The 140,173-nt window shown below is 48.6% G+C and overlaps 6 protein-coding genes and 1 pseudogene across 6 annotated transcripts; 2 read left to right on the top strand and 5 right to left on the bottom strand.

The window, feature by feature from the left end:
* Nucleotides 1-4,589: 4,589 nt before the first annotated feature.
* Plin1 (perilipin 1) lies at nucleotides 4,590-17,689 on the bottom strand. The gene is made up of 9 exons (XM_051148764.1): nucleotides 17,546-17,689; nucleotides 16,858-16,918; nucleotides 13,712-13,916; nucleotides 11,478-11,560; nucleotides 9,763-10,027; nucleotides 8,894-9,066; nucleotides 6,592-6,792; nucleotides 5,896-6,141; nucleotides 4,590-5,088 (listed from the first exon to the last, which is right to left on the bottom strand). The coding sequence occupies exons 2-9, from the start codon at nucleotides 16,900-16,902 to the stop codon at nucleotides 4,750-4,752; spliced, it is 1,557 nt and encodes a 518-aa protein (XP_051004721.1). The 5' UTR covers nucleotides 16,903-16,918; nucleotides 17,546-17,689; the 3' UTR covers nucleotides 4,590-4,749.
* A 3,989-nt stretch (nucleotides 17,690-21,678) lies between these two features.
* Pex11a (peroxisomal biogenesis factor 11 alpha) lies at nucleotides 21,679-27,015 on the bottom strand. Its single transcript, XM_051148765.1, has 3 exons — nucleotides 26,848-27,015; nucleotides 24,506-24,621; nucleotides 21,679-22,365 (listed from the first exon to the last, which is right to left on the bottom strand). Exons 1-3 carry the CDS (start codon nucleotides 26,901-26,903, stop codon nucleotides 21,797-21,799), a joined length of 741 nt encoding a protein of 246 aa, XP_051004722.1. The 5' UTR covers nucleotides 26,904-27,015; the 3' UTR covers nucleotides 21,679-21,796.
* Nucleotides 27,016-33,645: 6,630 nt separating this feature from the next.
* Wdr93 (WD repeat domain 93) lies at nucleotides 33,646-73,378 on the top strand. The gene is made up of 17 exons (XM_051149447.1): nucleotides 33,646-33,980; nucleotides 34,550-34,742; nucleotides 36,965-37,029; nucleotides 39,957-40,035; nucleotides 42,974-43,089; nucleotides 44,378-44,416; nucleotides 46,236-46,271; nucleotides 47,423-47,507; nucleotides 50,235-50,406; nucleotides 52,360-52,430; nucleotides 52,905-52,991; nucleotides 54,021-54,140; nucleotides 55,013-55,226; nucleotides 58,143-58,206; nucleotides 59,315-59,471; nucleotides 59,795-59,999; nucleotides 73,269-73,378. The coding sequence occupies exons 1-17, from the start codon at nucleotides 33,681-33,683 to the stop codon at nucleotides 73,366-73,368; spliced, it is 2,103 nt and encodes a 700-aa protein (XP_051005404.1). The 5' UTR covers nucleotides 33,646-33,680; the 3' UTR covers nucleotides 73,369-73,378.
* LOC127192338 (ubiquitin-like protein 5) lies at nucleotides 37,367-37,635 on the bottom strand (annotated as a pseudogene).
* Nucleotides 73,379-79,266: 5,888 nt separating the features above from the next.
* Nucleotides 79,267-81,050, bottom strand: Mesp1 (mesoderm posterior bHLH transcription factor 1). Its single transcript, XM_051149448.1, has 2 exons — nucleotides 79,887-81,050; nucleotides 79,267-79,608 (listed from the first exon to the last, which is right to left on the bottom strand). The coding sequence occupies exons 1-2, from the start codon at nucleotides 80,547-80,549 to the stop codon at nucleotides 79,543-79,545; spliced, it is 729 nt and encodes a 242-aa protein (XP_051005405.1). The 5' UTR covers nucleotides 80,550-81,050; the 3' UTR covers nucleotides 79,267-79,542.
* Nucleotides 81,051-101,334: 20,284 nt separating this feature from the next.
* Mesp2 (mesoderm posterior bHLH transcription factor 2) lies at nucleotides 101,335-103,448 on the top strand. The gene is made up of 2 exons (XM_051149449.1): nucleotides 101,335-102,340; nucleotides 103,033-103,448. The coding sequence occupies exons 1-2, from the start codon at nucleotides 101,342-101,344 to the stop codon at nucleotides 103,300-103,302; spliced, it is 1,269 nt and encodes a 422-aa protein (XP_051005406.1). The 5' UTR covers nucleotides 101,335-101,341; the 3' UTR covers nucleotides 103,303-103,448.
* Nucleotides 103,449-111,939: 8,491 nt separating this feature from the next.
* Anpep (alanyl aminopeptidase, membrane) lies at nucleotides 111,940-131,223 on the bottom strand. Its single transcript, XM_051148766.1, has 20 exons — nucleotides 130,245-131,223; nucleotides 129,653-129,818; nucleotides 129,460-129,588; nucleotides 128,345-128,471; nucleotides 128,105-128,259; nucleotides 127,839-127,952; nucleotides 127,594-127,737; nucleotides 127,400-127,465; nucleotides 127,224-127,293; nucleotides 125,304-125,475; nucleotides 125,100-125,182; nucleotides 124,372-124,505; nucleotides 124,229-124,284; nucleotides 122,521-122,668; nucleotides 117,666-117,757; nucleotides 116,994-117,104; nucleotides 116,688-116,855; nucleotides 115,797-115,937; nucleotides 115,186-115,267; nucleotides 111,940-112,395 (listed from the first exon to the last, which is right to left on the bottom strand). The coding sequence occupies exons 1-20, from the start codon at nucleotides 130,841-130,843 to the stop codon at nucleotides 112,243-112,245; spliced, it is 2,910 nt and encodes a 969-aa protein (XP_051004723.1). The 5' UTR covers nucleotides 130,844-131,223; the 3' UTR covers nucleotides 111,940-112,242.
* Nucleotides 131,224-140,173: the final 8,950 nt, after the last annotated feature.

Here is a 140,173-nt window from a genome sequence, read left to right on the forward strand (position 1 = left end):
GTCTTAATCCTCATTAAAAAAACATAACGAAACAGCAACAGTAAAACCACCGTCCTTCAATTCTAAAACTAACTTTATCACATTTTAGGATTTCTGAGATTAAATTTTAGAGTCATTGTCAAAGGACAGTTGTCATCCACAGAGGTGATGTGGGGTGTCCATTTCTGTGACCGGACACACCAGCACTGTTGAATTTTTAAGCCAAATCTAGAATCCAAAGTGGGATGAGTGGCTTGTAACCCCAGTATTCTTCGGGAATCCTAGGACAGACGGACGGACAGTGAGAAGTTCAGCGCCATCCTGGGCTACCAAGGCATTGTAGGAAAAAATATATATATATTTTTTTTGTTGTTTAGTTTTTCGAGACAGGGTTTCTCTGTGTAACCTTGGCTGTCCTGGACTCACTTTGTAGACCAGGCTGGCCTCGAACTCACAGCAATCCACTTGCCTCTACCTCCCCAGTGCACCACCACGCCCGACCCAAACACAATTTTTTTTTTTTAAATCTGGAAACCAGATGAGGAGATGGGTATGGCATTTGCCTAGCTTGAGAGAGGCTTTGTTTTCCATCCCAAGTACCACAAATAACCACCACCATCTCATTTCAGAATATATTATTTATCACTTAAAACAACGCTAAAGAAAACTTTAATACAGCAGCATATTTTAATGTAGTATGCATACAGATGATTGCCTGTTATAGACAGGCAATATAATTAAAGGCTGCAGAAACTGCCAGCTCTTCAAGATCTATATGAGAAAACCCTCAGCTCCAAAGACTAGAAACACAGCCTGAAATGATGGGACCGATAAGGCCATGCCCTGTCGCCCTGGTTGAGACAGACAGAGGAGGGGGTGGTCCTCAGCAGGTTGAGCCAGAGGCAACAGTACCAAGGACATGCTCTTCCACATGTATGACCTCCTGTCATGTGGGCTACACAGAGAGACCCTGTTTCAAAAATGAAAAAGAAAAAAGAAAACAATTGGAAAATGTAGATGCAACCAGGGCGTTCTCTCACATGCCATAGAATTGCCAAACGTTCTGAAGCAGTTGGAGAACTGAGCAGGAATAGTGCAAAATGCAAAGCAGCCAGCCACGGAGACAAACAGAGAGATTCCCTTAGATTCGGAACGTGAAGAAGACAAACACTAACCCTGTGTAGACCTCTCAGAAGGTGATAGTGATTGATGAAACATCACGTTTTTCAGAGGAGTTATGATTATAATTATAATAGCAATTACAGTAATTAAGTTATAGAGAAAGTAAGACTAAAGCTGTTAATGCTGTGATAAAATTGTAGAATTCAGTAGTGTTAGACATCACTAGAACTGTCAATATGACTTCATGGCTTGACAGAGAGGTGACGTTTCCCTAACCCTTACCAGTCGGCAGGTAATGAGTTCATGTCTACCACCACTACCAACGTGGAACAACCTAGTATGCCTAGCCCAGTGTTCAGACTGTGCTCTTTATCACTGTCCCCAATTCAAAGTAGATGGGTCCACATATTAGCTCAAGAACTGAAATAATATTTGTGGTTTAAAAAAATTAGGTGTTATTAGACATGATAGTATGTGCCTGTAACCCCAGAACTGGGGAAAATGGAGGCAAGTGAATCAGGAGTTTGAGGCCAGCCTCGGCTGCAAAGCAAGCTTGGGGCCAGCCTCGGCTATATTAAGAACCAAGAAAGAATGGGAGGGGGAAGGAGAGGAGGGAAAAAAAGAGGGAGTGATAAGGTGAACAGAAGGAGTAAGGAGGATAGAGAGTATGGTGTAGAGGGGAGTAGGGAAGGAAAAGAAAATTGAACACCCACTTAAGTGGTTTTTCGAGACAGGGTTTCTCTGTGTAGCCTTGGCTGTCCTAGACTCACTTTATAGACCAGGCTGGCCTTGAACTCAGCAATCCACCTGCCTTGCCTCCCAAGTGCTGGGATTAAAGGCGTGTGCCACCATGCCCAGCTAAGTCATATTTTTAAAAACAATCAAATCATGCTAGAGAAATGGCTCAGAGATTAAGAGCATTGTGTGCACTTACCAAGGTCCTGAGTTCAATTCCCAGAAATCACATGATGGCTCACAACCACCTATAATGAGATCTGGTGCCCTCTTCTGGCATTCTGGAGTACATACAGGCAAAACACTGTATACCTAAATAAATAAATCTAAAAAAACAAACAAAAACAACAACAACAAAAAAAACTCAATCAAATGTAGGAAAAAAAAAGGTACGAAACTATTTGGAGAAATATATTGTTGTGAGATATCCACCAGTGAAGACACAGGTTTAGTAGAATCTCAGGGTGGGTGAGGAGGTCTAGCATGGGTAGGAGATATCCAGGGTGGTGGGGAGGCCCAGAACAGAAAGGGAGCCCCAGGATGAGCCTGCATTCCCTCCTGAACATCCAGGCCTGGTGTCGCTTTCCAGCAGCTGCCCATGGAGCCATGCCAGAGATAGATACGGTTCTGTCTTCATACACATTCCTAAAGAGAAACACTCCAGAGAATGCTTGGAGGTTCCAGGTTCCGACTGCTGCTCTGGATTCTGGCTGTTGTGGTTGCGGTCACTTTTGCTGGAATGCTGGTTTGCTATTTAACAGGTCTGCTGGAATCCTGACTACCATCGCTCCATGGAACTGAGTCTAAAATGGTCAACTTCTACTGTTCCCATTAACCTCTTATCTAGGGTAGGTGGGTTGGAAGGGAGGTATAAGCATTAAAGAACCCGAAATAAAGTAGGTTTGAAAAAGTTCAAAGCCTTCAGGAGGCCTTCTGATGCCGGTACAAAAAGATGGATAGTATGCAAAGTTGAGCTGGGCGTGGTGACGCAAGCCTGTAATCCCAGCACTCGGGAGTCAGAGGCAGGTGGACATCTGTGAGTTTGAAGCCAGCCTGGTCTACAAGGGAGTCCTGGACAGTCAAGGCTACACAGAGAAACCCCGTCTCACTACACACACACACACACACACACACACACACACACACACACACACACACACGATGTATAGCTGAGGAGCTGTAGAGATGGCTCAGCCATTAAGAGCACTTTTTGGTTTTACAAAGGAACCAGGGTTTGATTCTCAGCACCTACATGGCAGCTCACAACCAAATTTAACTCCAGTTCTTGGGGACCCACTGCTCTCTTCTAAACTCCGTGAGCACCAGGCACACACATGATGCACATTTATATGTAAACAAAATATTCATGCACATAAAGTAAAATAAACAAATCTCTTTTTTTAATGTAATAAGCATTTTTTAAATGATGTGTTGAGCAGAGTGGGAAAAGCCAGAGAGGACACCGCTCACAGCTTGTGTAAGCAACAACAGTGGTTCATACATACATGTTTGCCCAAGCATAGCATATAACTGGAAGGATCCGCTGAACTGTGGCTGGGTTTTTTGTTTGTTTGTTTGTTTGTTTTTTAATTAATGTATTTATTATGTATATGGTATAGACCTGCATACCAGAAGAAGGCACCAGATCTCATTCTAAACTGTTGTGAGCTACCATGTGGTTGCTGGGAATTGAACTCAGGACCTTTGGAAGAACAGCCAGTGCTCTTAGCCTCTGAGCCATCACTCCAGCCCCAACTGTGTCTGTTTTTATGGAGGAGAACCAAGAAATCTATAAAGGAAAACGCACACGTGGCAATGTTTGAACGTTACAGGCATATTTATGAATTCCTGGTTTGACCAAGTATTGGTATTTCCAAAACAGGGATTCGGAATGAACGGTGACTATGGATATGTGCTCTATATAATATTACACCGTATTAAGCCAAAGGTGACCATTGCTGGCTCCTAGCATCTGGGGTATCAATATTCCAGAGTGGCCACACGGGCGGGAGGCAGGATGAGGATGCGATGGCAGTACGGCTGTGAGTAAAAGCCGGTGCTATAGAGGACAGGACCAAGGCTTCCCCTGTGCACGCAGAGAGACTCAGAAACTGGAACTGTCGTCTAAATAAACCTAAAACGGCTTTGGCACCTCGCTGTTCTAATCACGGCGTCTCAAGTGCTCAGCGTTAAAAGTGTACGGAGAATTCCTGACATTCAGAACGAGCTGGCAGAGAGTGAATCTCCTAGCACTGGGCTGTGTAGGGAGACATTGTTGAAGGAGGGGGGGGGAGGGGAAGAGGAGGGGGGGGAAGAGAAATGGAGGGAGGAGAAAGACAAGAAAAAAAGAAAAAGAAAAGAAACTGCCATTTGACCAACTACTTTTTGGCAATACATGTCCACAGAGAAAAGGTCTGAATTTTAGAGCCAGTCAGGTGTCATTTGGCCACAAGTTTTGCTAAAGAAGTGAGAACCTCAATTAAGCAATTGCTTTTCTAGTTTAAAAAAAAAAAGCCATGAGAGAGTCGATTGCTGCTCTGGTGCCCCTTAAAAACTGACTGTGTGCCTGGTGTGGTGGCGCAAGCCTTTAATCCCATCACTTGGGAGGCAGAGACAGATGGATCTCTGTGAGTTCAAGGCCAGCCTGGTCTAAAAAGGAGTCCAGTGCAGCCCCGATAACACAGAGAAACCTTGTCTCAAAAAACCAAAAACAAACAAAACAAAACAACAACAAAAACTGACTGTGGTGGTACTTTAGAAATGGTGTGCCTGACAGCATCGTGGGGTTGTGGTTCCAGCTCCCAAGGGACCACCCTAAAGGAGAGGCCCACTTGGAAGTGTGGTTTCCGTTTCTTTGGGGCGAAAAGACCCTCCCGTGGTGGTGGGGCCAGGGCGAGGAGGGGCGCAGGCGGCTCAGCTCTTCTTGCGCAGCTGGCTGTACTGTGCACGGCCAAGGATGGGCTCCATTACGCTGGGCCGGAAGAAGCTGTCGCTAACCCTGCGTGCAGGCTTCTCCCTGGGCATAGCCAGGAAGCCCTGACGCGCCGATGTCTCCGTTTTGTCGTCCAGGCCGGGGCACGAGGGCGCGCTGAGACCCCTCATGCTGCGCAGGCTACCGCGGGGCTGGCTCGGGCGTGGCGGAGACTCCGGACTGGCAGGCCGTGCCCCGGACCCCTTGCGCTCGGCCTCTGCAGGAGGGTTATCGATGTCGCGGAATTCGCTCTCGGGCTCCATCAGAGACAGCCTGGGAAGCTGACAGCCGGGCACCCTTGTTAGGAATCCCTTTCCTCGGAGTCACGGCCCTTTCTGTGGCTTTTGGCTTAGTTCCCTCGGGGGCGGCCATCATAAGGGCACAGACTGAGGTGTAGGCCTTCGGGGTGGGGCGCATCCGGGAGACCCCGGAGGTTCTAAGGACTCTGATCGCCTCTGGTAGTGGGGGGAGTCCCCTTCCTTGAAGCGTGACACCCCTCCCAGTTTCCACATATGGATATATTTGGGGTCAAATACAAATAAGCTGGCTGCCAAGCTTTTGGTGCCAATGACTAAAGAAACCTTAACTCTGGCCAGCTCTAGGGTCACCTTCTGTTCCACCAAGCTCTGTCAGCCTGCTCAACCTGTAACTTCCATTGGAGAGGGTCTCGGGGACTCCCAAAAGGATGGCATTATTGTCCCTTGGCCTTTTGTTTTGTTTTGTTTTGGTTTTGGTTTTGTTTAACGGTTGGTGATAGAATTGACATAGGGCCAGCTGCTGTTTCTAGAATGCACAGCCTACTGCTCAAGGCGCCCTGAACTTCTGGGCGATGAAGAGGGAGGGTTGGGCCACTAGGGACTCACAGACCAAGGACTCTAGCGTCGAGTGGGAGGCACAATGCAGGGGAAGGGTCTGAGGCCAGGGCCGTGAACGTCTGTACTCTGTGCGGGGAAAGGTCAGTGTGGAGGAAGGTTTTGAACACTGAGGGTTGGAGAAAGGTCTCCGGGGGCTGGACGAAGGGAGAGACTGCCTCTGCTTCAGTCAAATCTACCTTGGGAAAAGGGAGGTGGCCCCGGGGTGGGACTCACCGGCACATAGTGTACCACAGTGTCTACCACGTTATCCGTAACGCCCTTCAGGGCATCAGATAGGGACATGGCCCTCCCTTTGGTAGAGGAGACAGCCTGGGCTGGTGTGAGGTGCAGGATCCTTCCCACCGTGCCCAGCACAGCTTTAGGTGCCCATGTCACCGCTGAGATGGTGCTCTGGAGCGTCTTCTGCATGGTGTGTACCACACCACCCAGGAGGCCTCTCGGGTTGGGCAGGCCTGTAACCTGTGGGCCAGAGAACTGTTAGCCCCTGCCCTACAGCTCCTGGGACCCTTTCCCTGACCACCAGCCCCAGCTAGAGGAAAACTATGGAAGGGGCAGGGGTTAAGGGACGGAGGGAGGGATTGGGGGAGGGACAGATGACAGAGGCAGAGACAGAGAGAGAACTAGGCCTTGGTCTGTCCCTAGCTGTAGGTAGTCACCTTGAGTATGTCACTTCCTCTCTCTAAACCCCAGTCTCTTCATCTGCAAAAATGGAGCAATGATCCCAGCCCTGCCTACTTTTGTGGATATCGTGGAACCCACTGGGTGACACAGTGATACTTTGTTGGCTGTGAGTTTGGGGTGATCTGGGGACGGGTTCTTTATTCTACCCTATTCCTCTACTTCTCACACCGCTCCCGCCCCCCACCACCCATGGGTCCTGAGGCCTTAGGCTCTCGCTGTCTTTGGCACCTCTCTGAGGACGTTCTCCTCAGCCTCTGATTCTTCTTCTTCCTCCTCCTCATCTGTCTCCTCTCCCTCTGAGTCCGTCTGGTCATCGTGGCTCTCATCCTGGGAGGCTGCCAAGTTGTGCAGCCAGGGCACCCGCACCTCACTCTGCCGCCGGGACACCACCTGCATGGCTGCTGAGGCACCCCACTGGGCCAGGCTGCTCTGAGGGAGGATGGCAACAGACAGCTGGCTCAGCAGACCCTCTAGGCTGTGAAGCCCTCGTCACAGGAGCAGGGTAGGGTGGTGAGCAAGGTCCAGCCCCACAGGCTGTTTTTTTTTTTTGTTTGTTTGTTTGTTTGTTTGTTTTTAGTGTTTCATTTTGTATGTATGCATGTGTACCATCTTTGTACCCGGTACCCATGGAGGCCAGAAGAGAACTCATATTCCCTTGAACTGGAGTTCTGGGTGGCTGTGAACCACCACGTGGGTGTTGGGAACTGAGCCTGGGTCCTCTGCAAGAGCAAGCATCTTTAACCACTGAGCTACCATCTAGCTAGCCTCTCTCTCCCAGCATTTTAATCAGTAATAGCTCATCACTGTTAGCATACATCTCAGTGACCTTGGTAAGCACGCCCTATGTAACGATAACAGATCAAGAAAGAGACTATTTCAATACCCCGAAGATTCTCCTATGTGTCTTCAGCCTGTATCCCCCAGTCTGTGGCTCTCTTCCGAGTTTTACAGCCACATGTCCATTTAGGCTTATTCTATTCTTCCCTTTTTCGTGTTGGGATGGAATCCAGGGAACCTACCTTTAGCTACACCCCCAACCTCTGTGGTTATTTGTTTAATTTATATATATATATATATATATATATATATATATATGACAAAATGACATAGTGACAAAAATCTCACTATGTAACTCTGGCTGGCTGGAACTCACTATGTAGACCAGGCTGACCCTCAAACTTACAATAATTTCCCCCCCTCGCCTTGCTTCTCAAGAGAGAAACCTCCTGAGGTTGCCTTTTGGCACATCTTACATCAAGATATACATCTTCCCATATGTCAGAAGGGGCTGAGGGGAGAGGGACACATAGAACAATAATAAATAAAATTTGAAAAAGAGAACCACTCACAAATTGACACAAAATTCAAGGTTAGCCTGGGCTACCGAATGAGATCTTATCTCACAAACCCAAATCAATCAATGAAAACTTAAAAGATCATTAATGGAAGAGGACCTTTCTCACGAGAGATGGCTCAGAGGGGGGCTGGAGAAGTGGCTCAGTGGTTAAGAGCACTGACTGCTCTTCCAAAGGTCATGAGTTCAATTCCCAGCAACCACATGGCGGCTCACAACCATCTATAATGATTTCTGGTGTCCTCTTCTGGCTTGCAGGCAGGATATTGTATACATAATAAATAAAGAAATCTTTAAAAAAAAAAAAAGTAGTCACTTCCCCCTGACTTCCAGGCTTTCTCTTCTTCCAGCACTGTGGCAATGAGTAAGTGCTCTACTGCCCAGCTACAGCCCAGTCCAGACCCCATCTCCATTTTCTAATTTTTTTTATTTGTTTCCATTTTTCTGTTTGTTTGTGAATCTTTTGTTGTGTTTTGAGATGAGGTCCCATCATACAGTTCTGAGTAGACTGGGACTCACTCCACAGACAAGACTGGTCTCAAACTTGCCTCTGCCTCCCAAATGTAGAGATTATTAGTATGTGCCAACATGCCTGACTTTAATGTTGCTTTTACTCTCCTTTCTTTTTCTTTTCCTTTTTTTTTTCCAACTTAGTTTCTCACTAAATTCCTTTTTTTTTTTTTTTTTTTTAAATCCAATCTAACTGTATCAAGATAGACAGAGAAGCAGCTTTGCCTGGGTGTGCTGAGGAATCCAGAAACCCTAGAAGAAAAGATGAAATCTGCACAGCCAAGGATGAGGGCTGATGGGACTCTTGTCCTTGGAACAAACGGGGTTTTTATCATTTTGTTTGTTTATGTTAACACTTCTACTGTTTCAATAGCCAGTGGGGGTGGGGAGGCCCACATAAGAGACCCATTGAGGTCATGAAGGCTGGGAGTCAGGGAGACTCTGGTGGAGGATGGGGGAGATGGAAGAAGGGGGTGGGGCAGGACCACCCCTCAGTGTGTGTTCTGTCCTTTCTCTTCTCCCATGGCCTGGACAAACACCCTACCACCCTAAGATTTTATGTCTTTATGTCTAAAGTCCCAGCCCAGCTTGAAGGGTATTTCCAACTCAGAAGGGACCAGGAAACCCACAGAGCAGGGCCTGGCAGAGCTTGGAGCAGACACTCACCAGGGGTGCCACACCTGGGATCCACATGGCCAGAGAGTGACCCTGCTTCAGGGCCCAGGCTGTGGTCTGCATGGTGTGTCGGGAAAGAGTGTTGGCCAGGGTGCTCACCCTCCTCATGAGGCTTGGTTTGGCCTTAGGAGCCTTCTGGGCCCGCTGGCGGCCAGACGAAGGGGCTAGAGAAAGATATGGGAGGAAAGAGGTCAAAGAGGGACCGAGGGCCCTGGAGAGATGGCTCAGCAGTTACAAGCACCTGTCACTTTTTTTGTTTTGTTTTGTTTTGTTTTTTTGAGACAGGGTTTCTCTGTGTAGCTTTGGCTGTCCTGGACTCACTTTGTAGACCAGGCTGGTCTCGAACTCACAGAGAGCTGCCTGCCTCTGCCTCCAGAGTGCTGGGATTATAGGCATGCACCACTGAGCCCGGCCACCTGTCACTCTTGTAGAGGACTTGAATTCAACTCTCAGCACCAATATGGTGGCCCTCAACGTCTGTAACTCCAGTTCCAGGGGATCCAGTGGCCTCTCCTCTGGCTTTTGCAAGCAGCAGTCACACACATAGCATACACATACAAGCAGTCAAAACACTCATACACATAACATTATGAAAAAGAACCAAAGTAGAAAATGGGCCTTGGGCTGGAAAACAGTTGTTTTCTACCGTGACCCCAGTGGTGCTAGCCAATACCAAGCTCACTCTCCCTCTTCCATTTGGGGCGGGGGCTGGGGAATCGTCTGAAGGTTCTGAGGGCATTCCCTATCTCAGAGCAAGGCCAACAAGACTTGTAGTGTCCTGCCCCTCCCCCCCTTCCCATCCTCAGGCGATGAGTGCCCAGCTGGCTCCCAGGGCAGCCAGCCAGTCTGAAGGCAGATACCTGACTCCTCCTTGTCTGGCGGCAGGAGGAACTCCACAACCTTCTCAATGCCTCCCAGAGCCAGATCAGCCCCTCCAGAGGCCAGTCGGCCAACTCGGGTGTTGGCAGCATATTCCGCTGTCTCCTTGGCCATCTCTAAGGCAAGCTCACAGCCAGCCAGAGTGGCTCCCAGGACCTTGTCGGAAGTGCTTGCGATGGGCACGCTGATGCTGTTCCTGGCACTTCGAAGGCGGGTAGAGATGGTACCTTTCAGTTCAGAAGCGATCTGAGAAGTGTTAGGAGATTGTCACGGATGTGGAACTGCTCACAGGCCCAGCTCCCCAGAGGGCACCATTTAGAGGTCTAGAGCCAGGCATGGCAGCATGGCAGCATGGCAGCATACACTTGTACTACAAGGACAGATGACTGTAGCAGAAGACTCATCATGAGTTTGGGGCTATCTTTGAATACATACTGAGTTCCAGACCAGCCTGGGCTACAGTATGAGACCCTGTCTTTTAAAAAAGCTGAAATAAGGGGGCTGGAGAGATGGCTCAGTGGTTAAGAGCACTGACTGCTCTTCCAAAGGTCATGAGTTCAATTCCCAGCAACCACATGGTGGCTCACAACCATCTATAATGTGATCTGATGCCCTCTTCAACACTGTATACATAATAATAAGTAAGTAAATCTTAAAAAACAAAACAAAAAAACAAAATAAGTAAGGGGGAAAAAATTAAAAAGACTCAGGGACCAGCAAGAATATGTGGGAAAGAAAAGGCCCACCTTTGCTGTGCTAGCCACATGCATCTCCTGGCTTCTCCACACTAGTGAAGATCCAGCCTGGGAGGATAGTCCCCAAACTGTCCCTGCTGGCACCCATTCTGATACCCTCAGTCACACCCCTCTTCTGAAGCCCTTACCCTCCATCTGCCTTTCCCTCAGCACACTGTTCACACTGACTGATAGATATGGCTGGTCCTCATACAAGTTTTATACTGGAATAATTAGCCTTCTTCCTCCTGAGACCTTGCCTGGGAGCTCCTCTGTGACAAAGACTAGACTTTGACTGGAGCACTAGGGAAGAGGTGACTGGCAGGCCTGCCCCCTGGTGGCCGCCACCTCAGGCTGTTGTTTGCTCATCTGTACAATGTGGATAGCAAGCCTCATCACCAAGGATGACCTGAGAGGGCTCCATGCCGTGGCTGTTGGCAAGGCCAGGGTACAGGGGAGATTTGTAGACAAATTGATGGTTGGTCAGTAAAACAGATGAGATCATAGGCCTTATTGAAGCCATCACTGGATAACCATAGATAAAGGTGTGGCCAGGGGCAAGTGACTTGTTTAGTCTTGTAGTCCATAAAGGCTTGGGTGTGTATTCCTGAGATCCCAATGGGTGGGACTGAAGGGCTTAGGTAGCTCTGTGCAAGGTCACAGAGTCCCAGATCCCAGGACCATGGGATCAGAAGGCTGTGGAATTAGGGAAGGGCCACGTTGGCTTTAACCCTTCCTTCTCCTTGCAGAGCATGAAAAGTGGCTATGTGAACTTATCCAAGGCATATGCCTGCTATTCCAGACACCCCCTGATCCTACCTGGCCATGCAGGAAGAGGAAAAGGGGTCTCCACCTGCCTAAGAGATGCTCACCCCATGAGCACAGACAGTTGCACAGCCAGGGCATCAGTGGTTATTCTCCTTCCCGAGAGGAGGTCCCAACAGAGTATAGGGAGCACTTGCCTTTTCTGGAGGGTATTGAAGGGCTGGGATCTTCTCCTCCAAGTGGTCCAGGCCTCTGCAGGCCAACTCATTGGCAGCTGTGACTGAAAGGGAAGGGCCACATTGGGGTGATCCCTACCCCCTCCTGAGGAGCTAATAGTGTCTTCGAAGAAGGTACAAAGTCTCAAAGAACATACATTGGGACCCATAGATCGCAGCCCTGCTACTTCCAGGGCATCTGGGGACTAGAGAGTCTTTGCTCTATTCAGCCCACATGCACTATGATTCCTGGAGAGCAGGATCAGTTTGGAGTGGAATGGAGGCCTGTACTCAAGGCCTCACATCTGCACCTGCACAGCGCTTGGCCTTAGCGAAATCCTACCGCTGGGGTAACAGGGGCAAGGCTCACAGGATCCTATTTAATCTTCAGGTCCCTGGGCAGTAGCTCTCTGCTGGCCCCTCATGTCAGGAGTCAGAACCATCAGCCTCTGTAGTTCTGTGCCTGGATGGGCACGTTTGCAGTGGGAAGTGATTGATGGCAGGTCTGTGAATCATCCTGTTAATGAGTCTCATTCCTTTCTGCCTCCCTGGCCAAGTCTCCCGAAGGACATGAGGTGGTAGGAGGACCCATGTGGAAGTGAGGCAGGTGGCACCGGCCTTGGCACTGGCCTCAGTGGGACCAGGGTTGCTTAGTCCTGGAGATAGCAAATTCAGTCACAGCTAGAACAGCTCCAGACTGTCCCTCAAATCAGCTTTAACCCTCAACTGTCAAGACGGCTGAGAGTTAATGGTAGCCACAAGGAAGAGAAAGACACCGCCCTTAGGGAGTGAGACAAACCATTAGAAGATGCAGATGGCTCAGAGAGAGACTGCCCAGGGTCGGCTGAGGACTCAGTCTCTGTGATCAAGGTCATGGAAGGCACGGATATTTATTTATTTATTTTGAGACAGGGTTCCTCTGTGTAGCCTTGGCTGTCCTGGACTCACTTTGTAGACCAGGCTGGCCTCGAACTCACTTCGATCCACCTGCCTCTGCCTTCCTGAGTGCTGGGATTAAAGGCATGCACCACCACACCCGGCAAGGAAGGCACAGATTTAAAGGGTATTTATAAATACTCTTTCATATTTCTTTCAAGCAACAATTGGACAGAATGAGGGCTTCCAGGAGGGCTAGCCAAAGGCCTGTGACGTTTTTAAAAAATTTATTATCAGCCGGGCATGGTGGCAAGTGGATTGCTGTGAGTTCGAGGCCAGCCTGGTCTGCAAAGAGTCCAGGGCTACACAGAGAAACCCTGTCTCAAAAAACAAATAAAAATTATTATCAATAATCGAGTAAATTTTCTTGGACAACTTTATGCACACATATAATGCACTTTTCTCACTCTTATCCCTGCATCTTCTCATAGTCCCCTCTCACCCTTTTAAACACCCATGTCCGTTTCTCGTGTTCTTGTCATTTTTGTTTTGCTTTGTCACCTACTGTATTTAACTAGGGCCATTTATGTGACAGTGGATTTGAAATGGAGCCTTTACGTCTTCCTTGCTTGGTTGCTGGCTATAATTCTCACATACCCACAAGTCTCCACGAGGATGGTAGAAGATGCTAGACTTCTGAGCGCTGCTGAGATTTCCCTCAACTCTGCCAAGAACTAAGTCTTAGAGACCGTGTTTTTAGATGGAGACAGAATAATAATGGAGACAGGGTGAGCCTGGTAAGGCTCTTCTGGAGGGACCCTTGTTTCTGCCCCCCAGTAGCTCTCTGCTACCCCCACCTGTCCGGAGCTGGTATTATCATCAGCTGGGTGAATGGGTCTTCTTTTTCCTGTTGCCTTTGGCACTGCTAGGCTAGCTTTCTTGCAAGCCTCTGCTGGTTTGTGATGCTGCTGCTTTTGTTGGCGTGGCTAAATGTCCTCTTACTGGCTCCGCTCTCACCACTGCTCACATAGATCTGCCCATCTTCCCCCCGCCCCAAACATTCTTTGGCTGTCATTGTTAACCTAGGACACCCTAGGCTAGGCGACAGCTGAGGCAAATATGGACTCAAAGAGATCTGCATGATTGTCTCCATGTCTGCGGAGTGGAGGACCGGGGGGGGGGGGGGGGGGGGGATGTCGGATGCAGGCAAGCAAGGGAAGTAGCCAGGGAGGTGGACAAACAAGCTGTGAGATGATCAGACAGACTGACAAGCACACAGGTAGACATGCGGGGAGTATCAGTGGACAGGCGGGCCGCCACGGAGTTCTACGGGGACTCACACTGGGTGGACAGGCGGCGGACCACCGGCTCCATGCTCCGGACAGCCAGGTTGCCGGCACCCTGTAAGCCCTTCTCATAGGCATTGCACACAGAGGCCACCAGGGGGTGCGCTTCCTTGGTGCTGTTGTAGGTCTTCTGGAAGCATTCACAGGTGCCGCTCACCACGGGCAGCTGCAGGACTCTCTGGAGCACATTCTCCTGTTCCTGTCAGCGGAGAAAGAGTCAGGTCCTCCCACGTCCAGTCAACGTCCCTGGGAGCTGACCCTAGCTAGAGTCACGCATGCCGTTGGTGAGGCTAAGGGAAGCAAGGGGTCTCCAAATGGCTCAGTCAGAAGCCACGAGGAAGACCACAGGGAAAACGAAGCCAGTCTGCCATGTCTTCCTGGTCACTACCTAGACTCTGGAGACCTCCTAAAGCAATCTGTGTTCTCCGGGACCAAGCTAAATCCCATCCCCCTCCCAGCTCACCCCTCTTAGATTGACTGCAGAGAGCAAGTTAATGTACCTGTTTGGAGTTTTAGTCCACCTTTAACTGGTAGCTTCATCTAAACATTTTCAAGGTCTCTCTGAGATGCTAGACCCATGTCTATGGATGCTGGACAGCTGCCAAATAGGCTGCCCTCCCCTCCCCTCCCACATCCCTTTCTGCTTGGTAGAATATTATTCTCTCACTATCATCTCCTCTGTGAGCCCTGGCTGGACTTAAGAGTGCTACATAGCTAAGGATGGCCATGAATTCCCCATCCTACTGACTCCAATGTCCCAAGGCTAGGATTGCAAGCATGTGTCACGGTGACCAACTTTTGACTTCCCTCCACTGTGACTGTGTCTGTCCTTGGGCTGTCTCTACATCTGCCAGCCTGCTCTGATTATGTGTATACTTCCTTTTTCTTCCAGCAGAATGTCCTCTATTTCCCTAGTACCTGCTTGAAAGCCTAGCCCTGGAGAAATGAGCCATGCATGGGCTGCACCTTGTAGAATGTATAAGTTAAAAAAAAAATTGGGGGGGTTTCAATACAGGGTCTCATTATGTAGCTCTGGCTGTCCCGGAACTCAGTGTAGACCAGGCTGGCCTTGGCCTCACAGAGATTCACCTGCCTCTGCCTCCGGAGTTCTGGGATTAAAGGTGTGTAACACCGTGCCCCAGCCAGTTTCTATTTTAGTTTATAAATGGGCCATGTGATGGGCTCGTGACCTTTTCTTCTTGACACTCTAAAATCTGGCATGACCTTTCTTAAAATACAACACTCCATGTGAAAGTTGATACTCCAGTGAGGCTGAACCTGTGGGGTGTAGTGGGTTTATCTCTTCTGATTGGACTGCCATACTCTTATCAGAGTAATTTTTTTGGCCAACAGTGGCATAATTAAATTTTAGAAAGTAGGAAAAAGCCAGTCTTCAAGTGAGAGAGTAATCCTCGACATGTGTTAGGAAGCAACATTTACTGGAGGCCGTGCTCTGGGTGCTTGCTCTAAACTCTTACAGCAGTTTGCTTTTGATGTATTTGAGATTTGGAGATGAGATATGACTTACCCAAGATCACATAGATGGTAAGTAGCAAGGCCAGGCTTAATTTAATTAATTTTGCATGTGTGTTTTGGAGATCAGATCTTATCTTGTCCAAACTGACCTCGGGTTCACTATGAAACCAAGGCTGGCCTCATTTTCCTCACTTTCCTGCCCCTTCTTCCCAAATCCTGAGATTTCAAGCATGTGTCGCCATGTTGGACTGTTTCCAAGTCGGGTCTGAAGTGGAATATTTGGGAATTGCCTCCAAATAAACAAAGACAGGGCAATGATTGGGCGAGGAGGAGGCAGAGACCCACTGGGATTAGTCAACAATCCCTGGGACCTTGTATTCTTCTGCCTAGTCATGTGAATGTTAAGAATTCTCCATACAGAAAATAGAGTGAGCCAACTCTCCGGAGTTGAGCCATTTGCCCCAGCTCCATGTGACTTTGGATGCACCCTGCGACACGCTCTGCTTACAGGAGGTCATTAGCAGGGCCACCAAGCAGAGCTGCTTAGGCCCCAGGACAAAGCAGGTCATGCTGACTTAGCTTTCCATGCTGCAGGTTGGGATGGGATTCGGACTACATGAGAGAACATTCTCTTTAACATTTTGGACAGTGTGTTCAAGGGTTGTTTTGGACAAAGTTAAAGGAGAAGCTGAAAATTGGAGAAGCCCCAGCTAAAGGAGAAGCTGAAAATGGAAGAAGCCACTAACTGCTAAGGCTTCATGTCTCTTGTGACTCCTTTACACCTCTCTTATGAGTTAGTAGAAAACAAGGGGCTGGGCGTGGTGTGGTGCCGCACGCCTTTAATCCCAGCACTTGGAAGGCAAAGGCAGGCAGATCACTGTGAGTTTGAGGCCAGCCTGATCTACGTAGTGAGTCCAGGACAGCCAAGGCTACACAGAGAGACCATGTCTTGAAGAAGAAGAAGAAGAAGAAGAAGAAGAAGAAGAAGAAGAAGAAGAAGAAGAAGAAGAAGAAGAAGGAAAGAAAGAAAACAAGGCAGCCATCCCCAGTGAGGAGGTTAATTAAAACCTAATCAGAATGAGTTTTTATCTCCTATAGGGTCATACATGTTAATTTCATTATCTGAACTGGGCTCAAATCAGAGAGGCTTTGGCAAAAGATATGAAGAACACACAAAAGTATCAGAATTATTTAAAATCACTATGATTTTAAATAATGGCCAGAGGTAAGCACTGGACACACTGACTGTCCGACTCATTCCCACGCACGGCAGCACAAGCTGTGCACTGCAGGTGAGGGTCACAGGCTGAAGCCAGAGCCACACAGAGTGCGTGGGCTTTGTGGGGCGTGTGTGCTCTTCTGGGCGATGGTCTTGTGCCTCTGTGTTTAGGACATGGTGGTCTCTTTCCTCCCACCTCTCCTTAGGCCCCCGACAACATCCCTATCCTCCAGGGCTCGTAGGCCTCTGTATCCATCTTCTCTTTTATCCAGTTCTCCCAAACTCCCCTGTTAAAGGTGGCAAGGGTGGGAATCACTAAGACAGAGTTGGTGAATTCGGAACATAAGGTAGGTGTCTGGCTTGAAGTCCCCTGACCCTCCCTCTCCGCTCACTGGTCCTCCCTTGTTTGCCCACTCTCCACGTTACACGAGCCCAGGTTACTTACAGGGAGGTCTCCATCCGGCAGCGTTGGGCCCTTGTTCATTGCCATATCCTTACTCTTCAGGCTGCAAAGCAGAATCCCAGCTCCATCAGATGCCCGCAGGCTTGCATGCATTCCTCAGGGTTTCTCCCTATCTCTCACAGCCACCCACTAGCCCTCTGGGAGCTCAGCTGTCCTGGGTTGGAGGGTGAATGTCACATTACAAGAGGCTACTCCTTGCAGTCCCAACACCACGGGTCTCCTAGTCCGCTTGAAATGAGCTCCATACTCTGCTCAAAATACTCTGCTCAAAATTGGTGTTTCTTTTAAGGGCTTCAAGATAAATGAAAATGTAGGTAATGAGATAGAGATAATGAGATGAGAGGAAAGGTTAAGGAGGAAGTCTGGGCCTCTTAAGTGAGAGTCTGAAAGAGACTGAAGAATAAGTCTTTTCTTCGTGACAAAGTCCTACTTAATTCCTGTTTCCCTCTATTGCCAGCTAGGTTAAGCCTTCTCTCAAAGAACTGTCTTCTGCGTAAGCCAACAGTCACTCTGTGCCCCTGGTCTTTCACTCTTCATCTTTTCCTCAGTGGTCTCCCTGCAGATCTCAACACTCGTTGGTTATTTCCCCAGTTGCTCTTTCTCTCAGCTCCTTGCCTTCAACACTGAGAAGGCAGCAGGTAAGGCAGACACCCGAAGACCCCACACTCACTGCAGCTGACAGCCACCTCAGTCTCAGAAAACCCAGCTGCAGAACGTCTCCTCCACAAGAACACCTCCAGCCACGGCAGGGAATCTTGGGCAATGCCTCTCAGACCTCCCAGCTGGAGGAGGGCAAAGAGGAAGAGAAAACTGGGCCAGCCCATTGGCTTTTGGGGTTTGTGTGTGTGTGTGTGTGTGTGTGTGTGTGTGTGTGTGTGTGTGTGTGTGTGAAAGAGTTTCCTCTGTGTAGCCTTGGCTGTCCTGGAACTCACTTTGTAGACCAGGATGGCCTCGAACTCACAGAGCTAAGCCTGCCTCTGTCTCCCCGAGTGCTGGGATTACAGGTGTGCACCACCATGCCCGGCTCATCCTAACTTCTACAGAGGATGCTTAGACAATAAAGAAGTGGCTCTCGGGGCTGAAGGAGGCATTTGCCAGAGCCCCGAAACAATAGTTCCAGAAAATTTCTGGCTCTCAATTGACAAAAATTGTTTTCCATAAAGAAGCCACTGGTATATGTGTCATTAAACTCCTAAACAGAAAGTTCCATGTAATTCTGTGATCTTTGGTCCTTTTCCCGATAAAACTTCTATGAGACAGTGTTCAAGCATATCTCTGTCCTTTCTTATTTGCTATCACAGAGGAGACTGAGCAGCGCGATTCAAGCCCACACAGGGATGGGGTTCACCTTAGTGTACTAGTCTGTGACTGTCAAGATAAATTATCTGAAGAAAAAAAAAAAAAAAAAGACAAGATAGAGCTTCAAAAGTTGAGTTCTTAGTTATCTGGGCTCTGAAGGGATAGTTTCAACCCCTGTAAACCTCCGAAGATAAAGAAAGCATTTTGAAGCTACTGTGGTGACACACGATGCTAATCCCAGGAGGCTGAGGCAGGAATGATAATTTGAGGGTAGCCTGAGCTAAATAGTAAAATGGTGTCTCAAAAATCTAGGGCCTGTGGGGTGGGGCTTGGTGGCAGAATGCTTGCTTGTCTCATATGTTGAAGGCCCCCTGGATTTGATCTTCAGCATGGAGGAGAGGGAAGGGGGAGGTAAGGAGGGATGGGAGGGAGGAAAGGGGGGAGGGAGGGAGGAAAGAAGAGAGGGAGGGATGAAACTTTACTTAGCCTGAGATGCCACCAGAACAAGGAGAACCATTTGGCTTTGTTCACCTAAGTCTGGACAAGTGAAGGTGCTGACAAGTTTGTTTGTTTGTTTTTGTTTGTTTTGCAACCAATAGGACTTAGACAGCCAAGAACTACTATATATCACTTGTCACTTGTCACTCATCACTTGAGTTCTCAAAAGGGACTCAAACCCAAGCTCAAGCTCAAATGTTTGGTTTTGTTTTTTGTTTTTGTTGTGGTTTGGTTTTTCAAGACTGGGTTTCTCTGTGTAGATTTGGCTATCCTAGACTCACTTTGTAGACCAGGCTGGCTTCAAACTCAGAGATCCACCTGCCTCTGCCTCCCAGTGCTGGGATTAAAGGTGGGTGCCACCACACCCAGCCCAAATTTTAGTTCTTGATTAAATTTGATGGAACATTGTGGGGTCAACCAGTGTCTTCAGACCAACTAGAAAAGGTCTCTTAGTCAAAATGAATGAGAAGGCAACACCACTGTTAGCTTCTACTTGGCAGACGTGCATGTTGCTAGTGTGGTAACAGGATGGAAAGGCACTGGGAAGGGCCAGCAAAATGGCTCAGCAGCTCCAGGTGCTTGCCACCAAGTCCAACTGCTTGAGTTCAATCCCTGGGACCCACAGAGTTGAAAGAGAGAATTGACTCTGACAAGATACCCTCTGACCTCCACATGCATGCTGTGACACTTGAACACATGAGTGTACACACACATACACACCCCTAATTCATAAATAAATGTAATGAAAAAATGATGTGAGAAACAACTACATATAAATCCTTGGTCGTAAATTTTATCCTTAATATAATGAAACAGGGAACAAGACACCAATAAAGGAAGGAGTGTGGGGCAAGGAGCTTCCGAAAGATGGAATAAATATATTTGGTACTTATTAATCTTGGTCTGAGCTTTTAAGCTGTAAGACAGCAGTGGGGAAGAAGGGAAGTGTGTAAAGTGGCCTCTGCCCTCACTTCAAGGTTCAGGACAAATGATCTAGGAGGCTCGAATCTGGACACAGCCCAGGCTAAAGGGCAGTCTGCCGTCCCAGGCAGTGGCTTTGGGCCAGAGGGGATATAGGGCTCTGTGCCTAAAAGCTCTGCTGACAAAGCTGGTCCTTTGGCTGCTTCTGAAGGGATTCTAGAATGTGGGTGAGAGGTGAGAAGGGAAAGGCAGGCAAATCCTAGGGGAAGGGTGAAAGGCAGTTCTGCGACACAACAGGGCAATGGGCGACACGACAGGGCAATGGGGCATGAGCTATCTGGGGCTGCTCCCCTCCTTCCACTACAGGAGAGCAGGGATCCTGGCCATTTGGTGCACAGGAGGGTCCCCTAGACACATGCTGAGTCAGCACTCGGCAGCAATGTTCAACTGAGTGGGCTGGTCAGTGCAGCCCCTCAGGGCTTTTCAGTTTTTGAAACCCCTCATGAATGTGAACCCAGGTAGAGAGGGTTAGTTGAAGAGAAAGATGCAAAGATGGGGTGACAGGGCCCCACTGAGGTTTACACAGACTCTAAAAGAAGGCAGTTCTCCACCTCTCTAATGTGTAAGGCCCAAAGTACCAAAGCAGATCCTTACAAACACTGTCGAGCACTCAAGGCAGGCTTCTCCAGGAAGAAGGCAGCCAGCCACTGCTGGGCTAGTGGAGAGCACGCTGGCAGGAGTGGTCTGGACAGGTCTATAAGGGAACGTCTCAGCCCAGAGCCTTGACAGAGTCCCTGCGCCTTCCTCCCAGGCTGCACATTGACAGCCCTGAGCTCCCACGGACTCCACTCCAGATGCATTCACAGATGCACTAGTCAATTTTATCTAAATATTTATTAGACACAAATAATGTGTTACAGTACAAATAGTCATTTAGATGTGCCTTATTTTAGCCACTTTAATAATTTCTCTCAAAATCCCCCAGTTTTCTCAAAGCATATTATCACTTTAAAAATAGAGTGCCAAGGACCTTAGTCCACTTTTCAGGAATCTTCATCACATTTATGGGAAGCAGTTATTTAGTGCCTATTTCTCATACACACACACACACACACACACACACACGGCTTTATAGGTGCAGACACTGGCCAACCTGCTGGCCAGTGTCTCCCCACTCGATACACCTAAACCAACCACGCTCAGGGTAGGAAGACTAACAGGGGAAGACCGAGCATGGGCAATGCCACTGACTCAGCATCCCTATGTCCTCGTTACTGGCCATACTGTTTTCCCTCCTAGCTGTCCTCATAAATCTGATTTATCACAGAAAACTGACATTCCTGCATTCATAGACGGGAAGCTTTTAATTCTCTTATTTTGATGAAAATTACTGTGGAATTGCCCAAAAGTTCATGTAGCTTTAAAGAAAGCCAATCTGGGTAAGTCTAGATTGTTTTGATTTTCATAGACTAGAACAGAAGGCATCAATTAAAGTTCCAGGCCAGGTGGGAGGGGAAGAAGGCAGGGGACTTGGGAGCCTGGAAATGGCTGCTGAAGGTCATGAGATGGCACAGGAAATATCTCGGAAGGAATCAGAACCAATCTCTGCTTATCAGTTTTGTTTTTTAATGTCAATTTCCTTATCTGTCATGGATTGCATAATAGGCACCAGTGACCTCCTACCTACTTTCACGTCCAGTCTCTCAGCTGCTTACTCACAGCATCACTGAGAGGCTTCCACTCATACACACGACTTACACCACGAAGAGACTGATGCTTTACGGAGTCTACTTCTGGACATCGTAAGGACACAACCACAGCAATGGCCGGGGCTCTAACCCAGCTCCCCTCTGTAACTGGAGCCAGGGGTACTGAACACCAGCTCGATGTGCTCCTGTGAAACCGAGGACCCATCAAGGGCCTTTTATGATTTCTTTTCTTCCCATCTTTATTCATTCAGCAAACACTAAGCTCTTACTATGTACACAAAAGATGCTCAGTGATGTTAGCTGTAGGAAAACATTCAGAAGTTACTGCAGCATTAAAAAAAAATGTGCCAGTCATCACGCTCCGCTGTTGGTCCCACTTCACATGACAGGTGGGTAAGGTGCTCACATGATTAAAACAATTAAGAACAGCAGACATCATGACAAAAACAAATGCTTGGTCCACTGAACAGTTAGCTCTAAAGCCTCTAGGCACCCTAGCGGGTCTTCAGTTTCAACTGAGGATACACTACAGTGATGAGGCCAGCCAAGGAGGACACGAGACCGCCAAATCCTACGACGCCGAGATTGGACTTGTAGATCCCAAGCTGGTTCAGAGGGATCAGGATGTCACAGAAGTTCTTCACTGTGTCCAGGAGCAAGGGAGGGTGTCGCTTTAGAGATCGGAATAGGAGGAGGAGAAAGGACTGCAGCCATTCGGTTTCTTCATTAAGCACGCTATACTCAGGAGGGTCCTGGGATGGTTTCTCTCTCTTTGCTCTGTCACGTGCAATGTGTCCCATCTGCAGCAAGATTTCGTATAGATCCCGGACCAGGTTCAGCAGGAGGAAATAGTAGTAGTGGCGGACCGCCCACATCTGCCATTTCTCTCTGTTGATCCCAGAGGTAAGACCCACGCTTTTCACCCAGAGGACAGTGTCACAGATGTAATAAACCACACGGTTCAGGTTGGCTAATGTCAGGCACAAGCGGGGCACGAGGTCAGTGACCTGGAAGCTCTGTTCAGTTGCCTGGATGGCATGGACCACGTTGCCTAGTCTGAACCCTGCAAAGAGACCCCACAGAAGCAATACTTTATTAGTACTTAATGGGAGGCAGAAGCCCGGTGAGGAGCTACGGAGGCTTAGTCTTAGCTGAGGAAAGAAGCCCTAGCGTGATCTTGCAAAGTCCAAAAGACAGTGACCGTTACAGTTTATCACCCCCATTCCAAGGAGGGCCTTAGCATTCATTTCCAGTATATTCCAGGCAAGGTCAATCATAGGTGTGTACTAACCTCCGTACTTCAGAAGGAGAAGAGCACTTCACATGACTTCCAGGTTCAACATCCTTATACATTTGATTTCCCATAGGTGTTGGTTTAAATAAGAATGGTCTCACCCTGTGCCCCCTGCCCCCCACCAAGGCATCAGGGAGCAGAACTTTTTGGTAGGATTAGATGGATTAGGAGGTGTGGCCTTGTTGGAAGAAGTGTGTCGCTAGGGTGTGGGTTTCAGGCCCAGTTGTCCACCATTCCCCAGCCGCCTCCTGCCCCCCTTGCTCCCTACCCCTTATTCTTCCTTCCTTCCTCCTCCTTCTCCCCCAGCCCCCAGGGTCAATATGTACTTAGCTACTTCTGCAGCTCCACACCTCCCAGCCGCCATGCCCCAGCCGCCACATGCGCCCCCCCATGCTCCCTGCCATGATGATCATAACGGACTAAGGCCCCGAAACTGTAAGCAAGCCCTCAATTAAATTGATCATGGTGTCTCTTCAGAGCAATAAAACAGTGGCTAAAGTGCCATCAAAAGGCTGCCTTGGGAAAAGCAGCATTATCACCTGACTAGCATTCTAGCCCACCTTTCTCTGGCTAAATGGCAGGACTGAGTGGCTGTGGTGATCAGAAGTCACGTGGAGCTCCTAGATGAAGCGATCGGCCACTGTAATGCCAGTCCTTATGTAAGCACGCAGGTCGTCAACTAGTGGTCATCCATGCACAGCTATTTACTGGGCACCCAGGGATGGGGTATTTGACTTAGTAACAGCCCAGAAGCAGCTACTCTCCAAACACTTACAGTCTCAGAAGAGGACTTGGCGTTAATCTCCCAGGAACTAACACAGAGCAGTACATGAAATGGCTGTTTCAAAACTGGAGTGTCGGGTTCTCATTCCTGCTCTTGCGCCAGTTGGCTGGATGGCACTGGGTAAGTACCTTCTGGGCTTTCAAGACTACAGAAGCTCTAAAGGGCACCTCAGCAATGACATGCCAGAGAATTTATGACAGAATTTCTAACCTTGGCCTCCAAAACCATCCAAAAATCTTACCCAAAGCCTTCCTAACTCTCTTCAAGTCTCTCTCTGCAAAATGGTTTTTTGGTTGACACTGATCCTCCAGGATAAGGTTTGCTTCTATCGGTCCTGAGCCTCTGCTAGGGGAACCTCCCTTTCAGAATACTTTGCTTCTCCCCAGCCACAACTTAAATCCTACCTCCTTCAAAATACTTTTTTCCCTCTACCCCAGCCATATTCGGCACTAAGAATCATTTATAACATGTGATTTTCATCTGTCCCATAAAATTGAGGAATACACCTTTATGAAGCAGGTACTCAAAACTGCTCATCACTATGGGATGATCTACATCTCATCTTAATGTATCTGCTCATCTACTGTTGAAATATGTGCTTTTCATCAGATGGTGGAGTCAGGCATGCAACCGCTATGAGAAGCATGGGATTTCCCAGGATGATCTGTAAGGAAGTGTATCCGTCAGTGGAAACCCCGCCTTCGCTCTTGTCCCTTCACATGAAACTACCTGGCAAACAGTCTAAGAAAGCGTATTCATTCAGCTCCTCCGCTAATCCTCAACAGATGAGGAGGAAAACGCCTGTGGTCCAGGATATGGCTTTCCAAAGTTCATTGCCAATACCTTCTGAGAACTGATGTGAACTAGCTATCGTGTGCCCCACTGGCTGTGGTTATGCAGGAGGATATTATGGTATGGCACCAGATATGAACAGAGGAAGGCATCTGTGACTGGTCTCCAGCAAAGCATTTGGGCTCTTTAGAGTCACCAGGCAGGGTTACTGTCAGCGTCATCGTAGCCTTGGGTGCGTGGGAGTGAAGACCCTGGAAGTGTGTTGTAAAATCCAGGGTGCAAGGCTAAGGATTTTAAACCAGAAGCCACTGTCCCTGAGAGACAAGTACTTACATTTACGGCCAGTGCTCACGCTGGCCTCCAGACTCTTGAGTCTCATTACCACCGCCTCTTTGCCAGCTTTAGACTCTAACAAATACCTAAGCAGCATGCATGCATGTTGAGTGGCTCTGAAATGGAAAAAAAAAAAAAATGAGGAAAATGGCTTACAACCCAAATAAAATGTGATCCACGAAGGGAAGGAGAGACACATGATCCGGAAGCGGAGAGAAGCATGGTGCTGAGGCAGACATTCTGGGAAGGGTTCTCATGTGGAGGCTCTTACAAAAGCAGCGTTCTGTAATAGTCCTTGCACAGGAGGGCCAAAGGGTGAGCGCGCAATGGAAATGCAACACAAAGGTTAGGAAAGAGGGCTCCACACTTATGCTCCCCCAAAGCCCTTTGCTGGCACAGAGATATGGAAGTGTCCAAAGTGAGAAAGTGCTTGGAGGTGTCGCTCAGCCCCACAGAGGTCCACTGTTGCGATTTGCTATTTTCAGATTTCCAAAATGAACCTTTCTACCACATAGTTAAACTTACTTATTACTTATGTGACAGGAAACAAACTCCAGAAACAAGGAAAAGCCCAGCCTCAGTGTTTAGTTTTTTTTTTTTTAAACTAAAGAACCAAATACACACCAGTATACAAATTAGCAGCTCTACTGTTTGTCCTTCAAAACCAATTAGCATTTTATATGAAACTGTTTAGTAATATTGTACATTCAGTAACAATGGTAACAGTGACATGGCAATAAATGTAACAAATCAAAATCCAGGACATCTAAATGCATCTGCAGCCTACTTAAGAAAAGCAGGTGCTGGGCCTGGTGTGGTGGTGCACACTTTATTCCCAGCACACAGGATGCAAAGGAAGGCAGATATCTGTTAAGGTCATGGCTAGCCTAGTCTCATAAAGAATTCCAGGTCAGCCAGGGCTGTATAGAGAGACCCTGTCTCAAACAAAACAAAGGAACAATAAACAGAAATCAGTAGATGCCAAAAATAACAAAAAGCTGGGAGTGGTGGTGCACCAGCACTTGGGAGGCAGAGGCAGGTAGACTGCTGTGAGTTCGAGGCCAGCCTGGTCTACAAAGCAAATCCAGGACAGCCAGGGCTATACAGAGAAACCCTGTCTTGAAAAAACAAAAAACAAAAACAAAAACTCAGTAGGTGCTGGTCCCAACTGTCTTAGAACAAGGAGACTGAATTCACTTTCTGGCCCGAGGGCTCAAACTGCTCATGTCATCTTCCTCTCTCAGATTTGGTCCCAGAGGAGTAGGTCTGAAAACAAGGCATTAGCTTAGGAATGCTAGTTTGCTTGTTTGTTCATGGTTATGCAGATCCTTAAAAGGGTTGGGAAATAAAATTTTGCTGAATATATGCATCCTAAATTACTGTTTTATTAAAAGACAGTGTAGGGTACATTCTGGGCACACGAAAATGATATGTTTTGACTTTTAATGAAGTATGTGTATTTTGAACCATTTTGAAAATCTATCAAGTTAAAGAGAGGGCAGCGTGGCTGAGTGAAGAGGTGGGCTCTGGACTCAACTGTGTGCACTTGCACCGTTAGGCTCTGCCCCGTAGTTCTTAACCTCCATGCTCCGGTTTCTCTATATGTGAAATTGGTATATTAAAGTATTTCCTCCATAGGGCTGCAATGAAGGGTCTGTAGGCGGTCTCCACAAGTCTCATTAGGACTTTTCTATGTTCATGTAGGTTTAGTTTACATTAGTAGCTAAACACTTAAACACCTAGAATAAAACTCCTATGTTTTTCCCCTCAGACTAATCAATCTCCTGTCTCTCTGTCTCTGTCTCTGTCTCTGTCTGTCTGTCTCTCTCTCTCTCTCTCTCTAAGGAGGATTAGTTTTAAACACTCACTGGTGATTTCAAAAGTACACCACGTACTTTGGAGGTATTGTTCAAACACTTTCTCCCTAGTACATTTTACAGTTTACAAAGCTTTTTAACATTTGCTATTCTCCAAAAAGATGAAGAAGATAAAACTGTCTTTCCGTATTTCACCGGCGCTCCAAGCCACAGGTGTTCAGCTTCCTTAGGTACAAAAGAAACACAAAGTTTCTCTAGAAAAGAAATCCCTAGGAAAGATTTCCTCTCTTGGGGAAAGTTAGGAGATACGGACTCATGGGCTGCTGTCACATCCAGAGGCACGAAGGTGGCTGGCACGCACACTACACTGGAGTTAGGGAAGAGGGGTCTCGGGGCTCAACTCCACCAATGGGAGCTGGCTGCGTCCTCGTGCCTCGATTTACCGAACTATTATTATCTCTTTCTCCAAAAAGAAAGACTGGGTTCCGACGGGGCAGGGGTGGAGGCCGACGGCACCTGACTCACCTGAAAAGTCGGTCCCGACCCTGGCTCTGATTAGCGACGCGAATGAAGGCGTCCATGGCTCCCACCCACAGCCACGCGTCACACTCGCTCCCTCGTGGGTCCTCTGCGGAGCCTGAGGTCCCAGGGGACCCTCGGGATCAGGTAGGTCGCCGGGTGGGTGGGACCGGGTCTCTCCGCCCACACGGGGGTGGGCACATCTTAGGAAGCGCGGCTTTTTAGAGTTCCGGTTGCGACCGGAAGTAGTAGTTACTAAGGCGACGCCAAGCCGCCAGCCGGCGAGAGCAAACCTATGGCTTTCAAAGTCGGCTGTCTTGGCCTTCTCCTTTCTCGTTTCCACGTGGAGGCACACTGAGTGAGTCAGTCCCTCTGCCTCAGGCGTCCCGGTGTGCCCAGGTACCCATGAATGAATCCCATCAGAAATGCCAAATGGTCTTCTCAGGCTGAGGACCCCCCCTCCCCAAGATTTCGTTTGGAGACAGCAGTTTCGAGTGTCAAACCTGATGATGCAGGCAACAGAGCTAAGTCAGTTCCTGGAACGTGTTTCTAGCAGGAGAGTGGGGTAAAGCGAGAGTATTTTCCACTAGGATTATTTATTGAAAACCGAATGATTCCTTTCTGAAGAAATCCTAAAAGGCTCAACATGCGCAAAGTACAGGCAAAGAAGATCACCGTGCCTTTGGTTCGGTGGAACTTGAAGATGGAGCCCCTCTTATTTTGTAATTTTCTCATTTTCACCGTTGCTCCCTCTTTCCCCCTTCCCTGTCGTTCTGTTTGCTTCTTTCAGCTAAATCATTCCCTGAATCCCTTATTCTGTTATTTTCCAGCAACGATTGATGGCTAGGATGGTTGTATAGCAAACAGTAAGAATCTGTTGAGTACTGGCAAAATACAAATTACTCTGCTTGGCTCGCCGCCTAGGAACCCCAATACGTTGATGAATACGTGTTGATCTGTCCGATGACAGAGGTGAACACAGGTGCTTTTCTTTCTGCTGAGGTATGAGATTTAGGTGGATGCAATGGCACACGCCTGTAACCCCGACACTCGGGGAGGCAGAGGCAAGCAGATCTCTGTGAGTTCGAGGCCAGCCTGTTCTGCAAAGCAAGTCCAGGACAGACAGCCAAGGCTACACAGAGAAGCCCTGTCTCGAAAAACAAAACAAAGAATAAAAACAAAAAGAGGGATAGAAAGAGGTATGAGATTTAGATCACTTGTTTTCAATGTATTTATTCCTGCATTTTCAACAGTATTGTAGAAATGTATGGTTTTTTTTCTGATTTCTTTCACTTATCATAATGTACCTGTGCTTTATTCATGTTGTACATTTCAGCACTTGGTAATTTTTATAGTTATCCATTCACCCACTGGACTGCACTTGTGTGGTCTCTGGTTTGGGGCAATTACAAATAAATTGGCTGTATTTAAGTACAGATTTTCGTATGAAGTTTTAAGGTTTTTTGTTTTGTTTTGTTTTGTTTTTTTGTTTTTTTTTTTGTTTTGTTTTGTTTTTTTTTTTTTTTTTGCTTAAATACATAAGAATGTGATTGCTGAATCATATGGAGAGTTTAATTTTGTAAGAAACGACCGAAGTATCTTCTGTCCTGGCTGCATCCTTTTATCTTGAGTTCATCTCCTTTCCTAGTGGTAAAACATCTTACTTGTTTCCCCTTTGGTGCTCCTAGAACTGGAACAACTGGACCATTGTCCTACATATTTGTTTAAATTTTTTGTTTGTTTGGCTTTTCAAGACAGGGTTTCTCTGTGTAGCCCTGGCTTTCCCAGAACTCACCCGGCTAGCTTGAACTCAGAGATCTCCTTCCCGAGTGCTAGGATTAAAGACATGTGCTACCACCACTCAGCTTGTGTTTAATCTTTTAAGAAGATGCCAAACTCATTTGTAAAAATTGTTTATTCTTTTTGACTATGGGACCAAGGATCCCAGAGAGAGCAAGGGAGGCAGAAACAGACTCTGGAGACCAACATCCAATGCAGATCTATTTTTATTGTGCAGCTGCAAGCTTTTTCTTTTTCTTTTTTTTGTTTTTTGTTTTTGTTTTTGTTTTTGATTTTGTTTTTCGAGACAGGCTTTCTCTGTGTAGCCTTGGCTGTCCTGGACTCACTTTGTAGACCAGGCTGGCCTTGAAATCACAGTGATCTGCCTGCCTCTGCCTCCCGAGTGCTGGGATTAAAGGTGTGCACCACCCCGTCTGGCTTTGCAAGCTTTTTCTATACAGCCTTTGACAGGGGCTCTGGGGTAGCCAACCATCCTACTGTCTTGTCTATGAAGAGGTACCAGATCTGACAGCACCCGAGGGGATTTCCATGAAGGTGGGGTTGGCGGGAAGCAGCCACCGTCGTGTTCTGGGACCATTCTGAGCTTCTACTAATTTGCTAATATCCTCTGTTTTGTGTCATGTGGTATGCAAGTGGACATGAGCACTTGTACTATAGAGAGGTGTGGAAGCCTCCCTCACAACCACTGAGCCCCACCTGGGGCTGCAGCACCCGTATTCGACACTTTCATACATGTATATAATATAGCCTGGTCACACACATGCCTCTACTCCCTCTTATCCTTCCCCCATCTCTCCTCCTCCCACCCACACCCCTCCCCTTTCATGCCTTTTTATTCTGTTTTTCACTTTGTTCTGTGACATATAAGTAGGGCTACTCCTATGGACATGTGTGTGAAGCTATCCCCTGGACCACAGGTAACTTGCCAGCCGTGGCTATATCACTAAAGACAATGGCTTCCTCTCTCTCCTCAGTGACTTTACACCCTCATGAGCCCCTCATCCGTCTATAACTTGGCATTTAAGGCTCTGTGCAGGCAACTGCAGCTGCTGGGGCTTCACACGAGCCACAGCCATGTCATGCTCCTAAGGCATCTTTTCACAGCACCGCCCTTTACCCCCATCATCTGGCCTTTGTGTTCTTTCCATGCCATCTTTCAATATTTTCCCTGAGCATTGGAGAGGGTATATGGGCATTTAAGGCTGAGCGTTTAGCAATCACTTGTTCTCAGCAGCTTACCAGCCATAAATCTTCACATTAACCATAATTTACCACAAAGAGACGATTCTTTGAGCAAGGCTGAAGACAGTACTAGCCTATGGGTAGAAATATAAGTATTTAGGAGGCAGTTTAACAACATATTTACTTAACAAAAGTATTGGTTGTCTGTGGACACCCATGACCTTCCCAGTCACAGGTCTTTAGCCAGGTCCACAGTACCCTGTCCCCTAGGGTGGGCCTTAGATCTTATTAGAAACCAGAGATAGTTATCTCATAATGATCGTGGCCATTATGGCATCAGTAAACAAAGCACCTGTTGACTACATTGGTACTGTGGTATCCAGGCTCCAAAGCTTGGAAAGACCACTGCTGCTGACTCACCTGCCTCATGCTGTCCTTCCTCCCCTACCTATAGCCCTGGAAGCAACTGAGCTAGTCTCATTACTTGTTTGGTATTTTGCAAATACTTCATAAGTGTATTTAAGTTTGGAGACTGGTTCTTTCACTCAGATTAAGATACTGATATTAGTTCATGTCATATGTGACAACAGGACCATCCCACTCTGTTCCCAAGTGCTACTTCCTTATATGTATCCATTTATCCATTGAAGAACATTTACTCTATTTCCCATATTTGGATGTTGTAAATGGAGTTATAAATATTTACATACAGGGGCTGGAGAGATGGCTCAGGGGTTAAAAACTCTTTACCAAAGGTCCTGAGTTCAATTCCTAGCAACCACATGGTTGCTCATAACCATCTATAGTGAGAGTTGGTGCCTTGTCTGACATGTAGGAGTACATGCAGGCAAAATACTATATACGTAGTAAATAAATAAATCTTTTTTAAAATTTATGTGCGGTTCTGTGTGAGTATACGTTTTTATACTTGTAGAGATTGTTTATATGGTATGTGTATAGGTGACTGTATAACACACTGTCAGATTGTTTTCCTGGGTGGTATATTATACTATTTTCTATTACTAATAGCAACATATAAAACATACAAAAGTTGAGAGCTTACATGGTTAGACAACAGCCACAAGACAGAGATAGACACTAGGAAATGGCTTGGGCTTTTGAATCATTAAAGCCAACCCCAAGTGACATGCCTCCTCCAACAAGGCCACACCTCCTAATCCTTCCCAAGCAGTTTCACCGGTTGGGAACTAAGCATTCAAATATATGAGCCTATGGGGCCATTCTCATTCAAACCACTGCACTCTACTCCTTGGCTCTAGGATTGTAGCCAGATCATAATGCAAAATCCATTAATCCAACCTCAAATTTTCCATAGTCTTTAACAGTCTCAACAGTTTAAAAGTCTAAAGTCTTTGAAACTAAAGGCAATATCTTGATTGTGACCTCTTGTAAGATCAAAAATCAACTACGGACTTCCGATATACAGTGGCACAAAATATACATTACTATTAAAAAATGGAAGAAAGGGACATAGGAAATACTGGACCAAAGCAAGACCAGAACCCACCAGGGCAAACTCCAAATCCTGTAACACCATGTCTGATGTCAAAGGGCTCTTCAGATTGCCAATTCCTTTCAGTTTTGTTGACAACAACACACTTCTCTCCCTTAGACTGGTTCCACTCCCCTACATAACTCTCCCTGGCAGGCATCCCACAGCTCTGGCACCTTCAGCATCTTGGGGTCTCCAACATAAGGCTTCAGTTTTACAGCCTCATGCAGTAGCCTCTCCAGGCCTCCTTTAGGGACTCCCCTGCCACATGTCTGACCATCACAGCTTTCCTCAACAGCAGTGGAAGATCTCCCAACCCCTCTATTTCTATAGTGTTTTGGTTCTAAAACCAGAACCAGGAAGCTGATGCTGTCAAGATCTGCTTCCTTCTTGGGATGAACCACAGTTTGCCATCTAAACACTCAGTCTTTCTGTGTAGAAGAAAAACTGGTCCAGCATTAGCTGTAGACAAGATGCCAGGACTGTATACATCAGGATGAAGATCTCATCCTCAGATTTCTCATGCAGAGACTTTGCTCCAGTGCCATTATGGTGTGCAAAGTCACCACTGTGGCATATCAATCATAAAATACCCCTATGAAAAGAGGAGCCCATATAAATCAGTCTTTCTCTCTGGAGCTCAGAGCATGAAGATTTCACGATGTTTTGGAACTGTCTGGAAACAGCTCAAAGGAGACACAATCCAAGGGCTATCCACCAACCTGGATGTTGAAGAGCATGGTGGGGTTTGACCATGGCTGGCAGCAAGCAGCTAAGGGGACACTGGTGTTTGCAATGTGATGCTGGACTTTTTGTTTTGTTTTGTATTCGTGTAAATGTTCTTAAGCTTTGTTCTGAGATGAAGTTAAGTTATGTAAAAGCAGTTTGGTCTTCTATATTCTGATATATCATTCCATATGAGTGATACTGGTATAACATTCATTCTTGGGCTTATTTTTCCACTACCAAGTCTAGATCATTCTGGATGCTCTACCCACTGTTTGTGTCTCATGAGATTGTCTAGTCTGGCTAGTTAAAGAAACCACATTATTCCTGGATCTGTATGAGACAGCTTACTGTCCTCACTAATGCCCTCAAGCGGTCCTTGCCCCAGCATTTCGTAGCCTCATCCCTCATGCACTGGAAGCATCACATGTGTACTCAAGCATGTAGGGAAAGACCATGAAGGTAGCTGTATCTTTATAGGACTTGCATAGACCACAGCCACTTTATCGATATAGGACCATACTACCCTGAGCTCAGCATCTTCAAATGCCATTGAATTCCCTCATTAAATGCTTTCTAAAACTATGACCTTGAGCTGGGTGTAGTTGCTCACTCCTTTAATCCCAGCACTCGGGAGGCAGAGGCAAGCAGATTGCTGTGAGTTCGAGGCCAGCCTGGTCTACAAAGCGAGTCCAGGACAGCCAGGGCTGCGAAGAGAAACCCTGTCTCAAAAAAACCAAAACAAACAAAAAACCTATGACAGTGGCATTCGAGATGGCTCCGTGGGTAAAGGCATGTGCCACCAAGCCTCATGATGTGAGTTAAATTTCTAGGACTCACATGGTAGAAGGAGAGAACTGACTCCTGAAGGTTGTCCCCTGAGCCCCACACATAGTGGTGCGTGCGCGCGCGAAATAAATAAATAAATAAATGTAATAAAAATGATGACATTCGAAATCCCTTTTATACATAATTATACAGAACTTTGAAACTTTGGAAATACAGATTATTCATTCCCTTCCTATAGGCTTGTGCTTTATATATAAAGATATGTAGAGGAGAGCTACTAAGTTTTAAAATTTTTGAAAATCTAATTATTCTGATTTTGTAGGCTTTTTAGTTAGTTAGTATTATTTCCATGTCCCAGAAATTTCTAGACTCTTGAAGAGTCAAGGCATGGGCCCTATCACAGCAATGAGACCAATGAGGGAACAGATGGCCCCACAAAGATTAGAAGTGCCGAGCTGCATCTGATTGGGCCTGAGGGAAGAGAAACCGGGAGACTCAGTCAGTGCCTTGAACAGAGCCATTTGCAAAGGCAGACAACCAGGAAAAGGGTATTAGCTGTGAGTTGATTCCATTTGGAACAAACCATAGTTATTTGTCCTATCAGGAAGTGAAGAAAGATAACAGAGCGTCACATTCTTCCATCACAATGCACATCCCCTTGGGTTACCTGGGAGGTGACCTGTCCCTTCGGATGCCCCTATGACTGTGACCACAGGGTGCTGGGCTAGAGAAGGCTTGCTTCTTGTTTACCTTTTTCCCCTCAGGGTCTCTCTGCTCACTTTGCTTCCCAGCTTAGAGTTCCCAGAAATCCTCAGTGCCAGCTCCTGCAATGTCATCCTTCAAAGGAACCCGAGCTCAGAAGAAAAGGTTGTCTGCGTTTGCCAAGGGACCGCTGGAGGTTCCATCTCCAACAGAGGCAGACTGGCCTAAGGATGATGAAAAGGATTTTGCCTTCCTGGACATGGATCAAGACCTGGATTCCCTGCCTCAGCCTTACCGAATGATCAACAAGGTGGTGAACCACCTGTTCGACCTGTCGTGGGAGGTCATCGAAGAGAGAGAAGCTTTAAGGGAAATCGAGAAAAACCGGATCCTGCCCACCATCTACCCTCCAGTTACAGAAATCCAGGTATGAACAGAAGCACCCGCTTTTCGCTTCTGTGTTAGTGAAAACACCTGGTTCAGGGAGAGAAGGAATGCTCACCGAGCTGTCTGTCTGTCAACAGCACAGATGCAGTTTTGAGAGACAGCAGGCATTCTACATTGGTCCAAAAAGATCTGGTGTTGCCTGTAGGAAGTGGAGTGCTACGCTTAGTTGAAGGTTACACAAAGACCCTTCAGGTCATGTTATTGACACTGAAAAGTTTCATTAATTTATTGGGCCCCCTCCATGCTGGGCAATTGAGAACTGTCAGCGAAGAGCTGCTGCTCTTCCCACGGGACACTAGACTGACTAAAGGACAGGACCTGTGGTCATGCTCTCGTTCAGAATACGTATGTAGTCCAACTTCTGTTTTCACTGGCTGCTTTCTCCCAAAGTGAAATGCTTAGGGTGAGCATTTTTAACAGACGCATGTTTGGCAATGATATGTCTAGGAAGAGCCCCACCCCTTTTTGAAACGTCAGCTCAGATAGCTTGATGGCATCGACAGCTGAAAGATAATTAGTTTTCTCTTTTTGCAATGCCTGTTTTCCCAGCTCAACAAAATGCCTGGTGGTATGGCTGTCTCGCAAGACTACCTGTTTATTGGAGGAGCCAAAGGATTCTCAATCTATAATCTGCACAATTCCAAAAGAATGTATGTTTGGGAGAAGTTCAAGGTTGATGTTGTTTCCATCTGGGCCACAGATGTGGGGAATGAAGTGCTTATTGTTCCTGTGGATGAAATGGGTATTTGTTCTTCTTCCTTTTTAGATTAATTTATAGGTACTGATAGACTCGTGTTCTGTTTAATCTCTTGTCCAGGAATAAGTGGAGTCAGGCATGGCGAGTTCTCTCTGCTCATATATCGTAACTACTCTCTAGCTATGTGAAAGTTAGGTGTGCCAGGCCTAGGCTAGCATTCCTTGTATGGTAGCCATTTGGTCCCTCACCTGTCCAAGGGTAGTGCAGTTGGCCACTGCCCAGTTTGGAAGAGATGCCTTGAAGCGTAGAGGTTAAAGAATCTCCTTGAGGTAAAGAGAAATAAGCGGTGCAAGGACATCTCATGCCAGACAGGACAGCCCCAAAGTCGATACCTTTCCAGCCGTCAGAGACCTGCCACCCAGCTGACGCTGCTCCACCCACACAGGTGCATTGATGTACCATCAGGCATGTTGAAAAGTCTAAACCAAAGGGGTTGGGCGATTGGAAGAAAAAGAGGAGTGGGTACTGTTTTTTCACTTAAGAGAGAAGATTTGAAGGTCTGAGCAGGACAGGGGCTGGTAAAAGAAACAGGAAATTGTACTGTGGCGGTGCAAGATGGGGATTTAGCTGAAGTGAGGGGAAGATACGAGGGAATTTCTGCTTCTGTTTTTGTACCTTTCCTTTAAGTGTAAAATTAGTTAAAAACAAAAAGCTCCAAAACGAAACACGAGGCCTGGCAGGGCTGCCCAGTGGGCAGAGGGCTTGCTATCATGCTTTTAGTTCAGTGCCCAGGACTCCCTGGGTGGAGAAGGGAAGTGACTCCCGCAAGTTGTCATCTGACTGCCGTATGAGTGGGTGGCATGAGTGCCCTCCTCTAAAAATAAATAAGTTGTAATAAAAAATTAAATTTCTTTAAATGGGAAGGGAACACAGTAGACATAATGACAAATGACATACATAACCCAGCATTTGCAAGGCAGAAGCGGGAGGGTCAGGAGTTCAAGGTCATCTTCAGCTACATAGGGATTTTGAGGCCATCCTGAATTACATGAGAGCCTGTCTCAACTACCCCTTCTACCAAAACGCCTTAGTGAGAGAACACATTAAGGCGTGCTGGGCAGTGTAGGCAGGGATCCTTTCTGCATTAGATACTGGGGTGCGTGACCATGCCATGCCGTCCTTGTAACAGCGATAGGGGAATGAGGTGCTCAGGGAATATGAGCTGAAGTACATTTGAGCACCCACTGATTTGACATATCTGGAGGAGATCTTTGTTTTTTGTTTGTTTTTTTTTTCTTTTTTGGTTTTTCTAGACAGGGTTTCTCTGTGTAGTTTTGGCTGTCCTAGACTTGCTTTGTAGGCCAGGCTGGCCTCAAATTTACAGCAATCCGCCTGCCTCTGCCTTCCAAGTGATGGGATTAAAGGCATACGCCACCACGCCCAGCTTCTGTGTTACCTTCTTTTGATGAATTTGAAAGTAGACTGCCTTGGTGTCCTTGTACAGTCAGTGTCATGGGCTAGCTCTCCCATGAATCTTTATTAAGATGGACTAGAATTTCACCCAGAGTGAGCTAAATGCCTTTATGTGATCTGGCTCTATCATGGGTGAAAGGACAGGTTATAAGTAACTAGGAGGCAGCCGGGCGTGGTGGCGCACACCTTTAATCCCAGCACTCGGGAGGCAGAGACAGGCAGATCACTGTGAGTTCGAGGCCAGCCTGGTCTACAAGCGAGTCCAGAACAGCCAGGGCTACACAGAGAGACCCCGTCTCAAACAAAAACAAAAACAAACAAAACAAAACAAAAAGTACCCAGGAGGCAGTGACAATCACATCCTGACTTCAACAGAGTTAACCGCACAGGAGCCTCGTGGGTTAAGCAGGTGGAAAGGTGAAAGGCGATCCTTTCTCTCAAATGAGCACAAATGAACACAGCACGTTCACAGCAAACAGCTGTGCCAGTGTAAGAAGTGTGGGGTGATGGCCAGGGTAGGTGGCTGGGAATGGACTGCCATGGCTGCTGTGCTTATAGGAGACTTCCAGAAGATGTGGGCAACACTAGCTAAGTAGGAGGGGACTGGGAAGAGGAACAAACTGAATATTTCAAAGTAAGGTGGAGGAAGGCTGGGAGAGCAAAAGCAGCACAGGCCACGCGTGGGGGTGGGGGTGGGGCGCTGTAAAGCATGGGCAGGGTTAGGGTTAGAGTCAGAGACTACGCCCAGCCCTGCCTGGCTCCCAGGTCTCACGGCTCTTGTTCTTCGGTTTCAGGTATTGTGAGATTGTTTTACTTGTATAAGGACAGCCTTTTTCTCATCAAAGCCATCAATGAAATGGTGAGTTCCTGTTCTCTCACCTTTAGCTGGAGAACATCAAGCAACACAAAGCATACTCCTGATAAAAGGCTTGTATCCAGGATGTATGCAGCTGCCGCAAATCAAAACTGTACTAAAACAAACAGGGCTGAGAGGGCTCAGTGGATAAAGGTGCTTGCTGCAAAACCTGATGACCAGTGGCCTGAGTTCATTTCTTAGTATGTATATGGTGGAAGGAGAGAACAGAGACCCAATAATTGTCCTCTGACCTACACACACACACACTTTTAAAATTGCTTTTTCCAGCATTGAACTTTTTATTCATGAGAATTGTTTAAAAAGGACATCGTACTAGTTGTCACCAGAGGGAAGGAAAGGAAGGCAGGGTGGGGCAAGGTGGGGGAATTCCCCTCATTTGGTAATAAGGCCCCAGGTTCATCCCATTGTGGATTTCATAATTTCCAGAGATATATGGTCCTTAAAAATCATGTTCCATTTTTAAAGACTGATCTTATTCTAGTAGGTACCAGGCTGCACCGCTGTCCGTTTCTTCCGGTCCAGGATGGTGTCAGCGTTGCACTTGATGTGCACTTTCTTTTCCAGACAGTCGTTGTAAACCATCTCCATTGTTGTGGCTGGAACTTTAATCTTCTGAACCTACCAGTGCCCCAACCTCTGCTAATTTAAAATTTTTCTTTTAATAATAACTGTCCTAGATTTTTTTAATCTATTTGGCTTTCTGGTCCAGGTGGTGAGATGGGGGCTGCCACAGAATACAGTGTAGAAATAGCAGTGATGCAGGTGGATCACTGTGAGTTCAAGGCCAGCCTGGTCTACAAAGCAGGTCCAGGACACCCAAGGCTACACAGAGAGACCTTGTCTTGAAAAAAAAAAAAAGAAAAAGAAAAAAGAAAAAAACAAAGAAAGAAATGGCAGTGACTAACTAGAACTGCTCAAGGATGAGGAGACAAAGAAGGGAGCAGGCTCTTTGGAGGAACAAGGGAATGAATCCCATGCTAGGGAAGAATCCAGTGACGTTGTAACTATTTTACAATCACCAGAAATTGTTGCCTGGAAAATGCCAGCTGCTATGGCAGCCCGTTGATGCTTGCAGGGCCCAGTGAAGCTCTTGGACATTCACAACAGTCAATGAGATGAGAGGAAACTTTTGTCTAGGGACATGTATAATAAGGCAAGGACATCCCTTCTCACTGAGGGATGTGATGGGCTGTCACCAGTTCCCAGAGAGCCTTAAAACACGGCCATAAAAATGCCCACGGCACAACAGGAGTTAAAGGATGCAAATGCAGGGACTGGAGAGATGGCTGAAGAGTGAGAGTGCCTGCTGCCTGCGATCCAGCTCCTCCAGCACCATGTCTGCCTGCACGCTGCCATGTTTCCCGGCATGGCGATAATGGACTAAACCTCTGAAACTGTAAGGCAGCCCCAGTTAAATGTTTCCCTTTATAAGAGTTGCCATGGTCAGGGTGTCTCCTCACAAGACTGAAACCCTAACTGAGACCCTGTGTCTTAGTGAGCTTAGAACTCACTATGTAGACCAGGCCATCCTTGAACTTATCAAGATCCACCTGCCTCTGCCTCTGCGTATTAGCTTTACTTAGGAATTAATAATTTGCACATAAATAGTTATTTATTGGGCTTTTTGGAATGATTATTAATAATTAATATTGGCTAATATTATTAGTAATGCCAACAGGGTTTGGAAGGTAATAAAAACTAAAATTGTGATGCCACAATGTAATATCATGATGCCACAGTGGAGCTGTCACAATGTCACAATGCAGCACTATGGTAGCACAGTGGCGGTTTGTAGGCTCACAATGCCATATGGTTACAGTGCACTCTAGTGCATTATGATCTTACAGTGCAGTAACAGTGAGGTCACAGTGCAGCACTGCGATGTCTTAAAGAAGCATTTTGATGACACAATTGCAAATTGTCCAATGCAGCACTGTGACTGCACAGTTAAGCAATGTGATGTTGTTTTGAGGCAATATGATGTCACAGTGGGATTTATGATGTCACAATACATTGTGGTGACAAATTTGAACATTGCAATGGCACAGTGCAGAATTATGATGTCTAAATGCAAAGCTGTGATAGCACAGTGAGCCGTTATGAGAGCACAAAGCAGTATTGGTGTGACGCAATGAAGCATGATGATGCCACAGAGTAGCATTCTGAAGGCGCAGTGTAGCACTGTGACGTCTCAGTGAAACATTCTGATGACACAATAGGGCATTATCTTGCCACTGTGGTGGCATAGGGCAGTATTTTGTCAGCACATGGAGCATTGTGACATCACAAGCAGCATTAAAGATTTTTAGAATAGAGACTTGTGATGTCACAGTGCAGCATGGTGATGTGTTGGCACAGTTCAGCATTTTGAGGTAATGGTGCTGCGCTGTGATGTCACAATTGAACATTTTAATGTCACAGTGAAGCTATGCTATAGCACAATGGAGCATTATGATGGCCACATGGGGGAATTCAGTATGCCACTTTCTTTTGAAAATCTCTGTCATAAGACTAGCCACCTTACTTTGTTAGTAATTCCCAAGCTCCTTCAAGGTGTAGCATACCCACTCCTCATCCTCTCTCAGCCGGCCCCAAATCGGAAGAGCTTTTAGTACAAGGTTACGCCCAGCCTCTGCTAAGTCCAGATAAGCACCAGCTTTCACCATTATAGAACTTACTTTGACTCAGCTGAATAATCGACTTTAGGTTTCCAAACCAGATCTGGTGGCATTCCATGACCCATGAGGAGTTAAGTCTTAGCAAGTTCCATCTCTTCACATACCATCGTGTCCAGTTCCTGTACAAGATAGGAAATGTGACTCCTGTCCTGGAGTGAGCCACGGGAGCACCTGCCATATGCTCCTCCCTGTTAGCCCACAGCACTCACTGTTGGCATCTCTTCTTTTCAGGATGACGCCAGCAAGCAAAGCACCTGTATAAAGATGGAAATCTCTCAGAGTGGGGATTACGCAGCGTTCCTCCTCCAAGGCAAGGTCACCCAAAAGCTGTGAGAGCAGTTCAGATTTGTGTCTCTTCCAGACTTTCACTATAAAGCTTTTAAAATAACTTTAGATTTAGACATGTGTGGTGGTACATACCTGTAATCCTAGCACCAGGGAGGCCCAGAATCATGTGTATACGGCTACATAGTCTCAAAAACCAAAAACAAACAAAAGAAATAACTTTCAATATAAAGAACAGCAAGGGGGTGTGGTGGTGCACGCCTTTAATCCCAGCACTCAGGGAGGCAGAGGCAGGCAGATCTCTGAGTTCGAGGCCAGTCTGGTCTACAAAGTGAGTCCAGGACAGCCAAAGCTACACAGAGAAACCCTGTCTCAAAAAATCCAAACCAGGACTGGAGAGATGGCTCAGAGGTTAAGAGGCTGCTCTTCCAAAGGTCATGAGTTCAACTCCCAGCAACCACATGGTGGCTCACAACCATCTATAATGAAATCTGGTATCCTCTTCTGGCATGCAGTCATTACATGCAGAAAGAACACTGTATACATAATAAATAAATAAATCTTTAAAAAAAACAAAATAAAACAGAACAAAAACAAAAAAAAAAAAAAAAACCAAAAAAAAAAAAAACCCAAAACACACACACACACACACACACACACACACACACACACACATACACACACACACACACACACACACACACACACACACACACAGAAAAAACCCGAGCAAGGACTGGAGAGATGACTCATGTGCTAAGAGCACTGGCTACTCTTCTAGAGGGCAAGGATTTGGTACCAACACCCACATGATGGTTCACAATCGTCTGTAACTGCAGTTCCAGGGGATCCAACGTCCTCTCCTGGGCACTGCATGCAGGTGGTATACAGACAGACATGGAGGCAAAAGATCCATATGCAGAAAATAAATCTTTTAAAAAACAGGAGAGTAGCAAAGCCTCTGCATTCCTCTGCATTCCTCACTGATACCTACCTTTAACCTGATGGTGTGGGTGTGGAAACAAACCCAACAACAGTGATACTGTTTCACTAACTAACCCTGCTGGCCAGATTTCCCATCACTTCAACTTTTTTTTTCCTTGCTATTTTTTTCCTTTGGTGCTTTAGGCAAGGATACATTGAGTCATATGTCACCCTAGTGTACTTTTAGTGTACTTTTGGGACAGCTTCTTGGTTATTACTTGGTTTCTATTATCTTGACTTCTTCCCCCCCCCCCCAGGAGAACCAAAAAGATAGCTTGTGGCATGCCCTTCACTTCAGTTTGTCTGCCTTTTTTTTTTTTTTTTTTTTCTTGTGGTTCACACAAGGCTGAGGATTTAGGGGGAAATGAGCACAGGACAGCCACTGTCTCAAGAATTGTATGGTCCCAAGCTGACTCTCTTTTGCTGGTATTAGCCTAGATCACAGGAGTCTTTAGGCTGGTTCCAAAATCCTGTGCTCAAGCAATTCTGCCTCAACCTCCAGAGTTGTCACTCCAGGTCTACACTGCCATGCCTAGATTAGTTTTTATCCTTTTCATCCTCTGTGAGGAGCAACTCACTAAGTCCAGACAATGAAGAAAGTGATTTAGGTGTCTCCTGGAGGCAGGAGAATCAAAGATTATTTGGACATATGTTAAAATCACTGTTATAATTATTAGACATTTTTGGAGAAACACTTTGAGAAGATACAGATATCTTAGTTCTCCTTGAAGTTTTACCCACAAGTCTTAGCACCTGTTATCCCATCTTGCCAGCTGCAGTTATGCCTGTGTCAACAGAACGTACTTGATTCAAATGTTTGGTAGCTTGATTTTCAGCATTTAAATATTTGGATATATTTTATTTGAGCCTGGGTCTATACTTTGTCTCCAAAGGCCCCTCAAATGCTTGAGGAAGATAGATATTTCATAGTGCCTTTTGTATCAAAGGTCATGTTAGGGGCTAAAGAGATGACTCAGTGGCTAAAAGTGCTGGTTACTCTTCCAGAGGGCCCAGGTTTGACCCCAGCATTAATATGGCAGCTACCAACCATATATAATCCTAGTTCCTAATGCCCTGTTCTGACTCCAGGGGTCACCAAGCACATACACGATATACAAATACACATGCAGACAAAATGCTCATGTGTTCATGTTCTTGGGCTGACATGACAAAGCACCACAGTGTGGGTAGCTAAAAATGATAATCTTTATTCCCTCATGGTTCTGGGCCCCAGAAGTGTGAAATTAAAGTGTCCAGATGATTGTATTTTTAATGGAACACTGAGGCAGGATCCCTTCCATGGGAGAGCAGCCTTTCCCACCTGGGTCAGTTTTCAGAGCAAGAGCCCAGCCTGTTCTTGTGATGAGAGATGGTCCCATAGCCTCCCACAGGTCATCATCTCAAATGTTGGTCAGAAGAATTCTTTGGGGCCTGTCCTTTGCCCTAAGCCTCTCTTACTATGCTTACATGTGCCACCTTCCTCCCCTAGGTGGCAATGTCAACTCTAGGGCAGAATGTCAGTAGAACTGACTATTTGCAACTTAGAAAACATGAGCTTAAAGGCAAAAGATTTATACGATCTGAAGAGGGAAGAATGGGAGGAAACAGGGGAAGGGCTAACAATCGAGATGTAATATGAATAAAATAATAAAATGGAAAAAAAAGAAAGAAAACATGAGCTTTGGCAAAGATAAGACGTTTGATTAAAAATTCAGTTGTGTCAGTGTTGTGGGAGAAGCCCCCGATTCCGTTAGGTAGCAGTAGCCTATGGGGTCAGCTCTCCATGCGGACATTGCTTCGTAAGTGAGAGTTTGCAACGACCATTGCTTCAGTTTATGGCAGCCCCTCTTCCACAGGCGCCTGTTGCAGAGGCTCTGGGCCTCCAGGCCAGCACTTCTGAGAAGACAGACATTCTTCAGCCTAAACTTGCCACTTGCTAGCAGTTACTCAATGCCTGTGTGTTGGATTTCTCAATGCAGGAGCTGGGGATACTTGGCTGGAAGTATATAAGTTGCCCAAGGAGATTTGGCTAAAGGAAGTGGAGCACCCCCAATCAGCTGTAAATCAGAAGAAAAAAACCAAACAGCTGCAACTGGTAGGAAACACCTTCTTTTTCAATCAACACTTTTTCTCTCCACCCTTAGCCCAAATCTAGCCTGAATTCTCCATGGACCTAGCAAGGCCACTCGAGGTTTGACTGATGGCAACAAGATCAGTGGACTGTCTCCAATAGATAAATATTAGTAATTAGAGAGGTCTTGAGTAGCCAGAGGTTCGGTGTCTCGCTCCATTTGGACTTACAGTCCCTAAGACTGACCCAGACCATTTCCTGTGGGAGGGGAGTGCCTTTTATTCTGATTCCTGCCTCACAGATAACTTTCCCCTCTCCTGGTCTGAAGTGATTCATGGATGTCTTGAGTTCTGCTACGTTCCCAGAGTCTGTCATGCCCTTTGTTTGTCTTAGTATGTAGCAACTTAACTATTTCAAGTGGCTTGAGACCTAATTCCTCAGTAAAGATTAAAGCTTATTTTACTTATGTATATAACATGCATGTATTAGTTTTCATTTTAAGAAAAACTAATATTAATCGAGCACCTCATTTAAAAAATATTGTGTTAGACCAGGCAGGGGCGGTGCACGCCTTTAATCACAGCAGATGGGAGGCAGAGGCAGCTGGATCTTTGTGAGTTCAAGGGCAGCCTGGTCTACATAGTGAGTTCCAGGATAGCCAGAGCTACATAGTGAGAGACCCTGACAATATATCCATGTGCAGGAACGTCACATGGTGCTCTCTATATATGTGTCAATTTAAAAAAGAAAAAGAGGGCCCTGGAGATAGCTTGGTGGGTAAAGGCACATGCTGCCAAGCTGGACAACCTGAATTTAACCCCTGAGACCCACATGGCAGGAGTGAACTGACTCCCACAAGTTGTCCTCTGATTTCAGCAAGCAAACCATGGCACACACAAGGCTCCCTTTCACAAATAAGTAAAAGTAAATTAATATATCAATTAAACATTAATATTTAATAAATTTTTTATTTTAATATATTAAAAATTAATTTAAAATATAATAAAAAGAAATCCTCATTTCAACTTTCTTTAATGTTGATTTTTCATAATTGTACCCTAACTGATCCACTCACCCCTACACCCCTAACCATGAAGTACATCATTTTTCTCAAACTGCAGTTAAAGGCCCTGAAGAGTAGGGCTCATGTCTTGAAACCCTACAGGCTAGATATTGGTCCCCCATGTGTACTCCAGGACTTCACTTCCTAAAAGAGGAACTGGGTCAGGGGGAGAAAGAACATCTCTGAAGATATCAGGGGTCAGGAACACGCAGCAAACCTATTGAACTCATTTCCTCCTTTTCCCCTCAGAGTACTCCTGACTCTGCTGTTACAGAAAATGTAGAAATGGTAAGAAACTTTAAAGACATTCTCCAGAGACGTAAGTTACTTTTGAAAGGTTTGTGCTTATAAGTGAAAAGTGAGTTAACCATCAGGGACGCTGGTAAAATGTCCTTCTGGGGTCCCTGCTCCCAGTCTCTCTTGTGTCTTACAACGATTGGAGATAGCCTCAGATCATGTCTCCTGAGGCAGGGTTATCTGAAGCTAAGGAAGCTGAAACTCCAGCCCCATCACTGACAAAGCCCCTCCCAAGGTCGCGTCAGGGGCCTGGGTGATACAGTTACATCATCTTTTAGTTTTGTAAAATTTGCAGAAATAATATTGTTTAATCACCATCACTTGAATGGTGTTAGAATGACTGTGGGCATTTTGTGTTGGTAACTTTATGGGCTTTTTTTTTTTTTTTTTTTTTTGAGGCAGGCTGTCCATATAGCCCACACTGGCCTCAAACTAGTAGTCTTCCGCTGCCTCCCAGCGCTGGGATTCCAGACACACACTGCCATGCCATGGTTTTATTCTTTCCCTTAAAGAGGACCCTGTGAAGCCCGGCTTTGCCTCTGGCACTGTAACAGTGCAGTCCACCAAGACAGGTGAACTGCCACTTTCACCTTGGAGTGCTTAGGGGAATGGAGCAGACTTCATGTCCTGGGGGTCAGGGAACACACCCTTTCCTGAGGTCTACCAGAGGAGCCACAAACATCTGAAATGGAGTTCTCATGCTAGAGAACTGCATGCTCAAGCTACACAAATAACACATGGCAGCATCACTCTGCGGCGACGTAGCTGAGCAGTAGCTTCTTGTATTAGTGTGGTCGTTACTGCTATGATAAATACTACTCAAGGCACCTTGGGGAGGAAAGGGGTTATTTCATCTTATGCGTCCATGTCACAGTCCATCATTGGGGAAGCCAGGATGAAGGCTCAGGTCAGGGACCTGGAGGCAGTAACTGAAGCCAAGACCTCAGAGGAAAGCTGCTTACTGGCTCCCTCTTCCCTGCTAAGCCACCTTTTTTTTTGCGCAACCCAGAACCACCTGCTCAGGGTGGCACCGCCCACAGTGGGCTGGACCCTCTCACATCAATCATTAATGAAGAAAATGCTTCATACACTTGCATCCAGACCAATCGGATCGAGGTATTTTCTCAACTGAAGTTCCCTCATCCCAGATGACTCCTTGCTTGTGTCAAATTGGCAAAACAAAGCAAAAACAAAAACACCTAGCCAGCATAGACATGTTACATAACCTGTGCTGGCTGTTTGGTAGTGATTTTCTATACAGACCAACAGACGTGTGCACACGCACACACTAACCCTCCGTCACAGGTATAAGCCTGTGGGCCTGGCTTACTGTCTGTGTGTGGCTTTGTCTGCATGGTTTCTGCTGTCAGGATCTGCTAGCCTTCCCTGTAAGGTGACCTGGACCTTTCCTCCCTCTTAGGTGTAAGTCTTAAGGTCTTATGTAGCAGCAAACATTTTTAGTATGTTTTCAACTTCTGTGCTTTTCATTGCATTGTCTTTTAATGTTTTGAGCCAGTTTGGGTGATAATTCATTTTATTTGGGCAGTCTACTTTATCAAGATATGTGTGAATGAGCCAGGTGATTGGGGTGCACGCCTTTAATCCCAGCACTCACGGAGGCACAGGCAGGTGAATCTCTATAAGTTTGAAGCCAGCTTGATTTACAGAGTGAGTTTCAGGACAGCCAAGGCTACACAAGGAAACCCTGTCTTAAAAAGAGAAAAACAGCTCAGTATGTGTGAATATTTCCTTTTTTTTTTTTCTTTCTATTTCCTATTCCTATTCATAACATTTATTTATTTATTTTCAGAGCTTGGGACCACGTCTAAGCCCTTGTGCAACCCAGGTAAGGGCCTTATCACCAAGCTAGCTCCAGCCCTCTGTTTTTAAAGTTGATTTTTCACAGACCTAGCTTGCTGGTTTCAGTTTGCTAACATTTTATTGAATTTTTTGCAGTGTAACACCCTTCAACTTTGTTGAGTCTTGCTTTATGCCCAAATTGCGATTTACATTGCTAAATGCATTTGAAAAGATCATAAGTTCTGCTTATTTTAGCCAAATTATTTAAATCCTCTGCATCCTTATTGCTTTTCTTCCTATATCCATATTATATTTTACTCACATTTCTATGGGCTTGGTCCTATCATCCCTTGAAAGAGGAGTCTCTGAGACTGTATCTGCTCTCTCACTTCTTGAGTTTTTTGTTTGTATATTTTGAAACCCTGTTATTAGATGCCTAGCGGTTTGGGAAGCTATGTTTTCAGATATTTTAACATTACTCATGTATGTACTCTTTGGTCCCTGGTAGTAGTCTTTGTTCTGACTGGAATCTAAGGCAGACATTAGTGTTAGCCATCCCAGCTTTCTGTGAGTTATTTTCAGTTGATATATTCTAGTTTTAATACTTTTAAAACATGTTTATTAATATTTAAGCTGAAAATTGAAGAGGTGTGTGTGTGTGTGTGTGTGTGTGTGGGCGTGTGTGTGTGTGTGTGGGCGTGTGGGTGTGTGTGTGTGTTTGATACAACATCTCTCTGTAGTTAAAGCTGATTTTAGACTTGCCCTATAGCCCATAATGGTCTTAAACTCACAATCCTGCTATCTTAGTCTAACAAGTGCTGGCTTAAATGGAGTTTCATTTTGACAACATATAGTTGAATTTTGTATTTTTATTAGATGAGTGTCTTTCTTATTTTGTGCTTGATGCATTTATTCACACTTAGTAAATATTGGTGATAACATAGGGATATGAAAACAAATGAATTCCACCTAGCAATCAGAACTGATGTATCTATCTTTTAAGTATAGCGTTTAGACCATTTACATTTAATGTTGTTATTGGCAATTTTGAGTTTAAGTCTACCATCTTTCTATTCCATTTTTACTTGCTCCATTAATTTTTCTTCCTTTTCTTGCCACCCTTAAGAATGGTTATTTTTAATAATTATATATAATCTCTTTTGTGAGCTTATTGGCTGTGCTTTTCCCTCATTTTAGGACTTAAACATTTGTTTTAAAAGTGATATTAAGTTGAGTTCTCCAGTTTATTTAATGAAGATTAAACCACCTAAGCCCATAGCAGGTAAGTAAGAGGTAGCACTTTTCCCTTTGCTGTTGATTTCCCCATCTTTTTCCTTGCTAACCTTACCCTACATTCCTGTTTTCTTGCTTATTAGCAGTAATGTAATCTAATTAAATGCATAATTCTAAGGGGAATTTTATTTTAAACTCAGAGGCTCTAGGACTAAAACACAAAAGAAAACAAGATATTAGGAGAATTTAGTTAGCAGAATTAGAGGTCGAAGAGAGAGATCATTTCTAACTGTTTGGATGCATCATGGTTGCATCCCCATCCATGATGGTCTGTGTACATCATCATTACCAAACATGGAGAGCAGAAAGGTAAATTTCCTTCATTGTAGAAGTTGGAGGTCTACCAAGAGCACATGGAAGGAAACCACAGTAGAGTATGTTAAGTGCATGGATTGTACGTACATTAGTTTGTTGAAAAGTTACAGTTATTCTGAGAAGATGAATCTGCTGAGTGTGGGGGCGCACACCTTTAATCCCAGCACTTGGGAGGCAGAAGCAGGTGGATCTCTATGAGTTCAAAGATGAACCTGTAATCCCAGCACTTGGGGAGGCAGAGGCAGGAGGATCATGAGTTTAAGGTCATCCTCTGTTACATCGTGAGTTTCAGGACAACCTGAGCTATGTGAAACCGTGTCTCAAAAAGCAAAAGCTGAGTGAATAGCAGAAGCATCAATGAAATATAGAAATACAAATGGATATAAGTAATTATCAATCAGAAAAATAGATGAATGAAACAGAAGGAAAGTATCTGAGTATAAAGCAATGAGCCAGGTATATTGGAGGTGACATTACAAAGACTGACTCTTTAATAAGTTGGTTGTCCATGTTGAGACAAAAACCTGAGCCTTGTCTCACACCATATGCAAAACCAAATTCCAGAAGTCAATATAGAAGGGGAAAAAAAAACCTTTTAGAAAATTTAATTTCTAGATAGGGAAATATCCTTTAAAAGAAACATTTATTTTAAATTCACTATGTATATGTCTATATAATGTAGGTATGTTCATGTGTGAGTGCATGTACCCATGAAATCCAGAAGGTGTTGAATTCCCTGGAGTTACAGTGGCTGGAAACTGCCTAGTGTGGACACTAGGAGATGAGCTCTAGTCTTCTACAGAAGCAGCATGTGATCTGAACCTCTGAGCCATCTCTATAGCCCTAGAAAAGACTTTATACCACACACATGCACACGCATACACACAAAGACACACAAATATAATAACAGGAAAACTGGGGAAGTTTGACTACCTTAAAATTTAAAACTTTCAAGTTGTGCATGGTGGCGATGTAACCCAGCCCTCAAGAAGCAACCTCTGCTTTGAGGCCAGATTATGCTACAAAGTGAATCCACTGACAGCTTGGGCTATATACATGAGACAGAAACAACCACAATAAAGCACAAAACAACAACAACAACAGCAAACAATCCAGAGAGCATCTAATAATCCAGGTGCATCATGAGAGAATGGAGAGAGGCTGGGGCTGGGGCCTAGTTGGTAGAGGCTTGCCCAGCCTGTGACCCAGCATTTGTACCTCTATGTGAAGAGATAATCCATACCTGTTTGCCTAGCTAAAGGCCTGCGGAACTTCCTGGGGTGTGGAATTTTCAGTGTTAAACCTGAGAAACTGTAGAGAAAACTGGTATAGATAGATTGTAGGTGGATGGATAGATAGAGTTGTAAGCAAATACATACCAAGAAACATGTATAAGAATAGTGGTGGCCTGGGACATGGCTCAGTAGGTAAAGTACCTTCCGCATAAGCATGATCACCTGAGTTCAGATGCCCAGAAACCACATAAAGAGTGTGCTAGAGCCAGGCGGTGATGGTATGTGCCTGTGCCTTTAATCCTAGCACTTGGGAGGCAGAGGCAGATGGATCTCTGTGAATTCAAGGCCAGCCTGGTATGCAGAGAGAGTTACAGGACAGTGAGGCTAGAAAAAGAAATCCTGTCTCAAAAAACAACAAAATGTAGGAGGGGTGTGCCCATAACCCCAGAACTGGGAGGGAATGGGGGGGGGGGAGACAGATGGATCTCTGAAGCTTGTTGTTCATTCAGCTTAGCTTAATCAATTAACTTCAGATTCAGTGAGAGACCCTGACTCAAAAAATAAAGCTACAGAGTGATTAAGGAAAGACACTTGGCATCCCTCTGGCCTTCACACATACCTGTAGCAACAAGTAAGCATGTACACATGAATGGCAGTAGTGGGTTACTGTGAGAGTGATTGCCTACTGTGCAAGAGATCCTGGGTTTATTCCTGGCTCTAGAAAGCAGAGGAGGGTCTGTGGATTTGGGGAATGCTAGATTACTGGGAACAAGAGTGACAGGGAAGGTAACCGCTAGATGCTGCACAAGTCCCCAGGGGAGGAAGGAGTGGGAACAACAGCTGCAGTGATGGTCATCGCCATGGAGAGACGGCAACGTTGTCCTAAGACCTTAGCACATCCTGGGCATCTCCTTGGCCCTTTTGCAGAAAACACGAGGTGCTGGGCTGGAGGTGTAGAGAGCGAGAACAGCTGCCTCTGCCTGGGCTGAGCCTGTGCAGTGAGGGAGAGGGTGGCCAGAGTTGGGCCCCTGGCTCCCTGGACCCCTGGACCCACAGACTCACTGTGGACCAAGAATGGGTTTCTGAGGTAGGGCTTCTGAAGGAAGCAGGGGGCACCAGCAAAGGGAAACGGGATTTCATTGAATCCTGGGATCTCTTTAACCTAGGCACCACATTTAAAAGCCCCTTGGAAATCTTTTCCAAGTTAGAGGACTACTGTGGGCTAGGCTCTGGGCAGAATCACTTCATCAAGGATGTGCAGTGGGAGCAACACATGGAGATCTTCTCTGCCTCCTACAAGAAGTACCTGGAAGGGGAGTGGGAAGAGGAGCCACTCAGGTGAGCCTGAAGGAGGAGGCCACCCAGGTGAGCCTGAGGGAGGAGGCCCACTCAGGTGAGCCTGAGGGAGGAGGCCACCCAGGTGAGCCTGAGGGAGGAGGCCCACTCAGGTGAGCCTGAGGGAGGAGGCCCACCCAGGTGAGCCTGAGGGAAGAGGCCCACCCAGAGGAGCAGAGGGAGGAGGCCCACTAGGTAAGCCTGAGGGAGGTGCTTCCTGAAGAACCTCAGAGCTGCTGCTGGCTCAACACTCCCTGGACCCAAGCAAGCATCCTGGATTAAGTCCCTCTAAAAACCTCTTCCAAACTTGAGAGAATTTCAGTAGATTTTTAAAAGTTGTTTTTTAATTTTACTCAATTAGTTTTTAATTTTATGTATGTGAGTTTCGCCTACATGTATGTCTATGCACTATGTGCATGCAGTGCCCAAGGAGATCAGAAGAGGGCCTGGGATCCCCTGGAACTGCAGCTACAGACAGTTGTAAGCCATCCTGTAGGTGCTGGGAGTTGAACTGCTGTAGAAGAGCAGCTAGTGCTCATAACCACTGATCCATTTCTCTAGCCCCAGCAGATTCCTGTAAAATGCTCTGTGGAGAGTGATTAAATATAGCTAGAATGAAGGCCAGTATCTAGAGCTTTGAAGGAGCAATAGCTGTACAGCTCAGTTGAATACTGTCTAATATGCCCAAAGCCCGTGTTTAAAGTCGAGCACTACAGATGTGGGAAAAGAAGCAGGGCCACATACCTGTGAAGATGAGAAATAGTTTACTTCAGATTCATGTATGACATCTTCTCTATTTTTCCCTGATTTAAAAAAAGCAAATAGCACGCTGAGAGAAGATAACACAAAAAGGAAATAAGTTACCACTGTTAGGGACATTTTCCTCCATTTTCTTCTTGCTGTTTTGCAGTGCTGGGATCTAACCAGGGCCCAGGCATGCCAGACAGGATCTCTACTGCTGAGCACCACCCCAGCCTCTCCCTGTCTTTCTAACTATGATGTCTTGTCGTCTAGGTCTGTAGTTAGAAGTAACACCCCGGTCAGCACATAGGCCTCATTATCCTATGTTCTGATAAGAACTGAGCCCAGTGCCTGAAGTAGCAAGGGTCAGCTTGCCTCAAAGCTGTGCAGTTCTCTGGGGCATTGTTTCCGCATGAGAAGTAAGACCGCTCACCTTGCTCTCAAGTGGATCTTGAATGTCTTCACATCAGGACATGGAATCTGAAGGCTTAGTCTTTTTTTTTTTTTTTTTTTTTAAAGATTTATTTATTATTATGTACACAGTGCTCTGTCTGCATGTACATCTACAGGCCAGAAGAGGGCACCAGATCTCACTGTAGATGGTTGTGAGCCACCATGTGGTTGCTGGGAATTGAACTCAGAGCCTCTGGAAGAGCAGACAGTGCTCTTAACCTCTGAGCCATCTCTCTAGCCCCTGAAGGCTAAGTCTTAATGGCAGCCCTTTATTGTGAACTGAGACCCTAGCCTGGCTTCGTGGTATCCAAGTCATTCCTACTGCCCAGCAAGCTATTTAGGGACCTCAGGAATTATCCACTGAGGAATACCATGAGAATCATCAAGCATGCCCTATATGGACCAGTTTATCAATACACTTTGAGATTTGTGACCCCCTGTTGAGAAAGCATTTATGCAATGTCACCCATGTCTGGCTTTTAAGGGATCTCCTCTGAGGATAGAAGTAGCTTCCTAAAGTGGAAAGTGGAATCTCCTTAGGCTGGGCTCCACCCTATACCCTGCTGGCCTCTGAAGTGACCCACTCAGCATGGTCTTCATCTGTGTCCAAAGTCTGTGTGGTCCCTCAGCCCCAGAAGCTAGAATGTGACTGTCATGGGTCCTGGGAGGCCCACTAGCCATTTCTGGTCTTAATTCCATATTGTGCCAGATCTCTTCTTGTCCAGGGGTCTGTGTGACTTGACTCCTATCTGTCCTTCCCAGCATGGCCACCTTCCATTTCATCTATACTAACTGCTTAACCACAACACCAGTGGATGTCAAGAGCTCTTCAGGTAAATGAGAGTGGGAGCGTGGTGGCTGGGCGAGGGGAGATGTGCTGCATGGCAGCTCTTGCATGGTGGGACCAAGCAAAGGTGGAATCCAGCTGCAGCTGTAGCTTGGCAGTGTGTGTTTGATCTGTGTCCCTGAGCTTAGTTCCCTTAAGATGGAAGCCACACAGTTTCAGGGAGGGGCTGCCCTAGAGGGGCAAGTGAGCACATGTCGGATGCTACTTCTGGTTATGAATGCACTTTAGAGTAACAGTCAGACAAACTCTGACATCCAAGTGGATAATGACCTCTCCAGAAGATGTAAACACAGCCAAAGGGCAGCTGTACCCTAGGAACACCCTCCCAGGAGGTCCCAAACTGCTCTTCCCTGGAAGGTCCCCTTTCTGCTGAGCAGATCACTCCAGGCAGTACACTCACCACACAAACCAAAGGCTACCTGATACCTGATAATGCCCTTTCTTCTGTCCCCACCTCCAGGAGGAGCCTGTATCCTTGGCATACACTGGACCGGAGGCCACAACTTCTTCCTCTATGCACTGAACAAAATTCTGAAGGATAAAACTGGTACTTTCTTTTTGAGACAAGGTTTCTCTGTGTAACCTTGGCTGTCCTGGACTCACTTTGTAGACCAGGCTGGCCTCGAACTCACAGATATCCACCTGCCTCTGCCTCCCAGAGTGCTGGGATTACAGGCGTGTGCCACCACGCCTGGCTAAAACAGGTACCTTAACTGCCACGACTGATACAGTGTCTCAGCTCAGGATTCTGAGAAGAGAAGCAGTGTGCTCCGTGGTGTTCATGGGCTGTCCCTGAGTTGTCATGTTTCTTGTGACAGTACCCAGAGTCAAGTGCACAGACCCACAGAACCTACTGTAAAAGGAGCATAAGCATGGTTCTGAAGGCCAGTACTAGTCTCGGCCCAGTGTGTGAGAAATGTGCAATTTCAAGCTGGTTGCTTTACCTCCCAATTTTCATTTCTTTGAAACACGACTAAGTCTCTGTACATTACTGTCTGCTGAGTGTATTGGCCATAAATAGCAAAATCCATAGGGTTCAACACAGGGGCACCCTTTGAAGTTACAATGCAGGTGGCAACTGTTGCCAGAGGCAACCATGGACGCAGCCCCACATGCCATCCACTCAGGATGAGGCCTGAGTGGCACCTCTAGTTTGCTTTGACACTGTGCTTTAGAAGTCAGGTTAAGAATGCATGAAGAAGGCAGTGCTTTCCTCTAACCCCGTCCCAGGCGGCCTGGCTTCTAATCTCCTCTTGTCTACTAAGGCACTTGCTTATGTGCCTCAGTTTTATCTGTGAGATGGGCTTCTAACAGGACCTGCTGCATAGAGTTCATAAATGAAATGCTACGGTGTCCTGAGAGTGCCCACAAATGGCCACTGAACGTTAGCTGTGGCTTATTTGGCTCTGGGAAAGGAGGGCAGCACTGAAGAGAGAGGTGGAGAGTCTAGACAAGGAGCCCCCAGTGCCCAGCCCCCAGGCTAAACAGACCAGTCTGGGCCTTAGACTCCCCAGGTGGAGGTGCTGGGCAGGGCAGGGTCTGCAGCGGAGCCTGGCAAATGATCTCCTCTCTCCAGACTACGAGAATGTGTGGCCCTGCGCTGCACCCATTGTGATATCTCAGACCAGCAGCTTCTCCTCCTTCCTGGCCCTTGCCTGCGAGGATGGTGTGCTCATTCTGTGGGACCTGGCCCAAGGTGAGTTAGTTCCCCATTGCACTGCTCAGCTGAGGAGCTTGGGAGTTCCTGCAGTGGCTTCATGTCCCCAGTCCTCCTGAGGCAGCTGGGCCTGCTCTCCCCTTCTTTGTTCCTGGGGCACACGGCTGAGCTTCTCTTGGCCCTGTGCTCGCTGAGAGCTTGCTCTGTGCCCAGCAGTGCACCAGCCTTCGCCTTTCTTGTTACACTGCAGGGAAGATAAGTCTTCTAGCATAGCCAGAGAGATCCTGCAGCCTCCGCCCCTGCTCTCAAAAAAGGCAGGTCTTGAGGACTGCTCTGCCCCCAACGCCAGTCAACAGGAACTCTGCTGGTGTTCGTACTGAGAGACCTGGGAAGTGGTCAAAGTGAGACCAGCAGCTGTTCTGGGTGGGCAACCCTGTGGCTGGGGCCCAGCTTCCTGGTCCAGCTTGGCAGAAGCAGAGATGGTGACACCTGAGGGGACCCACTAGCCAGACTTCCAACAGGGGATGCATGAATCAGCAGTGACTGTCAGCCCCTTGCCAACAGCTGGCTTCCATTTCAGCAGGAGGGTATTAGTAGATTCTTGTTTGACAGCCCACACACATATAGTTTCTAAGGCCGCATCTGCATACCGTGCATCCCATGGGCCGCTGTAGGTCAGCTGGGCTGCCTTGTACATACCTCCATCCCACTGCTGTCTCTTCCTCCTTCCCTCTTTAGTCTTGGTCCGCCTTCCCCCAACTCCTCTCTAGGCACAAGCCTCTCAATGGCCATGAGCTTTCCCCTCGCAGAGGCTACACATTGCTTGGTGTGGTCCTTGACGTGCCCCCCCCCCCCACTTCCTGGTCACAGAACTAGAACCCATGGCTTCTGCCTCATCTTTTTCTCCCCAGGATTTCTCTTTGGGGTCATTGCTCTGCCTGAGGGGTGTTTCTGCCAAAGTATTCACTTCCTACGGTTCTTCCTGGTGCACAAAGGACAGAATGTGTATCCTGAAGGCCCGGTGAAATCTGAAATCATGTGTGTAGTGCTGTGCACGAATGCTTCGCTACACCTGGTGACAGCCAGCGGGACCAGAGGACCCACCAGCAAGGTGCTTGTTGAGAGGTCAGTGGCTTAGGGACAGCACACGGGGATAATCTACCAGACAGACAAGGCCATTCCATAGGAAAGACTGACACACTCTGACTTGAGTCCACCCCACAGCCAGCACACTCCTGGCCTGAGCACAGCAGCACGTGTGTAGGGAGAGTTCTCTAGAAAAACCATACTGTTTCTATGGCATATGATCATAGAGAGGCTCAGTTCTCCCAAGGTAACTTTCACCAGTTTCCCCAGAGATTTGTTTTGTTTTGCTTTGCTTTCTTTCTTTTTTCTTTTCTTTCCTTCTCTTTTTTTGTTTTGTTGTGTTTTGGGTATTTTTTTTGCGGGGCGGGGGGTTGTTGTTGTTTTGTTTTTTGACACAGGGTTTCTCTGTGTAGCCATGGCTGTCCTGGACTCACTTTGTAGACTAGGATGGCCTTGAACTCACAGAGATCCACCTGCCTCTGTCTCCTGAGTGCTGGGATTAAAGGTGTGTGCTACCACCATCTATCTTTCCCCAAAGATCTTTTAAATTAAAAAAATAAAATAAAATAAAATAAGGCCAGGAACGGTGGTATCCACCTTTAATCTTAGCACCCAGGAAGCAAAGGAGTTCCACGCCAACCAGAGGTACATAGTGAGACTCTGTCTCAAAAATGTTTTTAAATCTTATATGCATGTCAGTAAATCCATACAGAGTATATGTGCAGGGATGATGGATAAACTTCCTGTGCCCAGCAGAAACCAATTATCTCCAATTCCCTCAGGAACTGATCATAGCTTCCTCCCTCCTCCCTGAAGGCTGTTAACTGTCAAAGGCTACATATCAAACAAGCCCCAATATTAGTGGCTGCAGAACCAGTTCTTCAACATAACCCCCATGTCTGTAATCAGCCACATCGGGTCTCCACCGGCTTTACCTAGCTTGTACAAGGGCTGGCAGGCCACTGATGGCTCAGTCAGGGCTAAAGCCAAGGGTAGCTTCTCTCTCACTCCTGGAAGCAGCAGGCTGTTGGTTGCCTTCCTCCTGATCCCTCCTGCTGGCTTCCTCACATGCTGGTCTAGGGATTCCCAGCACCACGAGAAGGCAACAGTAAAGCACCAATGCTTGCCAGCTTCTCTTTTGTTGAAGTCTGCTAATGTCCTACTGGAGAAGCACATGCGTTGGCCACACCCATATCCAAGCAGTGGATATTGCTTTTTTAGTTTTTAAAAAAGGTTTATTTTGGGTTGGAGAGATGGCTCAGAGGTTAAGAGCACTGGCTGTTCCAAAGGTCCTGAGTTCAATTCCCAGCAACCATGTGGTGGTTCACAAACATCTGTAATGTGATCTGGTGCCCTCTTCTGGCCTGCAGGTGTAGCAGGCAGAACACTGTATAAATAATAAATAAATACTTTTTTAAAAGATTTATTTTTATTTAATGTGCATGAGTGTTTGTCCCAGTATATATTTGCTTGCCACGTGCATGCAGTGCCTACAGAGGACAAAAAAGGATATCAGATGCCCTGAACTTGGAGTGACATGCTGTTGTTAGCTAGCACATAGGTGCTGAGACCCCAACTTAAGTCCCTTGGAAGAACAGCAAGTGGCCTTAATCACTGACCCCTTTCTACAGCATTAGTTTTTATGAGAATTGATGCTAAATGTTTTTTGTTTGTTTTCAGTTTCCACACTATTTTCCTGTTTTTTTTTTTTTTTGATTTTTCGAGACAGGGTTTCTCTGTGTAGCCTTGGCCATCCTGGACTCACTTTGTAGACCAGGCTGGTCTCGAACTCACAGCGATCCGCCTGCCTCTGCCTCCCGAGTGCTGGGATTAAAGGCGCCAACTATTTTCCTTTTTTAAAAAAAATGGTTTTTCAAGACAAGGTTTCTCTGTGTAACAGTCCTGCCTGTCGTAGCACACACCTTTAATCTCAGCATTCAGGAGGCAGAGGCTGGTGGATCTCTTGAGTTCAAGGCCAGCCTGGTCTATAGAATGAGTTCTAGGACAGCCGGGGCTACACAGAGGAACCCTATCTAAAAACAAAAACAAAATAAAACAAACAAACAAACAAACAAAAACTAACCACCTATGTATGATTTTGCTTCTAAACAATGCATTTATTAAGTTGGTGTATTTAGGAAACGTATGACTGGAACTGTATTCTATGAACCTCCAATTTGTTTTCTCTTTATTGTATTCTAATTTGCTTTGTAACTTCGACTGCGAAAGCTGTGTATGTTGGTAAGTGTGCCTCAAGTTCAGTTTCTATTGTGTATTGTAGTCTGCTACTTAAACAGCTTCCTGCTGGTAAGCATCTGCGCAGCTGGCTGGTTGGTTGGTTGGTTGGTTGGTTGGTTGGTTGGTTGGCTGGTTGGTTGGATGGCTGGATGGCTGGTTGGTTGGTTGGTTGGTTGGTTGGTTGATTGGTTGGTTAGCTGGCTAGTTGGTTGGCTGCCTGGCTGGTTGGTTGGTTGGCTGGCTGGCTGGCTGGCTGGCTGGCTGGCTGGTTGGTTGGTTGGTTGGTTGGTTGGTTGGTTGGCTAGTTGGTTGGTTGGTTGGTTGGTTGGTTGGATGGTTGGTTGGCTAGTTAGTTGGTTGGTTGGTTGGTTGGTTGGTTGGTTGGTTGGCTAGTTGGCTGGCTGGCTGGCTGGCTGGTTGGTTAGTTGGCTGGCTGGCTGGCTGGCTGGTTGGTTGGTTGGTTGGTTGGCTGGCTGGCTGGCTGGTTGGTTAGTTGGCTGGCTGGCTGGCTGGCTGGTTGGTTGGTTGGTTGGTTGGCTGGCTGGCTGGCTGGTTGGTTGGCAGGTTGGTTGATTGGTTGTTCTTTGCTACTATAAATGATCTCTTTACATATCTATTGATACACATCAAGAGTTTCTCTAGGATAAATATCTAGGAGAAGACAGTAAATGTTTGAAACCTTTACAAAAGGAGAATGCCCCTTTTTGTGCCCCACAGTTCTTTGAAACATGTGGAAGAATCCATCTGTGAAGTGGCCCCAGTCCCAGCTCTGCCTGGCATGGTAGGTTCCCAGTCCTTGTTCCTCTCCCTTCATTAAATACTTGCTGCCAGCCTACTGTGTACTAAGTATTGGTTTTGCTTTTGTGTCTCTGGATATAAAAGAGAAACTCCAAGGCTGGGGGTAGTGCTCAGCAGTAGAGTAAATGTTAGCATGCCCTGGACTCAATCCCAAGCACAACTAAATAGTAACAGATCAAAGAGAAAGTCCCCACCCTTATGGTGCTCACATTTCATCAGGAGACAAATCACCACACAGCTGCCTCGGAACACAAGAAAGGCTGTGACAGAATCTGTAATGGATGCATAGCGCAGAGTAGGGGTCACCTGATGCAGAAGTTGCAGAGGGGAGGGCAGTGTGACCAGAGAGGACAGCAGATCCAGAGCTGTTGAGACAGTATCAAAAGGAAGCACCCAGAGTTCAAGGATGTAGGTATGAAGAGGGGAGAAGCACAGCCTTCGTATGCTGGCATAAGGATGCAGACGTATCTCTTCTTCATAAGACCTACAGCTTGGAGAGGTGGGAACAGGGAACATCATCTTCCAAGTGGGGCAGGACCCCGCATGCTGGGCTGCCTCTGGATGCAGTTGAGGGAAAGAAAGGCATCATGGCTGATCTGCCACACTCTGCTGACTCCCTAATCCTTTCCAGGCCTATGATGGAGACAGGCTAGAGAGAAAGTCTGGGATTCCTGACATGGTTTGGCAGAGGAAGAGGCCCCATGGGGCTCCAGGAGGCTTTTAGAATACACAAATCCACAAATGTCCATTGGTGCCTCCCAGTGCTTAGAGAGCAGTGCTCAAAGCTAAGGTCCTGTCAGGAGATGAGCAGACCTGAGAGACAAGTCCAGGAGAACAAGTGCACAAAGCCACAGAGACGGACCTCAGAGGCATGCGAGAGAGGCCCAAAAGCTCAGGGCTAACAGTGAGGGCATGAGAGCAGCACCCCAGACTGAGAACCAGACTTTTCCTTGTGGCAACAAGTGTGTGTCCAAAGTGGGACAGATGGCAGGAGGTGAGAAGAGGGGTCCTGAATCAGGGTCCCATGGTGGCCTCTTCCCTCTGCCTTTCTGTGAGAGCCAAGTCTGAGAAAAGATCTCTTTCCTTCCCAGGTACTAATCTTTTCCAGCAACCATTCTGTGAGCCTTATGGATGTGGCCAAGGCTGAAGTCATCTGTGCCTTTGCATCCCCTATATACCACCAACAGGGGATGTCCTGGAAACCACTGTTTGTTGTGTCTCCACACCATCCATGTTTTCTGCTTCATGGTATGAATATGAGGGCAGCTACGCAGTGCTAGGGTCTATTACATTCTTCCCTGACTTTTCCTGACCACTCACAAAAGCATGGCGACACTTCTCAGTCATCTCCTTGCTCCCTTCTGTCCCAGGCCAAAAGATGCTGCAGCCTGGTTCCCACATGCTCTTTGATACAATGCTGTCAAGGTATTTTTGTTCTCCATAATTAAGTAATTCCGTCCCAGCTCAAGCCAGATAGGCTGGCCTCTACACAGAGAACAGTCCCATACCCCAAGGGCCCCAACCCCATGGAGAAAGCAGTTACTGATCATAGTGGTCTCCTCTCCTCACAGGAACCCATCCAGATGGTGGTGCCACAGATACTGAAGATGCCAAGAATACCTCGAATTCTGTTTTCTACTTTAATTTTGAGGATTACCCACTCCTGAAAGATATATCCAAAAATTGCACCATTTCTCAAAAGGACCTGGAAAGTAACCAGGCCTTCCCCCAGGTGCTGCCACTGGAGAAAAGATGTGAGCAGTTCCTCCAGAAGAGGTAAGAGCCCTCTCATCACATGGGGCTGTGTCTGGGTGAGCCATCACTGGGTGTGGTTTGCAGTTAAGAGCCTTTCCATAGCCGGGCACAGTGGCACACTCTGTAATCCCAGCACTCAAGGAGGCAGAGGCAGGCAGAGCTCTGTGAGTTCCAAGCCAGCCTGGTCTACAAAGTGAGTCTAGGACAGCCAAGGCTACACAAAGAAACCCTGTCTCAAAAAAATAAAAAAACCAAACAACAACAACAACAACAAAAAGAGCCTTTCCATACTTAAACTGCTAACTAAAGGATTTTACCATGTGCACCACCCTACCAGGTTCTGTGAGCTCCACGCCAATGAAAGACCCTCAAAAAACAATGTGGAGGCTGGAGAGATGGCTCACCAGTTAAGAGAAGTGCTGCTCTTCCAGAGGACCCAAGTTCTTCCCAGCACTTACATGGTAGCTCACAGCCATCCTGGAACTAGAGTTGCAGGAGGTTTGACACCTTCTTCTGGCCTTCCCCAGCCCCAAGCATGCACATGCATGCAGGCGAAACACCTATATGTCAGGGTTAGTGGGACCAAAGTCAAAATTGAGAACTGTAATAAGCCTAGAGGAAAACACTTCTCACAAAGGAGCCTTGAATGCATTTTACAGGGAGTTTTTAGTTGTTATTTTTTGTTTTTAGATTTATTTTTTACTATTAGTACAGTATTCTGCCTGCATGTGTGCCTACAGGCCAGAAGAGGGCACCAAATCTCATTATTGATGTTTGTGACCCACCATGTGGTTGTGGGGAATTGAACTCAGGACTTCTGAAATAACAGTGCTCTTAACCTGGAGCCATCTTTCCAGCCCCTACAGGGAATTTTTTAAAGGCAAAGAACACAAGAAAACTATATCCTGGTTGGCAGTTGCAGAGGGAAGTAAAGCAAGCAAGCAGTTTAACAGAAGCCAAAAACATGCAGTTGGCTGGGCATTTCAACGCCAGGTTTCTAGAACAGGGTTGAGTACTTTCCCATGGGGCTTTTCACAGCAAGGGGGCAGAAAAAGAGGGTTTTGTTTCAGGTTGAGCCAAAAATGGCTCCTGCTGAGACAAGACAGAGAAGCATTTGAGCTGTCGCACTATACACATGAAATTAAATAATTTTTTAAAATGTATCTTTAAAATAAACAAAGTGAGGGGCTGGAGAGATGGTTCAGTGGTTAAAAGCACTGACTATTCTTACAGAGGACCTGGGTTCAATTCCCAGAACCTGCATGCAGTTCACCACTGTTTGTAATTCCAAAATCTGACACCCTCATTCAAACAGACAGGCACGCATGCAAAACACCAAGGCACATAAAATTATAAACAAATAAAGAAGGTGAATGGCCCTTGAAGAGTGTGTGTTTATGCCCATGCACTTGTATGAACACATACACATACTTGTGTACCACATACAAAAATAGAAGAAAGGAAAAGGAGGGGAGAGAGAAGAGAAAGAAGGAAGGAAGGAAGGGAGGAGTGAGTGTTTTACTCAATTTTCCTGCTGTGACTCTCTCCCCGCCCCAGCCCCCTGTGGATTACTATATACCATTATAACAGGTTCAGCCAACTCAGTTTCTCATTTTGAAAATTAAAATGTTTTGTTGGGGCCAGGAATGTGTATGCCGGTCAAGTGCTCTAGCACTGAGCCACATCCCCACCTCCCTTTGTATTATAATAACTGCATTTTAATTCTTTGAGAATTTCATAGATATATGTAATATATTTTAATCACATCCATCCTCCACTGCCTTTCTCCACATCCTTTCAGACCCTCAAACACATTCCCTTCCAAGTTTATCTACTTTGTCATTGGCTTTTTTAAACCCACCCACGTCCAGTTAGTGCGCTCATATGCACATTAGTGTGGAGCCATTATTAGGACATGGCTACATCCTTGAAGAAACATGGCTTTCCCTCCCATGGTAGCCATCAACTGCCAGGAGCTTCTCAGATAAGGGTGGCTTCCCGGACCCTTTCTCATCTGCACTGCAATGCTGATGGCTTGCTGTGTGTAGCTCTTGTGTGTGTAAATAGCCCTGGGTGAGTCACGGGGGCAATGGTTCTGTCATGTCCAGAAGACATTGCTTTACACTGACCTCTGGATCTTGCGAACTTTGCACCACTTCCTTGATGTTCCCCTATGCCTTAGTGGGAAGGGAGTGATATGCCTGTGGACTTAGAGCTGAGCACTCTGTGTCCGCTTAGTCTCTGCACTCTGGCCAGATGTGAGTCTTTGTAGTAACTGCCACCCACTGCAAAAGAATCTTCTTTACAGAGGCTGAGGGTTGAACTGATATGTGGGTATAAAGTTACGTATTTAGAAGGATAGTTAATACTATGTCTGTTTAGCAAAATACAGTAGTAGTAGTTGTAGTAGTAGTTGTTGTTGTAGTAGTAGTAGTTGTAGTAGTAGTAGTTGTAGTAGTAGTTGTTGTAGTAGTAGTTGTAGTAGTAGTTGTTGTAGTAGTTGTTGTAGTAGTTGTTGTAGTTGTTGTTGTTGTAGTTGTTGTTGTTGTAGTAGTAGTTGTAGTAGTAGTTGTTGTAGTAGTTGTTGTTGTTGTAGTTGTTGTTGTTGTAGTAGTAGTTGTTGTAGTAGTAGTTGTAGTAGTTGTTGTTGTTGTAGTAGTAGTTGTAGTAGTAGTTGTTGTAGTAGTAGTTGTTGTAGTAGTTGTTGTTGTTGTAGTTGTTGTTGTTGTTGTAGTAGTTGTAGTAGTAGTTGTTGTTGTAGTTGTTGTTGTTGTAGTAGTTGTTGTTGTAGTAGTTGTTGTAGTTGTTGTTGTAGTAGTAGTTGTTGTAGTTGTTGTTGTTGTAGTAGTAGTAGTTGTTGTAGTAGTAGTTGTAGTAGTTGTTGTGTGTTTAGTCGTCGTGTAGTCGTCGTTGTTGTCGTAGTCGTTGTTGTTGTAGTTGTTGTTGTAGTCTCGTAGCGTTTTTGTCGTAGTTGTCGTCGTCGTTGTTGTTGTATTAGTTGTTGTAGGTCGTCGTTGTTGTCGTCGTTGTTGTTGTCGTCGTCGTTGTGTCGTTGTTGTTGTTGTCGTTGTTGGTTGGTTGTCGTCGTCGTTGTCGTCGTTGTTGTTTGTTGTTGTTGTTGTCGTAGTTGTTGTGTTGTTCGTTGTTGTCGTCGTCGTTGTTGTCGTGTGTTGTTGTTGTCGTTGTTGTTGTTGTCGTCGTCTTGTCGTCGTTGTTGTTGTCGTTGTTGTTGTCGTCGTTTGTTGTTGTTGTCGTCGTTGTCTCGTCGTTGTTGTCGTCTTGTTGTTGTCGTCGTTTGTCGTCGTCGTTGTGGCGTCGTTGTCGTCGTCGTTGTTGTGTCGTTGTTGTTGTTGTCGTCGTTGTTGTTGTTGTTGTCGTCGTTGTCGTCGTGTTTGTGTAGTCGTCGTTGTTGTTGTCGTCGTTGTTGTCGTCGTTGTTGTCGTCGTTGTTGTTGTCGTCGTTGTTGTCGTTGTTGTCGTCGTTGTTGTCGTCGTCGTTGTTGTCGTTGTTGTTGTGTGTCGTGTTGTTGTTGTTTGTCGTTGTCGTTGTTGTTGTTGTGTCGTTGTGTCGTCGTCGTCGTTGTTGTCGTTGTTTGTTGTGTCGTCGTTGTCGTCGTCGTTGTCGTCGTCGTTGTTGGTGTCGTTGTTGTTGTTGTCGTCGTTGTTGTTGTTGTTGTCGTCGTTGTCGTCGTCGTTGTTGTCGTCGTCGTTGTTGTTGTCGTCGTTGTTGTCGTCGTTGTTGTTGTCGTCGTTGTTGTCGTCGTTGTTGTCGTCGTTGTTGTCGTCGTCGTTTTGTTGTCGTTGTTGTTGTTGTCGTCGTTGTTGTTGTTGTCGTTGTCGTTGTTGTTGTTGTCGTCGTTGTTGTCGTTGTTGTGTTGTCGTTTGTTGTTGTCGTCGTCGTTGTCGTCGTTGTTGTTGTCGTTGTTGTTGTTGTCGTCGTTGTTGTTGTTGTGTCGTCGTTGTCGTCGTCGTTGTTGTCGTCGTCGTCGTTGTTGTCGTCGTCGTTGTTGTTGTCGTCGTCGTTTTGTCGTTTGTTGTTGTTGTCGTTGTTGTTGTTGTCGTCGTCGTTGTCGTCGTTTTGTTGTCGTTGTTGTTGTTGTCGTCGTTTGTTGTTGTTGTCGTCGTCGTTGTCGTCGTCGTTGTTGTCGTCGTTGTTGTTGTCGTCGTCGTTGTCGTCGTCGTTGTCGTCGTTTGTCGTCGTCGTTGTTGTTGTCGTTGTTGTTGTTGTCGTCGTTTTGTTGTTGTTGTCGTCGTTGTCGTCGTCGTTGTTGTCGTCGTCGTTGTTGTTGTCGTCGTTGTTGTCGTCGTTGTTGTCGTCGTTGTTGTTGTCGTCGTTGTTGTCGTCGTTGTTGTCGTCGTTGTTGTCGTCGTCGTTGTTGTCGTTGTTTGTTGTTTCGTCGTTGTTGTTGTTGTCGTTGTCGTTGTTGTTGTTTTCGTCGTTGTTGCGTCGTCGTCGTTGTTGTCGTTGTTTGTGTTGTCGTCGTTGTCGTCGTCGTTGTCGTCGTCGTTGTTGTTGTCGTTGTTGTTGTTGTCGTCGTTTGTTGTTGTTGTTGTCGTCGTTGTCGTCGCGTTGTTGTCGTCGTCGTTGTTGTTGTCGTCGTTGTTGTCGTCGTTGTTGTCGTCGTTTGTTGTTGTCGTCGTTGTTGTCGTCGTTGTGTCGTCGTTGTTGTCGTCGTCGTTTGTTGTCGTTGTTGTTGTTGTCGTCGTTGTTGTTGTTGTCGTTGTCGTTGTTGTTGTTGGTCGTCTTTGTCGTCGTCGTCGTTGTTGTCGTCTTGTTGTTGTTGTCCCCGCCGCCGCCGTCTCTCGTCGTCCGCTTCTCCCTTCGCGCTTCTGCCCTCCCCCGTGCCCCCTCTGGTCCGCTTGTCCCGTCCCCGCCTGCGTTCCCTTCTGTGCCCCGCCAGCTTTAAAATTTAATTTTAAGCAGTGGTTGGTTACTCCATCACATCCATGCCACTATTGCATGAGTGGATATATCTCAGCAAGCTGGTTGTTACTGTAGCCTTCAGCGTTCACATGTGGGTCAGACTTTAATACATTTTCTTCCTCAGCTGCCTACAGAGCACTTTCTGGTATTATAAACACTACCCAACAGGGAGGAAACTTCTAGACCAGTACCCGTCTGATTTCTTTATATCCAATGACCCAAGTGTATGATGTCTTCAGCAAGTGTCTTACCATCAGGTTCTACTGGGTGACTAAGAACAGTCGCACTTTCCTGGAGTGTTGTGTGGGCAGGGGGTGGTATCTGGTACTCCTCCTTGACAAACAACTCAAAAGGAGGTATTCCACATCTAGCACTGGGCTTCTGGCAGGAGTATTATCTCTCTCTGTAGGGCCCACTCATTTTAAAGTAAGTCTTATTGGCACACACTTCACAGATAATTTATAGCTGCCTGTGTGCTACTATGTCAGATATAAGCAGTTGCAATAGAAACCACATGACTCTTGAGGCCTACATTGTTTGCTCTGGCCATCTATAGGAAATGTTTGTCCACCACTGATCTTCAACTTTCTTTTCTCTGTCATCGATGGTTATCATGGGTGGTTCTCTTCTCTCTCGTTCATTTCCACTCTCCCTTTGCTTCCTTTCCTTTCTGCTCAAAAAGCCCAGTGAATAGCACCAAGACCCTCTGGAGGAGCAGGGGTCTCTTCTAACGCATCTCACAGGACATCTCAGGATGGTTCAGATCATTGGTGGTTCCTACAGTGGGATGGCCACTTATTTTGGGTGAGATGAGATCATCTGTGGGTCTCTGTAGCCTCAGCCCTGGCCTGACATCTCAGAGCTGTGTGACTGGTAGGTCCATTCCCTTCCAAGACGTCTTTATCCTCATAAAAAGTGGCCCTGGGCTTCAGTGGTTTCTTCAGCCAGTGAAATGCCCCTCAAGTCTGTCAGACTACCTTTAGACTCCTTGCAATGCCACGTCATAGAGGTTTAAGACCAGACAGGCCTGGGCTTGCATTCTGACTCTCCCATTGACTAGCTGTGAGCCCTGGGCAGGGTTACCTGTCTCCATGCTCACAGGCACAGAGCCCCTGCCCCCTGCCAGGCTAGGCTCTGGACATTCTGAGTAGGCCTAACTTTTAGGGCTTGTGGGTTTTAGGTGAGACAACACAAACAAAAGGCCAGATATAGTTTGTGTCCTAGTTACTGTTTAATTACTGTAAGAGACCATGACCAAGGTGACTCTTATATAGGAAAGCATTTCATTGGTGGCTTGCATACAGTTTCAGAGGCTTAATCCATTATTATCATGGCGCTGGCAGCTAGGTGTGGTTGAAGCAGTAGCTGAGAGCTATAGCCCAAGGAGACAGACAGACAGATGGAGGCACACAGAGAGAGATGGTGCGGGCTTTAGAAAGCTCAAAACCCATCCCTAGAGACACACTACTCCAACAAGACCACACCCCTTAATTTTTCTATTCTTTTCAAATAGTGGCACTCTCTGGTGACTAAGCATTCAAATGCATGAGCCTGTGGGGGCCATTCTTATTCAGATCACCACAGGTTGATTACTCCATTAAGAGCAGGTGAGATGCTCCTCTCTGTTAAAATCAGCAGGCCGTAGGGCTGGAGATGTGAGTCAGAGGTGAAGAGCACTTGCAAAGGACTGGGGTTTGATTCTCAGTGTTCACATGGTGGCTTACAACTGCCTATAACCCCAGTTCCAGAGGATATGACATCACATTATGGCCTCTGAGGGCACCGCATGAATGCAGTCAACACACATATATTGCAGGCAAAGCACCCATAGACATAAAATAAACTAAATAAATCTGAAAGAATTTTTTTTTTTTTAAATCAGAGTGCCTGGGGAAAATCCTAAATATGACCACTAGGTGGCAGCACAGCTCCCTTCTGCTTTCCATCTCACAGGGCCTCCACTTCCCTCCCACTTTTCTCTTCTAGAAAAAGAGGGTCGTTTCGTGCTAGGCTAGCCACCACCACTGAGATTCGCCTGTCCTACATTTTGCTGAGTGGCTTAAGTGGTTCTCAGTATCTCATGCGGGAAAGTGTGCCCCATGATCAAGGAAGAAACATGGTCTCATGGATCTTGGAAGAGGACAGGGACAGTGGAGGAGGGGCTGTGTGGCTGACAGTGCCAGGGTTAAAGGTTTGGGGGCAGTGCTCAAGAGCTCTCTCATTCTGACCCTGGGGACCTGCTCTTCAGATAAATCTAGGGGAAAGGGTCATGATTTCTACACCAAATGACCCAGGAAAGTATTTATAGAGACAGAAAGTAAAAATGCTAAGAGATGGTGAAATCTAGGGAAATGTTTATAGAGAGCCCGAGGGGAATAAAGCAAAAGATGGCGAGTGTGGGTGAAGGTTCGCTGTACTGTTTGCACCCTTGCTTAACAGGTTTGAAAGGTTCGGAAAGGAAAAGACAGGGAGCGGTGATAAGCTATGACTGGCAGTACATGCTGGGTTTGAGTCAGGAAGAAGAGGGGAAATGTGTGTTTGTGGGAAGGCTGAGTGCAGTGGGGTGATGCACATGCGTGCGGGCTTGCTTTGTGTTTTCTCTATCTGAAAGCTTTCTACAGAAAGCCTCCATTGCTTTGGCAAGCAGACTGAAAACAGTGGGGAAGGTAAGTCTCCAGTGTGAGAACAGGCCATGCTGTAGGGAAATGCTTCCCAAGGCCGGAGCTTCCTGGTGTCCCTGGGTGGGTGGGGGCTCTGTAATCCCCCAGGTGAATTAGCTTGCTTGCTTCCACTTCTGTCTGGTCTCCTCCCTTCATTAGTCAGAAAGGGTGACATTTCCCACTTTACCCAAAGGTCAGTAGACACCCACCTGTGGGGATAGACCCAGGGCCACAGCTGCAGTCTGAGTATGTGCACGTTCATATAAAGATGTGCATGCACGTGTGTGTGGTGTCTATAGAAGCTCACACCTCAGAAGTAGTCCTCCTTACTCTTTAGGTACCATTAACTTTGGGTGTTTTTGTTTTGGAGTTTGGGTTTTTTGGTTTGTTTGTTTTTATTATACTGGTATGTGGCGGTGTACACGCAAGTTCAGGTACCCTAGGAGACCAGAGGTGTTGGATCCCCTGGGGCTAAAGTTACAGCAGTTATGAGCTGCCTGATGTTGTTTATTTGTTTGTTTGTTTTGTTTTTCTTTGGGGGGGGGAGTTGGTTTTTTGAGACAGGGTTTCTTTGTGTAGCCTTGGCTCTCCTGGACTCACTTTGTAGACCAGGCTGGCCTCGAACTCACAGATACCCACCTGCCTCTGCCTCCCAAGTGCTGGGATTAAAGGTGTGGTGGCTTGTGAGCTGCCCAATGTGGGTTTAGAAATGAAATGCAGGTCCTCTGCCAAGAGCAGTACTTGTCTTAACCACTGAGCCATCTCTCCAAACCCATTTGTTTTTCACTGACCCAGGGCTTGCCAGGTATGTTGGGCCAGCTGAGACCCATGTGTCTCTCCCTTCCCAGCCCTGAGATCACATGGTTGCACCACCACTCCCAGCTTTCTACATAAGCTCTGGGGTCAGCCTTGTGTTTCTGTGCTTGCACAGCAAGCACTCTACAGATGGAGCTGTCTGCCTGGTTTTTAGTTTTGAGGGACATCTTTATTGTGTTAGTCAACTTCCTGGCACTGTCACAAAATACCTGAGATAATTAACTTGTAAGTAGAAGAGGGTTTATTTGGCTTTGTAGATTTCAGTCCATGGTCATTGGACCCGGTTGCTTGGGGTTTGCGATGAGGCGGCACATTACAGTGGCAAGACTACACTCCATGACACTCCAGGCAAAAAGAGGAGGAAGAATGGGCTGAGGTCCCCAATAACATAACCTCCCACTAAGCCTATCTCAATGTTTCCGTACCTCCCAGCAGCACCACACTGGGGACCAAGCCTTTAACACATAGACCTTTAGGGCCACTCAGCATCCAAGCTATGGCTTTTGTAAATATGCTTTCCATAACTGATTTTCCATGGGAAGGATACGTATGATGACTTACTTCCAGTGTCTGTGATCAGAGTGCTTGGACAAGGGGAAGATTTCTGCCCTGGTGTCCCCAACTCAGGAACATTGAGGCCATCCCGAACCCCAGCAGGAATGGAGGGACTCTTCCTGTGTCTCTTCCTTTCAGTACAGTTAGCTCCTCCCTGAAAGGCCCTCAGCAGCTGGCTGGAGTACAGAGGGCCACCTCCTTAGGGACCTCATTGTGGCGATGTGGGCCAGAGACTGGGCTCGGGCCTAGCCACAGAGAGAACTCTGAAGAACCTGTGAGAGCTGGAGGGGACACAGTGTGCTTGGAGGCAGGCCAGCTTCCTGCTTACCCCAGGATCAGACTTGCAGGAACATTTTCCAGGCCCTGAGTACAGTATTTGAGTCACAAACTGTGGGCAAACCTGTTTTGCTTGCTCTGCGGCATAACATGTGGGGCTTCAGAGAGTAACCCCGCAACACTGTGTGGAGGGATTCCTCTGACATGCTGGGTCTTTGAGCCACACGTGGTCACACCTCCATGCTGTCCCCTCATCTCTACACACACACACACACACACACACACACACACACACACACACACACACACGCACACACGCACGTACGCACATCTATGCATATATGAACATGTATCCAGAGCTTTTGTTTCCCCGCTATCTCTATTATCTTTTCTGCTTATTCCTTGTATCTGAAGTTGTCATTCAATCCAAAACTAGAAGAAGCAGGGGCTGAAGAGATGGCTCAGCAGTAAAGAGCACCTACTGCTCTTCCAGAAAATGCAAATAGTGGTTCCCAGCCCCCATGTGGCAGCTCATAAATGCCTGTCACTTCAGTTCAGGGGATCTGATGCCCTCTTCTGGCCTCTGTGGCACCAGGCAAGGCAGAACACTCATGCACATAAATAAAACTTTACCAATCACACCTAGATGAAACACCTAAAGCCCATGTAGTGGTGGACTCAAAGTCCCAGGCTTGCAATAGTTTGTCCAGATCCTTCTCACAGAACTGCAGAGAGACTTCTGTAAACAGCTAGTGTGAACAGAGCTGACCTTTAGGGCCTGGCAAGGAAGCCAGGTCACACTGATCATGCGACGTCCCAGCAGGCCACTCTTTCTGGCAGGCAGGCCTCAAGGCCACCATTTCCACAGTCTTGGACTCCCTGTCTGTTTCAGTGTCTCCATCACAAGCTGGAACAAATGTTTGGTTAGCTTTGAGGATGCCAGAAACCAGACAGGAGCAACAGCGTCCTCATATTCCCTGTCAAGTACCAGCCTGGCAAGACCGAGGCTGTGCCGCTGGCTGCAGGGCTAGGCTTCTGTGTGGCCCAAAGTCTCCATCGGCTGTGAACCCACTGGTGAGGTTAGCTCCCTTGTCATCCATCTGCCTCTCAATAGCACCACTAACAAGGGCCCAAGCTCTCAACGCATGAGCCTTTGGAGGATGCTTCATATTAAACCACTTGCTGCCTTATGCCTTGCTGTGTCTTGCCCCCAAAGCAATGAGAAACACTTGAAGTTCTCTACCACCGTGAGGGTGATGGAGAAGAAAGGGCATCGCTCCCTGCAAGGCTTTTAGGGGGTTCTCTTGCCAGATAGGACCAGCCCTGGATGAACAAGGCTGCCTCCCCCTCCTTCCTCATTGCCAAATGAGGCTGTGACCACTCTGGGGCTGACCTAGCACCTCCCATAGCCTCTGCCTTGGCTCGTCCCTTCCTGCCTTCTCTGGGTCCCCAAAGTCACCCCTGCCCCTCCACTCTACTTTATTCCTGACTCAGACAGACAGGAGCCTGCGCATGCCCAAGGCTGAGAGCTGCTCCTCAGCTTAAGGCCCCAGTGCACCTTCTTTCCCAGGCTTGCTTCCTTTGGCATCTTCCTTTCCGTCTGGTGGCAGCTTCCCGCCAGAAGGCTTGTCCTTGTCATGAGACAATATCAGCATGCTCTCATGCGGGCAGACTAACAAGCAACTGTCCTCTTAGTTCCAGACCAGAGCCCAGCGGGCTCCAGGGGAGTGTAGTCTGCATCGCCCACAGCCCCACAGCGTGTGGGGGCCACTGGGAGAAGGATGCCATCTTTCCCGCAGGCCAGGTTCTTGCAGGTGGGCAGGCACACCTGGGGCTCATTCACCCTCCTGTTTCTCTGGTTTCCCACACAGCCTACAGGAACAGTAGCACAAATCCACAGTGTGTAGTCTGCACGGCTTTAGCCTGAAATTGAGGAGTGAAACTGTTAAACATCAGGGCTGTACTTCTTCCTCTTCTGCTGAAACTTGGCCTGCACCCCTCCCCCAAGACAGAGTTTCTCTGTGTAGCCCTGGCTGGCCTGGAACTCACAAAGATCCAGCTGGCTCTTTCTCTGCCTCTGCCAGGATTAGCAGCATGTGCCACCATGCCTGGGTGCATCTTTTCAATTCTTTAAGAGTTCTTTGTCAGCCAGGAATGATGGCACACGCCTTTAGTCTCAGCACTCTGGGAACAGAGGCAAATGGATCTCTGAGTATGAGGTCAGCCTGGTCTATACAGCCAGTGTCAGCCCAGCCAGGGCTATATAGTGAGACCCTGTCTGGGGAAAAAAACCCTCTTAGTCATTATATAGTGCCTTTAATTTTTCTTGGTTTGTGTTTGGAGAAACCAAGAATCTGGAAACACCTAACCTAGACCCTAAGCGCCCATTGTGTAAGTGTCATAGAGCTAGGCTTGCCTCCTGTCTTCTTTGGTCTTGGCCCTTGGCCTTAGAGTTTCTACATCAGGGATCACACAGAAGTGTGGCTTTGGGCCTGAGAGCCAGGAGGTAGTGTGGGAGTCTGACTCCAGTGCCCACTAGTGGTGACTATGGGAAACCTCAGAGACCTTTGAAAACATGACAGGGAGCAGGAGAGATGTCTGCTCTTCCAGAGGTCCTGAGTTCAATTCCCAGCAACCACCTGGTGGCTCACAACTATCTGTAATTATATATACATACATACACACACACACACACACACACACACACACACACACACACACACACACACACACATATATATATATATATATATATATATATATATATATGAAATAAATAAAAACCTGACTGAGCTCTATACAGATGGTGGAGCATGCCTTTAATCCAAGCACTGCAGAGGTAGGCCGATCTCTGAATTTGACACCAAGCTGGTCTAAGGAGTGAACTTCCAGGACAGCCAAGGCTACACAGAGAAACCCTGTCTCGAAAAACTAAAAAAAAAAAAAAAAAAAAAAAAAAAAAAAAAGTCTTTTTAGAGAGCGCTGTAAGGAAATATAAGGATTGGGAATACAGCTCAGCAGCAGAGCATCTGCCTAGCATTCCAAAGGCCCCTGCTTCATACCCATCAAAACAAACAAAATTTAAAAACCAAATATATGCATTTGGCTGACTCAGAACTCACTACATAGACCAGGGTGTCTTTGAACTCATAGAGATCCACCAGCTTCTGCCTCCTTTGTGCTGGGATTAGAAGTGTGCACCACCATGCTGGCTCTAAAATGTTTCTGAAAAGACTTATAAAGTTAATACATGCTCAGCATTCTTCCCTGGCGTGAAGAAGCAGCATGTTCAGAACTCCTAATTGGCTTTCTCTCTGCATCTGGCAACAAGTAAAGAACATTTTTTTGTTTTGTTGGGGGTTTTGTAGACCAGACTGGCCTCGAACTCACAGAGATCCACCTGCCTCTGCCTCCCAAGTGCTGGGATTAAAGGCATGCGCCACCACCGCCAGGCAAAAAGAAAAAAAAATTTTAATTACATTTATGCATGTGTCTTCTTGTCTGTATGTATAGCACAAGTGTCTTGGGGGGGCACCATCTGGTGTTGTGTGGTTGGAAGCTGTGTGGTGTGGGTACTAGGAGCCAAACCTGGGTCCTCTGTAAGATCAGTAAGCACTCCTAATCACAGAGCCATCTGTCCAGCCCCTGAGTTCTCAATTTTAAAAGGCTGACCTCTCACCCCTGCAGATGTGAGTCACAGTCTCTGTACTTTAGAACTGGCTTCTGTCATTCGTAGAGGGTCCCTACTATCTGTTCTTGCTGAAGAGTGTGTGATCGCCTTCCTTTAGGAGGCCAAATGATTGATTCCCTCTGGTATTTTGTTTGGACATGGGCTGTTAGATCCTCAGTTCCCACCCGATCTTCACTGTGCCCTGTGCCACAAAGCACAGGCCTCCGAATGCCTGCTACATGTCGGGCTGAGGCCGGGTGACAGAGATGAAGCCAGCGCGTCGTCCTCCAGAGTTTCCCACCTGAATGCTCAAAGCCAGCCAGGGGACCAGGGGACCCAGGGGCCGATGGCTGCAGTAACACCTCTCCTTTCTGGTTGTGTGACCCTCAGCTTCCAAAAGCTGGTGAAGACCCAGATGAAAGGGCACGAGCAGTGGACGCGACTGCGGAAGTACTCCTTTATTCTCCAGAAAGAAAACTTAAAGAAGTGACCACCCTGGAACTCCAGAGGCCTCTCCACCTCGACAACCACTCCCCTGAGCACCAGTGGGCAAAAGGCAGTGACAAAGAGCCACAACTCAAAGCCTGGGGCCTCCATAGAGCCAGCAGGGCCAAGGTGATTTGAGGACCTTCAAATACTAAGCGTCTCATGGAGGTTGGATGTTTCACTCAAATAAACGGACTGGCAGCTGCTGTTGTGCGTGTGGCTCATCACTGCCACCCAGTCCTGACTCCAGCAGGGCCCTGCTCTTGGATCACTCAAGTCTAGGGAGGACCACCAGCTACACAGGCCCAGGAGAGCCACCTCCCTGAAGACAGGCAGCTGTCTACTAGCTGCTGTGTGGCTCCTTTTCTTTCCACACACTTCTCCCGCTATAAGCAGTCCCTCTCAGAATCTCTCTGAAAAGCTGGAGTGTAGCTTAGTGGGAAAGTCTGTAGGTAGCATGACCAAGGCCCTGGGTTAGGTGACCCAGAAGAAAGACAGGGAAGAAGGGCCGGAAGAGTGGAGGTGAGTGGTACAGCCTTAGGCCACAGAGCTTTGAGAGGAGTCAGGACCTGGCGGGATGGACCGCCAGAAGAGGCTTGGCATCCTTGGGAACTGCAAGACTAGAGAGGCTTGGCTGTCTTCCAGAAATGGCTCCTCCCCGAGAGCTGCCACATTCCTACATGCTCAGTGAAATGTCTGTCTCTCTGAGGACATCATGTGACCATGTTGAGAAGTGCAGGAGGCTACCTCCCAGCCTGGCCCTAGGCGACCCAGAGGGTAAGGTGGGTGCTGCCACTTAGTGGGGCCCCATCCACCTCTTTTTCTGGGCCACATGCCTTGCCCTGGCTGGCACTGCTACTGAATGTCCAGGATAACACTGCTCTGTCCTCTCCCCCTCCCTCCCTCATCCTCCCTCCCTCATTCTCCCTCCCTCCCTCCCTCCGTCTTCCTTCCCCTCTCCTCTCCTCTCCCTACCCCTCATCTCTCCCTCTCCTCTTACCTCCCTCTCCCTCTCTTCCCTAACAATGCTCCTTGAGATGAGCTTTGAGGGCCAGGGCATGGTGACACAGGCATGCCTGTAATCCCAGCACTCAGAAGGCAGAGGCAGGAGGATCACTGTGAGTTCAAGGCCAGCTTGGTCTACAAAGTGAGTCCAGGACAGCCAGGGCTACACAGAGAAACCCTGCCTTGAAAAGAAAGAAAGAGGTGAGCTTTCACTTAGCAAGGCACCCAAATGCCCACAAACAGGCCTCATGTGGGGCACGTGTGCTGCACACTTCAGCCCTTGTGATGACTATCCTTGACTTACACAGGAAAGTGCAGACCCACAGCACATAGCTCAGAACAACCTCAAGCCAGAAACCTAGCCGCACTGCCAGAGGAAGAGGCTTCCCTGGCTAGAGCATCGACCAGCCAGGAGTGATGCTTCTGCCCCAGGAACAACAGTGTGGAGCAAGCATGCGCGTTTCCCACTTCTCCCTCAGCCCTTTCAGCTAGGCTCTCAGCTGACTCATGGTACCCAGGAACAAACAGCATCCATGACACCCATAACACCCAATGTATGCTTGGCACTCGGGGCACAAAAATGACCAGGGAGGGATTCACACAGCACACACAGTTCATTGTCCTTCCTGTGGCACTAGCATAGTCCTAACCCTGCCTCTCCCTGGCCTGAGTGTGCTCATATGGTGATGTCGGCCACACAGGCCTGTGGCCCATGTCCATCCCCGGAGGGGCAATAGAGGTCTGCCAAGGGGAGAGCTATGTAAATGGACAGGGTCCTGAGCACGTGCCCTGCCAGCTCTGTCATGTCTGCCAAAGACAGGCCCTCTTTACTTCCTGTATAGAAGGGAAGAGAGAGAGCCTGCAATCCCAAGGTGTCGTAGGTGTGGCGTCCATCATAAGGACCAGCAAGAAGGAGCCAGACCTGGCAAAGGCCACACCAGGCTAAGAGGGCTCAAGACACACCACCCACTGAGGAGGGAGCTGGTTCTAAGAGAGGGTCTTTCCCTGAATGAGTGGCCCAAGGACCAACAAGAGCTAGGATGTACACAGCGACCAGCTGCAAAACTTGACACACCATCCACTCACTGTAGCCACACCAGAGGGAAGGTGTGAATACAGTGGCCTGGCCCCTAGCTTTGTGGGTAGGTGAGCAACCTTTCTCTCCTGTTCTCCAGTTTCAGAGAGAAACCATCTCTGCCGCACTGTTACCCATGGTCTCACCAACGTGCCGCTAGTTTGAGCTTGGCTGCTTTCCCATTTTCTCTGAGGACCCCATTAACCCCACTTCTCTTCTACATGAAGCTAAGCCAAACTCTCCAGCCTGCTCAAGGACTGTCTGTCATCTGCTAATGAGAACCCTGCTGACCACCACCCCTTTTCCTCTGCCCTGCCTCCCTCAGATAGCAATGGCTTAGATATTAGTTTTTATTCATATGTGTGTGGGTATTGGTGCACCATGAGCATGCCTGGTACCAGTGGAGGCCAGAAGAGGGCATCAGACTCTGCTTACAGACCATAACTGAGGTTATAGACAGTTGTGGATACTGGGAATTGAACCTGGGTTCTCTGGAAGAGCAGCAAGTGCTCTTAACCACTGAACCATCTCTCTAGCCCCTGGCTTGGCTATTAAACCATCAGCTTGGCTGCTGCTCCTTAAAACACTGGCTTACTAGCACCCACATAGTACAGCTGTCTTGGCCTAGAGCTGCCCAGCTTGCTGTCCACACTGCTGGCCAGGATGCCCTGGAGCTTATGTTCTGTGGCATGCTGGCTTGCCCCTGGGTCTGTTGGCTAGCTGTGTGGTTGTCCCCACCCCCAGGAGCCCTACTGTAGGAAGACATCTCTTGTTTCCTGTGCTTCTGCTTCCTGATCTGCACCTGACAGGCAGCAGCAGGCACCACCCTCCTCACGGCTGTGCAGCACAGGGATTTGACACCACATAGCTCCGATCCGTGGACACTTAGCCTGGCCAGTGGCAGCTGCTCTGCAGTCACTGGTCCTCCTTCATCCCCCATGCCCTGACCAGCTCACATGGAGAAAGCCGCTCCTCGCTGGAAGAAAGGCAGCGGGGTTCAGAGAGAGCTGGCTGGCCCTGGCTCAATGCGCAGGTGCCCATGTGATTGTGCTGGTGCACAGCTTCCTGGTCCCAGCCTTGACCTGTCCAGCCCCTGCAAAAGACTATCTAGGTCATGGAGTCAATCCTAGTACAGACACTTGGCATCTGTTAGAACCTCATCCTTCCTTATAACTGCCCATCATTAAAATGGTCCTATAGGGCTGGAGAGATGGCTCAGCGGTTGGGAGCACTGACTGCTCTTCCAGAGGTCCTGAGTTCAATTCCCGGCAACCACATAGTGGTTCACAACATCTATAATGTGATCTGATGCCTTCTTCTGGCCTGCAGGGGTAAATAATAATAATAATAATAATAATAATAATAATAATAATAATAATAATAATAATAATTAATAAAATAAAAAATAAATTTAAAAGATGGTCCTGTAATTGGGATACCTATTAGACCGGTGAGAACTGGGGTAACCGGCTCCCCCACCATTGGGCTTGGGGGGTGCCTTCCTGGGTGCAGGACTACTGTTGTCCTCCTCACAAGAGACTGGCACTTGGGGTTTCCTCCAGGTGCTGATAGGGCCAGGAAGGGGGGATGGGGCCTGGGAGCAGTGGGAGGCGACCCTTTCCTATGGACAATCTTGTGTCTCAGCCACTATTAGCAGGGACCTGTTAAATGAAAATTCACACCCAGGTGCTAATAAACAGTGGGCTGCTCCTGAGGTCCCTTAGAGGAGAGGCCCTCCACAGGGAAGGGGGCTGGCCAATGAGTTCCACTTATCTGAAAAGACTTGCTAATAACTTTAATTCCCCATCCTAAAACATTGGGCCTTTACTTTGCAAATAGATTTTCTACACTAGGTTGACCCCTGGGCCAGGAAGACTTCCTATCTAGAGCCAGTTAAGGTACTGGGAGGGGGAGTGTCAGCTGGAGTCACAAGTGCCAAGAAAAGGAGTAACTAGTGAAGGTGTGAGGTTCCCCCACCCCCTAGTGACCCCCTAGTGGGTCACCCTCTCTGCAGCCAAACACCAGCCACCAGCTATCATATGAAGCTGCTCAGGCCTGGACCCCTGAGCTGCAAAATAGAACCCTGATGCGACGCCACGCTGCATGACTGACCTCCCCTCCTGGCCTGAGCCAGAGTGCTGGAAAAGATCCTCCAGGTGACTTAAAACAAATCAAACAGAAGATAATTGTGAAGGAGTGTGTGAACGCTGCAGTATTAGGTTAAAAAAAGTAATTAAGCTAATCTGAGGAACCTTGAAAGCACAAGGAAAAAGCCGGATGCACAAGACCGCACCCCATGCTGCTTTTTTTTTTTTTTTTTTTTTTTTTTTTTTTTTTTAAGACCAGGGTCTCTATGTAGACTTGGTCATGAACTTTCTATGTAGACCAGGCTGGCCTTAAACTCAGAGAGGCCCCTGCCTCTGCCTCCCAAGTGCTGGGATTAAGGCGGGTGGCCAGCCTGACTTTTTTTTTTTTTTTTTAATAAGAAATGTTTACAACAGATAAATTTCATTAGAGAGAGTGTCACTTCAGGGGGCTGGCCAGTGGTCAGTGAGGTCAGTGAACAGGGGGGCTAATGGGCAGCTGCTTCCTCATTCTTAGCTTTTTTGAGATGGGGCTCACTATGTAACCCTGGATAGCCTTAAACTCAGAGGCTTGCCTGCTTCTGCCTCCCAAGAACTGGGATCAAAGCTGTGCCACCACATCTGGCCAGTAGTTTCTTTTTTGGAGGTGAAAAAAATACTCTTAAAATTAGTGGGGATAATTGTATAACTCTACGAAACAAGGATGAAAGCCTCTTGTGGTGCACACCTGTTGTCACAGCACCCCTCTGAGGTGAGGGAGAGCAAGAGGGTCAGGAGTTGAAGGCCACCCTTGGGTGAATGAGATTCTATCTCAAAACAAAGTCTGGGTTTAAAATAAAATGCTTATTAGAAGACATAAACAAATACCAAGGCCTGAATTTCCGATAGTTGAGGGGGGAGAGTGTTGCCCCCGAGAGTGAGCGCGTGGCAGAGGCTACTCTGAGTCAAGTGCCCATCCTGGTCGCTTGATTCCAGGCTCTTTTTGGGCTCTGGGTGCCTCTCTTCTCGGCTGCATAGTCCTGCTCTGAATTTCAGCAGCTCTGCTGCCCAGAATTACAGCTACACCAGTATCCTCCCACAGCTGAGCACACCCATACCCACACCCCACATGGGTCTGTAAAACATATGCAAAGGTAACCAAAGTATGGTACACACTAATGGGGTTGTATTTTCTCTCTTTCTTTCTTTTTTAAGATTTATTTACTATTTATACAGTGTTCTTGTCTGTATGTACACCTGCACACCAGAAGAGGGCACCAGATCTCGTTATAGATGGTTGTGAGCCACCATGTGGTTGCTGGGAATTGAACTCTGAACCTTTGGAAGAGCAGCCAGTGCTCTTAACCTCTGAGCCATCTCTCCAGCCCCTGGAGTTGTATTTTCTTCAGAAGTATTCGGATTCTATCCAGATCCTAAATCCAAAAGAGAACCATTTCCTGCCACCTTCTCTCTGGAAGCCCCCACTCTGCTCCAGCCCACCCCGCCCCTTTCAGACTGGCCCATGCAGAGGATTGACCAGGATGAAGGCAGAAGGAAGGCTGTGCTTCTAGGCTGAAGATTACGTGACTCTCAACAATCATATGTCAGCTTTCCTGCCATATACCAGAACTCCCAGCAGGATATGTAGGCTCATGCCTATAATCCCACCATGAGTTTGGGCCAGCCTGGGACATACAGTGTGAGGTCTTAAACACCCCCATTAAAAAACACACACACACACCTTTTCAAATGACACCAGCACAAACGGTTTATTCTCAAATAAATAAATACACACCAAGCAGAGCCATGTGCCCGCTTCAGCTTTAGAGCATGTGCCCTACAGGCCGCTCCTTCCAAGGAAGGTTGGTAAGATACGGTCAAGATGAGCGCCAGCTCCCACCCCGGGGAAAGCCCGTGTTGATAAACGTTGGTGACTCTTCCAGGAAACACTCGCTTTGAAGGTGCGAAAGCAAAAGGAAAAGTCTCTGTGCTCAAACAGGGTGCCAGTCATTCACTGCATTGTCTCTTCGACTCTTCAGGCTGGCGGCCACTCCTGTGGCGTCCAGGTTTCTAACAGAGCCAGCACGTCGCTGCTGAAGAGCTGCAGGAAGAGTGAACAGCGTCCCAGTCAGCACCTGCCCCAGTGCTGGGTCCCCGCTCATCTGCTCCACGCTCAAGGTTCTTCAAATTAGCGATATGTCCTTAATCCCTACCTATCCCTCCGCCTCCCAACCCCTGTTTGGGGACCCAGGCCACGCGGGGATGCCAGCAGGAGAGATCCAGAGAGCAGCAATGAAGCTGGTCCGCGCCGTGAGGCTGTGCGTCATGCACCTACAGTAGGGGGCGCCACCTGCACCGCGCGGGGAAGGGGCTACTAACCGGAGACGGGGGGCTGGGCTCCATCTCCTGCCTTTCCAGGGATGCTGTCTCGGCGTACAGGAACGATGGGTCCCACGGCTCTGCGACGACTCGGGGTCTAGGGCAGACGGGCAGAGAACCCCACGACACACCGCTGCTGGTGGCGGGGCTCAAACACGAACCGAGCGACTGCGCCTGCGCCGGGCCACCGTCGGGACGTAGCAGACAGCCTCGAGGTGAGGCACTGTGCCGCTGTCGCCGCAGACTGTCCTCGCTGAGGCCCAGCACAGCCGACAGGTGGCCGATGTAGCGGATGGCCAGGCGCAGCGTCTCGATCTTGGTCAGGCTCTGGCCGGTTGGTACCACGGACGCCGGCAGGAAGCGGCGCAGCTCGTGAAGTGCGCGGGCGAGCGTGCGCATACGTAGCTTCTCCCGCTCGCTGGCGCTCTGCCTCTGTCCGCTACCCAGGCGGCTGCCGTGCGTCCCGCGCCTACCGGGGGTCCCAGCGCGCCGGGCCGGGCGGGCGCACGGTGGCACGGGGCTGCCGGCCTGGGCACCGTCCCACGAGTCCGAAGACCAGGCTGGGGAGCCAACGCTGTCCCCGTCGGAAGGCATCGGTGGCTGTGGACAAGCGGGAGTCGGGATCCAGGACTCAGCGAGCGGCGCACACAGGGGCTGGGCCATGGCAGCAGAGGCTCGTCCATTGGGCCCGCCGCAGCTTTATCCCGAGCCTGAGGTGTGAAGTGGCTCCTTCCAGAACTCATCAGCACATCAAAGACGGCTCGAGCTGGGAGGGGGCCAGGGCCTGAACCCTTTGAACCAAGAGCGGGCGGCTCTTAGGTGCAGGGCTCCTTGGTCCAATCTGCCCCTCCTGGGCCATGTTTGGCGTCTCAGGAAGACAGACACCTATTGACTGTGGTGCCAGGGGCGTTAAGCCAGACCTACAAGTTGAAAGAACCATGCTCAGAGAATTGAAGTCCAGCTCCTAGGTTTAGGGTACACCTTTATTTATTAAGGGCCTTATGCATTTTTTTTTCCATCAAAAATTGTATAACAAGAGCTCCCGGGTTGCATTGGCCAACTGTGGACCACGGTGGGAGCCTCTAGACATGGAGAAAACTATAGTTCATTCCTCCTCAGAGGCTTGATGCTGGCCTGTAGCCCTTCCCTGATGTCCAGGCTGTGGGAGGCACAGTAAACAAACCATCTTAACTGGTGGGCTTGGTGGATTGTCTGAGCAGAGGAAAGGTGAACATGACTCCCCACACTACAAGACACTCCTAGTCTTGGCGAGATAGGGAGCTTGGTCGTCTTCCCAGCTCCTCTAGAAGTGGTATTCCGCTACCTTGGTCAGCTGCAGCCGAGTGGAAAAATCGTTTGACAAAACTCAACAGCCACCGGGCGGTGGTGGCGCACGCCTTTAATCCCAGCACTCGGGAGGCAGAGGCAGGCGGATCGCTGTGAGTTCGAGGCCAGCCTGGTCTACAAAGCAAGTCCAGGACAGCCAAGGGTAACACAGAGAGACCCTGTCTCAAAAATTAACAAAACAAAACAAACAAAAACTCAATAGCCCTGAGCTGGATGTGGTGGCACATTTGGGAGGTGAAGGCAGGAGTTCAGGGCCAGTCCTAGCTATACATGGTCCAAGCTATCATGGGCTATGTGAGCTCCTGTCTCAAAAACAAGCCAAGACAAACAAAAAGCAGAAATTGTCACCTGGCCATGACAGTCTTACAATCTCATTGTTGCACAGCATGCTACTTGTTAGGTCCTGGTGGATGCCTTTTATTTTTTCCAAGATTTAGTGTGTGTGTGTGTGTGTGTGTGTGTGTGTGTGTGTGTGTGTGTGCTGGTGCTGGCACAGGCCAGAGGTGTCGCACTCCTCAGAATCTAGAGTTAAGGCAATTGTGAGCTAGGTGAGGTGGCTTCTGAGAACTGAACCTTGGGTCCTCTTCAAGAGCACCATGTGCTTTTTTTTTTTTTTTTTTTAACTGCTGAGCTATCTCTGCAGTGCCACCGTCCCTTTTGAAACAGGGTCTCAGGTAGCCCAGGCTAGCCTTGAACTTACTTACTAGATAATACAGCTGACCTTTAACTCCTGACCCTCCTGCTCAGCTTACTCAGTGCTAGAACTGCAGTTGGGGGCTGCCGTGCCTGGCTGTTGAGGATGCCACACCCATTCAGTGTTGTGCTGGATGGAGGGTCTAGGTTGTGGAATAAAGAGAAATAAATACAAGTTGAAGAGAAAAAACACACCTTTCCATATTTGCATGCAATGTGCTTATTAACATAATCTCAAGGGGTTGGGCATATGACACATGCCTGCAATTCCAGCACTTGGGGAATGAAGGCAAGAAGATCAGGAGTTTGGGCCAGCCTTGGCTACAAAATGAATTTGAAGTAGTCCTGGGCTAACACTGACTATCTCAAAAACCCTATTATGGCTGGATGTGGTGGCTCACACCTTTAATCCTAGCACTCAGGAGGCAGAGGCAGGCAGATCTCTGTGAGCCCAAGGCCAGCTTGGTCTACAAAACGAGTCCAGGATAGCCAAGGCTACACAGAGAAACCCTGTCTCAAAAAAAAGTTAATAAATAAAAAACCCTATTAGAGGGTTAGTGATGTGGTTCAGTTGGTGGAGTCCTTGCCTAGCCTTCAGAAGCCCTGGGTTTTATCCCCAACACTGCATCACCAGTTGTAGCCTTGCCTTGCAACCCCAGCACTGGGGAGGTGAAGACAGAAGGACCAGAAGTTCAAGTTCAATGTCATCTTTGGCCTAGAGACATGTCTCAGTAATTAAGAACACTAGCTACTTAGCCAGTTGTGGTGGCACAGGTCTTTAGCTCCAGCTCTCAGAAGGCAGAGGCAAGCAGATGTCCGAGTTTGAGGCCATCCTGGTCAACAGAGTGAGTTCTAGGATAGCCAGGACTACACAGAGAAACCTATCTCCAAAAAGCAAGCAAGCAACAACAACGACAAAAAGCTCAAATAAAACAAACAAAAGTACCGGCTGGCTGCTTTTCTGCAAGGCCCAGGTTTGACTCCCTGCACCCACATGGTGGCTCCTACATTTCTGGGGAGTGCCCTCTTCTGGCCTCTGGGCACTACACATAGACACAGAACGCAAACATTCATTCAGGCAAAACACTCATAAACACAGAAAATTGACAAATATTCTCGATGCATAGTGGGTTTCAAGCACATCTCAGAAACAAACCTGTGGGCTGCTGGGGTAGATTTGGGGTCAGCATGAGGGGCTGAGGCAGGAGAACCCCAAAGTCCTACCCAGGCTACAGAGTAAGTTTAAGGCCAGCATGGGTAACTTGGTAACTCTCCATCTCAAAATGAAAACAAGGCTGATAGAGTGTTTGCTTAGCATGCGGCAGGAAGGCATCTGAGTCGCCTGCCAAGCCCCTCAGGCACGCGTCTACGCTGTCTCTTCTCCAGCTAGGCCACCAAGTGTCTGGTGTCCGCCATTACCTCTCTGCACTGTTCTTCCTTTGGAGGAACGGCACCTCAGATCTCCCAAGGCCAAGGGTTTAAATGTTTGTACCACTTATGTCTTCTAGATGGGTGATGATGGTTTGTGGTGGTGAAGGCCCCATGGATTGACACCTGGGTCTCTGGGCATCTCTGCCCATTGCCATCCCTTTGTTCTTTGTCTCCTTTGCCTCCTCAAACACTTCTCTATCCTTGCCTCTCTATCAGAAGGTCCATACCGGAGATCCCACCCAGAGAAATAGCACTCACCTCCACCGGGGGATTGGAGAAACGGAGCCCCTGCCGTGAGCTTGCTTCTTGTGTGCCTGGCCCAGAAGGCTCATTCTCAGCCTGCAACTGTCCACGTCTATGCCCTCTGAACCTCCACAAAGGGATGCATGCCTTCCTGGGGTTCTCAATCTGCGCGAGAACCTGGAATTCCAGGTCAGGGATTGTGCCCCTCCCCCCCTGGATGATGCACACAAGCAGCTGGAGGCCTGTTGTATGTGCTGGGGCAAAGTCAGGGTGTACCCGGTACGCCCCCACAGGGAGGCGTGTGTGAAACACCCTCCCCTTCTTTGTGTGATTTCACCTAGTAGCCAAAAACTTGAGAAAACTTACTGAAAGACCTTGTGCCTTAACGTGAAAGTACAACAGATACACATGGTTTAAAGTTAAAAAGGAGTCCAGGTCCAGAGGCTACTTCTGAAGCCTCTGCCTGCCTGCTCCAGACCAAACTGACATCGCTTATTGCTTGCTTCTTGTTAATAGCGCTTTGAAGTGAAATTGTATTTTATTAACTACAAAGTTAGCCAGACGTGTTTGGACAAGGGACGGGGGGAGAACACCACACTTCATTGAAGATGTAACACTTCAGAGGCCTCAGACCTGAAACCTAATTGTTAACAGAGTAATCAGAAACAAACAGGGGTCTGGGATAGGAGAGGGACGCTGTGAGTAGAGCAGGGTAAGATGGTGGTGTCAGAGAGGAGAGAGAGAATTTAAAAGGGCAGGGTTAGTGAGGTAGTGAGGGACTCATAAGGAGTGCGTGAGAGGCAGGACAGATGGCAGATCCTGCCTCCAAACCCCCTCTCTGAAGTCTTGAGTCCCAGGACTAATACACTAAAGTGCCACGTGGAGTCGTTGTCTCCCCTCCCGCCCACCCCCCCCCCCACCCCGCTTCCATTACTGCTGTTGCTCCTGTGGTCTCTGGGAAAGTATCTCAGGGGCCCAGCTGGTGCAAGGGCAGTCCAGCCTCTGCTTTCCTCTGCCTCTTTGATCTCCTTATCTGGCCAGTGTCTTCAGTGGGTTCATTTGGGAGCTGCCCTGAGTTAATGAGTTCTCCAGACTGCATGGCCCATACAGCTTCCCTGCTGGGCCACGGCCTTCACACTTTTGGGGCCTATGTTTTGACAAGTGCCAGAGCCAGTGGCTGCTGCTCCCCTGGCCCAAGTCTCCCCTGGTTGCCAATGTGTAAGGCTGGGAAATGACACCTTGCTGCCACTCCACCAAAACAGAGGTTGAGAGTTCAAGCTTCAGCCTGGGTAGGGGCCAGGCAGAACAGGGAGGGAGGGTCCCTTTCTGTCTCAGGGTCCAACCTCAGCCTTCACCCTAGAAAGCTCCACACTCGCACCCACTCCCATTTACTGGCCAGTGCCTCTGACATAGCCTTGCTAATCAAAGGTGCTATGCAGTCTAATCCCCAACCCAGCCGGAGCCAGAGGCCCCAGGAGAAGGAAGCTACTCTGTTTCCACCACTAGCCTGCTTAGCATCAGCAGATACCACTAAGCAGTGTCTCAGGCAGTCAGGCTCATGGGCTATCTAAGCACCAGTGAATTCTGGGAAAGCCTAGGCCTCCCAGCGGGTTAATGTCCTTACCTTGCTTCACACTACCTATGCCAGTCGGGTAGGCACCCCCTCCACCACGCAGGGAGGGGTAGGAAGATCAGACCTCAGAGAACGGGTTGCACACAGGTCTCCCTTTCTGGCTCACAAGCACCCTGTGATGAGGTGAGCCTAGAGTGGTTGTCTGTGTCAGAGCGAGTAGAGTCAGAGACGGTGTCTCTTAGTCTCTGTCTTGGGGCATAGTCTGGGCTCTGCTTCCCTTCTTTCCTCTCCACCTCCTGAGACATGTGTAAGCGTGTGTGTGTGTGTGTGTGTGTGTGTGTGTGTGTGTGTGTGTGTGTGTGTGTGTGTGTCCCAGGACCCTCAAATCATACCAGAGCCTGAATAAACATAGAAAGAGGTTTCCAGGCTCCAGCCAGGACCATATGGACCAGAAGTTCTGTGGAATGGAGCCCAAGAATTCAGGTAAATAAAGCCTCAGGCTCACAAAATGGCTCACTGGGGAAAGACACTTGCTTCCAAGCCAGGCAGCTGGAGTTACATCCTTGATCCTCAATCCCCAGGGCCCACAAGTTGTCCTTGACTGCCACTCATGCACCTACAAGTGTGTGTGTGTGTTGTGTGTGTGTGTGTGTGTAGTCCATACATACAAGGATGGTAAATATTTTTAAAATCTCTTCAAAATTATGAAAGTACCACTCCACAATGCAGAGACAGAAAAGGCACTGAAGAGTGGCCAACCCCACCCCTCCCCCAAGTCCTTCACCCCTTGGGTCACAAATAGATTGTATGAGGCAGGACACAGCTACTTAGAAGGTCCAACAACAGAGAGCCCGATTTATCCCCTCCTGTGCCTCCTTCCTCATCAACCTCACCACAAAATGCCCCGATAAGGCTCTGGGAAGTTCCTGAGGCACCTAGGGGAGTCCTTCCAACCAGACCCCCACCGACCCCTCCTCACACCTTTAGCTCTTGGAGCCACCGAGCTGGCACACCATATGGAATAGATTATTCTGGACCTGAGATAATCTGATTATCTGGTCGTGGGCCAGTTGGATGCTCAGCCAGTGGCAGCCACAGGCAGCCGAGGGGGTGATGAGGAGGGAGGGGGTGGGAAGAGAGGAACGAGATTTGACAGATCACCCCTCCCCACCCCCGGAAGGGCTCAAGAGGAAATGCCAGAATCCCCGTGGGTCTGAAGCCCGCTGATAACACTGAGGGCATAGATACCACCTCTCTCTTTAGGGTTGTCATATTTATGATTCATGGACTCATTCAGGTAAGTGGGGGGTGGGGTGGGTCTGAGCCTTAGAGTGAAAACAGGAGAAATTGAGAACTTTGCTAGCTCTCCCAAAGCAAAGACGTAAACTCATATGCATGGGGAAAGGATGGATCAGAGCCCAGCCTCTGGGGGCTTCCGGGATTTCCTATGCTCTTGCATTCCCAGATGCGGCCACCAGAGGGCGATGCAAAGCTCCTTGAAAGCTATTTGTTTGTTTGTTTAGACAAGATCTCCCTCTCTCAAGGAGGCCAGAATGGCCTCACACTATACAACCCAGACTGGCCTCCAATACTGGGAAATTCCTCCCTGTTTCGGCCTTCTAAGTGCTGGGATCACAAGCTTGGAACACTGTGAAAGCTTTAAACCTGAGCCAGGTCAGCCTTCCTCCAGTTACTAGCCGTTTACCACTAGGGATGGAAACATATCTGACGCTATGCTTTAAGGTGCAATGAGACGCTGGAAACAGAGGGGATGCCAGCACCTGTGGGATGGCCTGTGTGAACCTGTCTGTTCAGCAGCCCAGCAGGAAAAAAAGTATTTATATGTGGACAGACAGCAAAGCAAGAAAGGGTCCCAGAGAAATAAAAAGGGAGACCAGGAGCACACACAGCCTAGGTCCACCTAAAGCAAAGAAAGAGGTGGGCTTGGTGGTGCATGCCTGTAGTACCAGCAGCACTCGGGAGGTATGGGCAGGAAGATGAGGAGTTCAAGGCCATGGTCAGCTATATAGGCGGTTGAGACCAGCCTGAGCTCCCTGTTTCCAGACGAAGTGAAAGGTCAGTCCCTCTACTCCTGGGCTGCCTGAGATTCTTTGTCCAAGCCAATCTGGGAGGATCTGTAACCCCAACTCAACTACCACAGCGAGGAGTGAGACTGTGGGGTTCCTAGGATCCCCAGTATCAGCTGCCCGAAGGAACCTGGGACAGGACATTACCTAGACAAGAGGAAGGTAGAGGGGGCTCTGGCACCCTGTCCCCACCCCCACCCCACCCCACGGCGCCAAGCGGTGAAGCACCAGGTAAGTAACCTACAGGTGGGCGCAGGAGTGGAAATCCCACATCAAGTTCCGGGGGTGGCCAGGACCCTCAGCCTGCTCCAAGGCCGTGTCTCAGTGACACAGGTACCTGACGTTAAACCCAGGGGAGAGCTAGAGAGTCCAGCTATGCCAAATGGGCTGAGGACAAATATGGGAAGGGCTGCAGCTCAGACTGGCTACATGATTAAGAAAATAAAAAAGGGCTTCATGGGGCCGGCGCTTTGCTCTTAGGATGAAGGGTCTAGTGAAGCTGACCTTCTGCTCCTGAGGTTCCTTTCCCAGGCAACTCCACAGAGCAAGGCCTGGGCCTGGCCCAGGAGGTTTCTCCACCCCTGAGGTTATGTCCCACCTCAGACCCTGCAAGGACACAGGGTGGCCAGGGGCCCGGTCACTTTCAGCCACCCATCTCTGGAGTTTGACTGTGGATCCTCACAAAGCCAAGACACTTGGAACCTGCAGGACAGCTGTGCACAGAAAGCAATGTGTGTGTGTGTGTGTGTGTGTGTGTGTGTGTGTGTGTGTGTGTGTGTGTATGTGTGTGTAAATGCATACACAGACTCCTTAGGGCTCATTGGGTACAGTTACGTGCCCTTCAACTGCAAGGATATGATCTCCAAATGTGACACAGGCAGTTTGGTCACCATGCAGAATACAGTGAAATAAACTGAGGTAGCCACAGCTTTACCATGCTGTAAGTACTATTGGCTGTGTCATTACCATGTAGTACCTACCTGTATACCTGTGTACAATAACCTGCTAGAAGGGGCAAGTCTGGCTTCAAATTTCAAGAAAGATGTGGTGTAATGTTTACCGTTTTCACAAGGAGATTCCATGTATTACTGAGGCAAATTTGTATTTTTAATTAATTTATTTTTATTTTTTATTTTTTTGTTGTTGTTGTTTTGTTTTTCAAGACAGGGTTTCTCTGTCCTAGACTTGCTTTGTAGACCAGGCTGGCCTCAAACTCACAGCGATCCGCCTGCCTCTGCCTTCAAATGCTGGGGTTACAGATGTGTGTCACCATGCCTTGCTGTTTGTGGACTTTTAAAATCACTTTTCAGCCGGGCGGTGGTGGCACATGCCTTTAATCCCAGCACTTGGGAGGCAGAGGCAGGCGGATCACTGTGAGTTTGAGGCCAGCCTGGTCTATAAAGCGAGTCCAGGATAGTCAAGGCTACACAGAGAAATCATGTCTCAAAAAAAACAAAATTAATTAATTAATTTAAAAAATCGTTTTTCATGGCTGGGAGTGCAGTCAGGGGCGGAGCACTTTACCCAGTATACATGAGGGTCCATTTCCAACACCTCACAAACTGAGTGTGGTGACTCAATGGGAACCCAGTGCTGAGGGTGTGGAGGCAGGAGAATCAGTGCTCAGGTCATCTTCGGCTACACAGGGAGTTCAAAGCCAGCCTACCATACTTAAGACCCTGTCGCCAAACAAGCAAGCAAAAGCCGACGTGCTCCCTGTGTGGTAGCGGAATGGAGAGCAGGAACTCGGGCAGATTCTCATATGTTGATGTTCAGAGCTAAACCATGGGAACAGCTCAAGGTGCCCCGACACGTGGATGAAAACATGGTCCAAACCTACCACGGAATGCCATAAAAAGGATGACATGACGTAAAAGTAACTTTTATTCTGCTGGCTTAGTTGTTGTCAGGGAGGCTCACTGCCTCCTTCTGATAACGTAGGCATAGTCCTGGAAGCGTCTAACCTCCGTTTAATCTAACCTAATTCTAGAATGTTTTCAGCCTCTGAAAACTACTGCTTAATGAGCTCACCCTTACTTGTTCTGAGCTCTGGGCTGGCTGGTTCAACTCAGCTGTTCTGGCTTAGACTCCTCTCCCAGCTGATTAATTTAATCTGGCTTTTCTTTCGGCCCAGAATTGCTCTGCCTGGCTGCAAACTAACTTAGCTAGCTGCTCTAATCTTCTGGCTTCTTCTCACTTTCTGGCTCGTTCTATTTTCACCTGAGTTCTCTCTCTCTCTCTCTCTCTCTCTCTCTCTCTCTCTCTCTGCAATTCATCTCTCTGTTCCTGTCCTTGCAAAACTGCTTCTTAAGTAGCTTCCCTCTCCTCTCTTCTCATGAGAGTTGGGTGTGTCCTATAGTCTGTCAAGTCTTCTGATTCATCACTTTTTCTGCCACTCAATTAAACATCACTTTCAAACATGTGTGCTTCCTTCTACAAATTAACTTTACCTTGGTTGTTTGGGATTAAAGGCATGTACCACCATGCCTGGACCTAAGCTTTTCTTTACCTGATACTTGCTGTATACCAGTCTGGTCTTGAACTCAGATCTGTTTGCCTCTGTCTCCTGGATTAAAGGTGTGTTTGTAGTCCAGATGGATCACACAGACCTAGAAGGTCTTTGGATGTGATCTCTTGCCAGGGCAGCCATGTTCTGAATTAACATTCCTCTGCAACGTGGTGACCATGCTACAGTTGATGAACCCCAGAAACACTGCTCAGTGAAGGTGGTGTGAGTCCCCTGACAGGGGGTATCCAGAGAAGGCAAAGCACAGGGAGGGGAGTGGGTGGGAGGCTATGGCGCCATGAGGGGGGTAACAGGCTGTGATGGCGGGGGTGGGGGGTGTAACAGGGTATGATGAGGGGGGTAACAGGGAGCTTTTGCTTAGTAGGGACCAGACTCCTGTTTGTGTGATAAGAATAGTTTGGAGGGGCTGAAGAGATGGCTCAGAGGTTAAGAACACTGTTTGTTTTTCCAAAGGTCCTGAGTTCAATTCCCAGAAACCACATGGAAGCCCACAACCATCTATCTATAGTGAGATCTGGTGCCCTCTTCTGGCCTGCAGGCAGAATACTGTATAAGTAATAAAATCTTTAAAAAAAAAAAAAAGTTTGGAAACAAGAGGGTGGCATCTTGAGTATAAGTTATGCCGTGGAGCTGCCACTCCTCAGTAAAGGTCTCCCTCAGTGAATGAGGCCTTGGCCTCAACACAGGGAAAAACCAAACACCTAGGAGGGAAAAAGTGTGTGAGTGTGTGAGTGTGCATGTGTGTGTGTGTGTAAACGTCACTCTGTAGCCCAGGATAGGCTCTGACTCGTGGCACTCCTCCTAAGTGGTAAACTTATAGCCATGCACAACCACAAGGCTTGGACATTTTTAGGTTATCAATCCACATTTTTATTAAAAATGTAATATACAAAATATCAAGTTGTGACTTGTACCTCAATGTACTTTTTCTTTTTCTTTTTTTTAAGGAAAAAGCCATAAAGATGGTTCAGTGGGTGAAGGTGCTTGATGTCAAGACCAATGATATAAGGTTGGTCCCTAAGGCCCAATAGAATAAGAGAGCCAACTCCTGCAAGTCATCCTTTAACTTGCACACTCAAGCTGGGGCATGCCCATCACACACACAATCAATGAATGAATGAATGAATGAACGAACGAACGAATGAAATTTGAAAAAAAATCATCTAATGGAAAACATACCAGAACCTTATGCCCTGCCCCCAGCCCGGGTCTTCGGAAATGGCTTGGTCAGTGAAGTCCTTGCTGTGCATGTAGACAGATCCCGGGGAGCCCACGTAAAACACCAGTGACGTCACCGTGCACCAGTAATGCCAGCACTAGGGAAGTGGAGACAGGAGGATCCCGAGGACCGAACCGTCGAGCTCTAGGTTCATTGAAAAATCCTGTCTCCAAATAAGATGGAGAAATGATTGAGAAAGACAATAAGCAGAAGAATCAGGAGTTCAAGGCCATCCTCGGGTATGAAGAAAGCCTGAGGCCAGCCTGTGCCACATGAGACCTTATTTTAAAAATCTAAAACAAAGAAAACCCAGCAGGTATGGGGCACACACCTGTAGGCCCAGAAGTTGAGACTTAGAATTGAGCGGGGATGTGCAAGGTTGCTGCGGGCTGCATGAGACACTGTCGTAAGTCACCTAACAACAGAAAGCACCTAAAGCAAGCCTTTTGGAGCCTCTGTGTGCTCAGGTGTGGGTACATCTGTGCAGCAGAGGCGAGCCTGGCATTTGTTAGGCTGCAGAGACGTGGCCACGGGGCTGCCCCCTGTGTTTGCTCACTTTTCTGCAATCACCTTAGCGACAGAAAGGAAAGAGGAACTGGAAAAGCAGGAGAAGGGAGAGGAAAAGGAACGGAACGGGACCAGGCAAACACTTTGGCCTCCCCTTCCCCTCTGTCCCTCCCTCTCCCCTGCAGCACTGGCAGGCGCCTAGTGTAGGCGCTGTCTCCCATTTCACAGAGGCCACAGGTGAGACTCAAATCAGGCCTCTGCTGGCCCTGGGTTAGGTGTTTCCTCCACAAGGGTCTTGTTGCCCTGCCTGGCTTAGCCTTCCAATCAGAGGAAAGCAGAAAGGGAGCTCCAAATCCCAGCTGTGGAGTACTCCTCCATGCCTGCCTGTGAGCTCAGCCCCTCCCTGCTTCCCCAGCCAACACGACACTCTTCAGCACACACCGCACCGGCTCTGGCTCAGGCCCACTGGACCCTGCCCTATCCTGGGTCCAGTCCCTGTGGTGTAAGCACAGTGCCCTCTTTCTCTTCCGACCTTGCCTTCTTTAGAGAGATCAAGCTCCCTCCCCAGCTTGCCCGCACCATCTCCTATGTCTCCCCTCCCTGTCCTGGGCTTCCAGTGTCCCTGGCCCTAACCACCCAGCCCTAGACTGTGTCATACTTTTTATTCTGTCAGCAACCCCTCCTTATATAGGTAGAAAAGCCACAATGTCAGGCCCTCTCACCATGGATCGCTGCCCCAACTGCCTTCTCTGATTTCCAGGGGCACCTGCATAGCAGCTCACCCCCAGACTCAGAGCTGACCTATCCACCCCTTCCCTCCTCCCCTGGACTCAAGAGCAGGCCACTTGTCCCTTAGCCCTGGCCCTAGTGTAATAAATAGCGTGTAAATCAAAGCCAGACGCCAGTGGGTTAGAGTCAGGCCTTACGTGAGAGATGGCACCTCTGTGGGCAAGAACAACACTGCAGCATTAGCCATGGGTTTTGAACTCAGAAGTGCTCAAAACAAGTGCCTTGGGGGCCTGACATGGAGAAACCCAGATCCTGGGGCCTCTCTTTGCCTTGGCCTGGTGGCTGCCAGTTTCTGGGGGATCCACACGATACTGGTGGTGCTCCGCCAGGCAAAGCCTTGTCGTTAGTTATCAGGTGTCTTTGGCTGTGCCCAGCATCAAACAGTTTCAGGACCAGAAGAGGCAGACTCAGAACCCATGGGCCCCTTCCATTTCTAGTCCAGGGACACAACCCTGCCTTTACTCTGGTTCCTGCCTCCAAGTATTCTCTGGGGCTTTGAGGAGCCTTTGCTGGCTGTTTTGGAGGCCCTTGCACACTCCAGTTCCCAAGTTAACACCTTCTGCCCAGAGGGAGGCAGCCTTCGTGTCAACAGGCAGACAGAAGGTGTGAAGGCCGCCAGCGCCTGGCCCACGGGGAGCCCAGGCTGGCCCTCTGCACTGGCCAGTAATGAGAATACCACCCAGCCCTGCAGCCCCTGCCCACCTGTTCATGCTGTGCCCTCCTGCCCTCCCTTTTCCCACAGCCTGACACCCTGCGCCAGGGGACTCATGGGAGAAGGCAGAGAAGCCGGACTTGTGGTCAGGGGCCAGGCCTTAATATGCCATCAATTTCTTGGATCTGCTCCTAAGTGTGAACAGCTATCAAGGGCAGGTTGGACTAGATACCTCACGCCGCCACCACACACATACTGCCCCAGTACACACCTTCAGAGGGCCAGAAGTAGAAGCGCACCGAGGTGACTCGGGACACCTGGTATGTGAGGCAGTGTTGAGAGGCCGACAGGGTGGTGGGCTGGCGCCTGGTCCGATGGCGGCATAATCACAGCAGGCAACAGGGTAGATGACTGGGGACTCAAGGGAAAGCCTCAGGCCTAACTTTCTTGTGGGCACCTGGACAGATTCCACCACAGTAAATTCCTGGCCTAGGAACACCTGCATTGAGAGGAATTCTGGGGGCCTCCGGGGCTTTAGGAAAGCAGCAGACAGTTCTGATCCCTAGGGTCAGAACCCAGCCCCCAGCAGGAATAGTTCCCAATCTCCAGTGTTAGTCTGGTCTGGTGAGCCAACGCTCTGACCTGGGTCCCCTGCCTCACAGTGCCAGCCTCACTCAAGTTGAATGGGCGAAGGTGACAGAGGCTTTTCAGCCCCACCCGAGACAGCAGGCTCAGCTGGGCCACAAACCCCAGGCAAGGGCAGGATGGGGTAGTGCCAGATGGAAGTACGGAGAGGCCGCTTTCTGTGCACTCTCACCTGTTAACTACTCGGTGTCCTCTCTCTGGCTCTGGGCCTCTTCTCTGGAGGAAGCTGGGAGGTGCCACGCCCACTAGTCTACTCTGTAGATGTGTCAGGGGCCCAAACAATCATCTACCCAGCTCTTGTACACAACTGCCAGGGTCAGGCCACTCATCCGCTCATAAGGCAGCTCTAGACAAGTGGGTGGGCTGGAGCAATGGTTCAGTGGTTAGGACCACTTAGTACTCTTATGTAGAGCCTCTCACCTAACCTCCCTTCCCGGAGCAAGGATTGTTTCCAGGAGCATCACTGTGGCCTCTTACTGCCTGGGCATGAGGAGCTTTCCCTTTTTGCCTAAAGGCCCGGGCTTCTTGCCAATTCACACGCAGCGGAGGGTTTGCATTCTGTGCGCCTGACAGCCTTCCCTCAAGTGCTGGTTGCTGCTCACCTGATGCCCCTGTAACCTGAACCTTCACAAGGATGCATGGGTTCTGTGCCTCCCATCTTACTACAGTTTATGGGGCAGGTCAGTCTGTCTTGATGGCTTTGGGTTCTGGCTGGTAGCCATCACTCCCTGGGTACAGGTCTCACTCTAAATTAGATCAAGCCATATCTTTGTCAGACCCTGAGCTGAAGAGCCTGTGGGTATCACTAGAGACCTGCTGCAGGTGAACATGCCCCCATCATCTTCCAGAACACTAACCCTGATGGGATTTCACTTGACTGAGCTGCACCCAGATGACTTCGCTCCTCTGTCGATGAGGCAAGCCAAACACACACTCAAAATGTCAGCTTAATGTGATTTGTTTTCTTTCACATCAATTCAGGGGTGAACAGTCTAGAGCCAGCACAGTGCTCCATGCTGTCATCAATGACGGGATGGGGTGGGGTGAGGTGTCTTTTGTCTCCCTCATCCTCAGTGTGTGTTTTTCCCCTTGAGATTGCCTTGGAATCATAGGAAGATAGTTCAAGTTCCTGCCATTGAATACTTTTCAGGAAAAAAAAAAAAAAAGGAGGTATATAGGAGGGTAAGTATGGACTGCACTTCTGAGTCTTGAGGTGTTTTCCTAAGCCTGGAGTGGTAAGTGTACCTGCTATAAAAGCTAGTCAGGAGGTTAAGGTGGGCAAATCATAAATTTGAGTCTAGCCTGGATGACACAGTAAGACCCCTGGTTTTTGTGTGTTCTATTTTTAAGTTCTCCCAGAAGACTTAACGGATGAAAAACACTGACATCTCATTGGCCATCTAATGTTCAGGAAAAACCAGGCTATAAGCAAGCGCTACCAACCCCCGTGGCAACCCAGTTGCCATTATTAAGGAAACAGAGGTTGGGACAGAGGCAGTATAGGAAGGCCTTACTCCTGAAGCTGATGTACCTACCAGTTCTGTTGGCCTGATCTAGCCACTTCCTCCTCCCATCACAGGAAGGGATGAGCCTCTGCATCCAGGACACTGAGATGCGGGCCTCAGCCTCCTTACCCACAGCTCACCGCAGGGCAAGACTCAGGCCTACCTTGCTCATGGCACATGGGGCAGGTTCTAGCAGAGTAAATCCCTGGCTTAGGCACGCCTGTGTTGAGAGGAATGCTTGAGGCCTCCAGGGCTTCAGGGAAGTAGGAGATGGTTCCGGTACCTGGGTCAGAACCCCACCTCCAGCAGGAAGTAGTTCTGACCTCTATTTCTGGGCTTGGCTGGCTGGCCAGCACCTACAGCTCTGCGTGAAGCTCAGGAGACTGCAGGACAATGTGTGTGCCGAGAGTGGCCCCATGCTGGTTCCACACAGGAAAAAGATGGGATGGGAGCGCGGGGCACCTAAGGCTGAGAGTTCCAGAGAAGCAGAACACTTTCTTTCTGCCAGGGCTGGCTCAGAAGACACCAGCATCCTCACAGTCCAGTCTATCCCTCAAGCCCCCGTTTGCTGCCCCTGAACTTGCTACTGAGTGGAATGTCAGCTCTGGGCTAAGCATTAGGGTATATGCTGCTCACCTCACCCTGGCAGTCACCCTGAGACCAGAACCACCCTCACCTCATAGAAGATAAAACTACTTCCAAAAAAAAAAAAAAAAAAACTAGATCAAAAAAGGAAAGAAAAACTCAACTAAAGTGGAATAAGTTGCTAAAGTCCTCCCAGCTCAAATGGAGTGTACCTGGGACCAATGCTATAGCCCAAAACAGTAACCACTGACCCACACAGCCTCTTTGTACCAAATGGAGGCTGGTGAAAGATAGACATTAAAGTCTGACATGAAGAGTGCCCTATGCTTCAAGAGCCTGGCTGAGGACCCCAGTAAAGAACCAGGGTTTCACCTTCTAGAAATATAATCTGAAACCATACTGCCAGCTTAGGACCTGGGCTCTCACACCATAGAAGCAGCAGGCCAGCCCAGCCCAAGAGGGCAAAGTGCTATGTAGCATGTTCAGGGCTCCATGCTGGAGTTAGGCTTCTGATATTCAGCAACTCCTTTCACAGGAAACCCCTTAGGCTGGCTCCACAGGTCCGGGGAGGGAGAAGAATAATGCTGGAGACCCAGAACTTTCTGGAGATGATAAAGCCAGTCCACATATTCATTCCACAACTGCATGCTTAGCTGTCCACACACTAGGCAGAACACTCATAAATAAACATATAATAAATGGTGGTATTTTTGTTTTGAGGGGCATGAATTAGTGTTGGCAAACTTTTACCTACCTTATTTGGGTCCCTATACCTCTACTCCCCTTTCAAGCCCTCGACACTGGGTAGGAGAGAAAGAAGGTTAGAGGGGAATGGGGACGTAGACCTCTTTAGACTTAGTTCCTTGGGTCAAGTCCCCCCAAGAGGATATCCAGCAGCCCAGCAAATGCAACAGTAGGACAAACCAGCAGTGGGGAGAGCAGCAGCGGGGAAAGCAGCAGCAGCCGGGAGAGCAGAAGCAGCAGTGGCAGAGAGAGAGCAACAGCAGTGGGGAGAGCAGCAGCAGCTGCCTTCTTCCTTTAAGCCTCCTCCCTGACCCCAGCTCTGGCATTCATACCCTCCCAGAGTCCTCAGAATTAAACTATCTGCAACTTCCAAAGATCATGCACCTCTTCAGAGCACAAGACGATCATAGTTAACAGCTGTGGACAAACAAAAACAGCGCCATATCCCACACTTGGGATTAAAACAAAAACATGTTTACATAACATAACTGGAGTTTTAAAGATTATTTTTTTTTTTTATGTATCCTGTGTTCCATTTGCATGTACACCTGGATGCCAGAAGAGACCATCAGATCACATTTTAGATGGTTGTGAGCTACCATGTGGTTGCTGGGAATTGAACTCAGGACCTTTGGAAAAGCAGTCAGTGTTCTTAACTGCTGAGCCATCTCTCCAGCCCCCAAAAACTGAGTTTTAAAGAAAAAACTATGGCTGATTGTACACTTTCAACTAGCCGAGAGAAAAGAGTGGTGACCAATACTTGTCATCCTAGCACTTGGAAAGCTGTAGTAGGAGCCTTTCCATGAGTTAGTGGCCAGCTTAAGCTAAGAGTGAGACCCTGTCTTAAGAAAATTAGAGGTGTGGTGTGGTAGTGCATGCCTTTAATCCCAGCACTCGAGAGACAGAGGCAGGTGGATTACTATCAGTTCGAGGCCACTCTGGTCTACAAAGCGAGTCCAGGACAGCCAAGGTTATCACAGAGAGACCTTGTCTTGAAAAACCATTTTTAAAAAAATTAGAGAGGCTGGGCATGGTTTCACATGCTTGTAACCCTAGTATTTGGGGGGTGAATATAGGAGAGTTGGTAATTCAAGGTCAGCCTCAGCTACTTACGGAGTTCAAGGCCAGCCAGGTGGACTGGAGACCCTTCGGGGTGGTATTAGTTAGGATTTCTATTGCTGTGATGGAACCCTACAAACAAAAATAATTTTGGGGGGAAGAGTTACTTTTTCTTATACTTCCACATTGTATTTCATCATCGAAAAAAGGCAGGGCAGGAACCTGGAGGCAGGAGCTGATGCAGAGGTTGTAGAAGGGTGTTGGTGTTGCCCTCCCCATCCCCCCACCCCCCTCCCCACCCCCCCACCCCCCTCCCCCACCTTCCTCCCCATGGCTTGCTTAACTTGCTTCTTATAGCACCCAGGACCACCATCCCATGGGTAGCTCCACCCACAATGGACTAGGCCCTCCCATATCAATCACTAATTTAAAAAATGTCCTATAGGCTTGTTAGCAGCCTAATCTTTTAAAAATTATTTTTATCTTATCTTATGCATATTGGTGTGAGGGTGTCAGATCATCTGAAATTGGAGCTACAGACAGTTGTGAGTTGCCATGTGGGTGGTGGGAATTGAATCTGGGTCCTTTGGAAGAGCATCCAGTGCTCTTAACCACTGAGCAGTCTCTCCAGCCCAGCAGCCTAATTTTAGGGTGGTATCTACTCAGTTGAGGTTTCTTCCTCTCAAATAACTTCACTTTGTGTCAAGTTGATATAAAAGTAGCCAGCACAAAGGATGCTGGGAGATGGCTGCAGGCGGTTGCAAGCATGAAGACCTGAGTTCAGTCCTTAGTCCACATCCAATAGGCCACAACAGTTCTGAAGAGAAGATGGAATCTTCCAGCATGTTGTTCTGGGAAGGACACTGTCAATGGGTTCTTGCCCATCCCAGGCAAGTGGTGAACCACTGAGCTCACCCAGGAGATGGAAATTAAAATGCAGGAACTCTCCCAGCAAATGAAGAAGCAATCAGATTAATCAAGAGACGGAAATAGAGAAAGCAAGAATCATCCAGGTAGTTCAACTGAACCACATAGTGAGACCCTGTCTCAAAGAAAAGAAAAAAAAAGAAAGAAAGAAAGAAAAGAAAAGCTGGACATAGCAGTGCACACTTTTAGTCCCATCACAGGCAGGTGTGAGCCTGAGGTCAGCCTGGTCTACACATGGAGTTCCAGGACATAGTAGAGAGACCTTGTCTCATTTGGAAGCCCAGCGCCAGCATGTGGCCTCATCCTATGTCAGAAACCATCCCATGTCAAGACAAAGTGAGCACAGGAGAGAGCTTGCTTTCTTGACTAAGCCAAGTTCAGTCAGGAGAGCAGAGCCCTTATGGTCTGTCACCTCCCAATAGCCCTGCCCTCCACACTGTTGAGCTGGGGAATATCATCAACACAGGAGGTCCAGAGGACTGACCCAAAACCAAGAACTGTGTACTTCCTAAGGACACTTGAGTTCATGAGTTCACACAGACCCAGTGACTGAGTTAGAAGACAGTGGACAACCACCCAGTGCTGGCATTATGGAGAGTCACAGCACAGGGCTATTGGGGGAGCTGTGGCTTAATCTACCAGGTTTCTATTTCTCACAGTGAAATATTTGGTTATGCAATTTATGTAATGAAGTTAATTTTTCTAGGCAGGGCTTCACGGTTTCTCTGTGTAGCCCTGGCTATCCTGGACTGGCTTTGTAGACCAGGCTGGCCTCGACTCACAGAGATCCACCTGCTGGTTTTTTATTTGTTGGTTGGTTGGTTGGTTGGTTTTGTTTTTTTGAGATAGCCCTGTCTATCCTGGAACTCACTTTGTAAACCAGGTTGGCCTTGAACTCATAGAGATCTGTCTGCCTCTGCCTCCCAAGCTGAAGTTAATTTTTATCTTACTTTTTTTTTTTTTTTTTTTTTTCATTTTTCAAAACATGGTTTCTCTGTGTAACAGCCTTGGCTGTCCTGGACTCACTTTGCAGACCAGGCTGGCCTCGAGCTCAGTGATCCACCTGCCTCTGCCTCCCAAGTGCTGAGATTAAAGGCGTGCACCACCACACCTAGCCTGAAAGCTTTTTTAAATTGTTTGCTTTGTGTGTATGAATATTTCATTCACTTGCATGTATGTGCACCACATGTGCCTGTTGGATCCCCGGGAATCGGGGTTACAGGTGGTTGTGAGCCATTATGTGGGTTCTGGGAATATAACCAAGGGCCTCTGTAAGAGCAACAAGTGCTCTTTACCCTTGAGTCATCTCTCCAGTCCCTTTCAAGCACTCTTGTCACACTGACCTTGGCTTACTGATTACTGATATTTTAAATTATATTACCCTTCTGCTCAAAAGTCAGAAGGACTCCCCGTGGCCTTGAGGATATAACCAACTCCTCAGCCTGGGTCCAGATGTGCCTGGCCCTCACACTACCGCCCTGGTAGCTCCCTGACACCCCACCGCCAGGCCTTTCCCTTCTGGAATGTTCTCCTGCCTCTTTCTCCTAATGAAATAATGCTCTTGGTTCAAGGCCCAGCTGGATCTGCTTAGCCTCTGTGGCCAAGGCCTGACACATTTAGCCCTTAGCTTTCAACCTCAGCTCCTTCCCTGGAGATCATGCAGGACATGCATGCCCCACTTAAACTGCAATTGTTGCTAAGGAGGACCTACCTGTACTTGGTAGGTTTTACCTCAGCTATCTCTCTCAGCAATCCCGGGAACAGAGGCCATACTTATTCCCGACTTGCCAAGCAGAAAGACAAGCTCAAGCAGGTTAAGGGTCCTGCACAAAAGCACAAAAGTAAATGAGTGCCCATAAGTGCTTTGAAATGTTAGCACCTGGGGTTTGTTTTAGCTTTCGTTTTTTGAGACAGGGTATCTGTTTGGCCTCAAACTTTCTATGTAACTAAGGATGAATTTGAACTCCTGAACTCTTGCCTCTACCTCCCAAGTGCTTGGATTATAGCCATGAGCCCCCTCACTGGTGGCAGATTTTCGTTTTGTTTGTTTGTTTGTTTTTTGTTTTTTCTTTTCTGGGACAAAGTCTTAGTGGGTAGTACAGGCTGACCTCATGCCTCCCCCCCCAATCCTCCTGCCTCAGTCTCCCAAATGCTAAATTACTAGCATACGCCACCACACCTGACTGTGTCAGGCTTTTCTTTATAAAGTGGCAGGTGCAGTTAAAGCCGTTGTAAGAGCTTTCAGGGGGTCATTCCAGTGATAGCCAGAAGCCACTCTGTGCAGCAATTACTACTGAGGAGAAAACCAAAGGCTCAAAGGAATTAAGTGACTTCAAGGGGACATAGGTATAAAGTTGGCTTTGCCATCTTTTTATTTCTCCTTCCCGTTCTTTTCCTCCAGGCTGCTGGGTTCCGTTTTTTTTGTTTTTTGTTTTTTGTTTTTTTTTTTTTAAGGAGGTAGAGATACTGCGGTCAATAAGACGACTTTCTTAGTGTTATTCAGCAAGTTTGCTAATGCGCACGCGCGCGGCGGGGGTGGGGGTCGGTCTAAGGAAAACCACAACAATGACTGGTCACTGTGGCCCAGTTCTTCCAGGCCAATCTGATCCAGCACACCTGAAAGCACTGGTTAAAAGTTACTAGGCATAGCCCATCAAAGGCTAAGGATGAAGGGTGGCCACTCCTCAAGTGGGTCAATGAGGCGCGTGAGGGACAGCCAGGTACCCAGCAGCCTGTGGAACTGCCATACACAGTGGCAGTGGGTTCCTGTGCATTCACCCTGCAGTAGCTGGGCGGAGTGCGGGTGGGGGCACGGTGAGAAGCTTAGCAACTCCATCCAGATGCGAATTGTCCCTCCCACACTTCCCGGCAGCAGGGGCCTCCATTAGAGCCTTTGAGGGGTCAGAATCCACACCTCCGCAAATGGGCCCTCTTTCCCAGGGCACCCCCTGTCCAGACCTTCCCTGGGCTCTGTGGGTTTTGACACCTCTCTGCAACCTGGCAGGGGACCACCTCACACCTTTGGTCCAGATAAAAGCTAGGGCCTGGAGGAGGCGAGTCCGGCTTCCCAGAGTCACACCAGCCATGGCCCAGTCGCCTCCTCCCCAGAGCCTCCCTAGCCTCGACCACTGGGTTTTCTCCGAGGGTTGGGGATGGGTCCAGCACTCCGACTCCACGTCTCCGGCCTCGTCCTCGGATTCGTCCGGATCATGTCCCTGCTACGCTACCCGCCGCCCTTCACAGCCTGCGGGTCCGGCCCGGAGCGAGCGCAATACCCAGACCGCCCCAACGGCACCCCGACGAGCACGGCCGGCACCCGCAGGAGGACAGCGGCAGAGCGCTAGCGAGCGGGAGAAGCTGCGCATGCGCACACTCGCCCGCGCGCTGCAGGAACTGCGCCGCTTCCTACCACCGTCCGTGGCGCCTGCAGGTCAGACCCTGACCAAGATCGAGACGCTGCGCCTGGCCATCCGCTACATTGGCCACCTGTCGGCCTTGCTGGGCCTCAGCGAGGACAGTCTGCGGCGCAGGCGCCGACGGAGCGCGGACGCAGCGTCCTCTCACCGATGCCCTCTGTGCCCCGATGACGGCAGCTCCTCCCAGGCTCAGATGCTTGGCCCTGGCCTGGGATCAGCCATCAGTAGTGAGGTGTCCTGGGGGTCCCCACTCGCTTGTCCCGAACCCCGAATCTCACCTGAAAACGTTGGGAGTAGGATCTCCTATGTGGATCCCTGGGTGACACCTCCTTATTGTCCCCAAATACAGTCATCCTTACACCAGTCCCTAGGGAGAACCCCTGACCCCTCTCACTGGACACCACCCCAAACCTGTCCTGGCATGCAGATATCCCCAGAGCCTAAGAACAAGAGTGGACGTTGGGCACCATCCACTGCACCTGCAGAGTTGACTGAGGTGTACCAGGTAGGTCCCAGGGCCCCTGCCACTTTCCCCAGCAGTGGTCCCCAGGGTTTGGTTGGAAAGAGAGTGGATGGTCTCTAGTTTGTACAGGGTTTCCTACTTCAAGCCACTGTCATAGTTGCCACCATTGCTATGCAACAGTCAGCACAGCCTTGGGAAGAGAGGTTGGCCCTGAGACTTAACAGAGGCCAGGGTGGAAGATGAAGGGTTTCACTGTCAGGACATTTGAAGCCCAGGTGTATTGGCAGCGCTTCCTGAATAGATTCTTCTGGAGTTGGTGACCTGCGTGTTTTCTTTGAGATCCATTCATTCATAAATGACTTGTGGTCCATGAAAGATGGTATTAATGAGTAAGTTTTACTGAGCACCTGCCATTTGCCTACACGAGTCTTGGTACTGTCCTTGTATCTGATTGTTCATCCCCACTAACACAGCCCTGTGAAGTACTAGCATCCTCATTTCACAGGTGGGAAAACAGACATGAAGAGACTTCTCCCAGCTAGTGAGTAGCAGAGCTAGGACTTGAAAGTTGCCAGTGTGTCTCCGGAGCCAGAGTTCTTGACCTCTGTGCTCCACTGTACTGTCCCCTGGGCCCAGGCCATCCAGAGACCACCAGCTACCCTCCCGGGGAGAGAGCCAGATCTTCAGTCTCCAAGCAGTGGCCAGGCAACAGCCGTTTCTTGTTTCTCTTGCAGACTCTTTCCGTGTCTCCAGAACCCTGCCTGTCCCTGGGAAGCCCACCCCTCCTGCCCCGCCCTTCGTGCCAGAGACTACAGCCTCAGCCTCAGTGGGGCTGCTGGGGCCACAGTGCAGAGGTGCTCTCCAGCTCCCAGGACCAGGGTTCCAGCCCTGCCCTCCAGCTTCCTGTGGCCAGCCCCAACCCCAGCTCAGGCCTGCAGCTCAGGGGCTGTCCTGAACTTTGGCAGGAAGACTTGGAAGGACCCGAGCCTGCTATCTTCTACTAACGGCCTGGGCTGCAGCCTGTCGGTGCGGAGTTGGCACTGCCCTGCGAGGACCTTTATCTGCCTCTTTTGTGATCTCTCGAGCCTTCCTTAGCTATGGATCCCTTTTCCCGGATGATGCCTTTCACAGGAACTTTCTGGGATAGATGATGGGTACTTTCCTTGGCTGGAGGGTGTGGGGGAGGGGCCCGCTGTGACAATGTCCTCCACTTCTAGGTGTTGTAGAGCAGTGGTTCTCAATACGGTCCTTTAACACAGTTTCTCCCGCTGTGGTGACCCTCCCTCCCCCAACCATAAAATGATCTTGCTACTTCATAACTGTAACGTTGCTACTGTTATGAATCATAAGGCAGACATCTTGAGCTTTCTGATGGTCTTAAGCCACCCCTGTCAAAGGCTCCTTCAACACCCACCTTCCAAAGGGGTTACAACCAACAGGCTGAGAACCGCTATTCGAAAGGCTCTGAGCTCTGCAGAGTTCAGTCTGAGCTGCTCTGAGAATGGGATGGCCTAAGTCTGGGGATAGAGCAGGTCCATGAGCTGCCTGCTGGTGACAGCTGGCCAGAATCTTCTATGTTGGTTTTATCATTTTTATTATTGTTTTATAATTAAAAAGGACAGGAAAACCTAAGTCTGGGGATAGAGCAGGTCCATGAGCTGCCTGCTGGTGACAGCTGGCCGGAATCTTATACGTTAGTTTTTATCATTTTTATTATTGTTTTATAATTAAAAAGGACAGGAAAACCAACAAAAGTGTGTTTGCTTCTGATTTTCATTTATTGGTGTACATTTCCCTTGCCCTTTTAAGTGAAGTGTTTCTGCTGAGTGGGTAAGAAGCCTGCCACTCCCCCCCCCCCCCCCCCGCCCTGCTTCTGCGATCTAGGTCTGCCAAGGTTGACATGGGCCCCAGCTGGTCAGTTTGACAGTGTTTGCTCTACCTAGATACAGGGGCCAGGAGCTTTGCCTGGCCTACAGTGATAGGTGGCTGAACCTTCAGGGTGTGTCCAGGCAGTCATGGACAAACAGGGCTGAATGGGGATACTAGATGCCCAGACACCTGTGTTCACACTTATAATAAACGTGGTGCCAGGCACGGTGGTGTACACCTTTAATCCTAGCACTCCAGAGACAGAGGTAGCTCTCTGTGGTTTTGAGACCAACTGGAACTATATAAGTGAGTTCCCAGGGAGCCAGGGCTACATAGAAAGAGGCAGGGTATCTTTAAAAAACATTTTTGTGGCCAGGCGTGGTGGCACACGACTTTAATACTAGCACTTGGGAGACAGAGGCAGGTGAGTTTGAGGCAAGCCTGGTCTACAAAAGCAAGTCCAGGACAGCCAAGGCTACACAGAGAAACCCTGTGTAGAAAAAACAAATTTTTTGTTTTGTTTTAAATGATTCTGATTGGCCCCTGCTGGCTAGGCCCAGTTTCAGTTATGTGGACTGCCATGACAAAGCACCACCATACAGTAGTTCTAGAAGCTGGAAGCCCAAGACCAAAGTGTAGGCAGGATTGGCTGTTTCTGGGGCCTTTCACTTAGCTTGCTGATCTCCTCCTCTTTGTAGGGATACCAGTTATGCTAAGTGTGTGTGTGACATGTGAGTGTGCAGATGTATACCCCCCCCACATGTGGAAGTCATTCTAGAATCATCAGTCATGCTAAGTAACATGTACGTTTGTATCTGTGTATGTTGCATGCTTTTGAGTGTGCAGATGCACACACACCCACATGTGGAAGTCATTCTAGAGTCACCAGTCATGCTAAGTGAGGAGCCCTGCTGAGCCTGATGTTAAGTGCCAGAGAAAGTTCCTTCTCCATAAATCAGGTAAGTTATAGAGAGACCCATAATTAGTACCTAGGTTCTGAATGCACAAGGTAAAGATGAGGATTGTTTGGTTTGGTTTGGTTTGGTTTGGTTTGGTTTTTTTTGAGACAGGGTCTCTCTGTGTTAGCCTTAGCTGTCCTGGACTCACTCTGTAGACCAGGCTGACCTCGAACTCACAGAGATTCACCTGCCTCTGCCTCTCGAGTGCTGGGATTAAAGGCATGTGCCACCACCACCACTGCCCAGCTAAAGATGAGGATCCCATAGCGGCATGGGGACCATTTCAGTTACGAGGCTGGATTTGGCCTGTCTTCAGTAAGCCTGATGGGCCCTGGGAGAGGCAGAGACTTGAGAAGGGAATCTCAAAGGAAGCAAGATTAAGGAGAGTCTTGTGGGATTGCAAAGAGGAATTCAGCCTCCTTCTTGGGTAGGAGATTATAGAGGCTAAGAAAAGGGGTGACAGGGTAAAGGATTTCACCTCTTCATTAAAACACACACACACACACACACACACACACACAGTACTGGGGTGGTGCAGTGCTTGCCTCAGTTGGTAGAGTGCTTGCCTCACCTGCAGGAGGCCCTGGGTTCAATGCCCAATACCACATAAAACTGGGCACTGTAGTAATCCTTGCACTGGGGGATAGAGGCAAGAGGATCATCGTCAACCACAGAGCAAGTTCCAGGCCATCATGGGATGCTTCAGACTCTGGGTCAAAAACAAGTCATCAAAGCAGCCTACATGGAGAGAGGGAAGGGAGGATGCTATTGACTCCCTGGCCAGAATCTTGGCAACACATGGGGCCTCCTGTGTGTGGGCACACTTCACCCTATAAGGCAGCCCATTGTCTGTTCACCTACCCTCCCTCTTTGAGCCTCAGTTTCCCCTCTCCTAAAGGAAGAACTGACTTGGTGATTACCAGAGGCCCGTTCTTTTTTCTCACCTGTAAGAAGCGGTCTATTTCCAGCTTCAGGGTCTGACAGTCCTAGGGATTGTCACTGATCCTGGAAGGATGAGAAAAGTCTACAGTGCGTCCACACATATACCCGTGTGCACACACGCGCGCGCGCGCGCGCGCGCGCACATAAACACACACACACACACACACACACACACGGCTCTCTTACTTCAATGTACAGTGTGTTCAGCTCTTCCTTGCTGAGAAACTGTGGGTGAGCTTTGGAACTCCTTTGAGCGTGTTTCTTCCAATATGCCCTCCATCACAGGTAGTATCCCCACTTGCCTCTCAGTGTTCCTATACGTGGCACACGGTAGGTGCTCAAGAACTAGGGTAACCTACTACGGCCACAGCACCTATGACCCAGTCAGGTGGCTCCCAAACTCAACTGGGCACAGTGTCCCATTAGAGAGGAGCGTTGAGGTCCAGACAGGATTGGACACAATAGTTCTTCCTCACACCTTCATTTTCCAGTTGAGTAGAGAGATCTAGGGTGGAGGCAATGTCCCGTAGCCCTTTGCTAGGTGTAGGCATCCCATCCTGGCTCTAGGCTGCTACTCCCTTATCCCCAAGAGGGCACAGGTCTTGGTGGTGGTCTCAGCAGATCTGGTCCCAAGGCAGAGTCAGACAAGTGCCAATGCTTCCTACGACTCACACTTTTGTAGGGTGAGCTCCCAAAGGGACAGAGAGAGGCCCCCGTGCCATGGTCCTCAGCACTGGGGACCCATAGGGTGGTGGGGAGAGGACCTACCTACAGATGCAACTGGAAATGAGCATCCTCTGGAGTCTGGCAGCCTGGGTTTCTAGCTCCCTTCTATGTGTTCCTTTAAGGTCACCACCTCCAAGGACCATGCCCCTCAATCAACCCAACCAGTTGCCTGGCTGGAGTTTCCTGGAAGGCTAGACAGACAAATGCTCCTGGAGTGACAAAAGCCAGATCAAGTAACTCCCACCTATTTTTTTTTTTTTTTTTTTTTTTTTTTTTTTTGCTTTCTAGAAGCAGGCAGGCTCTGCCCTGACTCTCAGAACTGTAACCCTACCCTGTCTGCCTCCCCCATCCCCTCCCCTACCCCCATCCCTTGCCTTTGAGTCTCAAGCAGGCTGCCCTGAGCTAAATCTCACAGAAGAAAGAGTGTCGATGTCGGTAGCTGCCTGGATGACTGCGGACCCTCTTATCATCTTTAGGAGACTAGACACTGCCTGAGAGCTCTAATGGCCCTGTGAAATAGATGCCATGCCTCCTCTACACGCAGGCAGTCAAGGCTTGGAGGAATAGGCATGCTTGGCTCAGAATCAGGGTTGCGCTAAAGGTTAACCGGCTAGGTTCATTCTTCATGGTCATGTTCAGATGCTCTTCTGAGACCACTAGGGCTGCTGTCTAGTGAAGCATCTTCACTCCTGCTGGCAATGAAGGGTTCATCCCCTGGCAGGCAGAGACTGGACAGGCAGCCTGCGTTCTAGTTAGTTTCTGCTCTGTGACCTTGGCCAAGCTCCCATGCGTAGGGTTTGGCTCTGGGTATCTTAACTGCATCTCAGGGACTGGCATCCTCCAGGCACACAGGGTCTCATGGATATCTGAATTGGTTTGTTGGTTGGTTGGTTTTGTTTTGTTTGAGACAGGGTTTCTCTTGTAGTTCTGGCTGTCCTGGACTCACTTTGTAGACCAAGCTGGCCTCTAACTCACTCCGATCTGCCTGCCTCTGCCTCCCAAAGTGCTGGGAGACACCAGCATTTTATGGAGACTGGGAATGGGAGTTTGTAAATGCAGGTGTCACAGATTCTGGCTCAGCTCCAAGTAAAGAGTAGGTTAGCACTAAGTTGCAATGACAGAGTCAGAGGCCAGCTCCTACGCCAGAGTTATGACTTAAGGTCTCAGGCCCCAGTTACCTTACCTGTAAACCAGAGATAGGTCTGTCTGTGTAGCTCCACAGTGCAGCACATGCCTAGCATATGAGACATCCTTGAACAGACTGAGAGAATATATATATATCTACATGCTCAAAACAGGAGAAGAGGCTTTTTGTTGGGACTTGGTTTTTGACTGTTCATCCCTGCACTTCAAGAGGCTCCTAAAAAGAACTTCTCCTGGGAAAGCTTTGAGGCTTTGCACTCCAGATGAGGCCTGAGGTTCCAGCTGCTGCTCCCGGTTCCAGCAGCAACTTTGGTAGAATTAATTGCTGGTCTCCTGAAATCCTGCTGACTACTCTAGGAGAATCATTCCTCGGGACTGATATCCCGAAGGTTTCGCTATAGTGTTTCTTTAATATCCTCTTCTGATTGTTTGGGTTAGTCGGGTTGTTGGGGAGGTTGGCTCGTTTAGTAAGTTCATGATAAAATATAATTGATAAGAAAATTGAGCCTATGGGTTTGAGCCACAGCACTGAAAAAGTCAAATTCAAAACAGAACACACACACACACACACACACACACACACACACACACACACACACACACACAAAACAAAACACAGGGGCCAGGCATGGTGGCACACCCCTTTAATCCCAGCACTCAGGATGCAGAGGCAGGCTGATCGCTGTGAGTTCGAGGCCAACCTGGTCTACAAAGTGAGTCCAGGACAGCCAAGGCTACACAGAGAAAACTTGTCTCAAAAAAAACAAACAAACAAAAACCCAACAACACAAAACACCTGAGATTAAGATAGCTAAAAAACCCGGATGTGATGACACAGCCTGTAATCTCAGCACTCAGGGGAGACAGAGGCAGGCAGACTCACTACAAAGTGAGTCCAGGATAGCCAAGACTACACGGAGAAACCCTGTCTCAGGGGCGGGGCAGAAGATAGCTAAGAAAGAGAGGGTGCCGGTAGACCGGCCGACCCCCCTCCCAGCACTCTTTCATTAGCCAGTTCTCCCCTTTAATAATCACAGAGCCCAGAACCCACCAGGGACCTAAAATGGTGAGACTGACCCCTCCTCCAGCTGAATGCCAGAAGGTCAAGTGGCAGCCGTGGCTGCTGGGTACAGGCGACAGGAAGAGTTGGTGCGAGAGCCCAGAGCCCCGGATATTTAATCTAGGGCAGCCCAGGGAGCCTCTGCAGGGCCCCCTCACCAACTCTGGCCTCAGGAACTTGCCCCTCCTTGCTCTTTGATATGTAGATAGAAGGGAGAGAAGTTGGGAGCTCTTCAGGCCCCAGTACCTGATCATCCCCTTCTCACTTGGGAAGGAGGGGCTGCCTGGAGCCAGGAGATAAGGCTAGGGATGGTGGTACTTGCCTCTCAAAGGTCTTCAAGGCACGTGTGAAGTATGTGAGTCTTCTTAAATGCCAGGAAACTGAGGCCTGGGAGTTCAGATTACCTGCCCTAGACACAGCAGCTGAGCTGTGGGCTGAAAGAAGTCAGACCTTCAGGATTCTAGGCCAGAAGCCCGCGCACAGAGAAGGTGGGAGGCAGAGGAGTTCAAGGTCATTCTTAGCTGCATAGCAAGTGGAGGCCAGCCTGGGCTACATAAAAACCCTGTGTCAAAATGTTCATCCAAAAGCCCAAGGGATGATGGCTCAGTTGAGAGCATCTGCTGCTCAGGCTTGAAGACCTGAGTTCAGATTCCCTCAAAGTAAGGTGGAGAGCACTCCAGGCAGACACTCGGAGTGACCTCTGCTCTTCGTACATGTGCATACACATGAGTACACCTGTATGCTTGCACGCGCGCACACATACACACACACACACACACAGCGAGAGCTGGGGTGGGTTTGATACCATATGCATTTAATCCCAGCACTCAGGAAACAGAGACAGGCAGATTTCTGCGAGTTCAAAGCCAGCCAGGTATATATAGAGAGTTCTAAGCCATCCGGGGCCAAAAAAATAAATAAATAAAATAAAATATTCCAGCTGAAAAGTACATATTTGTGGTTAATAATTAATGTCCTAATATCACCAATTAGGGCTGAGGCTGCATGGGCCTCCTACAACCAGGTTCTGTCAGTGTTTCTGCTGAAAATAACTGACTCCTCACGTGGGCCCCACAGTAACAAAAGAATAAAAGCCTGATATTCCAGCTCCAGCCCGCCTTCTGCATCTGTCCTTTTTCTTTTCTTTTCTTTTCTTTCTTTCTTTTTTTTTTTCTCCCTCAAGACACAGTTTCTCTGTGTAACAGAGCCCTGATGCCCTGATGTCCTGGACTCTCTTTGTAGACCAGGCTGGCCTCGAACTCACAGAGATCTGCCTGCCTCTGCCTCCCGAGTGCTGGGATTAAAGGCATGCGCCACCACACCCAACTATCTCCTTTTTCTTAAAGCTATGAGACCAGGGGACAGAGAGATGACCCAGTTAGTAAAGTGCTCCACACACAAGCTTGAAGATCTGAGTTTGGAGCCTCAGCACCATGCAGAAAGCTAGTGACAGTGGTGCACATCAGTAACCCCAGTTCTGGGAGGTGGAGACAGGAGGACCAGCTCAGTGGGCAAGCTCAAATTCAGTGAGACTCTTTTTTTTTTTAATTGATTTATTGTGTATACAGTATTCTGCCTGCATGCACACCTGCACACCAGAAGAGGGTACCAGATCTCATTGTAGATGGTTGTGGGTCACCATGTGGTTGCTGGGAACTGAACTCAGGACCTTAGGAAGAACAGACTAGTGCTCTTAACCTCTGAGCCACCTCTCCAGTCCTCAGTGAGACTCTTGTCTCACAAAAATGAGTAAATAAATAGGTGGAGAGTGATGGAAGATGCATCTCTGGCCTTCACACCATACCCAGAAGTGCACCGTACACAGATGCAAATAAAAGAATTAGGGGGACAGCCGAGCAGCCTCATTATCCTGGTGACCTCAGTTTGATCCCTGGAACCCAAGTCAAGGTGGAAGGAATGAATCGACTCCACAAAGTCGTCCTCTGACCTCCACAGGAGTGCTGGGACTTGTGATCCACACCCTCCCTCCAGTTTGGGTCAGATTACTCAACTCTGCCCACAGGTATATTAATCACTCAAGCATGTGTCTAAAAACGGGGGATGCCTAACCACTCTCATCTCTCTTCAAGGCTGACAGTACAAGGAGTGACAGAGGCATCAAACCTTCAGCTTTTTATAATGCCCCATTCCGGAGCCCTAAGAAGGCGCCACAAAGTATCCAGTCTCTGTCCTATCCCTGCCGTCCTCACTCAGAACTGCAAAGACAGGCAGCCTGCGGGGAAATCAGTCCTTACACAGACCAGCTTGTTCCTCCCAAGCAAAAAAGACTTCTTGGGTCATCTTGAAGAACGAGGAGACAGCGACTCTCATATCTAGTCTAAGACTGCTTAATTATGAAGGTCTTCCTCCTGCCTGCTGCCCCAATTCTTTTGATTCAATTTTGCCTAACGCTTGGGTCAGAGATAGACTTGGGAGCCACTAGCCCCCTTTGTCTGTACTTCCCAGTGTACTTATTATGTTAAAATCTCTCCCTCCCTCTACTGTATCACCCTTCCCCCATTGTCCCAAGTGCCTGGTCCCTCTTTGACATTCTGCTCTCTTGGCATTTGGTAAGATGGACACTCTCTCAGGCCTACCTCTTACCACTCCTGTGGGCACGGCGCCATATCCACCCCCTTCACATCCTGTAGATTCCTTGTGCCAAACCCCGAAAAAATGTCCTGGGAATTGGGCTGCAATAAACTTGCAGCCTGACGCTGTATGAGGCAGGGAAGCATCCTCCTCCCTCTGCTCCCCGAGACCTACAGCACGCACCCCACCTCCCCTCTCCAACTTTCATAACCATTGTATTGGTCTCATGCTCCCACCGAGGGACAAGTCTGAAAGCTCATTTTAGAAGTTCTTTATTTACATTTTCTCTTATAAAATATATAGATCTTGTGCCCTGTTGATTCTTTGGTTCTGGGTCATGTGGGGGGAGGCATAGTAAAGTGTGCAGGGAGACTCTATTCAGGTTGCCCTTTGTCCAGTTAAACTGGCCTCAGAGCTGGGCTTCCCTGAGATCAGCCCCAGAGGCCTGAACCTGGGGCAGAGTTGGCATGAGAGGCAAGGTCTAGGTGGCTCCTGGTAGCCTGACATTAGGAGCTAGGCAGGCCCCATAGGCTGGAGACTTCATCCTTGAGGGTAGGATGTTGGTGTCTGGAGCTCTGAGGACAGAGACCCTCATAGGCTGCTGAGATGGCCGTAGGTGTCCCACGGGGCCCGGTGGCTCACAGGAGCAGGGATTACTGGCTGTTTTCTTCAAACCACTGGAGAACCACATCTTTGTTCTCTTTCACCCACTTGATGTTGGCTTTCGTCGTCTCCAGAGCTTGCTCCAGAGCCCGAGTGGCCGAGCCAAAGCCTGTTGCACTGTTCTCCGCCTTGAACTGCTCCAACTGTCAGGAAAACAAAGTGGCACATCTGGGCTGGTGCTCAATTTCAGTCCTGAGGAGAAGGGTTGTCACCCAGCCCTCCACTTCTCACCCCACTAACAGGCCCTTGAGGATGGGGGCCATATCTTGTTCCCTGGATAAGGAGCTCCACTCTCCACCACTCCTTGGGGCTAAGTGGCTCACCTACCCTGAAGTTATGAAACCACAGCCCCAGGTGGGAATCTGCTCAGAGGGTATTGGGCTTTGTTGTGCAATATTTCAGTGAGGTAGCCCTGAGTTTCACCTGAAGTACTTCAACCCAGGAATGAGCAAATACAACAGGCGCCATGTGGGAGCAACAACTATGGAAAAATTTGAACCTCAGATGATCTAGTTGCATCAGTGCATAAATGGCTTTTTAAATAGGAACTACTTAGCCAGGTGGTGGTGGTGCATGCCTTTAATCCCAGCACTTGGGAGGCAGAGGCAGGCAAATCGCTGTGAGTTCGAGGCCAGCCTAGTCTACAAAGGGAATCTAGGTCAGCCAAGGCTACACAGAAAAACCTTGTCTTGAAAAACCAAAAAAAAAAAAAAAAAAAAAAAGGAACTACTTTTTGGGTGCTACTGGGATGGGGGGTGGAGTGCCTGCTAAGCATGCTGGAGCCCCAGGTTTCCAACCTCAATACTTCAAAACAATAAAGTGGCATGAAGAGTAACATGATTTTTGTGCACACAAAATCCTAGGAAATCAGTGCGAGAACTGGCAGAACGCAGGCTGAGTTACAGTTCAGTGACAGAGTCTGCCCAGCATCTGTGAAGCTGCCTCATCCATCCCCAGCACCAGAAAAACAAAAGGAAACTTATGAGAACTAATGATTCAGCAAGCTTTCATAATACAGGGTGCTGGAGAGATGGCTCAGTGGTTAAGAGCCTGCTCTTCCAAAGGACCTGGGATCAATTCCCAGCACCCACATGGCAGTTCACAACTGTCTGTAACTCCAAGATCTGATACCTGCATACCAATGCACATAAATTAAAATTAAATTTTAAAAATTTCATAATATAGAACCACTACACAATATCAACTGTACTCCTAGGAACAGCAATGAAAACCTGAGAAGTGACAGAATTTTCACTTATAACAGCATCAAAAAATTAAGCCAGGTATGATGGTGCAAGCCTTTGATCTCAGCACTTGGGAGGCAGCAGCACGAGGAAGGTGATGAGTTCGAACCCAGCCTGGTCTACATAGTGAGTTCCAGGCTAGGCAAAGCTACATAGTGAGACCATGTCTCAAAAACCAAAATAATTAAATAAAGTGGGTAGAGGGGTAGAGCTAGGCAGCAGGGTGCTTGCTATCACATCAAGGTCCTGGGTTGAATTCCCAGAACTGCTGAAAAACAATGTTTAAATAAATACCTACAATAAAACTCTTTAAAACGCACAGGTATAAAACAAGACACCCATATATAAGCAAGGAAAAATAACAAATTAACTCAAGTTCACAAAAATTAAAAATCTCTGCAAGGGGTAAAAGCAGAAGCAGGAAGACCATTTGTTCAAGGCCAACCTGGGCTAAATATAGTAAAACCATCTTGACTAAATATAAAAACTTGTATATCAAAGATGAAAAGATAACCCACAGGGCTGGAGAGATGGCTCAGAGGTTAAGAGCACCGACTGTTATTCCGGAGGTCCTGAGTTCAATTCCCAGCAACCACATGGTGGCTCACAACCATCTGTAATGTGATCTGATGCCCTCTTCTGGCCTGCAGGTGTACATGCAGGTACAGCACTGTATACATAATAAATAAATAAATAAATAAATAAATAAATCTTTTAAAAAAAGAAAGAAAAGATAGCCCACAGAATGGGAGAAAATGTTTGCAAATCGTGTATCTGTTTCAACACACACACACACACACACACACACACACACCACCCCTCCTTACAGCACAGCAACAAGAAGGCAGCAAGCCTAATTTAAAACCAGGCAAAAGGCATGAATAGAAGTTATTCCAGAGATATGCAAGTGGTCAGGAAGCCCCAGGCATTAGTCATCAAGACAATGCCCAGGGACTGAGAAGCTGGAAGCATCCTACATCATGGGCAGGAATGTTTGCAACAGTAACTTCTCTCTGGACACATTTTAGCCATTTCTATAAAAAGTTAAACATGGAGCAAACAGACGACCCAGCAATCCCACTCCTAACAAAATGCCCAGGAGAAATGAAAACATATGTTTGTATAAAGATGTATGCATGACTGTTCATAACAGCCAAAGAAATGGGGACAACTGAAGGGTCCAGGAGGTGGTGCACGACGCACAAGATGTGCTGTGGCTGTACCATGGAATACTACTTAGCTGCGCAAAGGAACCACGGGTTGCTATGCCGGGAACTAATCTTTCAGCCTTAGATGCTAAGTGAGAGAAGCCAGACATGAACGGATCACACATTACATAATTCCATTTCAAGGTCACACATCTTATGATTCCAGTTTATTTACTCAGGAGACTAAGAAAGGGAGATTGCTGGAGCCCAAAAGCTCAGGGTCTGTCTAAGCAATCAACCAATGAATAAATATAGTTTTACAATTCCAAGGGGTTTTTGTTTGTTTTGGTTTTGTTTTTTTTTTTTCAAGGGCTTTTTTTTTTTTTTTTTTTTTTAATGAAAGCATTAATATCTACAAAGTCTCTCTACTCAATCGTTGCTCCATGAGTGGGAGCCATCACCCTCAATGGTGGCGGGGGAGGGGGCCGGGGAGGAAATTCAATTCGACAGAGCCCAGGCTAGGAGAGGCCTGGCTGCCTACCTGCTGCAGCTCGAACTCCGAGGAGAAGCGCCTGGTCACTCCCTGGATGAGTCTGGAAAAGGAGAAAGATCCTCCACCGTAACTGCGAGACACGAGGAAGAAGGAGTGTGAGCCGTGGACCAGGCAGAGACCTAAGGGATGTTCTCTACAGGTGCCAGGAAACTACAGACCCCTACAACCATTCTATGAGGGAGACTTGAGACGAGAACCAGAGCCCCAAGACATCCTGTCAGGACAAGCAGGAGGCAAGTCTTGGACACAGATCAGGCTGTAGGTCCCTGACTTCTTGTCCTTGCAGATTTTTCCTCTTTCTTTCTTTTTTTGGGGGGTGGTGGTGGTGGTTTTTTTTTTTTTTTTGGTTTTTCGAGATAGGATATCTGTGTAGCCCTGGCTGTCCTGGACTCACTCTGAAGACCAGACTGACCCTGAACCCACAGCAATCCTCCTGCCTCTGCCTCCCGACTTCAGGGAATAAAGTCTTGAGCCACCACACCAGGCCCGCAGTTTTCTTTCTAAGTGATAGTCTTACACGGGGGTGAGGAGGTGTATGGATCACCCCCCAGCACACCCAGCCCTGGTCTTTGATAGTCCAACACCCGAGTAAGACTCACTCCTCAAAGAGTTTCTTGAAGTTGCTTCGCACAAAGTCCCAAACCAGAGGTTGTCCAAGCTCGTTGCTGGCAATGCTGATGATGGTGGAGGTGGCGTCCTGCTTCCGGATATAGTCAGGATTCAGAGTGTAACTCAAGTACCTGTGGGCAGGAGGCGAGGGTAGGGACCACTTGAGGGCTGCAGGCCCATGACGCAGGGTTGGGACTCCAATGCCACACATAATCACTGCCTCTTGCATCGCTCAACATCCTTCTAATGTGTCAAGCGCTGGGTGGCACTTTGGTACTGCCTCCCTTCGGCAGGTGGGAAACTGAGTCACCTACACACGGTCACAGGATCACTAGCCACGCAAACGTGTGATGCCATGGAACTCTCTGAGAACAGCTTTAAAAAGGAAGGCGGTGCTGGGCGTGGCTGTGCACGTCTTTAATCCCAGCACTCAGGAGACAGAGGCAGGCGGATCGCTGTGAGTTCGAGGCCAGCCTTGTCTACAAAGTGAATCCAGGACAGCCAAGGGTACACAGAGGGACCCTGTGTCGGGAAAAAAAAAAAAAGAAAGAAAAAAGAAAGAAAAGAAAAAGAAAAAGGAAGGCGGTGCAGCCTTCTCAGTCCTCGCATCAGGTAAAGTGGCCATGCCTTTGCCGGTGAAGGAGACTCAACTACACTGTTTCTCACTTACTCTGATAGAGCTAAGGATATGATTCTTACGAATTTAGGGGTCATGGGTGGGTTCAGGGTCAATCCCTAGCAGAGCCCACAACAGTTAAGAGGTAGGGATCCGAGCCTGACCCTGCATTTAGGTCTTGGCTTCCAGGGCACAGGGTTGTAGGGCTGGGAGAAGGAGGAGCGAGAAGGCGTGGCTGAGTCTGTGGGTGGGGCCAGGTCCTCACCTGTTTAGAATCCACACCTCTTTGCTACAGGCCAAGGCTGATCTGAGTTTGTCTGCCTCGTTTACCAAAGTGGCTTTCTGGAACTGTTCCCAGGCAAACTGCCACTCTTCCTCGCCGCCGTAAGCAATGGCGTTGCAGTAGACAGTAGACCGGAGGTTGGGGTGGATCCTGGGGTAAGTGGGGTAGGGGAGTCAGGAGTAGAGCAGCAGTGGGGAGTGGGGAGCAAGGCCAATGACTGGCCTGAGGCTCTAGTTAGTCCAAGGGGCAGATGAGGGCACCCAGGGGAGGCACAGGGGACACACTCACGTGTTATTATCAGGGTTGTTCATCCAGTGACGATAAAACGCAGAAACCAGGTCCCTACACTCTTGGAGACCACTGGAACAGGCCGTGCTGATGGCATTAATTTCATTGTACCTGTCCCAGGAGTGACATGTGGTTAACACACCCCGCCCAGACACCCACCAAGAGTGTCCTCTCAACACACAGTCAGAAGTCTAACTAAGGCCCTGGGGATCCACCTGAGCCTTTGGGGCTTTTCTTATTTTCTTCCGGACTTTGGCCTGCACTTTCTTGGTTCCCACAGCAGCCTTGGGCTTTCAGTTTGAGTCTTTGTTACTAGAATCAGGGCTGGGGGTGTAGTCCAGTTTGTAGATGTTTGTTAAGTATTCAGAAAGCCCTGGGTTTGATTCTGGCCCGGTGATGCATACCTGTAATTCTACCACTTGAGAGGCTGAGGCAGGAGGATCAAACATTTCAGGGCAGCCTGGGCTACATAAGACCCAGTGACAAAGAGAAGCCCAAAGCACCCACAGGCCAAATAGAAACTCAAAACTGGGTCCCCTGCTTCTAGATGGCGTCTCTCCCTGGCTGGTAGCCAGACATGGAAAGTTCCAGAGGAGAGCACTGCCAGGTGGTGTTCTCAGCCCTTAGGTCATGTGGGAACCTCCAAAGCCATAAATGTTCCATCACACTTACTGTTCCATCAGTGTTGGTGGGCGATTGGCCCAGTTGTTGGTTAAAGTTTTGAAGTGATTGAAGAGGGGCAAGACTTGCTTCCTCAGGTACCTCTGGGGAAAGAAAGTAGGAGTCATGTCAAGGACCCTGGTCCGGTAGCCTTTAAAGACATGAGTGGGAACTGCAGGGAGAGGTCAGGATGCACCTGAGGCTAGCACTCCAAGTCTAGGTTTCAGAAGACTGAATGGACATTTTTTTCTCCTCAAAGCCAATGTCAGTCTTAGCCCTCTTTGTCCACCCATCATTGTTTCTGACTCCTAACACTGGTCTCCCTCCATGATATTATTGGGAGAAATTTAGGAAACATAGGTGAACAAACACAGAAGATGGGCCCAAACTGATTTTCAAACAAGTTATCTCCTTTTATCCTGTTTGGTTTTGTTAGTTTGTTTTGTTTTGGTGGTTTTTTTTTTTTTGTTTTTTTTTTTTTTTTTCCCTTGGTTTTGGTTTTGGTTTTGCTTTTGGGTTTTTCAAGACAGGGTGTCCCTGTGTACGTTTGGCTGTCCTGGACTCACTTTTAGACCAGGCTGGCCTCAAACTCACAGCAACCCACCCACCTCTGCCTCCCAAGTGCTGGGATTAAAGCTTGCATCACCATGCCCAGCTTCTTTTTTTTTTTTTTCCCTAAGATTTACTCACTTAGTATGTATACAATGCTCTGCCTGCATGTACACCTGCAGGCCAGAAGAGGGCATTAGATCACATTATAGATGGTTGTGAACCACCATATCATTGCTGGGAATTGAACTCAGGACCTCTGGGAGAGCAGATAGTGCTCTTAACCTCTGAGCTACCTCTTTAGTCACCCTCCCTTTTAAAAGAGTTATTTATTTATTATTTATACAGCATTCTGCCTGCATGTGAGCCAGCATGCCAGAAGAGGGCATCAGATCTCATTATAGATGGTTGTGAGCCACCATGTGGTTGCTGGGAATTGAACTCAGGTCCTTTGGAAGAGCAGCCAGTGCTCTTAACCTCTGAGCCATCTCTCCAGCTCTCTCTTCTTATTCTTGCATTCCTTTCTTGCTTGTTTCTAAATCTTTGTGGTGTTCTTTTTCACCTAATCTCATGTCAGCCCCATACTGTTATTAATTTTTTTTTCCAATTCTAATTTGATGTGGCAGACTGACTTTTGTGTCAAACTGAAGCTTCTATCCAATGGTAAAAGGACCTCTCCCCTCCCCAAGGACATCTTCCAGGGTAGTGGTGGCTGGGATGCCAACACAGGGCAACTGGGAAGTAAGAGGGGAGCTAGACCAGCCTGGCAGGGATGAAGAATTCGCCATCAAGCTTCTGCAGAAAAGAACATGCTAGCCAGACACCTGCAATCCCAGCACTCTGGAGGCAGAGGCAGGCAGATCTCTGAGGTCAAGGCCAGCCTGGTCTATAGAGCAAGTTCTAGGATATCCAGGGCTACACAGAGAAAGCCTGTCCCCTGAAAACCAGAAGGAAGGAAGGAAGGAAGGAAGGAAGGAAGGAAGGAAGGAAGGAAAGGACTTGCTGTGGGAAGATTCAAACTGAAAGGGCATAGGGTAAAGAAGCCGGGGCTGTGAGGAGAGGCTGGAATCCAAGTCTGTAAGTCAAAGTCCAGCCTGGGTTCTGTGTCCAGTGGCAGCTGGCTGTAATTCACAGGAAGTGCTAGACCAGAGAGGCTGGGGGTGCTGGGCACTACACACCGTGAGGAGGACAGAGATGAGGGTTTCCATCAGTTCCCACTCTGACATCCTCAAGAGAGGGCACTGACATCCTCATTACACACAAAGGCCCATGCCAGAGACAACAGATGATCTTGAGAGAACAAGGGCCTATGAATGAATATTCATTTGATTTCCCTTTCTTTTTCTTTTCTCTTTCCTTTCTTTCCTTTTCATAGTTTTGGGTTTTTTGTTTTGTTTTGTTTTGTTTTTCTGAGACAGGGTTTCTCTGTGTAGCCTTGGCTGTCCTGGATGTGCTTTGTAGATCAGGCTGGCCTCGAACTCACAGAGATCACCTACCTCTGCCTCCCAAGTGCTGGGATTAAAGGCATGCACCACCACACTGGCTCTTTTCATAGTTCTTAAAGCTTCTGTTCTTTGAAATTTTGATACAAGTATATAATTAAGTTTAGTCCTTTTTCTTGATTTTTGTGCCAGAGACCGGGTTCAAGGCTTTGCACATACTGTGCACATACTCTCTCACTAAGCCACGTCTCAGCCTCCCTCCTAGCCTTTAATTTTTGAGGGCCTCCAGTGAAGAATTATTTGGCCACTAGGTCTCCCCACAGTGAGCTCTACAGGTGACAAACTCCATAGAGTTGGGTTTTTTTTTTTTTTCTTGGTCATTGTCATCATCATCGTCATTGTCAAGATGTGGTCTCACTATGTAGTCCTGGCTAGCCTGAACTCGCTGAGTAGACCAGCCTGAACTGACCCTCCTACCTCTACCTCCTGAATGCTGGGGTTAAACATGTGCCCCACTACAGCCTTTTGTGGGCCTTTGTAGTCTGTTCTGTTCCAGTTCTGGTATGGCTTCGGGTCACTGTCTATTGCCTCACTCTCAAATTCAAAAAGGCCTCTCAGCTTCCAATTTGACAGGAGACCAAAACAAACAGAAACTTCAGAGGAAGCAAGTCAGCAGAGGGAAAAAGAAGACTTCACAAGCCGTGTAATAACTACCCTCCAAGAGAGACTAGAGGACACTACAGGACACTGGAACCAGAGATGGGAGGGAAGAATAGAAACAGCCTGCAGCTGAGGGGCAGACACTGAGGGGACTATTCCTGGGGGATAGTGAAGAGTCACCAAGCCAGGCCAAAGCAAGTGAAAGAAGTGAAATTACTCAGATTTCCAGAAAGACATGAAGTGGACACCAGAAAGAAAAGAGGCTCAGAGAGACAGCAAAAATAGCTCTGATCTAGCACATCTATCCAAGCCGAAAAGACCCAGATTGTTCTGCCAGGGCTGCTACAAGAGCCCAGAAGTTTCCAGGAAGGAAAATTGGTCACATCCCAAAAACTGGAAATGACAAAATCTCTGGGCAATCTCAACAGCAACTCGAGAAGCCTGATGTCAACAGATCAAGACCTGAAACATCCTGAGGGATGAGTTCCAGTCTAGAAACTTCCAAACCCAATTGAATTCTCAGTCCAGTGCGAAAGCAGACGGTTGGCCTGAGAAAACTTGCCATCACAAAACTTTGCTGAAAAACTCTCAGAATCCATACTTCCTAAGAAATAGAAAATGGAGCCATGGGATTGATTGAGGACACAGAGTGCCGCTCAGACAGGAGAGCAGGAACTTGTGCATGGGTCTGCGCGACAGTCTTGGAGACTCTGGGAAAAACATGAACTTCCTATGGGTGCAGTCCACTAAGCCAGGGCTGCAGTTGGCCCCAAAGGGAGTACTGACACCAGGTGTACGCTGACTGCTGCTCTGACTAAGTGTTGTGATTGAGCTGCTGTACCAGCTTGAAAGGATCCTGGGCAAGCATGAAAAAGTTAAAAGGCTGCTCACCAAAATACGCATTTTCTATCCTAGGGTGACAGTGGAATTTGTTTTATTTTTTATTTTTTTCGAGATAGGGTTTCTCTGGGTAGCCTTGACTATCCTGGACTCTCCTTATAGGCCAGGCTGGCCTCTAACTCACAAAGATCCACCTGCCTCTGCCTCCCAAGTGCTGGGATTAAAGGTGTGTGCCACCACCACCCAATGATAATGAAACTTTAAAAAAAAATTTTTTTTAAGGATTCCAGGCCAACATACAAAGACTATCTAAAAAATAAGACAATAAAACAATAAAAAGAAACAAAACAAAAAGCAACCAAAAACTGGGCTAGGGAGAGGATTCCCCCAACCCACACACAAAGTCAAGGGCATCAGTAGAACCTGCAATCCCAGTGCAGGGAACTAGTGACAGGGGGATCCCTGGGGTTTCCTGACTAGTCTAGCTGAAGTGGTAGGCTCAAGAGTCAGTGAGCTCAAAAAATAAAGTGAAGAGGGCTAAAGTGCCTGCTGCCTAAGCATGAAGAATTCACTTCAAATTTCCAAAGCCCATACAGCGTTGTAAGCACAGCACTAGCGTGGGCAGACACAGGTATAGGCCAGCTGGGCTAGCCAAAATGGCTATTGACCTCTGACTTACATAGTCTCTCTCACACACACACACACACAGCCCAAATCACAAGAACAACAATCTCTTATGTAGTCTACAGAGCTATAAACAGCCCATCAAATGGGCATTGCAGTGTAACTCAGCCAATCCCAGCTGTCAGATACGTAGGCATGTCTCTGTTTTCTTTGTCTGTTGTTTGCTGTTTTATGAAGGATGCAGTGAACATCCATGCCATAGACATGGCTTCATCCTGAGCCAGCTCCTACATCTTTGGTCTCTCCCATGGGAGCTTCACATATCTAGGCCACACCACAAACGTGTCAAAGCCTGTAAGACCAGTGCTGTACCGGCAGCGGGGGTGGGGGTGGGGAGGCTGTCCTGGCCAGGCCCACACACACCCCAGCAGAGACCAGTGCTGCTGGGAACAGCTGCTTAAGGCACATGGATGGCAGGCCTTTAGTCTTCCAGTTCAGTATCCTCTCTGGTGGGCCTCCCGAAGCATGTTTCTTCCTCCCATGTTTCTGATGGGCAGACTTTGCTAGGAATCTTGTTTTCTTCTTTTTTGGGGGTTGGGGAGGTGGGGAGAGGTACCCACTTTCCTAACCTTCTCTGCGCCCTCTCCTTTTAGATCCCTCTTGCTCTGTCACCCTCCCCATGCCTTGGAAGGGCTTAGCCAGGGAATGCACCTATTAACTAACAGCCTAGTTGGGATGTCAGCGACTCATACCTTCATGGGGCCATAGACTTCAGAGCGGTCGAACATGAGCTTGAAGTAGTTCAGGCTGCTCAGGGCAGCCTCCCAGGGCAAGTATGCCTCTTCCTTGACCAGGAAGAGGGTGTTGTTCAGCGCCAGAGTGATGGGTATCTTTTTAGCACTGGGAACAAACAGGAGGACCCAGATCAGCACCCATCCAACCCAGCTACACTCAGGGGACCCAAGCCCAGGCTCTCAAGGGCATACCTACACTTGGGTCTCCTGACCCCTTCATATTCTCCATAGGGTGCTCTGTTAATGGGGTGTCCACTTCAGTCTACTGCCAGTCATGATCTCCTGCCTAGTATTCTCATTTTATCTCGTTTTTACTAGGATAATTCTGTTTTCTTTTTTAGACAAGGTTTCTCTATGTAGCCCTGGCTGTCCTGGAGCTCGTTATGCAGACCAGGCTGACCTCGAACTCACAGAAATCTGCCTACCTTCCAAATGCTGGGACTAAAGGCGTGTGCCATCACACATGGTGAGGTGTATACTGACTTCCCCAAAGTGACACAACTCAAGGGGACCCAGCTCAGAGCTCCACACTCAACTCTGCTGAACTTTTCTTGTTTTTTTTTTTTTTTTTGTGTGTGTGTGTGTGTGTGTGTACATTACACATGTACGTGTCTGTGTATGTGTGAGAGAGTGTGTGTGTGTACATGTGTACTTACCTGTTCCTGTGAATGTGCGCATGTGTGCCTGCAGGTATGTGTAAACGTATTTATGAATGTGGAGGTCAGAGGCCAACAATGCTGGGTGGGTATCTTCCTCAATCGCTCTCCATGTTATTTTTTGAGACATGGGTCTCTCTCTCTCTCTCTCTCTCTCTCCTTTTTGAGATAGGGTTTCTCTGTGTAGCCCTGGACTCACTTTGTAGACCAGGCTGGCCTCTCGAACTCACAGATATCCACCTGCCTCCACCTGCCCGAGGGCTGGGATTGCAGGCGTTGCACCACTGTGCTCGGCTGAGATGTGGGTCTCTTACTGAACCTGGAACTCACTGAGTCCATATGGCTGCCTGGCCAATGAGCTCAGGAATCTGCCTCCCTCGGCGAGTGTCAGGGCTACGGAACACTGCTACACCAAACATTATGGGCTTCCGGGAATCTAAACTCAGCTGTTCTCATGCTATGCAACAAGTGCTTTACCGAGTGCTCTCTCCAGGCCCTTCTACTGAGCTCTTCTAACTGACCCTTCCTCCCTCTTCTGGCTCAGGCCATTTGTGGGCATTTGACCCACAGACGTCTCTGGGGAACGTCCCTCATGTCAAAGATCTCAGCACCTCGTCATGAACACCACAAATGTGCTATTCTAAGCTGTGGAACAGGTATTTGTTAGGCATCACTGTGCTCAAGCCCCTTCTTTTCTCTTTCTCAACTCAATTGTTTTTGTTGTTGTTGTTGTTGTTTGTTTGTTTGTTTTTTAAAGCACCAAGCACAGGCCTGGTATGCACACAGCACTCAGGAAAGCTGGGGCTGTGGGTAGGGTGTAGGTGGGCACAAGAGCGGGACAGGCCTGTGTGTGGCTTCTGTGAGACATGGAATAAGGTGTTCTTATCTGTGAAATGGTCATGTGGGGACCCGGAAGGCTGCTCTGGGAGGCCATGGTGGGCCTGGAGAACAGCAGGGGAGGGACATAGGTCCCAAGGCTTCAGTGCTCAGGCAGGAGGACACTCACTCACCTGGCCAGGTTGAAGGAGTCATGGATAATCTGTGCGCGGTTGAGGACAGGGATAACCTAGAAAGGAAGACAGCGTGACTTTGGGCTTATAGTAGGTGGCAGATGCCTCACATACCATGGGGGACAGGAAAGGGAGGTACCCACACTAAGGTTTGCTTGCAGCTGGTTCTGAATCTTCCTCCAGTTGCCCTCATCATAGTTCACTTGATAGTAGCCAGTTACACCAAGGTTCAGCAGGACCCACTCGTTTGCAGATGTCTTGAACCTGTCATTCTGCCCTGTAGAGCAGGGCAGAGGGCAGTGCTGGGTGAAATGTGCTCAAGAGGCCATAGGGGAACCCTGAGCCTTTTTCTCAGCATCCATCTTGCCATGCCCACTCCCACAGGTACCCTTTCTGGGCCTCTGCATGGAACTGACCCCTCCTTCCTGGCTCACCATCCCAGCCACCCCAGCCAGACTCTGCAGTTGACTGTTAAGAGGGACCCTGGATGCTTCTAACTGCCTTCCTTCTCCTGCTTGTGAGTGAATTGGCCTTTGCCTTCAATTCTCCGGTGCCTGGTCACATAAGGCAGCTCCTTGGACCTGCCAAGCACTGCCCTAAGCATTTTACAGGAATTCTGCCCTATAATATTCTCACACAACTCAATGGGGCAGTCACCGCTCATCTGATCGCCAACGAAACGAAGAGCAGAGAGGAACGGTAACCCCGCCCGAGCCACACAGAAGCAGGGGGACATTGGAAACAAGGATGTCAGCTCCATTTGTTGAGTGAAATAATGAAGGGATGCTTTCCTTAGCTGTCCTATCCCTCCCCCATCCCCACCAGAACACAGGCGCAGGAGGCAGTAGATGATACCAGGAGGCTAGATTACCTTTCTGGTTCACCAGCCAGTAGTGGTCCTCCTGCGGTTGCAATCCATGCTTCAGAAATGAGATCGGCACGATCCAGACATAACTGCAGTGAGAGAGCCAGGGACCCAGAGTAATGACAGGCACAGCGATACCAAGTGTCACCATGCTCCCAACCCTTCCCTTGTGTCCTTCGAGCCCAAGCCTTGGTGGACCCATCTGCTCACTTAAACTCTGAGGGGCGGGTGACGCTGGACTCCGGGTCAAGGAGAAAGTGCTCCTGGGTGATTTCTCCTGTTACAGTGTTCACTGTGATGACTGGAAAGCCCATCTGTAGAATCCAGCGGTCCATGATGGTGCGTACTGGGGCTGGGAGACTGACAGCACTCTGAGAGTCCACTGCCTGTTCAAGGGACACAGTGTGGCTGTCAAACACCATCCTCTCATGCACACTATGCAGGCAGCCTCTGCAGATTCTGGCCAGCCTAGGCTTGTGGTGCCAGCTATGCAGGGCAGTGGGGCAGAAGACCCCAACCAGCTCTGCCTCTCCTTGTCAGCCTAGTGCTGGTGATCTGGAGAATCTCTCAGCCTCTAGCTAATTCCACACTGACATTACACCTGTATGTGCTCCCAAGAGAAGCCATGCCTAGGGCACCTTGTGAATGTTTAGAGAGGAGACAACAGCAGTACAGGAGCAAGGGACAGGGCCATTGGGGTGTGGAGGAAAAATACTTCAACAGGAGGGCATGGGGAATGTCACCGCCCTTGGAACTCTTTTCTTGGGTCTTTTTCAAATGCATGGGCAATGCGTTTGTAATTAGAGCAAAAAGCAAATGACCCTGAAAACTAGGCAGAAGAGAAGAGAGGCTGTCAGAAGGCGAAGCTGGGGAGGTGGGGTGGGGGGAGTGTCTGGGGCCATAGGAGACAGGGAAGGGAAGGGGGGTGGGTAGGGAGGGACACAGGACCACACACGACTAACTGGAACCTGCCCAGCTATAACTCTGAGACAGAACCTCCCCAGTGAGATGGCCTTGAGGCCCAGAAGGACACAACACAGCAGGCAGGGAGTGGTTGGACAGAAATACAGAGCCCTAGGGCTCTAAGGGGGGAACACTGATGGAGGAGAGGGGGTGGGGCAGAGGAAGGGTGGGCAAAGTCTGCAATCTGGGAGGCATGGAGGGGGTGGAAACAAAGTGATAGGGGTTCATGGGGAGTGTGGACTCCAGCCCTAAGGAAAGGCCGGAAGGAGAGGGGCCTCTGAAGGAGGCAGGGCTTAGAAGCTAGGGGGTGGAATGTGAGGCAGAGATGGGGAGCAGGGGTCAGAGTTTGCATCCAACATGCTAGTGTGTGCAAGGATGTGCCAGGTAGGGAGGGCCACAGGCCACAGGGCAGCTAGGAGTGCTGAGTCAATTAAACAGCTGGTTCCAAAGTTCTGGCAAAGGAAAGAGGAAAAGGAGGATGAGGAGGAAGAAGAGGGGGAAGAAGGGGGATAGAGGTAGTAGTTAGGGTGTAGGAGCCCTGAGTTCATATTCTCAGGGCTAAGAGAATCACAAGACCCATCATGGTGCAGTTAAGCAAGAACCTCAAGTGGGCCGGCTCTGGTGGTACAGGCTGGTAGCCTACACCGAAGAGGCAGAGACAGGCAGATCTCTGAGTTCAAGGCCAACCTGGTCCAAAGAACAAGTTTCAGGACAGTCAGGGCTACATAGAAAAACCCTGTCTCTGTTGGGTGTGGTGGTGCATGCCTTTAATCCCACCACTCAGGAGGCAGAGGCAGGTAGATTGCTGTGAGTTTGAGACCAGCCTGGTCTACAAAGCGAGTCCAGGACAGCCAGGGCTACACAGAGAGACCCTGTGCCGAAAAAACCAAAAAAAAAAAAAAAAAAAAAAAAAAAAATAATAATAATAATAATAATAATAATAATAATAATAATAATAATAAGAAGAAGAAGAAGAAGAAGAAGAAGAAGAAGAAGAAGAAGAAGAAGAAGAAGAAGAAGAAGAAGAAAAGAAAATTTATAGACAAGCCACCGAGGCTCCCAACTGCTTGCCCAGACTAGTGAACAGAGCAGCTAGGCACAGTCTTACACTTGCTGTCCCCAGGAACTTTGGGCCTTAGGGCCTTAATGGAGAAGAAGGTTTGTTACCCACCTTCTGCAGGTGATCCCACAGGTCCAGATAAATGGTGTTCGAGTACTGGAAGGTGTGGAGATAAGACTGTGGGATAACAAACTTTGGTCAGGCCTGGATGGTCCTCAGAGCTGTGGAGGGCTGCGCTGGGGGACAGCCACCATGCAGAGGCCCCGCCTGGAGCTGTACTCACCGAAAGGCCCTTCTTAAACAGTTCCTCTGTCAGGAAGCTGGACAGCATCCTAATGACTGAGGCTCCCTGGGGTAGGGTGAGAGAGAGAGAGAGCTCAGCAAGCTGAGCTGGCTGCCAGGACCCAGCAACCCCAGAACGCGGGGCTCCCCGAGGGATACATGCCTCCCTATACCCCGTGACTCTCTGGGAGGCACCTTGCTGTAGGCGATACTGTCAAACAGCTCCATGATCTGGGCCGGTGTTTTGATCTCGTCAGCAGGGCTGGACAACGGGTGGGAGGAAGCGAGCGCATCCACAGCCATCACACGGTATACTTCGTTCTGCACTATGAGGTCTTTCTGCAGGGAACCCCAAATGCCCATCAGGAGGTTGGCCCAGGAGGGATATCACAGGCATTCCATTTCTCCGCCTTGGCCCAGTTCCCAGCATGGTGGCTCACCAGATTCCAGCTGGGCTCTGCATTGTCGGCACCCAGATATTCCACATAGGAGGCAAAGCCTTCATTTAGCCACAGGTCATTCCACCAGTCCAATGTCACCAGGTTACCGAACCACTGCAGGGGACACAGATGAGCCTTTGAGCCTCACAGGCCTTGCCATCACTAATAGCACCTCACCACGTGCTGGCCGTCTACTAGGCACAGGCCGCGTGAGGACTCAACACCCCAAGGCCTCTGTTCCTTCTTGGTCCTCCCACAGATATTACCTGATGGGCCAGCTCATGAGCGATCACGGTGACCACCCGCTCCTTGTTGTCAATGGAGGAAGACTGAGGGTCAAAGACCAGAGAGCTCTCACGGTAGGTCACCAGCCCCCAGTTCTCCATGGCTCCAGCGTTGAAGTCAGGCAGGCCAATCTGGTCTGTGGAGGGGAGGCAGGGGTCAGTGGGAGGGCCTGAATGGGCATCCTAGCATGACCTCCCCATGAAGGCCCCATGGTCACTCACCGGACTTTGCTAGAGGGTAGGACGTATTATAATGTTGGGTAAAGAAGCTTAGGATGGGGCCTGTCACACTCAGCGCGTAAGCACCATGGCCCTGGTCAATGGCACTGGGCCGAGCCCAGATTCGAATCTGCAGAATGAGAGGGGAAAGGTCAGGCCTAGGGTCCTCTGGGATCCCGAGGAGAATGGGAAGAGTCCCAGGGTTCAATGAGCTAGAGGCCCCTGACAAATCAGGATGGGGACTAACTAGATTAGTCCAAGAAAACCAAGCATGGTATTGCATGCCTACAAATTCAGCATTTAGGAGGCTGAAGCAGGAAGGTCACAAGTTCAAAACCAGCCTGGGCACCATAGCAGACCCTGTCTTGATATTTAAAACAGAAGGGTAGAGAGATGGCTCAGCTGGCTAATTTTAATGTCAACTTGACAAGGCTAGAGACACCTGAGAGATGGAACCTCAATTGAGGAAATGCTTCCAGAAGATTGGGCTATAGGCAGGACTGCAGACCATTGTGGGTGGGGCCACCCCTGGACTGGTGGTCCTGGGCTCTATAAGAAAGCAGACTAAACAAGCCATGGAGAGCAAGCCAGTAAGCAGCACCCCTCCATGGCCTCATCAGCTCCTATTAGTAAACCGAAGACAGTGGCTAAAGATCTGGGTTCAATTCTCAGCACCAGAGGATCTGATGCCCTCTTCTGGCCTCCAGGGACACTAGGCATGGAAGTCGTACACAGACATACGTGTAGGCAACCCCCCCACACACACATAAAACAAATTTGTTTTACATTACAAGCAAGGGCCAGGCATGGTGGCACACAAGTTTAATCTCAGCACTCAGGAGGGAGAGGCAGGCAGATCTCTGTGAGTTCGAGGCCAACCTGGTCTACAGCCAGGGCTACACAGAGAAACTCTATCTCAAAACAAAAACAAAAAACCCCACCAAAACCAAAACAAAAAATAAACAAAAAACCAAAGCAACAGCAAAAACAAACAAACAAAAATGAGATGGACAGTGTAAGGCTGGGCTCACTCAGAGCAAGGCTCACCAGGCTAATACTGAGAAGCTCCTCCAGCCACGACCAGAGCCGACCCACCACAGACAGGCCCAGTTCCATACCTGGACATTATTGCTTGAGACGGATTCCACACTTTTGAACTCGCTCACAATGTAGGCCAGCAGGTATGTGGACATCTTGGGAGTGGGTTGGAACTCAGTGATGGTCCAGGAAGTGTCTTCCGGAAAGGGCTGAGTGTCTGGGCATGGGGCATATAAGGGTGTGGGCTTCCTGCTCTGCACTGCAGTCCAAGGCAAACCCAGGCCAGCCAGGCTCACCTTTGGGAAGCATGTTCGACAGAGCTATATAGTTCTTGGGGTAGATGAGTGTGATGTTGAACATGGCTTTCATGGCGGGCTCGTCAAAGCACGGAAAGGATTTCCGGGCATCAGCAGCCTGCATCTGCGTTGTGGCCACCACCCTGTCCAAAGCACTGTGTTAGAGACGGTGCTAGGAACAGAGCTTTAGGGGTACAGAGGATGGCTGTCCCAACCTGCTTACTGCCCTTTATCCAACTCCACACAGCCTCAGGACCCCAGTCAGCAAGCTGCCATGGGAGACCAAAGATTCCAGTCACCACCTAAGTCCTGGCAGGCTCCAACCACGCCTGTGTGAGCTGAGGGGTCCCAGACAGTTTCCTCTCCCCTGAGAGTCAATATTCCTGTCTGTCCAAGGAACCCTTCCATTCCCAATCGCTGGAGTGGGAAAAGCAGTAACCCCAAGGACCGCCTCCCCTTACAAATGAGCAATGGGACTACTGAGGTACCCTTAAGTTTGCAGCCCCTCCCTTTCCATGGCCCTCAGATGCAGCCCTGTGTCAGCCCGCGCCCACGGCCCTGAGACTTACTTTTTGTTGCCACCGTCCATGTACTCACTGCGGTAGAAGCCAGCTAGGTCGTCAGCCAGCTCCCCCTGGAACTCGCTGTCCATCTCGTACTGATTACCTTTTACCAGGGGTGCCCGCAGGTGCACCACCAGATACTCAGTGCGCTCTACCAGCTCAGTTCTGTCAATGGCAGGTGCCCGGGGGTCACCCAAGGCACGCAACACCACCCTGTGGTTCTCCTTGAGGGTGTAGTTGAGCTTTTTGCTGTGGATGATGATGACATCCGTGGTCTGGTTGCAGGTAAAGCGAACAGTGCTGGAACCTTTGAAGATGTACAGGCCCTGAGCGTCGGGGGTGAGGTATGGCCTCAGGGTCACCCGGTAGGAGTCAGGTATGAGAGTCTTAGGCAAGCGGTACTGGTTCCAAGGTTTGCTTTCATCTATGGCAGGGGTGGTGAGCGAGGTGGTGGGCGAGATGCTGCCAGGGAGCGAGTCCTCAGCATTCCTGTTCTTCTCCTGGGCATAGACAACCGATAAGGCAATGATGGTGCACACGGCGGCCACACCCAGCAGGATGCCCAATATGCCCAGGGTCTTGGAAATGTAGAAACCCTTGGCCATGATGCCGGTGGGGCAGGGAGCTCGAGTGGCTCAGACCAAGAGGGAAGCAGAACAACCCTGGGCCAGTTTATATCTCCCAGGGGGCGGAGCCCCACTGCCTTTAGATTGGACAAATATTAACCAGGGCTCAGGCGAAGGTCACTAGCTTGGACAGGGGTCCACTCTGCCCAGGCTCTGGAGAAATCGGAAGTTAAAATGAGCAAAGCTGGCCTGAGGGTGCCTGCTGGGAGCAGACAGTGTCTGGTTATAGGCTGCAGGTGACCTGGAAGGTAAGGGGGTCGGTCGGTCGGGCAGAGCTATGGTCGAAGGGCAGGCTGCAGGCTAGGCACCCAGAGGGCAAGGCAGGTGACACTCATCTACCTGCAAGAAGAAATGGAGAGGACAGAAACGTGAGGACTGAGGCTAAACTCAGGGAAGGACTTACCAGGCGCATAGATGTAGGGCAGGCAGAGCAGCGTCCCGGCAGCCATCAAAAGCATTCTGGAGCCACCTTTGGGCTGGATTCCCTGATGGATGTCAAGAGCCCCCTGGAACATTCTTCAGATTCTCTCCCTTCCCCTCCTGACCAACTAACTTCTTTTTTCTCAACTCCCCAAGGAAAACAAAATGAATCCCTTCTTCTTCTTCTTCTTCTTCTTCTTCTTCTTCTTCTTCTTCTTTGTCTTCTTCTTCTTCTTCTTCTTCTTCTTCTTTGTCTTCTTCTTCTTCTTCTTCTTCTTTGTCTTCTTCTTCTTCTTCTTCTTCTTCTTCTTCTGTATATTATAGCAGGTGACTCTACCTTCCAGAAGGCCCCCTCTCCCCACCCAGTTTTGCCTAGAAGATTTAAGGGGGAGCACATGAACCATTTTGTGGTAGAAACTTAGAGCCATGTCCTTCCTTCCCCAAGCACAACACTGGCCTGCTTTCTGTCCTGGGTAGACATGAACACATTACATACAAACTCCATAAAACATGCCCGTACCATTCTCCCTCACCAGTCCTGCCTCTCAGAATGCCACGCTGGCTGATGCTCACCCCCACCTCCTCACAGCCTTTAGCAGACCCTGCTGTATTCATATGAATCCCCTGCTTCCATCAGGCTCCCTCAAGCCCATTCATCGCACACCACGCCATTACGTTCAACGGTCCCGCCTTCCCAAGGGAGCCTACCCACTTCTCACCCTCACCCCAGGAGTCCTGCCTCACCATGCCCCCTGAATGCATACACAGTCACAGTCCTTCACCCTTCATCCAGCCCCTCCACCTCGGGGCCTTTGCACACACAGTGCAAGCTGCCTGGATAGACCTTTCTTCACTCTTACCCTGATTAGCTTCCAAGTGATACTTCAAGTCTCAGAGAGGCCACCCGCCCTCCCTGACCAGCTGCAGCCCCCGATGGATCAGATTTAGCACCATGCACGTCTTCTTCAGATCCCTGTACCTCAGCCTGGCTCTCTACTCTTCAGCGGTAACACAAGCTGTGGGCTTGAGGCTTGTAAGAGTAAGCTCTTGCCTATTTATGCCCCCCAAGACTTGGCTCTGTGCCTGCACCTGGTAGGCACAGCAGATGTACCTGTTGCGTAGATGCCCACTTTTGCCACTGACTGAATGAGTCATCCCAGAAATCCCTTTTTGAAGTCCCTCAGCCTTTATCTCCACCCTGCCTCTGCCCAAAAGGCATCTTAAGAGAACAACTGGCCCCATCTGAGCCCTCTTCCAGCCCATCTGATCCTTCACAACCTCATCCACCTGCCACCCCGTCCCCTGGCCTTCAGGGAGGTGTGTTGAGTGAATATATGGTGAAGGGACGCAGGTGTGGGTGGCTGTCCTCTATTCTGGCTTGCCAGGCCAGCATCTGTGTTGGAGGTGTCTGGAACTTCTGATGGTCTGCCTGTCAGACCAGGGGTGCACAGAACTCTCCGGTCTCCCAGACCATTGCCAGCCCAGCCCCAGGGCCTGAATCTGGGACCAGGGTAGATACCACTGCAATGAACAACAGCGGTATCTGTCAGGCCTGGGCCGATGGCCAAGGGGCATTAGTGGGAAACGCAGTGTTGGAAAGGCACATGATGATGCCCCAGCTTACAGCGAGAAGGGTTAAGGCCTTAAAGGGTTTCACATGGGTCCCAGCCTTCCTCCAACAGAACCACCTTGACAGTGCCAGCAGGCTAACACCCTGGGGCTATGCCCCAACCTCATGTCCCTTCACCACATCCCCCAACTGGGCCTGCAGCCCCTGTCCTACCTGAGCAGCAGGCAGACCCACAATTCCATTTGGCTAATCCCCATCTCCAAACAAAGAGCTAGGTTCTGCCTGGCCCTCTCCAGTCTCTTCCTGTTTGCTTTGGACGTGGACCATGGGCCAGCTGGCCAAAATCTGGGCTCCTTCTGCAAAGCAGCCCTGGTGTCTCGATTTGGTACAGCTCCAGGAATGGCACCAAGCCAGGCTAGGGGTGCACGGGTGAACTCTGAAGCCCCTCACTTTTGGGGGACTCTAAGAAAGGTTCCTCTCCATAGCCCCTGCCGTGGCACAGGCACTTCCATGGCCCAGGAGGCAGTGGTGGCTGTGGAGTTCCTGTCATCCTGCCCTAATAGCATGCTCAGTGGGGATATCTTCCTGAGTGCGTGGTGAGATGGCCCTCACTGCCTTCGGAGTGAGACTTGGACTCTACTCCAGGCCTCAAGCCCATGCCTGAACTTGATCCTCTGCCTGCTTCTTTTTCACATCCAAAGCCAGCTCTCCTCAGTCACTTGGTCACCTCTTATCTCTCTGTCTTTTGTTCCTCTGGTCAGGTTGGCCAGGAACACCTTTCCTCTCTGTGTGTTTGTTTATACTTCAAAAGCCCCGCAAAAACATCACAGCCTTGTCATGCCCCTTAGTGTCATACTTCTGTGGTCTCCAGTTCAATTCTCTATCACATCACGTACAAAAAGGACACGATTGTGTCAGCCTCCACACCACGCCCGTACCTGCACCAAACAGGCAGACAGCCAGTGCTTCACCACCACAAAAACGACAGACATTAGAGGAAACACAGACCTTTGACTTTGGGCACAGGTCCACCCTCGCACAGCACTCTCCATCCTGGGCTCTAAGTGTGTGCACAGAAGCCACCTCTGTCATGCTCCCTAGGTCATTTGCTTAATATTTTTTCTCAAAAGCAATTCATGCTGGGAGGCGGTGGCGCATACCTTTAATCCCAGCACTCGGGAAGCAGAGACAGGTGGATCGCTGTGAGTTCGAGGCCAGCCTGGTCTACAAAGTGAGTCCAGGACAGTCAAGGCTACACAGAGGAACCCTGTCTCAAAAAAAAAAAAAAACAAAAACCAAAACGCCGCCCCCTCAAAAAAGCAATTCATGTCACTCAGCCTGGTGAGCAATGAGGACCCTGATGTAGTGTGTAATTTACACACACACACACCACCACCACCACCACCACGCACACACTAGGCAGTCTGGGCCCCATGCCACACCTCAGGCTCATGGATTCCTCTCCAGAGCTCACAGCATGAGTTCTGGCATATTCACTGTGACACTAGGCAGGGGGAGTTAAGGGACAGTGTGCAGCCCCTCACGCACTCTGAAGTATCAGTGAATAGGACCAGCGTAAAGCCAGGTCCCAGAGCAGGGCCATCCTGGCTGATGGCCTATTCCCATGTCACAGCTGGATTGGGCTGGGCTGGGCCAGCCCCAGGGTGCTTCCTCTGGGAGCCCTGGACACTGTCCATTCTGTGGGAACGGCATTAAACCCATGTCGAGTGGGCCTCTGTAGACTGGGGCAGTGTCTCTGGAAGGCAGGAGCAGAGGGGCCTTCTGGGGTGAGCGAAGTGTATTAATTGTACAGCCCCATACTTTCTTGGATGGAAGTGGCTTTAAAGACCACAAAAAGTCTACACAGAGAAACCCTGTCTCGAAAAACCAAAAAAAAAAAAAAAAAAAAAAAAAAAAACAAAACAAACCCACAAAAAGAGAGGCTGAACAGATAGCTCAGTGATTAAGAGCGCTGGCGGCTCTTCCAGAAGTTCTGAGCTCAATTCCAGACACCCACATGGCAGCTCACAACGGTCTGTAACTCCAGTTCCAGAGGATCCGACACTCTCTCACAGACGTACATGCAGGCAAAACACCAGTGGGGAGGGGGGGAGTGGAGACCATAAGGACAGATTCCCTTCACTCAGACCGACACCAGGAATTGGCAATTTTTCTGGAAGTGATACTTGTAATCTGGTGACTACCAGGGCCTGCCCCAAGTCACAGTTCTGTGGAGCACCCTTGCCTTGCCCTCACAGATATAACTAAGGCCACCACGGGGTGCCTCAGGATTGAATTCAGGCTGAGGTGAGAGGCTACCAGCCAGTTAGGATTCTTGGTATGAGGGGCTTCAGGGCAGCAACTCACGGCTGCCCCCCTCCCCCCCAGGTTCTCCGCAGGGCTACCAAGCTTGTGGTGCTAGATTCAAATCATGGGTCTGGGGGAGAGACCCATAGTCAAATCCAGAGGCTGAGGATTGCCTAGACTAGAGATACGCTGCACAGCTCATTGCTCGTGGATTTCGTCTTCCAGAAGTACAGCCCAAGAGCCTGTATCTGGGCCTTTCCCGTGTAGGAAAGCTCCACTTTTACAAGTAAACTGGCTGAGTTCCTAAGAGAGTTGTTCACCAGTCACCTACACCTCAGATCTGTCAGCCACAGAGGTGTCCTGGAATCTCCCAATCGCACACCTCAGAGCAGGGTGGGGCTTTAAGTTACCCAAAGCCCTTACTCTCCCAGCCTTGCTGGGGAGGTTACTGGAAAGATACCCCCCACCCTGCAGAAAAAACTCGAGTTGCCTCTGGTGCTGCTCCTAGGAGGGCGCCGCAGCCGCAGCCGCAGCCGCAGGATTGGCTACCTCTGCCCTGGCACGCATCCAGGAGGGGTGCCTGTGCATAGAGTGGGCTGGGCACCAGAGATCCAGGTAGCAAAGCGTCAAGTCTAGTTCCCGCCTCCTCACAAATGCTTGGGCCCGGGGCCCGGGGCCCGGGGCCCGGGCTACCCGCTCTAACCCTGACTGGGACTGCAGAACAGAAACTTGTGGCTTCGCTCTGTGTCTTCCCTGGGCCAGCGCGCGCCGTCTGTTCCACTCGTGCCCAGACCTCTATGCTCCAGCCATTCTGTATCCTCTTGACCCTGGCTCTGCCCACCATGTGTCCTTCGAGCCCCCACAGCTACCACCCTGTGTCCCCCGGCTCCAGCCACCCCCTGTTCTCCAGACCTGACCATCTTCTGTCACCAAGGCCCAGCCTCCCTCCGAGTCCTGCAGACACCAGGAGACCACGAGTTAATGGCAACCTCGGCGACTCACTCCAACAGCGTCGGTAGCTACCGGCCCTCAGTTTACCCAACCGAGTCCGGACAGAAGCTGCAGTTGGCTCCTTCGCCCCGGATGCTATCTCCACACTTGGTATTCCCAAACGTCCACAGCCCGTGACTGCTGCCCCGCACTTGCCTAGGACAGCGCGTTGCTCCGAGCAGCTCCAGCCTAGCCGCCGCCCTCCTGGGGAAGTTAAGGGGAAGTAACCCGAGCCCACCGCCGCTCCGCCCGGATCACACCCCCCAGCCCCGGCTCCGCCCGTGCTCCTCCCCACTTGTCCACAAACAGCCGCACCCCCCTGACAGTGCGGCCCCTGATCCCCAGCTCTAGACAGAGACGTCTCGCCCTCACCCACCCACACTTCGCGCCGCTGTTCCAGTCAGTGTCCCGCCCACCACATCTGGGAGACATCTGCAGCTGGAGGGAGGGGCTTCAAGCCTTCTCAGCCCTGGTGGCTTTCCACCCAATTTAATCTGATGGTTTTTATTTTATTTATTATTATTATTTTGTGTTTTGTTTTTGTTTTTGTTTTTTCAAAACAGGATTTCTCTGTCCTGGACTCGCTTTGTAAACCAGGTTGGCCTTGAAGTCACAGCGACCTACCTGCCTCTGCCTCCGCAGTGCTGGGATTAAAGGCGTGTGTCACCACGCCCAGCTAATCTGATTATTGTTATCTTTCTTCTTTTTTCCTCTTCCTCTCTCTTCTCCTTCTTCCTCCTCCTCCTCCTTCATCCCCATTCCTTTGCTCTTCCTCCCTTCTCTCCCATCAGAGTCTCGTGTGTGTGTGTGTGTGTGTGTGTGTGTGTGTGTGTGTGTGTGTGTGTGTGTGTGTATTCAGCCCAGGCTAGCTGGGAACTCATCACATAATCGTGGCTAATCTCAAAGTAGCAGCGATCCTACTTCAGTGCTACACTTTTCCCTGGGCTGGGACCACCCACCAATTCCACCTAACTTTTTCTTCCTTTCTCTTTCCCCCCTCCCTCCCTTTCCCCCTCTCCCTTCTTCTGGTGCTGAGGACTAAGCCCAGTGTCTCGGGCACACTAGATATAAGTGCTCAGCCATGAGCTACATCCGCAACCCTTTTTAAAAAACTCTGTGAGGTAAAGTGTCACTAAGTCATCCAGGCTGACCTTGAACTGTTAATCCTTCTACCTCAGCCTCTCCAGGCAAAGCTCTGGCTAACTCTTTTTTGTTTTGTTTTGTTTTGTTTTTGGTTTTTGGGTTTTTTGTTTTGTTTTGTTTTTTGTTTTTCGAGACAGGGTTTCTCTGTGTATCCTTGGCTGTCCTGGACTCGCTTTGTAGACCAGGCTGGCCTCGAGCCTGCCTCTGGCTCCCGAGTGCTGGGATTAAAGGCATGCGCCACCATGCCCGGCTCCTCTGGCTAACTCTTGATGCCTAGGCTGTCTTCAAGAAGTCAAAGCCATTAGGAGGATCTAGGAGTGCTCGCTCTCATCTACATCCTTCTTCCAGGTGTTGTGCGCATCTGCCAGGGCACCCCTCTCTGAGCGTCTTTTTAATGGCAATACAAGGCAGCATTTGTATTAATTTCCTATGGGTGCTATGACAACACGGTTAAGAGCCTCTTGCGTACTCTCTTACTGTTCTATCAATCAGAACACACACACACACCCTGCACTGACACTTGGGGAAGCTCTAAGAGAGCATCTTTGTCCTCTCCAGTAGCTAGAGGCACCCACATTCCTTGGCTTCAGGCCACCTTCATCTTTGAAGCCAGGAGTGACAGGTGCTGCCTCTCTCAGCTTTGTTATTCTGATATTGACTGGCCTCTCCCATGGGGTCCACCCATAGAATTCAAGATATTCTCTGTGCCCCATCCAAGTGGGCTCCTGAGCAACTGAATCTACCCACAGCTCTCATTATTCTTAGCTGTAAAGCATTGCATTTTCCCAGGTTCTGGGGTACTGGGATAAATCGGGGTGTCCATGGTGAGATTCATGCCTACCACAATAGCCAAATGACTTCCAGGATCTCAGATTTAGAGGCATTGTAAATAGCTCAATCTCCTTTAGAGGGAGTTGCTGGACAGTTTAGGCTCCCCAATCTATGATCTAATTGATGGCCAGAAGCCTGCAATGCAAGTGTTACTGAGCCATACCCTGCCCCCAACTGGCCACATTTTCTTCTCAAACCTTCCCGTTCTTTTGGAAGCAGATAGATGGGCCAGAGTCGCTGGCAAAGTAAAAGACAGTGGGCGCTGGAGAGGCCTGAGAGTCAGCTTCAGATGCCCTTTCTCCTCCAGACTCAGGCCTGCCTACTTCCTCCGTTGTTGTTATCCGGTGTGGCTGACAAATCAAAGATGGGCCAAGTCAAGCTGAGAGAGTCTTCCTCCCCGCCCCCCCACCCCCACCTCAGGCTCTGGGAGTGAGGGGGAGGGGCTTGAGAGGAGCCTGCTATGGGAGGACTACTGAGGACTACTTTGCTCCTGGAAGGACAGTGTGGGGTTGAGAACTCAGGTGGCTTTCAGGAGGAATTCAGCCTAAGGAAGTTGGAAATGTATGCCTAGGCTTCTCGCTGCTGTATAACTCATAGCAGTGGAAACGAAAACATAGCTTACACATTCTGCAATAGGGAATTGGCTAAATAAATTACAGTCCTCTCACATGGTGACATACTATCTCATTATTAAAAACACGTCATGTTTTGGCTAGGGGCATGGTTAAAGGATAGAGAACATTCCAGGCTCTGGTTTCAATGGATCCCTACCACCAAAATAAATATATGTATGTAATATTTCTTATATAGCAAAACATATATATTTTGGTGAAGCAGTGGGAGGATTTTTAAAAGCTAATTTGAGAATGAGGAAAGCTTGTTTAAGTGTTTTAGCAAATCTGAGACCTCTAAAGTAAAGATCAATACATTTCACAAGCTGGGTGTGGTGGTGCACACCTTTACTCCCAGCACTCAGGGAGGCAGAGGCAGGCAGATTGCTGTGAGTTCAAGGCCAGCCTGGACATAAAAGGCTACACAGAGAAACCCTGTCTCAAAAAACCAAAACAAACAAAACAAAACAGTGTAAGATTGCATCTCATAAAACAAGCCAGGGGCAATTTCTCTGATATATAAAGAGCATTCATAGATCATCTGAAAAAGAACCAACAATGATTCTACTTAGAGGTGAAAAGGGTAAAGCACATTAAGACTCAGTTAATGAAAAGAGAAAAATCTGATTGACCCATAGAGATCTGACAAGAAGCTCAATAGCTCCCCATCCCCTGTATAAAAATTTTCTAGCTGAGTGTGGCGGCACAAGCCTGTAAATCCCAGCACTTGGGGGGCAGAGGAAGGTGGATCACTGTGAGTTCAAGGCCAGTCTGGTCTACAAAGCAAGTCCAGGACAGCCAAGGCTACACAGAGAAAACTTGTCTAGAAACACAAAACAAACATTAATATTTATTTATTTATTATATGTAATAGGTGTAGGATATGTGTGAACAAATATACTATAGTGCTATTGTGGAGGTCAGAGGGACATGAAATAGGGTATCTCCTTCTGCCTTTATGTGGGTCCCCAAAACTGAACTCAGATCCCTAAGTTTACAAGCACCTTGACCTACTGAGCCTTCTTGCCCTCTTCTTTTTTTTTTTTTTTTTTTTTTTTTGGTTTTTTCGAGACAGGGTCTCTCTGTGTAGCCTTGGCTATCCTGGACTTGCTTTGTAGACCAGGCTGGCCTTGAACTCACAGCGACCCGCCTGCCTCTGCCTCCCGAGTGCTGGGATTAAAGGCGTGTGCCACCACGCCCGGCTTTTTTTTTTTTTTCTTGCCCTCTTCAGTAGCAGCAACAACAAAGCTGGGTGTGGTGGCACACTCACTCAGGAGGCAGAGGCAAGCAGGTCTCTGAGTTCGAGGCCAGCCTGGTCTTATAGAGCAAGTTCTAGGACAGCCAGGGCTACACAGAGAAACTCTGTCTCAAACAAAGAAAATAACAACAACAAAACTGCAAGTTTTAGAGTGGGTAGTTGGACAGTGGCTGAGGCAG

This window comes from Acomys russatus, chromosome 7 (genome assembly GCF_903995435.1).
Source record: "Acomys russatus chromosome 7, mAcoRus1.1, whole genome shotgun sequence".
Classification (NCBI taxonomy): Eukaryota; Metazoa; Chordata; class Mammalia; order Rodentia; family Muridae; genus Acomys; species Acomys russatus.

Coding starts and splice junctions, on each gene's coding strand:
- Plin1 (XM_051148764.1), bottom strand. CDS start 16,902: ATGGCAATGAACAAGGGCCCAACGCTGCCGGATGGAGACCTCCCT. Junction 11,561..13,711: donor CCGCCGCCTGTCCACCCAGT/GTGAGTCCCCGT, acceptor CTTCCCTTTCAG/TCACAGCTGCCAATGAGTTG. Junction 6,793..8,893: donor TCCCAGGTGTGGCACCCCTG/GTGAGTGTCTGC, acceptor ATCCTCCCTCAG/AGCAGCCTGGCCCAGTGGGG.
- Pex11a (XM_051148765.1), bottom strand. CDS start 26,903: ATGGACGCCTTCATTCGCGTCGCTAATCAGAGCCAGGGTCGGGACCGA. Junction 24,622..26,847: donor GGTCGGGACCGACTTTTCAG/GTGAGTCAGGTG, acceptor TTTCCATTTCAG/AGCCACTCAACATGCATGCA. Junction 22,366..24,505: donor CGTGAGCACTGGCCGTAAAT/GTAAGTACTTGT, acceptor GTCTCTTTGCAG/GGTTCAGACTAGGCAACGTG.
- Wdr93 (XM_051149447.1), top strand. CDS start 33,681: ATGTCATCCTTCAAAGGAACCCGAGCTCAGAAGAAAAGGTTGTCTGCG. Junction 54,141..55,012: donor TCTGTGGGACCTGGCCCAAG/GTGAGTTAGTTC, acceptor TTTTCTCCCCAG/GATTTCTCTTTGGGGTCATT. Junction 59,472..59,794: donor TCCATGTTTTCTGCTTCATG/GTATGAATATGA, acceptor CTCTCCTCACAG/GAACCCATCCAGATGGTGGT.
- Mesp1 (XM_051149448.1), bottom strand. CDS start 80,549: ATGGCCCAGCCCCTGTGTGCGCCGCTCGCTGAGTCCTGGATCCCGACT. Junction 79,609..79,886: donor AGCCCAGCCCCCCGTCTCCG/GTTAGTAGCCCC, acceptor CTCTTCCTGCAG/CTCTTCAGCAGCGACGTGCT.
- Mesp2 (XM_051149449.1), top strand. CDS start 101,342: ATGGGCCCTCTTTCCCAGGGCACCCCCTGTCCAGACCTTCCCTGGGCT. Junction 102,341..103,032: donor AGTTGACTGAGGTGTACCAG/GTAGGTCCCAGG, acceptor TTTCTCTTGCAG/ACTCTTTCCGTGTCTCCAGA.
- Anpep (XM_051148766.1), bottom strand. CDS start 130,843: ATGGCCAAGGGTTTCTACATTTCCAAGACCCTGGGCATATTGGGCATC. Junction 117,758..122,520: donor AAGTCTATGGCCCCATGAAG/GTATGAGTCGCT, acceptor TTCTTTCCCCAG/AGGTACCTGAGGAAGCAAGT. Junction 112,396..115,185: donor CGGAGTTCGAGCTGCAGCAG/GTAGGCAGCCAG, acceptor TTTTCCTGACAG/TTGGAGCAGTTCAAGGCGGA.